The sequence below is a fragment of the Oncorhynchus gorbuscha genome, linkage group LG11 (assembly GCF_021184085.1).
Source record: "Oncorhynchus gorbuscha isolate QuinsamMale2020 ecotype Even-year linkage group LG11, OgorEven_v1.0, whole genome shotgun sequence".
Lineage (NCBI taxonomy): Eukaryota > Metazoa > Chordata > Actinopteri > Salmoniformes > Salmonidae > Oncorhynchus > Oncorhynchus gorbuscha.
Genome location: NC_060183.1, coordinates 15,839,111 through 15,982,361, shown reverse-complemented (window position 1 = coordinate 15,982,361; position 143,251 = coordinate 15,839,111). Strand labels below are relative to the sequence as shown.

Here is a 143,251-nt window from a genome sequence, read left to right as displayed (position 1 = left end):
GATGTCAAGCAAAGAGGCACTGAGTTTGAAGGTAGGCCTTGAAATACATCCACAGGTACACCTCCAATTGACTCAAATGATGTCAATTAGCCTATCAGAAGCTTCTAAAGCCATGACATCATTTTCTGGAATTTTCCAAGCTGTTTAAAGGCACAGTCAACTTTGTGTATGTAAACTTCTGACCCACTGGAATTGTGATCCAGTGAATTATAAGTGTAATAATCTGTCTGTAAACAATTGTTGGAAAAATGACTTGTGTCATGCACAAAGTAGATGTCCTACCCGACTTGCCAAAACTACAGTTTGTTAGCAAGAAATTTGTGTGGTGGTTGAAAACAAATTTTATTGACTCCAACCTAAGTGTATGTAAACTTCCAACTTCAACTGTAGGTACTTTGCTACTATTCTATTGAGAAGAACACCATCAGGGGAAGTTTACAGACTTGTAAATTCAGCTTGTTGTCTTGAGTTTGTTATTATGCACTTTTGGCAGCTCTGGTTGCTCAAGTTGGCATCAGCACATCAATTTACAATCTGGCCTTTGTGGTGGAAAAGTGACAACGATGGGTCAAGGACTCTGAATCTAATCTTTGCAAATAATTAGAGTTGTTGATACTGAACGTGTACGGGAACATTTTGTTCACTAGTTCATCTCAACACAGACAATGCAAGCTATACTTCCTCTAAAGCTGACAGGAAATTCTCAACCTTCCATTTTATCACATGGTTTGTGACTCCAATGAAAAATTGGGATATGTGATCGTTCAAATGTGGTTTGAGTGCCAGACTGTCTCAAACTGATTTTACAGCAACTCTAACAAGCATGTTTGTGAGTCCATGAGAATAAGCATGTTTCACAGCTATGAAGAATGATTTAGTCCACTGACTTCACAGTTTTCCCCTCTCCTTCTCTCTTGCACACACCCACATTAAGACGTGCATGCACACATGCACATACACACACACTCACTGCCATCTTCCCACAAAGACAGGAAACTCTTTCTGTGTCATCTGGCATGTGTTCATGTTCGGCCACAATCTCTATTCTGAGGTGAGAAAGTGAAAGGTCAAACCTGTGACGAGGTTAACCCTTAAAGGAAGCATGTGAAACAGCTTGGGATATCGTAAAGATCACTGAAGAATTCTCATCTATGAATATATATATACACATTTCATATATACACATGAATTGCTATATTTTTGGTCCATATCTGGGACATAAAGTATACATGCACTTAGGGTGTAAAACTACTTTATAGGTAGAATGTTTGCGTAGACAAGCTAGCGAGTCACAAACGGAAAAGAACATTTCAAGAGCTTTGCTGATGCAAATAGTTTGAGACAGTGCTGTTGATACAATAAACTCTCTCTCTCTTCTCTCTTATTCTCTCCCTTAGTTCCTGCCTCCCTTCTGCCTCTTGTCTGATTCTTTCCATTTCTCTTCGCTACAAACGTCAGAACTAGATCTTCTCTTTTTGCTCTCTGTAGTAGGCCTATCCCTTGCTGATCACGAGTATTTTGTGGTAAGCTGCAGTACGGCGCGGGCTGGTCTAGCTCGATATGATGTCTGAAACTGTCTGAAACCATCTGAAACGCTCAGTCTAGCATGCAAACTATATGAATTACCCCCCCCCCCCCCCCCCCGGTGCTCCCAGCACCTGGTGAGTGACACATCTCATCTCTACACCCACCCACCTGCACCCTCAAGTCAAGCGATAGCCTGCTCCTCCACGCACCCAGGACTAAACTTTCAGCTTTCAGCTCGACTGCCAACAGCCTCTAGAATACCCTCCCGGACCCTCTGAAGGCATCACAGCCTCTGGGCTCTTTTAAAATAGGCCTAAATTTATTTCTCTTTAGGAAGACTTTCTGTTGATAGCTGGGATTCTTGGTGTCCTTGTCCTTTGTTTTTTATCTTATGCACTTTGAGATTATTCTGTATAATGATAATGCTTTACAAATGTAATACATTATTATTATTAATCATTATTACTCACTAGACCAATCAGGCACTTTGGTACATTACCATCGAAGCCTGAATGAGATTGATTGGTCACCATGCGTAAAGGCATCAGTTATGCTTCAGGGTTTGTTGGGTCATATTCCTAGCCGTGAAGTGTCGGTTTTGGTTTTGCAGTTGTGGAACTAGCTAAAGGAAGAAAGAGTGATAGAAGGAGAAAGAGAGAACAAAACAGAACAATCAGTTGATGGAGAGAGCAAGACAGAGATACAGAGGGAAAGAGAATGAGGAAGTGACACAGAGATAGAGAGAGAGAGAGAGAGAGAGAGAGGAGCGAGAGACAAAGATATAGACAGAGACAGAGAGTGAAAGTATAAGCTTGTGATGGAGAGAGAGCGCGAGAGCATTCTGTCTGCCCACCACAGTGGCCTTCTCCGGCCTTTAGACTCTGGGGGTTTTACGGCTGTGGGAAAGGCACAGAGGTCACCGAATTGCGTCAGACCGACCAGTTTTTCTCTAACAGATTTCAGCATATTATTTTTTCAGCCTCGCCTTGTTTACTGTTATCGTCCTCCCACTGTGTAGGTCCTCGGCGGTCCGGGGAGAATATGCAATCTCCATTATCTCCCAAACATTTCTGTCAGAACTGGAGGAGAGCTGGATGTGTGTAGACTTACAGTTTAAGTCAGAAGTTTACATACACCTTAGCCAAGTACACTTAAACTCAGTTTTTCATAATTCCTGACATTTAATCCTGGGTAAAAATCCCCTGTCATAGATCAGTTAGGATCAACACTTTATTTTAAGAATGTGAAATGTTAGAATAATAGTAGAGAGAAGTATTTATTTCAGCTTATATTTCTTTCATCATATTCCCAGTGGGTCAAAAGTTTCGGGTAGCCTTCCACAAGCTTCCCACAATAAGTTGGGTGAATTTTGGCCCATTCCTCCTGACAGAACTGGTGTAACTGAGTCAGGTTTGTAGGCCACCTTGCTCTCACACGCTTTTTCAGTTCTCTCCACAAATGTTCTATAGGATTGAGGTCAGGCCTTTTTGATGGCAAATCCAGTACCTTGACTTTGTTGTCCTTAAGTCATTTTGTCACAACTTTGGAAGTATGCTTGGGGTCATTGTCCATTTGGAAGACCCATTTGCGACCAAGCTTTAACTTCCTGACTTGATGTCTTGAGATGTTGCTTCAATATATCCACATAATTTTCCTTCACGATGCTATCTATTTTGGGAAGTGCACCAGTCTCTTCTGCAGCACATCACCCCCACAACATGATGCTGCCATGCTGCCGTGCGTCACGGTTGGGATGGTGTTCTTCGGCTTGCAAGCCTCCCCCTTTTTCCTCCAAACATAACAATGGTCATTATGGCCAAAGAGTTCTATTTTTGTTTAATCAGACCAGAGGACACCCATTGGGGAGCCAGGCCCAGCCAATCAGAATGAGTCTGCCCCCACAAAAGGGCTTTATTACAGAAAGAAATTCTCCTCAGTTTCATCAGCATTCCGGGTGGCTTGTTTCAGACAATCCTGCAGGTAAAGTAGCCTGATCTGGAGGTCCTGGACTGGTGTGGTTACACGTGGCCTGCGGTTGTGAGACCGGTTGGATTTACTGCTAAATTCTCTAAAATGACTTTGTAGGTGACTTATGGTAAACAAATGAACATAAAATGATCTGGTAACATCTCTGGTGGACATTCCTGCAGTCAGTCAGTCAGCCAATTGCACGCTCCCTCAAAACTTGAGACATCTGTGGCATTGTGTTGTGTGACAAAACTGTACATTTTAGAGTGGCACACCTGTGCAATGGTCATGCTGTTTAATCAGCTTCTTGATATGCCAAACCTGTCAGGTGGATGGATTATTTTAGCAAAGGAGAAATTCAACTAACAGGGATGTAAACACATTTGTGCACAATATTTGACAGAAATAAGCTTTTTGTGGGTATGGAACATTTCTGGTATATTTTATTTCAGCTCATGAAACATGGGATCAACACTTTACATTTTGCGCTTCTATTTTTGTTCAGTATATTTAAATGAGAAAAGCCTGTACAGTTTCCTTCTCATAGTGTGGGCATGTCGTCATAATGGGATTTTGATTTATTTGATTTAACCTGTATTTAACTAGTCAAGTCAGTTAAGAACAAATGTGTATTTACAATGACGGCCTACCCCGGCAATGCTGGGCCAATTGTGCGACGCCCTATGGACTGCCAATCTTGGCCAGAGGTGATGCAGCCTGGATTCGAACCAGGGACCGTAGTGACGCCTCTTGCACTGAGATGCAGTGCCTTTGGCTGCTGCGCCACTCGGGATAAAGAGGGACTCTTGGCCACTTGATCTCACAGCCTTCTTATGGAAAAGGTGTTGGGTTTCATAAGACACGACAAGAAGAACATGGCTTTTAGTAGACCGGAAATCTCATTTACAAAGAGACAAGTCCAGAATAACAATGTTGTTACTGGACTGTAACATGGAAAGAGGGAGAATCAAAGAGCGAAGCTCCCTCACTCCCTCCATGTGGCTGACTTTCTTGTCATCATGAATGAAGTATTTGAGGTTTTGATGTAAGGCCCCCTGCGAGCATTAATATTATAACACACACTCCTTTGAAATCAGCATTAATACCCAGCAAATTAATTATCCTGTGGAGAAATCTAGATTCTCAACTTTCCCTTTTCCTCTATTGATGTAAACGGGGAAAGTGTGAGGGGGGATGGACGGGTTGGAAGTACTGGGGGAACACTGAGACATTATTTACCTAGATGGAATGAAAGCCATTTGAAAATAGCTGGGGTTTGGTACAAATATGAGGCTTATCAGGGCTAGCTTTGATCACACATGAAACCTCCGGGCTGACTTCCTGCTCTTGTCCTGTGTGTCAGGGCTGGTGTGGGCTGGTCCAAAGACCCTTAAGAATTTAGACAAACACCAGCCATTGAGGAGAGAGAGCTGAGATGGGGAGAGGAACTGTGCTTAGCCTTGTTCTGCCCAGGGCTCATGAGAAAACGAGCAAAGCATCTCCTTTAGCTGTTCCACAGATGTTCCACAGATATTCATCCTCACTGCAACCAAATGCTATCCCTCCCCTCCACCCCCAGCAGTTCGTCCAAGTTTCCTCTCCGATATTGTTAGAGTTGATAATATTCAATCACATATATGGTAACGGGCTATAGTGCATAACACAGAATCCTCATAATATCCACAACGTCTGATGGAGGAGTGAGAGCTACCTGAAAGCGAGAGTTGTTTTTTGGGGACGGGTGGAGGAGGGGGTTGGCGGCTGCAGTTGGAGTGATGCAGACAGGGATTAGGGATGCTAAACTGCCAGTGCGGGGGGTGGAGTGTGATGGGGGAGGGGGGGGGGGGGGGTAGAGAGAGAAGAGGTAGCCATGGGGTTCCTGGAAAAGTGGGTTAACCCCCAGCTGCACGAGGAGCACGAGGAGACTCCATCCCCCTACGCATAAGTACACACACACACAAACACACACACACACACACATGGGCGCGCATACACACAGATACATACACACATACACACATGTGCATGCCACACAGACACACACACACACACCAACATTTCTTTGCTTACTCTGAAACCCTTATACAGTGATTTTTTTTGTTGTCATTTAGACAATTACAATGATTTTAAAAAATTATAATAATCAGCTCCACTTACTTGGTGTTTGTACGAGATGACAGTAGAAAGAGGCGATTGTGACTCTTTATTAAGACTCTCTGTCCCTGAACAGTAGGGAGGAGTCCTTCCCTCAGGACTCCTGGATTTGGAGCACAGGTCACGTGACTCCACGCACCCCAGCCCCCATGCTCCCTCCTTCCCTTACCCTTTCTCCTGTAGAGGGAGGGTTAGTGTCTGTGTTGTCCCCACAACATCACTGATACTACTAGCAGTGTGTAGCCTCCTCTATCCACTCAACAGCAGAGAGGAGAGAGAGGACACATGAGGGGGCAGAGGGCTAAATGCATACATTGTTCCCCTCTGGTCCCCGGCCTGAGAGAGCCGTCTGTTCTCAGACCTGTAGTAATGGACTAGTGACTGGGACTCGCTCTTTGTGACCATATAAAGACATCCTTTTCCCCCAGTGACTCCATTATCAGTGGTATACTTTATCATATCCTCTGAACACATGCCCAGAGCGCTGTGCGTCGTTGTTTTATGTAACAGCTGACCAGTGTGGAACTGGAACACATAGGAAAAACAGGCCAGTCTGAAACGACATGGTCCCATCAGCCAGGGCAGGCGACCGTGGTCAACTCACGCAGGAAGACCAGATGGCATTTAATAATAGGCTGGTTGTAAAGATACTTATTACTCTGTTGTTGGACTAAAACTCTCTATCTCCGCCGCTGTTAATGTGGGTTATCTGATGTCAATCCGGTTTATTGTACTAAAGGCAGCTAAGCCGGGTTTGGCTTGTCTGATGAAAGCCTTTTAACTCTTTTTTTGTTCTCACTGAGGCCCGATCAGCTCTCTCATTTACCATCCAGTCTTTCTAATGTGATTTAAAGGAATAATCCACCCACAAACTATCTTGTGGTATATTTTTTATGATGATGTGGCAAGTGACACTTTGCTTCTTGGAAGTCCAATATCTTGAAAACTTGACTACTGACATGCAAGACATTTTGGGACTGTATCAACAGTGGACTTCTGGAAAAAATACCAAAATATAGGTTGAGTGGATTTTTCCCATAAGGGTTGGAATTCCAGCATCCGTGTGATTTTTTAAATTTATTAGTGTGTGTGTGCGTGTGTGTGTGAATGTTTACAGTATTTATGTTATCTTCTTTACATATTACTGGAATTAATATAATCCAGGACATACTGTACATATTTATATAATAATAATAATAATAATAATTTTGTGGGTGCTTATATTTGTCCTATTTCACACATGTACAAGTGTGTATTAAATGAATGTGTGAAATGGAAATGTGTTTTTTGCACTAACCCCGAGACACCCCCGGAGAGTGTGGTCATGGCCAGGGTCGAGAGGGATCAGGCCAGATATGTAATACCATGCATTCAGTTGTGGTATGTCAGACAGCCAATCAGGACAGAGTGAAAGGGGATTCGGTGGCAGAATGAAAGCGCTGGCCCCGCTGTAACATATATGGGTCTGTCAAAAGAGAATAGGGGCCGAAATATAGCAGACCCTGTAGCATGGCCGTGACCTTGTGACGAGATAATGGCTCCAGAATAATGAGGGGAGGTCAGCCAGCCAGACAGCCAGTATTGATGGAATGGGGGACTTAAGGAATAGGGGGGAGAGGAGGGGTGAATCGGTGAGAAGAGAGTCTTTACTTTGTCCTAGACACTAGGCAGATAGCGATGATTCTGGCCTCACACACAGACATATGTTCATTGTATAAAGGGCCCATCTTCTTCTGAGACAACATATGATATTGTGGGCTCCCGAGTGGCAAAGCAGTCTAACACCATCCCCAATTGATTTTGTGTTATGCAGGTGAATGAGGACCCAAAAGCGACTTGGCGAAAACAGAGTTTTTAATCCAGTAAGATACTTAACAAAACAAAAGGCATAATACTACTCGTAAAGACGAGAACAGACTGGAGACTTGATCAAGAACTGCAGGTTGCCTCGGGAAGGCACTTGAACCTAGCAGACTCAGACACCTGCTCACCACGCAGCATCTGAGGGAAACACGACACGACAGGGCAAAACATAGACACAGCACGGTGAATATAGACAAGGATCCGACAGGGCAGGTACGGAAAACAAGGAGAGAAATAGGGACTCTAATCAGGGAAAAGGATCGGGAACAGGTGTGGGAAGACTAAATGATTGATTAGGGGAATAGGAACAGCTGGGAGCAGGAACGGAACGATAGAGAGAAGAGAGAGCGAGAGAGTGAGAGAGGGAGGGGGGAGAGAGAGGGATAGAAAGAGGGAAAGAACCTAATAAGACCAGCAGAGGGAAACGAATAGAAGGGGAAGCACAGGGACAAGACATGATAATTAATGACAAAACATGACAGTACCCCCCACTCACCGAGCGCCTCCTGGCGCACTCGAGGAGGAACCCTGGCGGCAACGGAGGAAATCATCAATAAGCGAACGGTCCAGCACGTCCCGAGACGGAACCCAACTCCTCTCCTCAGGACCGTAACCCTCCCAATCCACTAAGTATTGGTGACCCCGTCCCCGAGAACGCATGTCCATGATCTTACGTACCTTGTAAATAGGTGCGCTCTCGACAAGGACGGGAGGGGGGAGGGAAGACGAACGGGGGTGCGAAGAAAGGGCTTGACACAGGAGACATGGAAGACAGGATGGACGCGACGAAGATGTCGCGGAAGAAGCAGTCGCACAGCGACAGGATTGACGACCTGGGAGACACGGAACGGACCAATGAACCGCGGAGTCAACTTACGAGAAGCTGTCGTAAGAGGAAGGTTGCGAGTGGAAAGCCACACTCTCTGGCCGCAACAATACCTTGGACTCTTAATCCTGCGTTTATTGGCGGCTCTCACAGTCTGTGCCCTGTAACGGCAAAGTGCAGACCTCACCCTCCTCCAGGTGCGCTCACAACGTTGGACAAACGCTTGAGCGGAGGGAACGCTGGACTCGGCAAGCTGGGATGAGAACAGAGGAGGCTGGTAACCCAGACTACTCTGAAACGGAGATAACCCGGTAGCAGACGAAGGAAGCGAGTTGTGAGCGTATTCTGCCCAGGGGAGCTGTTCTGCCCAAGACGCAGGGTTTCTGAAAGAAAGGCTGCGTAGTATGCGACCAATCGTCTGATTGGCCCTCTCTGCTTGACCGTTAGACTGGGGATGAAACCCGGAAGAGAGACTGACGGACGCACCAATCAAACGACAGAACTCCCTCCAAAACTGTGACGTGAATTGCGGACCTCTGTCTGAAACGGCGTCTAACGGGAGGCCATGAATTCTGAACACATTCTCGATGATGATTTGTGCCGTCTCCTTAGCGGAAGGAAGTTTAGCGAGGGGAATGAAATGTGCCGCCTTAGAGAACCTATCGACAACCGTAAGAATCACAGTCTTCCCCGCAGACAAAGGCAGACCGGTAATGAAGTCTAGGGCGATGTGAGACCATGGTCGAGAAGGAATGGGGAGCGGTCTGAGACGACCGGCAGGAGGAGAGTTACCCGACTTAGTCTGCGCGCAGTCCGAACAAGCAGCCACGAAACGGCGCGTGTCACGCTCCTGAGTCGGCCACCAAAAGCGCTGGCGAATAGACGCAAGAGTGCCTCGAACACCGGGATGACCAGCTAACTTGGCAGAGTGAGCCCACTGAAGAACAGCCAGACGAGTGGAAACAGGAACGAAAAGGAGGTTACTAGGACAAGCGCGCGGCGACGCAGTGTGCGTGAGTGCTTGCTTAACCTGTCTTTCAATTCCCCAGACTGTTAACCCGACAACACGCCCATAAGGAAGAATCCCCTCGGGATCAGTAGAAGCCACAGAAGAACTAAACAGACGGGATAAGGCATCAGGCTTGGTGTTTTTGCTACCCGGACGGTAAGAAATCACAAATTCGAAACGAGCAAAAAACAACGCCCAACGAGCTTGACGGGCATTAAGTCGTTTGGCAGAACGGATGTACTCAAGGTTCTTATGGTCTGTCCAAATGACAAAAGGAACGGTCGCCCCCTCCAACCACTGTCGCCATTCGCCTAGGGCTAAGCGGATGGCGAGCAGTTCACGGTTACCCACATCATAGTTGCGCTCAGATGGCGACAGGCGATGAGAAAAATAAGCGCAAGGATGAACCTTATCGTCAGACTGGAAGCGCTGGGAAAGAATGGCTCCCACGCCTACCTCTGAAGCGTCAACCTCGACAATGAATTGTCTAGTGACGTCAGGAGTAACGAGGATAGGAGCGGACGTAAAACGTTCGTTTTAGAAGATCAAAAGCTCCCTGGGCGGAACCGGACCACTTAAAACACGTCTTGACAGAAGTAAGAGCTGTGAGAGGGGCAGCAACTTGACCGAAATTACGAATGAAACGCCGATAGAAATTAGCGAAACCTAAAAAGCGCTGCAACTCGACACGTGACCTTGGAACGGGCCAATCACTGACAGCTTGGACCTTAGCGGAATCCATCTGAATGCCTTCAGCGGAAATAACGGAACCGAGAAAAGTAACGGAGGAGACATGAAAAGAGCACTTCTCAGCCTTTACGTAGAGACAATTCTCTAAAAGGCGCTGTAGAACACGTCGAACGTGCTGAACATGAATCTCGAGTGACGGTGAAAAAATCAGGATATCGTCAAGATAGACAAAAACAAAGATGTTCAGCATGTCTCTCAGAACATCATTAACTAATGCCTGAAAAACAGCTGGCGCATTGGCGAGACCAAACGGCAGAACCCGGTACTCAAAATGCCCTAACGGAGTGTTAAACGCCGTTTTCCACTCGTCCCCCTCTCTGATGCGCACGAGATGGTAAGCGTTACGAAGGTCCAACTTAGTAAAGCACCTGGCTCCCTGCAGAATCTCGAAGGCTGATGACATAAGGGGAAGCGGATAACGATTCTTAACCGTTATGTCATTCAGCCCTCGATAATCCACGCAGGGGCGCAGAGTACCGTCCTTCTTCTTAACAAAAAGAACCCCGCCCCGGCCGGAGAGGAAGAAGGCACTATGGTACCGGCGTCAAGAGACACAGATAAATAATCCTCGAGAGCCTTACGTTCGGGAGCCGACAGAGAGTATAGTCTACCCCGAGGAGGAGTGGTCCCCGGAAGGAGATCAATACTACAATCATACGACCGGTGAGGAGGAAGGGAGTTGGCTCGGGACCGACTGAAGACCGTGCGCAGATCATGATATTCCTCCGGCACTCCTGTCAAATCGCCAGGTTCCTCCTGAGAAGTGGGGACAGAAGAAATGGGAGGGATGGCAGACATTAAACACTTCACATGACAAGATACGTTCCAGGATAGGATAGAATTACAAGACCAATTAATAGAAGGATTATGACATACTAGCCAGGGATGACCCAAAACAACAGGTGTAAAAGGTGAACGAAAAATCAAAAAAGAAATAGTCTCACTGTGGTTACCAGATACTGTGAGAGTTAAAGGTAGTGTCTCAAATCTGATACTGGGAAGATGACTACCATCTAAGGCAAACATGGGCGTAGGCTTGTCTAACTGTCTGAAAGGAATGTTATGTTTCCGAACCCATGCTTCGTCCATGAAACAACCCTCAGCCCCAGAGTCAATCAAGGCACTGCATGTAGCACCCGAACCGGTCCAGCGTAGATGGACCGACATAGTAGTACAGGATCTAGATGAAGAGACCTGAGTAGTAGCGCTCACCAGTAGCCCTCCGCTTACTGATGAGCTCTGGCCTTTTACTGGACATGAATTGACAAAATGTCCATCAAATCCGCAATAGAGGCACAGGCGGTTGGTGATCCTCCGTTCCCTCTCCTTGGTCGAGATGCGAATACCTCCCAGCTGCATGAGCTCAGTCTCTGAGCCAGAGGAGGGAGATGGTTGTGATGCGGAGCAGGGAAACACCGTTGACGCGAGCTCTCTTCCACGAGCTTGGTGACGAAGATCTACCCGTCGTTCTATGCGGATGGCGAGAGCAATCAAAGAGTCCACACTGGAAGGAACCTCCCGAGAGAGAATCTCATCTTTGACCACTGTGTGGAGTCCCTCCAGAAAACGAGCGAGCAGCGCCGGCTCGTTCCAGTCACTAGAGGCAGCAAGAGTACGAAACTCTATAGAGTAATCCGTTATGGATCGATCACCTTGGCATAGGGAAGCCAGGGCCCTAGAAGCCTCCCCACCAAAAACTGAACGGTCAAAAACCCGAATCATCTCCTCTTTAAAGTTCTGGTAATTGTTAGAACAATCAGCCCTTGCCTCCCAGATAGCTGTGCCCCACTCTCGGGCCCGGCCAGTAAGGAGTGAAATGACGTAAGCAACCCGAGCTCTCTCGCTAGAGTATGTGTTGGGTTGGAGAGAGAACACAATATCACACTGGGTGAGAAAGGAGCGGCACTCCGTGGGCTGCCCGGAGTAGCAAGGTGGGTTATTAACCCTAGGTTCCGGAGGCTCGGCAGGCCAGGAAGTAACAGGTGGCACGAGACGAAGACTCTGGAACTGTCCAGAGAGGTCGGAAACCTGAGCGGCCAGGTTCTCCACGGCATGGCGAGCAGCAGACAATTCCTGCTCGTGTCTGCCGAGCATGGCTCCTTGGATCTTGACGGCAGTGTTACGAGCCTCTGTAGTCGCTGGGTCCATTCCTTGGTCGGATCCTTCTGTTATGCAGGTGAATGAGGACCCAAAAGCGACTTGACGAAAACAGAGTTTTTAATCCAGTAAGATACTTAACAAAACAAAAGGCATAATACTACTCGTAAAGACGAGAACAGACTGGAGACTTGATCAAGAACTGCAGGTTGCCTCGGGAAGGCACTTGAACCTAGCAGACTCAGACACCTGCTCACCACGCAGCATCTGAGGGAAACACGACACGACAGGGCAAAACATAGACACAGCACGGTGAATATAGACAAGGATCCGACAGGGCAGGTACGGAAAACAAGGAGAGAAATAGGGACTCTAATCAGGGAAAAGGATCGGGAACAGGTGTGGGAAGACTAAATGATTGATTAGGGGAATAGGAACAGCTGGGAGCAGGAACGGAACGATAGAGAGAAGAGAGAGCGAGAGAGTGAGAGAGGGAGGGGGAGAGAGAGGGATAGAAAGAGGGAAAGAACCTAATAAGACCAGCAGAGGGAAACGAATAGAAGGGGAAGCACAGGGACAAGACATGATAATTAATGACAAAACATGACATTTTGTCCCCCTACACCAAATGCAATCACGACATGCAGGTTGAAATATTAAAACAAACTCTGAACTAATTATATTAATTTGGGGACAGGTCAAAAAGCATTAAACATTTATGGCAATTTAGCTAGCTTGTAGTTGCGAGCTAATATGTCCTATTTAGCTAGGTAGCTTGCTATTGGTAGCTAATTTGTCCTGGGACATAGACATTGACCTGAAATGCAGAAGGTCCTCTACTCTGACAATTAATCCACACAAAAAATGGTCAACCGAATCGTTTCTACTCATCTCTCCTCCTTCCAGGCTCCTTTTTCTTCTTTGGACTTTATAAGGTGATTGGCAACTAACTTTCATAGTTACCACGATGACCGACCGACCTCAGTTCACCTTTCAATCACCCACATGGGTATAACCAATGAGGAGATGGCACGTGGGTATCTGCTTCTATAAACCAAAGAGGAGATGGGAGAGGCAGGACTTGCACATCGTTCAGCGTCACAAATAGAACTGACTTCTATTTTAGCGCCTGGCAACGCAGATACTCGTTGGCGCGCACGAGCAGTGTGCGTGCAATAATTGAATAACATGTATGTTTACATTTATTTTGTGGTCATCATGTAATGGTGACAAACGGTGCCCACAAACTGATAGGGCCTACATAAAGCTGTCCAAACAGCAGTTCCAACATCTTACCACTACTACACCTGGCTATCAACGGAGCCTTGTCTGGCAGTGTAACAGCTCATTCAGCCTCATTTAATGCCTTTAAAAAAAACATAAAGCTGATATGGCTGACTTACTTAAATAAATGTGGTTTGTAATAACAATTTAGATGTACAAACTATGGCATAAGGGGACGACAAGCGGATAAGAGGCAATCTGTAATTTTGATTAAGACAATGAGCGAGCTAGGACGTACTTAGTCAATATAACTATTTGTTAAGCCCTTTTGAAATGTAAAGCAACAGAATTCAGAACATGGGCCGTTCTTAGTGTTCTCCCTGTACACCAAGTCAGAACCATAGGATAAATAAAGGGGGCATATAAGCAGACAATGAAAGCTCTTACAATATTAGATGATTACATTTCTCGAAAACAGGTCATAGGCTACATGTGCACCACCAAGTCAGAACAGTAGGCGAAATTAAGAGGGCTAAATAGACCAAATTATTAGGGTGAGGCGCATGGGCTACTAACATCTTATTACACAACATACACTTAAAATTATTTTCTTAGCTACAGCATACATACTGTATCTCCCTGGCATATTACATAATTTATGCAGCAGCATACAAGACATTTTTGGACTCACCTTGTTGTGCTGTGCTCACTTGAGCAGGAAGGTGGCGCGGCGTTTCTTCATGGGAAAATGTTGTAATCAAAGTCTGGCATTCTCTGGATTCATGGTGATTTCAAAATAACTGGGAACTCAAAAAAACAAAAAGATTGAATCATTGATCTTCAGGTCGTAGCAGGTAGTTACTTGCTGAGCTGTTTCGTTTTTCATTTGTTCAGTCTCAACTAGAGGTCGACCGATTATGATTATTCAGCGCCGATACCGATTTTATTTATTTATTTGTAATAATGACAATTACAACAATTCTGAATTAACACTTATTTTAACTTAATATATTACATCAATAAAATCTATTTAGCCTCAAGTAAATAATGAAACATGTTCAATTTGGTTTAAATAATGCAAAAACACAGTGTTGGAGAAGAAAGTAAAAGTGCCATGTAAGAAAGATAACGTTTCAGTTCCTTGTTTAGAACATGAGAACATATGAAAGCTGGTGGTTCCTTTTAACATGAGTCTTCAATATTCCCAGGTAAGAAGTTTTAGGTTGTAGTTATTATAGAAATTACAGGACTATTTCTCTCTATACCATTTGTATTTCACTAACCTTTGACTATTGGATGTTCTTATAGGCACTTTAGTACTGCCAATGTAACAGTATAGCTTCCATCCCTCTCCTCGCTCCTCCCTGGGCTCCCAGGAACACAACAACAACAGCCACCCTCGAAGCCAAGTTACCCATGCAGAGCATGTTATGCAGGTGAATGAGGACCCAAAAGCGACTTAGCGAAAACAGAGTCTTTATTCCAGTAAATGGCAAAAGTAATAATCCTGGAAAACTCAAGAAGAAAACAAAACAGGAAAAAACTTAAATCCACTCGTAGTAACGAGGACAGACTGGAGACTCGACCATTGACTGCAGGTTGCTTCGGGAAGGCACCGACCGTAGCAGACTAAGACACCTGCTACACGCAGCATCTGAAGGAGACAAGACACGACAGGGCGAGACAAGGACACAGCACAGCGAACATCATACAAGGATCCGACAAGGACAGAAGCGGAAAACAAGGGGAGAAATAGGGACTCTAATCAGAGGGCAAAATAGGGGACAGGTGTGAAAAGACTAAATGAGTGAGTTAGGAGAAGGAGGAACAGCTGGGAGCAGGAACGGAACGATAGAGAGAAGAGAGAGAGGGAGGGGGAGAGAGGGATAGAAAAAGGGAACGAACCTAATAAGACCAGCAGGGGGAAACGAACAGAAGGGAAAGCACAAGGACAAGACAATATATGACAAAACATGACAGAGCAAGGGGAACAACCACAGGCTCAGAGCGAGTGATGTTTGAAACGCTATTAGCGCGCGCTAACTAGCTAGCCACTTCGGTTACACCAGCCTCATCCTGGGAGTTGATAGGCTTGAAGTCATAAACAGTGCAATGCTTAACGCACAACGAAGAGCTGCTGGCAAAACGCATGAAAGTGCTGTTTTAATGAATGTTTATGCACCTGCTTCTGCCTACCACCGCTCAGTCAAATACTTAGATACTTGTATGCTTGTATGCTCAGTCAGATTATATGCAACCCAGGACACGCTAGATAATATCTCGTAATATCATCAACCATGTGTAGTTAACTAGTGATTATGAATGATTGATTGTTTTTATAAGATAAATTTAATGCTAGCTAGCAACTTACCTTGGCTTACTGCATTCGCGGCATACTGCATTCGCGTAACAGGCAGTCTCATTGTGGAGTGCACAAGGACAAGTTAACTGTAAGGTTGCAAGATTGGATCACCCGAGCTGACAAGGTGAAAATCTGTCATTCTGCCCCTGAACAAGGCAGTTAACCCACAGTTCCTAGGCCGTCATTGAAAATAAGAATGTGTCCTTAACTGACTTGCCTAGTTAAATAAAGATTAAATAAAAGTGTAAAAAATATATATTTTTACAAATTTGGCAAAATCGGTGTCCAAAAATACCGATTTCAGATTGTTATGAAAACTTGAAATCAACCATAATTAATCGGCCATTCCGATTAATCGGTCGACCTCTAGTCTCGACCACTACCTTGTATCCTTTTCCCTCTCGCTCTCATCCAACACTTCCCACACTGCCCCTACTCGGATGGTATCGCGCCGTCCCAACCTCCGCTCTCTCTCCCCCGCTACTCTCTCCTCTTCCATCCTATCATCTCTTCCCTCTGCTCAAACCTTCTCCAACCTATCTCCTGATTCTGCCTCCTCAACCCTCCTCCCCTCCCTTTCTGCATCCTTTGACTCTCTATGTCCCCTATCCTCCAGGCCGGCTCGGTCCTCCCCTCCCACTCCGTGGCTCGACGACTCATTGCGAGCTCACAGAACAGGGCTCCGGGCAGCCAAGCGGAAATGGAGGAAAACTCGCCTCCCTGCGGACCTGGCATCCTTTCACTCCCTCCTCTCTACATTTTCCTCCTCTGTCTCTGCTGCTAAAGCCACTTTCTACCACTCTAAATTCCAAGCATCTGCCTCTAACCCTAGGAAGCTCTTTGCCACCTTCTCCTCCCTCCTGAATCCTCCTCCCCCTCCCCCCTCCTCCCTCTCTGCAGATGACCTCGTCAACCATTTTGAAAAGAAGGTCGACGACATCCGATCCTCGTTTGCTAAGTCAAACGACACCGCTGGTTCTGCTCACACTGCCCTACCATGTGCTCTGACCTCTTTCTCCCCTCTCTCTCCAGATGAAATCTCGCGTCTTGTGACGGCCGGCCGCCCAACAACCTGCCCGCTTGACCCTATCCCCTCCTCTCTTCTCCAGACCATTTCCGGAGACCTTCTCCCTTACCTCACCTCGCTCATCAACTCATCCCTGACCGCTGGCTACGTCCCTTCCGTCTTCAAGAGAGCGAGAGTTGCACCCCTTCTGAAAAAACCTACACTCGATCCCTCCGATGTCAACAACTACAGACTAGTATCCCTTCTTTCTTTTCTCTCCAAAACTCTTGAACGTGCCGTCCTTGGCCAGCTCTCCCGCTATCTCTCTCAGAATGACCTTCTTGATCCAAATCAGTCAGGTTTCAAGACTAGTCATTCAACTGAGACTGCTCTTCTCTGTATAACGGAGGCGCTCCGCACTGCTAAAGCTAACTCTCTCTCCTCTGCTCTCATCCTTCTAGACCTATCGGCTGCCTTCGATACTGTGAACCATCAGATCCTCCTCTCCACCCTCTCCGAGTTGGGCATCTCCGGCGCGGCCCACGCTTGGATTGCATCCTACCTGACAGGTCGCTCCTACCAGGTGGCGTGGCGAGAATCTGTCTCCTCACCACGCGCTCTCACCACTGGTGTCCCCCAGGGCTCTGTTCTAGGCCCTCTCCTATTCTCGCTATACACCAAGTCACTTGGCTCTGTCATAACCTCACATGGTCTCTCCTATCATTGCTATGCAGACGACACACAATTAATCTTCTCCTTTCCCCCTTCTGATGACCAGGTGGCGAATCGCATCTCTGCATGTCTGGCAGAAATATCAGTGTGGATGACGGATCACCACCTCAAGCTGAACCTCGGCAAGACGGAGCTGCTCTTCCTCCCGGGGAAGGACTGCCCGTTCCATGATCTCGCCATCACGGTTGACAACTCCATTGTGTCCTCCTCCCAGAGCGCTAAGAACCTTGGCGTGATCCTGGACAACACCCTGTCGTTCTCAACTAACATCAAGGCGGTGGCCCGTTCCTGTAGGTTCATGCTCTACAACATCCGCAGAGTACGACCCTGCCTCACACAGGAAGCGGCGCAGGTCCTAATCCAGGCACTTGTCATCTCCCTTCTGGATTACTGCAACTCGCTGTTGGCTGGGCTCCCTGCCTGTGCCATTAAACCCCTACAACTCATCCAGAACGCCGCAGCCCGTCTGGTGTTCAACCTTCCCATGTTCTCTCACGTCACCCCGCTCCTCCGCTCTCTCCACTGGCTTCCAGTTGAAGCTCGCATCCGCTACAAGACCATGGTGCTTGCCTACGGAGCTGTGAGGGGAACGGCACCTCAGTACCTCCAGGCTCTGATCAGGCCCTACACCCAAACAAGGGCACTGCGTTCATCCACCTCTGGCCTGCTCGCCTCCCTACCACTGAGGAAGTACAGTTCCCGCTCAGCCCAGTCAAAACTGTTCGCTGCTCTGGCCCCCCAATGGTGGAACAAACTCCCTCACGACGCCAGGACAGCGGAGGCAATCACCACCTTCCGGAGACACCTGAAACCCCACCTCTTTAAGGAATACCTAGGATAGGATAAAGTAATCCTTCTCACCCCCCTTAAAAGATTTAGATGCACTACTGTAAAGTGGCTGTTCCACTGGATGTCATAAGGTGAATGCACCAATTTGTAAGTCGCTCTGGATAAGAGCGTCTGCTAAATGACCTAAATGTAATGTAAATGTTGTCCAGCTGTGTCTGTAACATTTCACGTAAACAGTTTCTTGTCTGCATCAAAGTAGTGGTCCTTGTACCTCACATCAAGCACGGTGGTGACATAGTAGAGGCTCAGAGAGAATGCCACCAAATCACTCGTTCACAGCCTCTAGTAGAGTACTTTTCCAAGTTAACCCAACCGTCTGTGTTGGCATTTTTGTTGAGGAGGCATTTCAATGCCATGACAGAGGATATCATGTCTGCTGCAGATGCAGTTGAGCTTATTTCTCGAGTCAGTTGTTCGAATGGAGCTAGGAGTGTTCATGTTTCCAAGTTTCAAGCAGTTTCTCAAATGCCATTGAAATGGCCGCAGCAGTATGAGAACCAGCACATTCTTGAGCATGCAACACAACTTTCTTCAATACGAAATCTTTGTCGACCCACTGTGCTGTCAGACTCATAATGCTCATAGGGCTGACATCGCTGGTCCAAATGTTAGTCGTGAAGCTAATAGCAGTGACGCCCATAGCAAGTAGCTCATGGATGCTGTGTAACTCTGGTCAGGCAACATCTGAAAAATAGCGCCTACTTGGTAGTGTGTACTGGTGCTCGAACAGTCGGCGAAGCCAACATCATCCATGACAGAGAACAGATGATTTTCAAGGGCAATGAATTCCATTATCTTGGCTTTAATGGATTTCACCTTTGAGTTGTCTCGCTGAAATGTTCTTACTCTGTCTAATGACTGCTTGACTTGTTGACTGCTCGATCCACACAGCAGACATTGCGGGCTAGGTTAGGAATGCTATATTTTTCATCCTCTACCTACGTTATATAGGTTTGCACGTCAGCTTTGACATCAATTTTGCACATTTCCGTTAAACTAGACATCGGGCCGATGCCGATGTTGGCATTTTTAGCTAATATTTCCCGATTCTGATATGTTTACCAATATATCGTGCATCCCTAGTTTATGTCCAATGGCCGATGAGCACTGATACATTTTATCTATAATTTCTCTTCATTATTTCTCTTCATATGACAAGGATTCAAAAAGATTTGCCAGTAGATTGTCGACTTGATTCATGATGATGACTGCTAGCCAAGATTTTGAAAGTATGACGTTGACATGATCAGTCCAATCAAGTTGCTGTACATATAACGTGTACAGCAACATATAACGTGATTTGACGTCATTTTATCTGTGGCCAATGACCTTGAGCCTTCTTGGATGGGCCCTTCTAATGTAACTCTATGGCAGCACCCAAAGGGCTAGAATTTTTGAGGTCTACCCTTAGACTTGGCGGTGATGTGACAGAACACTGAGCCAATCACAGCGCAACGCTCAGTATTTTCTGCTGGTTTGCCCCACCACCACAGAAAGCACTGAGCTAGGCTGAAACACCTGCATTTTGGAGCTGCCTTACTCAAGAAAACAAAAAAGAGACCATGTTTGTACACGGCTTTATTAACTCAATGATATATATATTTTTTTACATTGTTTGCAAACTGATATGTGACACTTATTAATGCCAAAATAACATGCTAAACAGACAAGCCCCCCCAAAATGTCCTTTTATAAAAATGGTATCATTGTTTTGCGAAAAATGTGGGGCTCACCATCTGCCCTGAATGACGTGTCGCCACTGATCATGTGTAACAACATTCAGGTAACCTTAGGGAAATTGGCTAATTATCAAGGTCAATGGTTTTAATTTAAAAGTAACTCAATTACTTTTACTCTGAGTACTTTTTAAAATGAGCTACTTTTTTCTTTTACTTAAGTTTTTTCACACCAGTAATTTGACTTCTTATTGAGTAAAAAGTCATTGAAGTAACAGCACTTCTACTTGAGTAGAATAGTTCAGTACACTTCCAGTGAAACTTGAGTCCTTGACATTCTTAGAACTTGAACTATTAAAGTTGCAGTCCGGGATTTTAAGCACTTACAAATTCCTAACATATTGTACGATTGGAATTCGTAACATATAATACAAATTGGATGACGTAGTACACAATTGTGAACAATTTTCATTGACCCGTTTTGATGAGAGAGCACGACTTTCAAAACCACTGGCTGAAATGATACAAAAGCTTTGGAGCATCACTTTAACAGGAAGATATGTCAAATGCTTGACCTCTTGACAGTCTTGCCCTTGATACGATAGTCCTTTTTAACTTCATCATTTTGGGTGGTTTACTCATAAATGTCTAAAGAAGATGAAATATGGACAGCTACAGATCTTAGATCTTCAGAGGGACATTTTTTATTTTCTTCGTGTTTGGAAAGACAATGAGGTTGTCTTAAGAAAACCTCAATGAGGTTTCGGTAGGAATCTTGTTGGTGAATGGTCTCTGTTGCACACTTATCCACAGAATTGCAACACACACACACACACACACACACACACACACACACACACACACACACACACACACACACACACACACACGCACGCACACACGCACACACTCACGCACGCACACACACACAGACACAAACACTTTTTCTAAACTGTGGAGGCGGGAGATGGGCGGCATTCCCTGAGGAGTGCTGGGTTGGAAGTTCACTGGGTTTGGAGTTCACTCAGTTCAGCCATGGCAGAGAGGGCATCTTGTGTTAGTGGGGTCAGCTGGCCAAAGACACCCAGCCCTAGGTTTATGCTTTATCAATGTCTCGCTAAATGACACCCTGCCTTACACACCCTAACACCAATGGTGACCCACAAACCTCAAATGTCATAGCTAGTATTTCAGTAAATACAAGATATATTACATGCTGAGAGGTGGCTATTCTGAGACTAAAATGCCCAGATTGACATCCTTGTGGCCTGGACTGACATGATCTTGATGAAGAAGAGTAAAACTCCCATGATTCTTGAGTGACCTCAGCCCCTGTCTGAAGAACCGGGAACAACTACGCAGGGTCTCTTGTGTCTGGAATGGAATAAATGGAACGGTATCAAACACAGCAAACATATGGAAACTCTGCTCCATTTATTCCATTCCAGCCATTATTATGAGCCCGCCTCCTATAGCTCCTCCCACCAGCCTCCACTGGTCCACATGCTATTAAAACGGCATGCTTTCGATTAGCCGCCACGTTCAAAACACAGAAACACACATGCGCCCTTCCTGACCACAGTTGTACTTGCATCATCCCCCGTGAAGAGGGTCAGACGTTGCCAAACGGCCTTCATGTGTCTGTCTCCTCTGAAGCCTGAGTAACACAGTCATACACAAAGAACAAGCCGAGCAATGTTGCTAACCCACAACCGACCTGCCTAACAGAAGAATATATTTGCTTGTCTTACAGCAACTAAGGAAACGAACAGGGAGCAATTCCTTCCAACTCTAACTGATACTCTGAATAGGATCAGAACAATAGACCACAAAGAGCTATTTACGAGAGAGCAGAGGAAGCCAGAAAAGAGGCCAGCAGACAAGTCTACAAATACATTTTAGCAGACACTCTTATCCAGGGCAATTAGGATTAAGTGCCTTGCTCAAGGGCACATGGACAGATTGTTCACCTAGTTGGCTCAGGGGATTCGAAACCAGTAACCTTTCGGTTACTGGCCCAACGCTCTTAACCACCAGGCTACCTGCCGCCTACAATGAAGGCGATACAGCAGAAATCACAGTCATTTGTCTCATAATGCTCACTGGAGTAATTTAATGTTAGGAAAGCTTCACTTTTACGTCAAATGTTAGATATTTCTCTTGTGAGGAGAGAGTTATCACTGGTCTTTTACAGTAACGATGACAACACGTTGGCACTTAGGGGTGTAATCCCTACGTCGAGCTTGCACTGATAAAAGGCACATTATGTCCAATGAGATATTGGGAGTTAAAGTCTGTTGTATGGCTGCCATCACATCTTCCATTGGATCATCATGTCCTCCCCACTCCCACATATGTCAGAGGCACAGAGCACTGGCCTCTAATCCCAAATAACTCATTTGGCAGCTCGACATCATTTCAATCTCCCCCTGGACCTATGGGATTAATGTCAAAGTGCTTAACCATGTAGTGTAGTAACTACATAAGCAGGACACAATGCAGGAGTGGGAAGTAGGTTAAGGGCTATTAACATTTAACGTCATACAGGGTGCTGCAATGTGCACATTTGGAGAGGGCGTAGTAACGCAGTGTCAATACACGTGTTGTTGTATTTGGCTGTGGGATACATATAGTACCACCCCCCCCTCTCATCTTTCTTACAATCCCTCTGGTTTGGATCAGGAGCTCCAGTAGAGGGGCTTCCATGCTGGGGCAAATGCCTAGTCAAGTCCCAGTGTGCCAGTGACAAAGCAAAACCGGCTTTCGGCAGTGAGGATTGATGAGACACAAAACGGGACATGTGTCCATTTTGTGTCAACGTGGGACCCAGGGTTGAACAATGAGCCGGACTTGGCCCAAAGACCTATGCTGTTGATGCATTTTCAGAGTGCTGAGATGAAGGTAATGCCTAGAGCAACAGGGACCAGTAATATCTGACAGCTGCTGCAAACCTGTAATTGTTCTTTAATCTGCCGGTTTATGATGTATAGCTCTCTCCGGGCTTTAAACAAATGACGGGGCTGCTTTTCCAGGCTAGACAATCATCCTGGAACACTCCCCCAGATAAATAAATAATGGAAATGAATGTACCGCGGCTGAGGCTACGGTAGGACTGCTTGATTGCACCTCTCTCTCTTCTCTGTATTTAAAAAAAAGAATGCACAGTGTTTTGACCTTGTGGAAATAGACTTTTCCGCGAGCTGTCAGAAGACAGGTTCCTACACCTTTGATAACTTACAGGACCAGTTTTTTTCAGACCCTTGTTTAATTTCCACTTCCTGCTTTGTTCTTGTCTTAATCCAAATGCAAAACAGCTGTGCATTGAGTCGGCGGGGAGGGGTAGGAAGAGGAGGGCGGAGGCAGGCCGTCACGGGGGACGCTGGGCCGAGAAGCACTTTTCAACTGCTTTAACAGATTGTGGGAACCAGCCAGGGAGTCGTAGTGAGAGGAGCAGCACTCACAGTACCAGTGGTAGAGAATCGTGCACAGCAGTGTATTGATACAGGCCGTGCCGCAAACACTCACCAGGTTAGAGCTAAGGGCCTAAGGGTTTTGTACTGCTCACTCACCAAATGTAGGCTGACTGAATGGCCCACAAGACTGATTCACTGGACTCTCAGGACAGTCTAGGCTACAGGGGTCTTCAATATTTAGGGGGCACTGATGTGAAATCATTTTGTGATCTAAAAGCAATACAGTATTTATATTTTAGGGGTTATCATCTGTCTCATTTCACATAACCTTAGCTATATTCTGAAAGAAATGTTTAATTGAGTGGATAGAGGATCTTGAAGCGAACCAATCCAATTTGTTGGGAATAATAATAAAAAAACATTCTCCATGCTGTGAATGTTTCCTCGCTAACATCAATGTTCTCGCAGCCAATTCCACAGAAACCAGTGGAGCGAAAATATATGACCAGGGACATACAGAAAATAACTTCTGAAATGTGATCATGAACAATTGACTCCTTAAAAAGTTAAGTGACAAACACATTTATACTTGAAATACAAGCCCCCTGTCTGTTGCTCTCTGTTCCGTCTCTCACAGAGCTTTTGATCCACTGCGCTAACAAGGCCATACACATGTACAACAACAAATAACGATAAAGAGTAGTGGAAAACAAAAAAACATTAACTCACTATCCCACCCCCCTTTCCCTATTCATGTTTTCTATTCATAGCATGCCTTTACAGAAAAAAATCCAAGAGAAAATCGTCTCTTGCTGAGAAGTTAAAAGGACTGCTGTAGGACTCCCTAGAGGGATCCTCCTGCCCTCCATTGGCTGCAGCAAAGGGGGCCGGCTGGTGACAGACCCACTCCTCACCTCAGCTTCTTCCTTGGGTGAGGTCAGGGGGTTCAAGGTTACTTGGGCTTTGGCCAGACAGGACATCTATCTCTCAGGGGCCTCCCCGGACCTCGGGTCCCATCACACTGATAGATGCCTACAGAGGAATCCAACCTACTGGGCCATGGCCTGGCCAACAGCAGATGTTCATGTTCTGGATGGGGACTCCTGAGCTCACAGCTCCACAGCTCCTGGGCAACTAGAGGCAAGCAGGTCCGTATGGTCCTCATGGTCAGTTACAAGGATTTGCCAAGTAGCTTTACTGGGAGCCTAGAGCAGGATTCCCTAAAAGGATTCCCCAACAGGATTCTCCAACCAGATTCCCCAAATTCCTAATTTGGTCTACTGGTCATTTTATATGGCCCCCAGAGTTATACTTTTTTTTAATGTACATAAAATACTGTAAAAACACCAGGAAATTAGCTCTAAGTGATTTTAATTTTGTAAATCTGTTCCAAAGTAGTCCCATGCATAATTGAGAGATATACACTACAAATCAAAAGTTTGGGGTCACTTAGAAATGTCCTTGTTTTTGAAAGAAAAGCACATTTTTTGTCCCTTAAAATAATATCAAATTGATCAGAAATACAGTGTAGACATTTGTTAATGTTGTAAATGACTGTTGTAGCTGGAAACAGCAGATTTTTTAATGGAATATCTACATAGGCGTACAGAGGCCTATTATCAGCAACCATCACTCCTGTGTTCAAGTGGCACGTTGTGTTAGCTAATCCAAGTTTATAATTTTAAAAGGCTAATTGATCATTAGAAAACCCTTTTGCAATTATGTTAGCAGGGCTGAAAACTGTTGTCCTGATTAAAGAAGCAATAAAACTGTCTTTCTTTAGACTAGTTGAGTATCTGGAGCATCAGCATTTGTGGGTTAGATTACAGACTCAAAATGGCCAGAACAAAGACCTTTCTTCTGAAACTTGTCAGTCTTTTCTTGTTCTGAGAAATGAAGACTATTCCATGCGAGAAATTGCCAAGAAACTGAAGATCTCGTACAACGCTGTGCACTACTCCCTTCGCAGAACAGAGCAAACTGGCTCTAACCAGAATAGAAAGAGGAGTGGGAGGACCGGGTGCACATCTGAGCAAGAGGACAAGTACTTTAGAGTGTCTCCTATGAGAAACAGACGTCTCAAAGTCCTCAACTGTTATCTTCATTAAATAGTACCTGCAAAACACCAGTCTCAACATCAACAGTAAAGAGACGACTCCAGGATGCTAGCCTTCTAGGCAGAGTTGCAAAGAAAAAGCCATATCTCAGACTGGCCAATAGAAAGAAAAACTTAAGACGGGCAAAAGAACACAGACACTGGACAGTGGAACTCTGCCTAGAAGGCCAGCATCCCGGAGTCGTCTCTTCACTGTTGACGTTGCGACCGGTGTTTTGCGGGTACTATTTAATGAAGATAACAGTTGAGGACTTGTGAGGCATAGCCTGGTTCCTCTCAAGGTTTCTTCCTAGGTTCTGGCCTTTCTATGGAGTTTGTTTTTTATAGCCACCGTGCTTCTACACCTGCATTGCTTGCTGTTTGGGGTTTAAGGCTGGGTTTATGTACAGCACTTTGTGACATCAGCTGATGTAAGAATGACTTTATAAATCAATTTGATTTGATTTGCATTATGCAATGATATGGGCAGCGACAATGTAACGCTTTTACAACATACAGAAGTGCGCTGGTTATCAAGTGCACTTCTGTATGTTTTTTTAAATTGAGAGACGAGCTTAAAGTTTTCTTTACTGACCATCATTTTCACTTGTCTGACCGCTTGATGATGACGAGTTTCTCACACAACTGGCCTATCGGGGTGATGCTTTTTCTTGACTGAATGATGATCTGAATCTAGGATTACAGGGAGTCTCCCCAACTATATCCAATGTGCTGGACAAAATTGAGGCTAAGATTAAGAAGTTGGAGCTCTTCTCTGTCTGCATTAACAAGGACAACACACAGGTCTTTCCATCATTGTGTGATTTTTTCCTATGCAAATTAACTCTGTCAAATGTGATATCTGAACAAGAGAGCCTCATCGAAATTGCAATAAGCGGTTCTGTGAAAATTGTATTTAATCAGAAACCACAGCCAGATTTCTGGATTGGGCTGCACTCAGAGTATCTTGCCTTGGCAAATCGCGCTGTTAAGACACTGATGCCCTTTGCAACCACGTACCTATGTGAGAGTGGATTCTTGGCCCTCACTAGCATGAACACTAAATACAGGCACAGACTCTGTGTGTTCCTTTATGTATATTTACAACATCTGACTGTACAATCACCCGTGAAAAGCGGATCAGGAGAGTTACAGAATGTAACAATCAATGTGCAATAATCAAATGGCCATTGTGCCTGATGAAGAATTGTGGATAAACAGACATGGTGAACTTCAGCAGTGAGTCACATCGGTGCTTGCCTGTCTGCGCTCTTATTGTGAAGTAAATTAGATTCATTGAGGCAGAGTCATGATCAGGAATTGACTTTGACGTTCCTCGTCTGCCAATTTAGTGCATCGAGCTCCCCTCTGCTCATGAGGCGCAACGATTGGGCCAGTCAGGACAGTCAATAGCGCCCAGGGGCATACGCCTCCCACAATCCATACCCGATCATGGCAGGCTTCTCCTCAACAAAGCTGCCAGACAGAATTGATCTCACTAGGATGTGTATGTGGCGTATAAAGTGATCTTAAAGGCCCAGTGCAGTAAAAATGTATACAAAACATTAAGAACACCTGCTCTTTCCATGACATAGACTGACTAGGTGAATCCAGGTGAAAGCTATGATCCCTTATTAATGTCACTTGTTAAATCCATTTCAATCAGTCTAGATTAGGTACTCCCAAACTGGGGTAAATGCCGTTGGGGTATGGTAGTAGGTGCCAGGCACACCGGTTTGTGTGAAGAACTGCAACACTGCTGGGTTTTTCACGCTCAACAGTTTCCTGTGTGTATCAAGAGTGGTCCACCACCCAAAGGACATCCAGCCAACTTGACACAACAGTGGGAAGCATTTAAGTCAACATGAGTCTGTGTGTGTGTGTGTGGGGGGGGGGGGGGGGCAGTCCAACCAAACATTAGTTTATAGACCAATAAGTAAAAGAGTTCTGAACATCTCTGCCAATAACTGCTAGTTTTCAGTCTTCCCCTCCCCACTCAGACCCCTCCCAGACAGTCTTAGCAAAATTCTTTCTTGAGAAATTGCTCTTTGCTAAGAGGCTATTTTTGTTTCTTTTTGACCATTTTAATCAAAAACACTTACGGTAAGGTACTTAATTGCTACCCGGAAAGGATTTGATATTGAGACAGAAACAGCTGCGTTGAACCTTTAAGCTGAAACCTAAACCCATGCTCTCCAGTCAGGGTCAGCATATACAGTTCATCTAAAGCCTTTCAACTCTGTATAGAAATGTTGTTTTGTAAATACTACAGAGTGAGACGACTTAAGAAAACATACGAGAGCCAGTACATAAAGACCACAGGAGGTTGGTGGCACCTTAATTGGGGAGGACGGGCTTGTGGTAATGGCCGGAGCAGAATTGATGGAATGTATCAAATCATCCATTCCATTCGCTCTGTTCCAGCCATTATTATGAGCCATCCTCCCCTCACTAGCCTCCACTGATAATGAGACAGTCTCTTAAGTGTAGTACCAGAACGCCTGAGTTGTGTGTAGAACAGCTGTGTGTGTGTTTGTGTCTGTTTCTGTGTGTGTGTTGCCAAGGCCCCTGCAAGCAGTTAGCAGTGTGTATAGAGTGGCACAGACGCCGGGCTCCCTCCCAGACTTCCGCCATGCTGGCAGTCGGGCACGCTGACTCGGCAATGTTCCTCCGACAGCGGTATAGGGGAACAGTGACCTACCTGTGTGTGGGCACCTGACCCGCCCCTCTGCCAGGTTCATCCATAACACACTAAACCTGGCCAGCCAGGCTAGGGGATGCAGGAGTGTTGACAATACTACCAAGGTGCAGGTAAAATGGTTTACTGTAAATACATAGGTGAGAGATTAAAAAACACTCCCAGTCACAGACGTGCGCAAACAAACACACACAGTCAGAGACGTGTAGTCGTGCATGCACACACAAAGACGTTTAATCCATTTTTCCCCCCAGTCAAAATCCCTGCATTTGTTTGCCTCTTCATTAGTATCCTATATAATCCTAATAACATGGGGGGAGCATCAAACTCAATAAGAATAAGAAGGACAACCCTGCCCATCACTGAATCTTCATTCTCAAATGGAGCCCATACCTTACATACTGTACTGTAGGCTACACGTTTCGTTGACAGTTGCTACAATGGATCTCAGCAGATGCAGGGAGAATCAGGTCCACACGCAGCAGATGGCTTTAGCAGGCTCTCTGGATCTAGGCTTCTACATGTTCTCCCTCTATCCCCCCTCTATTCTCACCTTTAACTATCCCCTCTTTTCTCTCTGTATACAGTGCATTCAGAAAGTATTCAGACCCCTTCCCTTTCTCCACATTTTGTTACATTACAGCCTTATTCTAAAATTGATAAAATACAGTACATTTTTCCCTCATCAATCTACACACAATACCCCATAATGACAAAGAAAGAAAGTAAAAAAAAAAACATTTTAGCAAATGAATAAAAAAATACATAAAATTGAGCTCAGACTGCATCCTGTTTCCATTGATCATCCTTGAGCTGCTTCTACAACTTGATTGGAATCCACATGTGGTAATTTCAATTGGTTGGACCTGATTTGGAAAGGCACACACCTGTCTATATCAGGTCCCACAGTTGACAGTGCATGTCAGAGCAAAAACCAAGCCATGAGGTCGAAGGAATTGTCCGTAGAGCTCCGAGACAGGATTGTGTCGAGGCACAGATCTAGGGGAGGGTACAAAACACTTCTGCAGCATTGAAGGTCCTCCATCATTCTTAAATGGAACCACCAAGACTCTTCCTAGAGCTGGCTTCCCGGCCAAACTGAGCAATCAGGGGAGAAGGGCCTTGGTCTGAGAGGTGACCAAGAACCCAATGGTCACTCTGACAGAGCTCCAGAGTTCCTCTGTGGAGATGGGAGAACCTTCCAGAAGGATAACCATCTCTGCAGCACTCCTCCAATCAGGCCTTTATGGTAGAGTGGCCAGACGGAATACACTCCTCAGTAAAAGGCACATGACAGGCTGCTTGGAGTTTGCCAAAAGGCACCTAAAGAACTCGCAGACTATGAGAAACAAGATTCTCTGGTCTGATAAAGCAAAGATTAAATTCTTTGGCCTGAATGCCACGTCTGGAGGAAACCTGGAAAAATCCCTACCGTGAAGCATGGTGGTGGCAGCATCATGTTGTAGGGATATTTTTCATCTGCTGGGACTGGAGACTAGTCAGGATCAAGGGAAAGATGAATGGAGCCAAGTACAGAGAGATCCTTGATGAAAACAAGCCCCAGAGCACTCAGGACCTCAGACTGTGGCGCGAAGGTTCACCTTCCAACAGGACAACAAACCAAGCACACAGCCAAGACAATGCAGGAGTAGCTTCTGGACAAGTCTCAATGTCCTTGAGTGGCTCAGCCAGAGCCTGGACTTGAACCCAGTCAAACGTCTCTGGAGAGACCTGAAAATAGCTGTGTTGCGACACTCCCCATCCAACTTGACAGAGCTTGAGGGGATCTGTCGAGAAGAATGGGAGAAACTCCCCAAATACAGCTGTGCCATGTTTGTAGCATCATACCCAAGAAGACTCAAGTAATCGCTGCCAAAGGTGCTTCAACAAAGTACTGAGTAAAGGGTCTGAATATTTATGTAAATATGATATTTCAGTTTATTTTTTATAAATTTGCACAAATATCAAAAAATACTTTTTACTTTGTCATTGTGAGGTATTGTATATAGATGAGGGGAAAAAACAATTGAATCCATTTTAGAACAAGGCTGTAACGTAATAAAATGTGTAAAAAGTAAAGCGGTCTGAATACTTTACCTGAATGCACTGTATATATTTTACTGTATCTCTCCCGCTCTCTCTCTGAGCCTGTGGAGGGGAAGGCTGGATGCTGGATCGAGCTAGGCGTGTGGGAGTGAGTTATGTCACAGGCCTCTCAGGGAGTTTCCCTAGTGGTGGTGCTGCCGCTGCTCTGTTTGGTTAGGTAACTCAGCCTTACTCAGTCACAGCCTCACAAAACAAACATGCCTGACTGCACCGGCAGCAGGTTGGCATTTATTGGGATGAATCATGTACTGGAGGCAGCTCTGCAGAGTGGTCACTAGCTTGCAACAGCACCAAAATGATCAAATCAGATTTGAAACATAATTTTGACCACACTGCTAATCCTAACCTGCCAGTAAGCACATAACATTCTGAGAAACATATGTTTTTTAGCACTAGTTGAATGCGTGATTTTCCTATGGTTATTTTGCGTACAACCTTTCCACAACTTTCTGTGAATGTTGCAGGATAGTTGCTTGGCTTTGGAAAATTCTCAGTACTTTTAAGGAAGTTGACTAAATATTTTTTCTTGGTATTTCATTACTTTGACACAACATTTCCCAAACGTTCAAACATGGTTACATTTAATTTACATTTTGGTAATGTTCTAGGAACATTCTCCATCTGGTTTGACAATGCAATTGCAATCACACTGCCCTAACCCATCTGGACAAGAGGAATACCTATGTAAGAATGCTGTTCATCGACTACAGCTCAGCATTTAACACCATAGTACCCTCCAAAATCGTCATTAAGCTCGAGACCCTGGGTCTCGACCCCGCCCTGTGCAACTGGGTCCTGGACTTCCTGACGGGCCGCCCCCAGGTGGTGAGGGTAAGAAACAACATCTCCACCCCACTGATCCTCAACACTGGGGCCCCACAAGGGTGCGTTCTCAGCCCTCTCCTGTACTCCCTGTTCACCCACAACTGCGTGGCCATGCACGCCTCCAACTTAATCATCAAGTTTGCAGACGACACTACAGTGGTAGGCTTGATTACCAACAACGACGAGATGGCCTACAGGGATGAGGTGAGGGCCCTCGGAGTGTGCTCACACTCAATGTCAACAAAACAAAGGAGATGATCGTGGACTTCAGGAAACAGCAGAGCAGCCCCTTATCCACCACGACAGGACAGTAGTGGAGAAGGTGGAAAGTTTTAAGTTCCTCGGTGTACACATCACGGACACACTGAAATGGTCCACCCACACAGACAGCGTGGAGAAGAAGGCGCAAGCAGCGCCTCTTCAACCTCAGGAGGCTGAAGAAATTTGTCTTGTCACCGAAAACACTCACAAACTTTTACAGATGCACAATCGAGAGCATCCTGTCGGGCTGTATCACCGCATGGTACGGCAACTGCTCCGCCTACAACCGTAAGGCTCTCCAGAGGGTAGAGAGGTCTGCACAATGCATCACCAGAGGCAAACTACCTGCCCTCCAGGACACCTACACAACCCTTATGTCACAGGAAGGCCAAAAAGATCATCAAGGACAACAACCACCCGAGCCACTGCCTGTTCACCCCACTATCATCCAGAAGGCGAGGTCAGTACAGGTACATCAAAGCTGGGACCGAGAGACTGAAAAACAGACTGTTAAACAGCCATCACTAACACTGAGTGGCTGCTGCCAACATACTGACTCAAATCTCTAGCCACTTTAATAATACAAAATTGGATGTCATAAATGTATCACTAACCACTTTAAACAATGCCACTTTATATAATGTTTACATAACCTACATTACTCATCTCATATGTATATACTGTACTCCATACCATCTACTGCATCTTGCCTATGCCGTTCGGCCATCAGTCACCCATATTGTTTATGTACATATTCTTATTAATTTCTTTACACTTGTGTGTATAAGGTAGTTGTTGTGAAATTGTTAGATTACTTGTTAGATATTACTGCATGGTCAGAACTAGAAGCACAAGCATTTCGCTACACTCACATTAACATCTGCTAACCATGTGTATGTGACAAATAACATTTGATTTGATTTTGACATTGGGACCGTTCACAAAGTTCAGAGACCATTAAAAAACAACATTCTTCTGTGCGTATTGGATTACTTAAGCATAACGTTTCCTACAGGTTTCCTCATGGTTCTATTTAAATTTGTTCTTATTGTTCAGAGAATGTTAAAACTTTCCACAAATTGAAACCAAAAACACATGTTCCCACAACTTCCAAGGAACCAAGTGTGTTAGCTGGGCTTAAATGACAATTTATTTATATTTTCATATAGAGGAAATCGCTCACTCCTGCCTCCAGGACAAGATTCATGACAATAAATGTAAGTTATGTCACAGGCCTCTCAGGGTGTTTCCCTAGTGGTGCTGCTGCTGTGCTTAGTTGGGTGACTTAGCCTCAGTCAGTCACAGCCTCACAAAACAAACATGCCTGACTGAACCGGTAGGCAAGCAGGCCACTCTTTATTCATCAGATGTATCTGACTGAGGCTGCAGAGCAGAACCCCCCCCCCACAAAACCCATATAGACACCCTTCTCTGTTTTGAACTTTGTAGGAGACCATAGATAGGGGAGACAACATTACCAGCCAGATTCCATGGAGGGTTAGGTTAATTGAAAGCTAATGTGCCGTGTCATGGGGACGTGTGTACTGCAGTAGACGTGCGGTTGTCCCTGTGTACCAGTCAGTGGAGAACGGCTCATAATAATGGCTGGAACGGAGTGAATGGAATGGCATCAAACACATGGAAACCTTGTGATGTATTTGATACCATTCCACTCCAGCCAATACCACAAACCCGTCCCCCCTAATTAGGGGTCCACCAACCTCCTGTGGTACTCGTGGCTTCCATTTGTCTTTCCCTCAGCCAATGAGAATCCTTTTATCCTCCTCAGACAAATGATGGTTAAAAGGGCAACATGAGGGTGACGGAGGGTGTCTCAGGCAGTCGCCTGAAACCCAGACACAAGACAGAAAGACACTGGTCTGTGACTTCTGCTGTGACGTTAGAAGCGTTGTGGGGACAAAACATCAGGCCCGGATCGTTTTTACGAGCTCCAGTCGTATATTGTATGGTTGTATGCACCATTCACTGGAACCAATTCAAGTTGAGGAAGTCCATTTGTCTCGTTATTCTTTCACAGTCGAAACCTGTATGAAAGGACTGACTGAAGGATGTTTGACCATTTGTCAAAGAGATAGTGAGGGACCCAATTTTCAGTCTCTCGGGTCATCCATGTAAGACATGTTGAGCTCACCAGACCTCTTACACAACTTTATGGGTTCTGTCTGCATTTAACACCAGGGATGAAATATGATCAGATCCTGTGTGTACTCAAACCAACAGACATTAATACACAATCTACTGTCAATACTTAATTTACATGTTCATACGGATTGTAAATACATATCTGATGCTAGCAGTTGTCAAATCACAGAAGAGTCCCTTTGAATATAACCACAGAAGCAAAAACCCATAACTCACACGAAGATTAATCATTGGTTGCTACCACCCTTGATACCATTGCTAAAATGCTTTGGAGAGAAGGCAACAAGGAAACGGGAACCAACGAGCTGAAAATGGTGCAGTTGAGTTGAGGGGCGCCGCATGGGGAATTTGATTATCAACAGGCTAGAGCGATATTAACGAGCACGAGACTGAAGAGGCACGCCTCAATGTTCAATTCTCGCTTCTCCTTTTTCATCCGCTGAAAATATCAGATTCCACCGGGGCTGTGGTGGGGTTTTGTAACGACAAACAATGTAGAGCAGTCGGTTATACAGAATGTTCATCTAGGACTAACTGTCCTCTGTATCAATGTCATTTTATCATAATTTGGGGGTTTATGTACGCGATAGCAGGCAGCACACACACTTCTTCATATACTTGGTATTCACAATTCCTGTTTCTATGGAAATGTCAAAGAACAATTCCATTAAATAGGTCTTTTCTATCATTTCAAAAGACCAGGCCACGTGAATTGCTGTTTTTTTGTGGGCACAACACATTCCAGTTGTTGCCTGCCACCTCCTAGAACAACGAAGGCAGTAGAGATAGAAAATGGTGATCCCTTCAACACTGGCAACAGGAACACTGGATAGTATTAGCAGACAATGAAGAGAACGCCTCAGTTTCCTGTGTTAAAGAATCAGTGAAGGACATTTGATGCACAGATCCAAGTAATGAATACGCTCAATAGCACAGCACTGCCCTTGAAAGTATCTGATCGTACTCACACTGAACAGCAATGGCACCATTATTTTTGGAAAACACAGCTTAATGTTTCCAAAACAGAGGTCAGTCAAATGTACAGGGCTTGTAGTTAGTGTATACAACCACTTCATTATCCCACTCGTAGGTCCCCTAAGCGAGACCGTTGACATGGTTTTCTCAAACTTCTGGCATCTTAAAAGCAAGCTTATTTACACACAGCAGTAAACATTTCCCGACGTGGAGAAAACCATAATGACCTAGAGGCTTTACAAACCAGCTCCCACTCACAGGGTCATCCCGACTCAACCCTCTTTTCCATAGCTAGCACTGCTCATGATCTATTTCAACTTGAAATCAGAAAGCATTAATATACATCAAAAACATTAAGAATTCTTGTTATACTGGTCATCGTAATCGTAAAATATGAAGGTCGATCACAAATCAGGTATCTCACACAGAGACAAGAATGAGACTTGATTGGATTTATGTGAAGTTTATAACACTAAGATAAAGGGCAGTTTACACATACAATAACAAACAGACATCTAATTTGTATGAGCATAATTATAACCTGTACATGTATTTCTATTTTACATCGTGGGTTGTGTATTCTCAGTGCATAGCATTACACACAGAGCAACTGTTGAACAGCACAATAGTATCCGAACAGGCTGAAATGGAATAAGGCTGTTTTTTTGTTTTTTTAAAGATTGAAAATAGAATGAGTTATAGCCAACATACCTCTGCACAAAATTAATCCCAGGGAGAAAAAACTCAAACAAAACAATGGAGTGGCGGGCGGGAGGGAGGTAGCCCCGCCCACTTCTGCAGGTAACACCTCTTGATTTATTGCACCCCTTCCATCTGAATGCATGACATGTTCTAGAACAGTATTTAACAAGATTTCACCCCCCCCCACCCAACTGTAAATGAGAGGCAATGTGTGGCAACCACAGGCATCATAACATATTGCACAAATCAGCTAAAAACTAGTGACAAAACTTAACCTACACACTGGCACCGTTAAAATTATTTTACTTTGTCTTTAAGCTGAACCTTGTGTATGCTGCCTGTGAACTCCACAAGTTTTAGCCCATGCCAAAAGGTTCCCCTAGGAATTTGTACTTTAAGGTACTGTGGTAACATGTTTTGAGAATTGGGGCTAGAGATGTCTAGGGGATGGCCTGTGGCCTTAAATCCAGCACCAACCCAACATCATGTGAAAATTGCATGTTTGTTTTGCAGCAACAACAAAAAAAAACGAGGACAATAAGTGTTTCCAATAACATCAGTGTGCATCGTGTGACTTTAACCAATTATGAGTAGGCATTGCCTGCTAATTGGTTGATGTCATTGGAAACTCACCTTCCTCTAAGCTTTCCAACGACATCAACCAATTAGACAACCCTACTCATTATTGGTGAAAAAAAATACAAAAATACAATGCACACCGGTGTTGTCATTAGAAAAACTTTTTTTTATACTACTAAACATGGAAGCGATTCAAATGTGTTGATGTTGGGGTGGTGCTGGAGATGAATATGAAACATTCAGAAATGTCTCTTAAACATACGCTCCTTAATATTGAGGCCATTGAATAGATTGACATTTCAGCTGCTGAACATCCAGAAACAAATGGATCCAGATAGTATATATTTTTTGCCCGATAGTTTACCTGCAGTCTTTACCAGAAAACACGAATGTCAAATAGTTAATTCCATTTTTTTCTCCAAATGTTTATTTATTTTCTTTAAAAAAAAAATAATAAAAAAGGGTCAGGACATTTTCAGTCAAAGTAACAAATTGTTGTTTCTATGGGGGATGCATGAATACAAGATTAAGGTACACCTAGCCATTTTAATCCACCGTCCTTCACTGATCGCAAGGCTTTGTTTTACTAAGGGGAACAACAGGTGAGGAGACTGATTCACTGACTGAGACCCTGCAAAACCCTGTAACAGTGCAAAAGTCGATTGCTCTATTAATAGTAGCTTTAAATAAGTACTTTAACTATCAAGTCAGTGCTTGGGCAGAATGGTAGATTTCAAAGCAATAGCAGAGAAAGCTGTGTCAACTTCAAGTAAGGCAAAGAACATCTCCCATAGGCCCCACCTTAAAGAACAAAGAAAAAAAACAAACAAAAAGAAATAATTATCAAGCTTACTTTTGGCAGGTTTTCAGTGATGTCATAAAATGTAAACAAAAAGAAGTATTCTAGATGAAGTGTTCCTGGGTTGGCTAGGGTACACTACGATGAAGAGAAACAGACAAAAGAAACAGAGACACCTAAGGAAAGTAGTCTAAAAACAAGGCGAGATGAAACGGCATGTGCGATGGATTGTTGAAAAGAGGGAAGCCTTCATGTCAAAGAGTACAGGAAAAGGCAGCTTACATCACTACCCTCAGTGCAGATTCCTGGGTCTGGCCCGTGGCATGCCACAGAGGCCAGGTGTTACAAAAAAATTTGGCATGCTGAAAATAAATGATACATATTTAAATATTCGCATATATAGGGCTCTTTATATTTCATAAGCAAGCACAAGACTTTGTAAAAATCTGTAGCTGCGCTAATTTCATTCCCCAACGGAATGAAACCTGTTTTTGAAAAGGAGAAGGAAAAACGCAACGAAAAGGGAAATAACCCCAACCAGTTAGGGACAGCAACTGCAGAAAAATGCATGTGGGGGTGCACATTAAAAAGTTCTCACACAGAAGTAGTGTATGCCACTGAAGCTACTTGCACCATAGGATAGGTACAGATTCTTGGCTCCGTTGTTGTTGGATCGTAAGCATGCAGCTTGGCTTAAGCACCTTTTGTTGGATGTACAAGTGATCCAGATCTCATTGGGCCAAATACGATAAGGCTGCAAAACAAGTCATTCAAGGAGTAAAAGATCTGATGTCTCAAGAGGGAAAAAAAACAACCTAAAGAGCACCTAAGTTCACATATTATCCACTCCTGGGTTGATCAAAACCTGCATTAAACACCCCTGGATCGGTTCACAGACAACGCTGTACATTCAATCCCACTCTGTCGCCTCGGTCTCTTACCAAACGTCACCTCTATTGGCCTTCCTGAACATATGTCAAGACTAGGTCAGCATCACCACTTCTGGTGCGTCCATGCACAGACTAAGATGACAAAAAGTGCAGTGTGTCGAAAAACTTTCTAGAGACTGAGGGGACACCGACCCAGATGCACTAATGCAGGTTTGGAGACATGCTGTAGTACGGCATGTCATAACGTACACATTTGGAACAGATTACCCCTCTATAAGCACATTACACACTGAAAATGAATGCAAAACATGATAACATTGTCCTCTGTGATGATGGCCAAACTTGTATCCGGTTACTGTTAAAAAGGGAGGGGGGGGGGGGCACACCATGTACTGTATCATAAAACACAAGGCCATTCTAAATGGCTTGCCAAAAGACTGAAGTTATACCTGCAGATACCATGAAAATAAAGGATGCCATTTTTGACCTCCTGGCTATAAATAAAATCAGCTTTAGAAATCTATTTTGTTGTTGTTGAAAAACATGGTATACAATTTATTAAACAACGATTCCAATAACATGCACACCGTTTGTCGTTTAACTATAGTGTTCACGTTATTGCAACACTGGCTTCCCTGCCGTTTTGTGTTCCATTTACCTTAACATAAAAACATCAACAATACATGGGACACTGGGTTTCTGCATACCTTGAACAGACATGATAGAAGGTATGGACATTGGTTAGATGTCATGTAGCTTAATAATTATAATAATAATCACAATAATAATCATAAGCCAACTGGAGAAATTCTAACATGCAGTTTACACTGCACAAACTCATGTGAGACCACCTGCAAAAAGCACAAGAAGCATTCACAGTAGACAGGATGGAAGGGGTGGTAAGTGGGGTGGTAAGGGCAACGAATGAAGTGGGAGAAAGTGACAGAAGCACTGGCCTTGGTTTCCACAGGAGATGGAGCAGTGAAATTTATGATTTCCAATAAGCCTTTCCAATACCGGATCTCACATCTCCTGATAGAGGAAATCTTCTTCTATAGGTCTTTGACACAAAAAGGTATAACACTACAGCTACTGAACCTTTTCCCACTCAACAACGGTGTCAATACTTTCCGGATGAACGAGCGGGGGAGGGGCAAAACATTTCAAAAGAACAAAGAAAACTTGGTCAGCATTGTTCCTAAAATTGGTGGCATATTCCGTGACGCAAATGTCCTGCTGCTGTAGGTTGGTGGGGAAAAAGGTACTTGCTTTTCAGTTTATATTCAAGTTCCTCTTTTCCCCTCTGAAAGGTATTTTTTTATATATTTTTTTACTTCCCATAAAAATCTCACACTTTCGTTATTTGCGTGTGTTGATCTTCATCAAACGGTTCGTTCTCCGGGTCAGAGTCTGTGGTGTCAGAGTATCGGTAATGGTCCGCCTCGTTGTCACTAACGTCTGGCGTTAGCGAGGTGGAAGTGCTGGCCTCAGAGTTGAAGATGTCCTCCACGGTCTTGGTAAAGTACAGCTTCACCTGGAGTTCCAGAGAAAACGTTATTATCCACAAACTGAAAGACGCCAATGGATCTATAGAACGGGGAAACATTTAATCTGAACGAAGCGGCGAGAGCATTTAGTCAGACTATTTGGATAATCCATCTGTAGATGCTCTACAGATAGTATGACCATCTGTTGATAAGCAACTGCTTGCTGATGTTACAGTTAGGTTTAGAATAAAGGTTAGGTTTAGTAGATAGACTATAGAGCATCTATAGATGGACTATTCAAATAAAGTGGTACCACGCATTCATCTTGGCACAAAACAGTCAAATATTTCACCAAACATTCAGAAAAAAGGTATTTTCCCCCAACCCCCAATCAAAGAAAGTCTCATTCACCTGACTGACCTTGAAGTTGGGGGAGAAGTATCGGTTTGCTTTATCCTTGTTGGCCTTGTCCAGGTCGTTCTTTGTCAGTGAGAGGATCAGGTAATCCTTGTCGTTGTCCCCCGTTCCTCCCGTTTGGTTTCCTGCCTGCTCCTTTGGTAACGTCGCCGTTGGTAACGTCTCCGTTGGTAACGTCCCGTTCTCAACCTTCTCAAAGTTCTCCTCTGGTCCAGGGACAAAGAAGGTATTCACCCAAAAGTGAAACATCTTGTCCTGATGGAAAAATAGATGCAGGGGGGGTGAATAAAAGGCTAACTTAATAATAACTCAGTTACAAAGTTACAGCATCTCAGTTACATCATCTCAACCGCGACACAGGCTATACTCCAATCAGAACTCGTGTTTAAGTTAAATCTCACATATAAAAATCAAGAACCACAAGGCCCATTACCTTCTTCATCATTTTATTCTGTTTGTGGAAGAACTCCACCTTGATGTCTCCGCACACGGGCAGCGGCTGAGGGAACTCGAAGAACACATACTTCTCCTCCTTCCGCGTGTTCACCGGGTTGGACGTGTGGATCTTTACCTTGAGCTGGTACACCACAAACTGAGGATCTGTGGGAGAGCACAAGTGAACACCAGTCACTCTCCTGGTGGGTGGAGAGACACAGTGACAACAACCGAGTACATATTATTTACATCTCGGTAAAGTAGGAATGGAGGACACAAAAGAAAAGGGGCCAGAATTACATAGTACCACTGCCAGGAATATTAATGATAGAAAAGATGGTTACAGTAACATGCTATAAAGGGCCCTAAGAAGAGAAGAGTTGACCAAAACCAAGCTCATTTGAGGGAGTACTTCTGGTCTAGGATCAGTCCACTGAGATAGAGGGGGAATTGATAGTTACCGTATGAAGTTTAACACCACCAACAATCTACAACCTAGTTCAACAACACCATCTTCATCTACAACAACCTCCTAGTCAACAGGGAAACATTGGATGAAAAGCTGATCATTATTATTACCCCAGTGCCAATTCCCTTTCCTGAAACCATGTGGAATCTGCTCGCTCTTGTTTTTAACGGAAGTGTCCCCTTAGAAAGAGAAAAGGAGATTAACACAGAGTCCTGCAGCAGCCCTGCCTGGGATTGTGTAGAGCTGGGTTATCAAGGCTATGTACAAATACTGTAGCATATACATGTTTACAACCATTCATAAACAGATTCTAACTTACCATTTCAACAGGCGGACAGCAACTTCCCATTGCCAAGTTATTAGGACCTTAACCAGTAGAACAATTATGGAACGTCCCTTTATGCAATCATAATATTTATAGTAATGCATTTCCTAACATACAGGCCTTTATAAGCATCAACTAACATTTTCCTTCAAAAAAAGAAAACGGACAGAAAACCAAATTTGTCATCTACTAATAATAATTTGAGGGGCTTTGGCGTTGAAATGAAAACCACTTCAATACTTTGTGTTGTGCAATGGGAACACACCACATAGTGGTTTGTGTGTTCAGAATAGGGATAAAATAACAGGGATTTGACATTAAAGCCAAAAAGACACTTGCCAATCGGCAAGTCAAGAGTATTTTTTGGTTGCCCCAAAATGTAAATTAGCCATTTACAAGCAGAAGTACCATATTTTGCCTGCCTAACACCTACACATAAGGGTAGAATCAGAAAAGACCAGTACTGGAATTCTTTGAATTTAGCTTGTTATCAGTTTTTTTTTTTTTTTTTTTTTTATCTCAGTGCAGACTCTACTTGCTCTACAGACTGCCATAAATTGTCCATCTTTCACTTAAACAATGGGGTGGAAACCGAAAGAGGAGCCATACTACTGGCATTCATTTCAGGTTGGATGTTTTCACCTGTTTTTTTTAAAATCACCTGCCCAATAGGCCAACCTCAGAAGGCTGCTCAGTTCACTTGCCCCAGGCAATAGGTCAACCGACAGAAATATGGATTAATGAAGTGAAGAGGTTCAATTCCAGACACAGCTGACAAGACACCCACGTGCACATGGCTGTTGTATTGTAAATATGGTGGTGGTGGAGTGGTGGCCTGAGGGGAACACGCTGAATGTGTTTGGTAAGGTTTTATGAAATGTAATGTATTATTTTAAACTGCATGTAACGTTCTTATGTTTCTGGACCCCAGGAAAAGTAGCTTCTGCCTTGGCAGCAGCTAATGGAGATCCATAATAAATACAAATACAAAAGAGCAGCCACTGATGACAATCACACAGAGTGGGGGTTGTTATAGCAAAGTAGGGCTTGAATCTGCCAGGGACCTCGAAATACGATAATACCACAGTTCTATATGTATTGCGATTCGATACTGCGATTTGATGTTCCAAATATATTGCTCACTATATCTCTGCTGCAGAGAGATGAGACCATGAGAACATTTGTTTTGATCAGTGGTAATAAAAGTGCCGAAAACATGTTGGCTCACTATTTAAAAAGGAGAACAAGCTATAGGATAAAATTAAAAATAGACTTTTGCCCAGTGTTTCCCCAGATTTATTTAGCAGCGGAGGGCTGCTGCTGATAAGTCGTTGCCTTCACTCCAAAACAATATGGTAAAACGTTCAATATAAATTTAAAAGACGACTAAAAGCCAGATATTAAGTATCTAGAAAAGATAATGTAGTATAATATTTTAAAATCAGATAATCTTTTTTTAAGAACCACCAAAATAAAAATCTAGTCAGGGAAAATCACAAATTCAAAAAATGTCATGGCGTGGGGCCCCCATTGATAAAAAAAATAAATATATATATTTATTTTATCAATGGGGGCCCCAACGCCATGACATTTTTTGAATTTGAGATTTTCCCCTGACTAGATTTTTATTTTGGTGGTTCTTAAAGATGTTCTGATTTTAAAATATTATACTACATTATCTTTTCTAGATAACACACGACTCAGTTAGCATAACATAGCAAAATGTGTAGAATCTGTGGCCAAGTGGAGGACCTCTAAAATATTGGGTCGGAGACAGCGCCATTTGCCATGCCCACTACCACGCCAACTTTTCCACCGCTGCTGGAAGCAATTCTATGGGAAACACTTGTTGCCGCAGGTACAGCGAACTAGCGATAGCTAACAAAAAAAATTGTATCATTATTGGAGTCAAAGTATCAATATAATATACACTGAACAAAAAAACAAGTTACAGTTCATATGAGGAAACCAGTCAATTGAAATAAATGAATTAGCCCATAATCTATGGATTTAACATGACTGGGCAGGGGCTCAGCCGTGGTAGACATTCCAGCAGTCAGCATGCCAATTGCACGCTCCCTCAACACTTGAGACATCTGCAGCATTGTGTTGTGAAACAAAACTGCACATTGTAGAGTGGCCTTTTGTCCACAGCACAAGGTGCACCTGTGTAATGAGCATGCTGTTTAATCAGCTTCTTGACATGCCACACCTGTCAGGTGGACAGATTATCTTGGCAAATGTGACATGCTCACTAACAGGAATGTAAACTAATTTGTGCACAACATGAGAGAAATAAGCTTTTTGTGTGTATCGAACATTTCTGGAATATTTTAAGATCCCATGAAACATGGGACCAGCACATTACATGTTGGATTTATATTTTGAGTATAATTACTAAGTAATTTTGTGATATGTAATGCATTGTTTTGTTTTTTACCCTCGTCACTATTTGAAGTCTTCTGGCAATCCAGCGAGGTACAGTTAAAGTCAGAAGTTTACATACACCTTAGCCAAATACATTTAAACTCAGTTTTTCAAAATTCCTGACATTTAATCGTCGTAAAAATTCCCTGTCTTAGGTCCAATAGGATCACCACTTTATTTTAAGAATGTGAAATGTTAGAATAATAGTAGAGAATTATTTATTTTAGCTTATATTTCTTTCATCATATTCCCAGTGGGTCAGAAGTTTACATACACTCAATTAGTATTTGGTAGCATTTGCCTTTAAATTGTTTAAGTTGGGTCAAACGTTTCGTGTAGCCTTCCACAAGCTTCCCACAATAAATTGAGTGAATTTTGGCCCATTCCTCCTGACAGAGCTGGTGTAACTGAGTCAGGTTTGTAGGCCTCCTTGCTCACACACGCTTTTTCAGTTCTGCCCACACGTTTGTCACCCCGTGCTTCTTGATTGGGATGGTGTTCTTTGGCTTGCAAGCCTCCCCCTTTTTCCTCCAAACATAACCATGGTCATTATGGCCAAACAGTTATTTTTGTTTCATCAGACCAGAGACAATTTCTCCAAAAAGTACAATCTTTGTCCCCATGTTCAGTTGCAAACCGTAGTCTGGCTTTTTTATGGCGGTTTTGGAGCAGTGGCTTCTTCCTTGCTGAGCGGCCTTCCAGGTTATGTAGATACTTTTGTGCCAGTTTCCTTCAGCATCTTCCTAAGGTCCTTTGCGGTTATTCTGGGATTGATTTGCACTTTTCGCACCAAAGTACATTCATCTCTAAGAGACAGAACGCGTCTCCTTCCTGAGCGGTATGACGGCTGCATGGTCCCATGGTGTTTATACTTGTGTATTTTTGTTTGTACAGATGAAAGTGATACCTTCAGGCATTTGGAAATTGCTCCCAAGGATGAACCAGACTTGGAGGTCATTTTTTTCTCTTCTGAGTTCTTGGCTGATTTCTTTTGATTTTCCCATGATGTCAAGCAAAGAGGCACTGAGTTTGAAGGTAGGCCTTGAAATACATCCACAGGAACACCTCCAATTGACTCAAATGATGTCAATTAGCCTATCAGAAGCTTCTAAAGCCATGACAATTTTCTGGCAAAGCTGTTTAAAGGCACAGTCAACTTTGTGTATGTAAACTTATGACCCACTGGAATTGTGATATAGTGAATTATAAGTGAAATAATCTGTCTGGAAAACAATTTTTTCAAAAAATTCCACGTCATGCACAAAGTAGATGTCCTAACTGACTTGCCAAAACTACAATTTGTTAACAAGAAATCTGTGGAGTGGTTGAAAAAAATAAAAATAATAATAATAATACATTTTTTAAAAAAGAGCTCAGACTGGGAAAAACCTTTTTTAGCAGTCTTCGGAAACTTTCTAGAGCTCCGACTTTCTGACCTGAAGATCACGGACGTCATGATTTGACCTTGTCCGCCCCCCCAACTTCCCAGCTGTCTTGAACGCACGAATAAAACCCCTTATTCTCTGATTATACAGCCAAGTCAAATGACCAGTGAGCCAAGCAAAATAATAGCAGGGAAACCACACAATTCTGACGAGCATAACCGTCATTACAAAACGGTCCGTTCCACTGTGGTTAATGTCAGCTTTGCATGGAGAAAAGGGCAAAAGATCATGCAACATCAAGAAGCAAAGCTGTGCAAAGCAGAGGACAGAGGCAGGACAATGAACTGAAGCCCACATTGGGAAAGTGTGAAAGCCAGTAGCATACAAGCCCAAGGTCAGGAGGATACAGGAAAGAAACAGGATTGAGACCATTGACGAGGAAATCACTTACGACACGTTCCGCCACTGAACATGGGCACCGTCTCGAACACCATCTTGTGGAAGAGCAGAGCCACTGGTTTGTAATCCAGCTGGTTCTTGAGAAGGTGGCTATAGTAATAGACATAGCGCCTCTGGCTGGGGATTGTCACTCCCTGAATGGGAAAAGAGAAACACTTAGAGAAACTGAAGTTTTTTTTCTCCGTCTGTAAAGAGGACATTTACAATTTGAAATATCAAATCATGACGACAAGCCTTTATAGGAGCCTCACAAATGTTCAAGTCAGGAAGATCAGCGTTAACTCAAGCAACTATTCATAATGTATCCTTCAATTAAGATAATGATTAGAGATGTACTAGAATCAACCACGACGACCAGGCCTATGGTGTGGAGTTGACGACTATCATCATAATCCTCCATTTAACCCTTATGTTACCAGCGAGGTACATTGAAAATGGCCTGGGGAAGAGGGTTGAATGATTCAAATGGATAATGGGGATGATCCGTTTCCAAGACAGTATGGCTGCGTTTACACATGCAGCCCAATTCTGATATTTTTTGCCACTGAACAATTGGTCTGTTGACCAATCACGTCAGATCTTTTCACATCAGATCTTTTTCAGAGTTGATCTGATTGGTCAAAAGACCATTTAGAGGACAAATATCATAATTGGGCTGCCTGTGTAAACGCAGCCTTAGAGGGCCAGACTGGAACAATAAAATGTACCTTCTTATCTCTGGTCCTGACTTCTCCATAGAAGTCCAGAGCTTCTTGTGCTTTGAGGAACTTGCCCCGGTGTAACAGGTATGCACAGATCATGACACCCGTACGTCCCTTTCCAGCTTTACAGTGAATCGCCGCCACGTGATTGTCATCCTCACTTAACCACTGGTCAAGATCTTCGCAGAACGGTTTAATCAGCTCCAGCTGGGGGGGATTATGATCCTCAAACGGATATTGTGCAACTGGAGACAGACGGAGAGAGACTGAGCTCAGTTAGATAATGTCACACGAGGGTTTTTAGTTAAAGATTGATTCATTCAATGACAGCCTGAATGAAAGTGATGTTTTCACTGTAATGTCTCACCTCTGCAATTGAATTTGGATGCGTCATAATGTCGCTCAGCGCACCTATAAAGGGACAAACAAAAATGTTGCTGTAGTAGTGGACTACAAATGGGAGCATTCTTTAATTTGTACAATCGATCTGTCAGCATTCAGATTATTTAAACGACTGCAACCTCATGAATTCCACACAGATTCAGCCAACTGTTGAATAATATATCCATTGTGTTTACTGAGCTCTCTCTACTTCTCTCAATAGTTAAGACGATTGTTATCAATGAGAAACCTGTGATCCTTAGTATCTTTGTAGCTCACAGTTAAGTCAGTCAGTGCCAGTCTACTAGGTAACGACTTCAAACTGAGTGAGGAAAACATGGTTGTAAATTCCTTTTTCAGGGCAAAACTATCCCAAACGGTAACCATGATATGATTGTTCTGAAATGTCATCACAATGCCTGGGCCTATCTACCAAGAACCACTGGGCCCTGTATTAAAAAAATGTATCTGTATTTCGCCTATCTGATAGGATTAGACGCATAGAAATAGAATAGACAAATCATTGCTTGAATGGGGACTCCCGTTCTATTCACTCAATTTCTATGCATTTAATCCTATACGATAGGCGAAATCCGGATAGACAACTGGGCCCTGATGACTTAAGGCAAATAAGAGCTACTGTGGTTTACATTCTAAAACAGAAAGGCTTTTCCTCCTCCAGGGCTATATTCCACTGACATTTTCTGCATTACATCAGACATCTTTGCAGCACAGCAACCGCTGCTGACCATACTGCATATGCACAGGCAAAATAGACAGATACCAGGGTACTCACAGATTATAGATCTTGTAATGATTTTTGTGCTTAGAGTCCAGAAACCTGAGAGAGAGAAGAGGAGAATTACTTTTCCATCCAGAACACATTTTTAGCTAATTCTGATCCAACTTACCTTCCAACACTAAACAGCCCTCTAAATCACCTTCTTAAAACAGAGCATAATGCCAGAATGGCACAGACAGGGGGGCAGACTAACGGCCTCTCAGACAAGCTAAATAATATGGTGTTGGTCGTTCAGGTTGGCTCACATATCTAAAAACAACAGTTTCTGGAAAATGAAAAATACTTTTTTTTCTCCCTTTAACTTTTCCAAAAGCCTCACCTATGAGTCTACATCCTCCATTTTTTTTGTCACATGCGCCGAATACAACAGGTATAGATAGACCTTACCCAACAACGCAGTTAAGAAAATAAGAGTAAAGAAAATATTTACTAAATAAACTGAAAGTGAAAAAAGTTACAATACCGAGTCAATGTGCGGGGATACAGGTTAGTCTGAGGTAATATGTACATGTAGGTAGGGGTAAAGTGACTATGCATAGATAATAAACAGCAAGACGCTGTCAAGGAGCCTTTTGGACCTAAACTTGATGCTCCGGTACCGCTTGCCATACGATAGCTGAAAGAACAGTCTATGACATGGGTGGCTGGAGTCTGACAATTTTTAGGGCCTGCGTAAATTGAAGGAAATTGGTGCGTAATAAAATAATTAGGGTCAGGTTAAGTTCACAGGTGGCTTGCAGGTCACTCCTTTGGTTTCAGTTGACACATCAGGCAAGCCTCTGAAGCTGGCACAACAGCATGCATTTCAAACATTATATTCAGTCCGACCTCTGTCGCCCATATGATACAGTGAGAAAGGATCAGGGATTCCAAACTGTAAAACATTTATAATAATATTAACGAGGGGGGGGGATATTTTCAGTGTAAACAAACAACTAAAACCAGATAAAGTATTTAGAAAAAATGAATTGAACTATAACTTTAAATAAAGTATTTGAGAACTAACATGCCATGGCAGAATATTTAGAATCCCTGGAAATTTGCTTTTAAAATGCTAAAATATAACTCAGCTCCCTGGAGAAATTCTGAGATTTGTTGGAAATTGGCTTACATTACAGGGCCCTCTAAAAATGTTCAGCCTCGCCAACTGCTCCCACAGGGTTTGGTTAAGGTAGTTAGGACAGGTTAACTACCTGCTGTTTTCATTGTTTACTCCCCCCATTCCTTTACATTCTAAGAAACCCCTTGTTTATTTTTGACAGGGACGTCGAAATGCACATTTAGGAGAAGTACTTACCGTACTACATCATCAATGTTGTTTCTGTAGACACCCTCAAGTCTTTCAGCAGGAAAGCCCATAGCAATTATGTTCGGATAAATATCTGAGCGCAGGAGTCAAGGAAACCAGGAGGTTGGCTGCTTAAAGGTCAGAGACTAAAGAAAGGAATTACACACACCTAGGCCAATACAACAACCCACATACAATTGGTGTACAATGCAAACAAACAGCTCTTTGATATGCCCAAACACAGATGGCTTATATCATAGCTTACATCAGACATGCATTGCTTATCGTGACAGATCAATCACGGCAGAGAAGTATGGACAACAGGACAGAGCCTGGGTAATATAGACCAGACCCACCCCCCCATCATAATCACCTCTTCGAAAGAAAAAGCATTACATCACTCACATCATCAATACAGGTATAAACAAAGCTCAAGTTGCTCTAATTTGCGCATGCCTTTTCACTTGGGAGATATATCCAAGCACACTTTTTTTATTTAAGCATACAAAGAATCCCTATTTGGTCAAATAATTCATCAGAATTGGCTACTACTATATGAAATGCATACAAAACACAATCTCTAAATGATTCTTCCATGTTTACTGTTCATTTACTCAAACCCAGGCCGTCTTGTCACATACTTACGTATCCTGATAGTGTATTTTACATTTGAACTGGCATAAAATCACAATGACGTCATGCTCCAAAAGTACCCGAGACTACTGCAATGACAAATGCACTGGTCAGCATGAGCAGAGCCTCACTGTTCCAATCAAATAAAGAAATGGACTGAATGGGATCCATTCAATTTTCACAGAACATAGTTCTCTCTTGGTTGGACCAGGTCTCTCTTGAAAATGAGATGTTATCTCAATGAGACGAACCTAGGTAAAAGGTTAAATAAAATAAGCCTGCCATTTCCAGCAACACCATTTAGCAGAATAATTGTCATATTCGTAATAGCACAGTTAAGAGCTGGTGGAGAGGCATTGTTGCAGATGTGAAATCTCATCACTATTTTAAAACCAAACCCTAGAACTGGAGAGGAATCATTACATAACAGGAACAACCATGGCTACACTGCCTTCCCGAACACTGCCACAATGACCGACACAATGACTGGCACAATAGTTCTCTCACATCTAAATAGGTTTGATGGAACAAGGTCATTTAGCTATAATCCCATGTTTCGCTCATACATGATCTAACTAAAAAAATACTTACGTTAGGCAAACCCAGTATTGTTTTTTATTTGTATAAAATGCACAGCGCTTCCTGAGATCACTGAACCTCAATCAAAGGGTCATAGCCACAGCAAAGAGTAGTTTACCAATTGAAGTGCAATACATTACAACTAAACATGCTAATATTGTACAACAGTACTAAACCACACTTCCTCCCTCCAATTATGCTCATAACCTTTAACTGGCTTTTAATCTATGCATTATACATACATGCACCTACACTTTCACCATTTGATTGCATACCTTGCAAGGTTAGGTGACGCATTTCAGACTAACTTCTGAACAGTAATTTTGATTGTGTTTAGTGACAAATGACAGGAAAAGACTATCTCCAAAAATACCTCAAATCAATACAAACATGCTGAGCTCATTAAGCTAGACGAAAAAAAGTTAAAATATCTCAAGAAGACCAAACCAATAATTATGTTCATTCAAGCACATTGAAATTGGCACATTCCACTAACTAGATAGCGCTATTATAAATCGTATTAATAAGCTACCATTTCCTCTCACTCTGATAATGACACAATGCTTTTAGGTCTTTGTCTGGCTAGAAGAGGACTGATTGAGAATATAATGTGAATCTAATCCATTATAGCTTGTTACATTATTATGTAGGCCAGAGGACCTTAATAATGCGTCGCAAAAAGGTTGATCTCTTTGTTCCCCATCCAGGGGAAGCTAAGTATATATTAGCCAACTAACCGGTGACATATTCAGTTGACATCAACCAAATAATTAAGACAACTTATCAAGATCAATTTGCTAGATATAACGTTTACTACCACTACATTAGCCAGCTACGTTATCCATGATGTTGAATCTCTGGTTCAGTTATCATGATGATGATGGACGTGCAAACTACTAGCTAGCGAAGCTAACGTTATGCAAGCTATGAGATTTATCTAGTTATCAAGACTCTGCGTGTAGTTTCACAGGTCACACACACCGTTGTCAAATACTGTAGCAATTTAGCAGAGTAGGTTAGCATATAACCTGGTTGCTAATTGACCTAGCTAGGTAGTCAGCTAGTTGACCAACCAGTGACGAGGGAGCGAACCAACCAACCAGACGTTCTGTCATTAGCTTTTCACAGCTTGCTAACTAATATATATATATTTTTTTAAATTAATGCTCACTGACTTCTGACTAACATTAGTTCACGTTAACTAGCTAATCATCTTTTGTCGAAAGGTTAAGTTATAAATCTAGTTATTATAGCTAGTTAGCAAGGTAACGTTAATAGAGACAGATGAACATAGTCAGACAAACTAGCCAGCTAATATTACGGCCATTCAACAAAAAGGATACAAGTCAAGTCCAAGTCAAACCCATCCTCCTGGTATCTCCTTTTGTTTCGGCTGACAATTTCCTTTATGATTGCAGCCATATCTGTCACAGGAGTCTTTTAACGTTTTTATATTAAGAGAAAGTATTGTTGTTGCCTTTGTATGAAATGCTGCCAATATTTCTCCCTCGCAATCCCGTTGGTGTCAAACGTTGACAGCTAACGTGAGTTAGCTAAGCTAGCCGTGCTAGCTAGATTAGCTTCTGCTGCTGGGTCATAAAGGAGGGCCTCTCTCCGTTCCACCACAGGCCCGGCTTCCCAGATCCCACAATTTGACACAAAATCCTCCAGATGAATAGGTGATTAATTATCCAGCCCTCGAACCGTTGTATTTTAAGAGCGTACCAAGTATCTGATTTGGCCAAAGGCGCCGTGATTATGCCAGAAAAGCGGAGAGAAATCTCCCCGACGTTCCTTGCCCAGAATAGTGACTGTGACACACACACTCGATCTCTGCACACACGTAGCTAGATATGGCTAGCGTATCTAGTTAGCATGTCAATTCTTCAACAACAACAAAAAAAAGAACTCATCCGACAAAACGATCCACGTCGTCGGAACTAAAAAAATATGACAGGAAAATTGACAGCCTCCACCTTAAACATAGCTAACAAATCTGTGTAATTATATTACTCGCCCGCACTTCTTCCCTGACACGTCCCTTTCCCTACTGACTCGTTCCTCTCGCTGCTCTCGCAAACTTCCATGATGGCTTCCGCTCCAAATGAGAAAGGCTACGATTGGATGTAATGTTATGCCGCAGTGTAAAATAGTTCTTCAAAAACATCTATCCGGGGAAACGCGATTAAGGACAACACGTAAAAAAATTGTGCAGAATAAATTGACAAAGCAATACATTATATCATGAAATATGTATCTTTCATTGTATAATTGCATTTATAATAAATTATTTTCGTCGGTGGCGGAAGGACATGGGCACTGAACAGGGAACTAGCTTCTCTATTATAGTCACGTGTTTCTATAATTAGGGAAGTTTCCAATATTTAATTTAGGAATCATGACATTGACATGTATATAATCAAATCAGAGAATTTGCGTTGTGTAATACACTCGGTGCGGTGTGCCTGATTCATTTGATGTATCCATTTTAAACAAATCATTTCCATTGTCTCATGGCATTGCATAAACTGGATGCAGTGGATCAAATTGCAGGTGTATTTTTTTTAACCTTAATTAAGAGCTTAAGAACAAATTCTTATTTTCAATTACAGCCTAGGAGCAGTGGGTTAACTGCCTTGTTCAGGAACAGAACGACAGATTTTTACCTTGTCAGCTCGGGAATTCAATCTTGCAACCTTTCGGTTACTGGTTCAACGCTCTGACCACTAGGCGACCTGCCGCAACGGCCTTGATGAGGAATCAATACATTGTTGCCTTTTCACTTTGCGTATAGACTATAAAACAACAATTATAAATAAATAAACAGTACCTGACACTATGCATTGCGCTTATCATCATTTCAATGTTTCGATACTTGACAACTTCAAAGTTGTTGCACATTATGCAGTGTGTCGCAGCGTTTTCACTATGCATATAGACTAGGAAACACAAATATACACAGTTGTTGCACATTATGCAGTGTCTGTCTTGGTACCTTGACTTTTTCTAACTTTTTAACCGGACAGGAGCTTGTGAGCCAGTAGTTGTGGTCACTGGACTAACGTTAGTTGTGTTAGGGCTCCACCTGTCAGATTTGCTTGGAACATGAAGCACAGAATCCTGACCTACACATTGAGTAACAAAAAAAGTTACGTTTTATGATAGGGGATTAGTTTATTTTGTACCATATTGGTTGTAGCCACATCATTAAATCCCTATTTTTACATGTGTTGTTCTTTACCTTGAAGAATCTTCGTTCAATGCTGTCCCATGCCACAGAAATATTGAGGAAATTATTTGACTGTTTCTATTCCAAAGCGGTAGGGGGCATCTGTCAAGCAAATTGCGCCGAGCTTCACGCTGAAAGGGACAAGAGCAAGAGTGGAAGCGCTAGGTGAGTGTCACAACCAGTCCAGCAAAGTGTGACGGTTAATTTGTTTTCGTAAATAATTTAAAAGTTCTAATTACACATACATGTGTCAATACAACACATTTCACAAGGTGTCCTGCTAGTGGGATTTTTTTTCTACAAAGTAACGACTGTAGTTCAGGCACGAGGCTGCATGCTAACTGGAGGTCAAAGCTATCAAAATTACGGTTTCGGTTTTGTAACATGCAAAGTGAAACTACTATCTAGCTAGTCTTTTCACAGTTTCGATTATTGTCAAACATTTTTAGATATAGACTTAAAATAACACCAATTCCATCATCAGGTATGTAGGTCATATCATATTACTAGCTAGCTAACAACTGTCAAATGCTGTCGTGTCGAGCAGAGGACGCAACAGTACAGAGATTTTTAACCGGCATTGTTAGCTTGCCAGTGTTGTGACAGCCATATGTCATCATGTTAGCTAACTGCTAGCAATATTTGTAGGATGGACATGAACATGTGATCTTAGCTAGCTAAACAGGATTGAGGGTACATTTTTAAGAATTGATGTAATTTCTCAGCTAATGTCTAAGCCTATTTTCAATTAGGGTTTTCTGAATTTAAGTGGAATTCACACATTGTTCTTGTTGGATAAAGAGTACAGCACTTGTATAGCAGCTAAGCTATGTTGTTCACTTTCAACTGATGAAGTTTGGAGACTGTCATTTTGTTTTCCATCCCCCAGTCATCTAAGATGGTGTTGAAGGAGATTCCAACTGAAAGTATTTCCCAGCCCTTGGGCCGGAATGAAGTCTTTGGTTTACTCTTCCGACTGACCATATTTGGTGCAGTCACTTACTTCACCATAAAGTGGATGGTTGATGCCATTGATCCCACAAGGAAACAGAAAATGGAAGCACAGAAACAGGTGAAGTTTTCAATATACAGTAGCCAAGTTTGAAATGTTTGCTTCTGAGTGTTTTCTGTGGATATCTATCATGTTTGTTGGGACTGTATTGGAATGTACAAAGCTAGGTAGATGGCTATTGACAGGTGGGTTTTTTCAGGCAGAGAAACTCATGAAGCAGATCGGTGTGCAGAATGTCAAGCTCTCAGAGTATGAGATGAGCATTGCAGCACATCTGGTGGACCCGTTGACCATGCAGGTAAGAGAGCTGCTTCAATACACCATTGCTTGAACCCAACTGTTACAAGCATTGGTTTTTCCATTTATATTTTGAGGTTGGACATTAGCACATTCGGTGCATCGATTGGTGTCACCTCGTTAGTCTGTATGTGTTGAACCTGTGCTGGCATGGCTTCTCGTTAGTCAGAAGGCGTTTCATCTGCTGGTACAGGGGATATTTGAGAGCGGGTGCTCCAGTTACCTTGAGAGATGTGGAGGGTTAACACCTTTAGTTGGTGCTCCCGCTATGATTTCTAATAAACTATCCTTTATCTGTTCTTCCCTGGTAGTTTTGCTCCACCTTCAGGTTTGATTCCTGTCGAAGTTTGGGGTGGGTTTAATTTTGTTTGCCTCTTGGGCAAATTTAGTGGCCGCTCATGGTGGGTGTCTTTTAGGTCCCAGTTGTTGTTGTTAGTCAACTTTCAGTGGACAACATGACGAGTGTCTTTGAGAACCATTCCTAGAACCCCACCTGTTTTGTTTTGGTTGTCAGTAACTCTTTGTTAGTTCCCCCTTCTGTTTGAGTTACAATTTTAGGGCTCTTGCTGGGTAACAACATTCCAACAGAAACAAATAATGAAGGAAGCACTACCTTAAGTGTCTTAAGGTTGTTGGAACAGCGTCAATGTGCCTTGGAATAGATTCTACAAGTGTCTGGAATGCTATTGGAGGGATACGACACAATTCTTCCACAATAAATGACTTTTTTGTTAATGGTGGTGGAAAACACTGTCTGAGGCGCTGCTCCATAATCTCCCTTAAGTGTTTTAATTGGTTTGAGGTCTGTGACTGACGCACACACACCCTTTAAACCCCTGTGTGCCTTTGAGACTCCTCTTTCAAAGTCACTGAGATCTCTTCTAGCCATGGATGCCAGAATAATGGGCAACTGGGCATTTTTATACTTGACCCTATTAACTCAGGATCCACATCTACAGTGCATTTGGAAAGTATTCAGACCCCTTTCCCACATTGTTATATTACAGCTGTATTAAAAAATGGTACACCCCCCCCCCCTCCCCATAATGACAAAGCAAAACTGGGTTTTTAGAAGTTTCAGCAAATGTATTGAAGCAGCGATTACGTCCTCGAGTCTTCTTGGGTATGACGCTACAAGCTTGGCACACCTTTATTTGGGGAGTTTCTCCAATTCTTCTCTGCAGATGCTCTCAAGCTCTGTCATGTTGGATGGGAAGCGTCGCTGCACAGCTATTTTCAGGTATCTCCAGAGATGTTCAAGTCTGGGCTCTGGCTGGGCCACTCAAGGACATTGAGACTTGTCCCGAAGCCACTCCTGCATTGTCTTGGCTATGTGCTTAGGTTTGTTGTCCTGTTGGAAGGGGAACCTTCGCCCCAGTCTGAGGTCCTGAGTGCTCTGGAGCAGGTTTTCATCAAGGATCTCTCTGTACTTTGCTCCACTCATCTTTCCCTCGATCCTGACTAGTCTCCCAGTCCCTAACGCTGGAAAAGCATCCCCACAGCATGATGCTGCCACCACCGTGGGGATGGTGCCAGGTTTCCTCCAGACATGACGCTTGGCATTCAGGCCAAAGAGTTTAATCTTGGTTTCATCAGACCAGAGAATGTTTTTTATCATGGTCTGAGAGACTTCAGGTTCCTTTTGGCAAACTCCAAACGGGCAGTCATGTGCCTTTTACAGAGGAGTGGTTTCTGTCTGGTCACTCTACCATAAAGGCCTGATTGGTGTAGTGCTGCACAGATTGTTGTCCTTCTGGAAGGTTATCGCATCAGCACAGAGGAACTCTGGAGCTCTGTCAGAGTGCCCATTGGGTTCTTGGTCACCAAGGCCCTTCCCCGATTGCTCAGTTCGGCCGGGCATCCAGCTCTAGGAAGAGTCTTAGTGGTTCCAAACTTCCATTTAAGAATGATTGAGGCCTTGGGGACTTTCAATGCTGCAGAAATGTTTTGGTACCCTTCCCCAGAATCTGTGCCTCAACGCAATCCTGTCTCGGAGCTCTACAGACAACTCTTTGACCTCATGGCTTGGTTTTTGCTCTGACATGAATTGTGGGACCTGATATCGGCAGGTGTGTGCCTTTCCAAATCATGTTCAATCAGTTAAATGTACCACAGATGGACTCCAATCAAGTTGTAGGAACATCTCAAGGATGATCAATGGAAACAGGATGCCGCCTGAGCTCAATTTCAAGTCTCGTAGCAAAGGGTTTGAATACAATTTTTTTTATAAATTTGCTTTCATTTGTGTGTAGATTGATTAAAAAAAATGTAATCCATTTTAGAATAAGGCTGTAACGTAACAAAATGTGTAAAAAGTAAAAGGGTCTGAATACTTTCCAAATGCACTGTATGTGGAATCACCTGCTTTCAATATACTTCATCCCTCATTTACTCAAGTGCTTCCTTTTATTTTGGCAGTCACCTGTATGTCTGTTCCCCATAACTAACTGATGTGATGCTCCCTCTACAGATCACATGGAGTGATATTGCTGGCCTAGATGAAGTCATCACTGAGCTGAAAGACACTGTCATACTTCCCATCCAGATGAGACACCTGTTCAAGGGATCCAGACTGCTTCAGCCACCAAAAGGTGAGTCTCTTGTTTTCATACAAGATTTGCTTATTGAGACCGGTGCACAAGCCTAGATAGACACAATGCATATAAAGGTTCAACAGGACCGCCTTCAATCTTTAGCCACTCCTCTTACCCTTTCATTATGATAACAGGTGTGCTGCTGTATGGACCACCTGGCTGTGGGAAGACGCTGATCGCCAAAGCAACTGCCAAAGATGCTGGTTTCCGCTTCATCAACCTGCAGCCTTCCACCCTCACAGACAAGTGGTATGGAGAGTCCCAGAAACTGGCTTCTGCCGTCTTCTCTCTAGCCATTAAGCTCCAGCCTTCAATCATCTTCATAGATGAGATTGGTAAATGCTTATTTTACCATTATCTTTCACAGATGCCCTACAGTCCTTTAAATCTGGTTTGGGCACTTCAGCTAGGCCAGTTATGTTGTCATCATCCCCGGCTCCTGTCGATCCTGTAATGTTCTGTTACAGACTCTTTCCTGAGAAGCCGTTCCAGCTCTGACCACGAGGCCACAGCCATGATGAAGGCTCAGTTCATGAGCTTGTGGGATGGGCTTGAGACGGACTACAACTGCCAGGTGGGTCCATTATGATGGATAAGCAAAAAGGTGCGACAGGTCCACACTCCAAAAGATGTCGCGTAAAGCTTACTTCATTTTGTATTTGTTTTTATTATTTTCACTGCATCAGGGAGAGCGTACACAGACGTTTCAGTTTTGCAGCCTTTGTTGTTTTGGTAATTAAATACATTGATCATCATGTGACTCCTGTCTGGTTGAGATTCTCTCTCAACTGCCTCTCACCTTTTCCTCATGTAGGTCATCATTATGGGGGCCACTAACCGTCCACAGGATCTCGACTCCGCCATTCTGAGGAGAATGCCCACAAGATTTCACATAAATCAGCCTGTGAGTCTATTCACGAACTGTAAACGTTTATCGGTATATTCACAGTACTATGAACAGGGCTGTGACGGTCCTGGAATTTTGGATGATTGTAATTGGCCAGACAACGACCACTGGCTCCGTAATAACCGTTCAAATAGCAAAATCTGGTCTTGGCTGCATGTGCTACCATAGAAATAGAATGAATAGAACAGATGTCTCCATTCAAGTCAATAATGGCGTAGTAGGTGGACTGGCGGCCATTGCGAGTGTACTCATAGGAGCAAAGCAGGAAGTGTACCCATCAATATGTGCTGTAATTTGTTGATTCAATTCAATTGGCATGACAAAAAATACACTACATTGCATGAGCCACATCAGTTAACATCATTGAAATGAACATTCTATATTACCATGGGAATTATTGCGTCACAATACTAGGCAGCCATTGCGAGTGTACCCATGAGTAGGGCTGTGGCGGTCACACAATTTCGTCAGTTGGTGATGGTCAAGAAATTAACTGTCTGTCTCACGGTGATTGACCGTTAATTAACAAACACATTTAGCATCACCTGGCTTCCACACACAGCCTACAAGCCACTGATGCAGACCTTTTGGAACAGTTCCCTTTTTAAAAAGTCTAATAAATCCATGTAATATAGCCTACACCTTAAAAATAAATCCATTATTTATTTTAGACAAGTCTAAAGATATGATGTGAAGAAAATGAGGTCTTATTTCAGAAGAACAAAATAGCATACTCTTGTCTTGTTAGGTCCAGATCGGCTATGGCTCTGGGCTACACTAGTTCATTTAGCAGACAAGATTTGCTTCGAATTCTGTGGCATTATTTTATAGTATGTAGAATACAATTGAACAAGCTAAATAAAATGTTAAGGATATTTTCTCCAAACGTTTTGAGGGAGTGCGCACATGCGGCTATTCTGTGTTGAGCGGTTATCAAAGAAATGGGTATTCCTATATGTTTAATTTAGTTATTCATGTAACTTTAGTAGATCTACAAACATTGGGCAATATGTTTTGATTTTTAATACATTGTAAGGCTCTAATGACTAATGATTTGTAAAAAGTTGCTTAAAAGGCATGAGCTCTGCTTTGTTTTTTGTGCAGGCTGTGAACACTACATCAGTCACTCATTCACAATTTGACAAGCACATGATAATGCCTCGAATTTCACGGGCGGCATCCCGTTTGTGTGGCCGTAAAAATTAATGCCTTTTGAGGCCAGTGGCCGTTGTGCCCTTCTCCCTGAGTGCTGCGCGCTCCATCACGTGATTGGGTCTTTCTCACAGGCTACAAGTGAAGACCGACACATCGGGGACGCAACCAACAACATGTAGGCCTAACGAACAGCAAAAGCACTAGCCTATGTTAATCTACTATCCCCCATAGTACAGAAGTCGACCTATTCTGTACGAGAAATAAATATTCCAAACATAGTCTGGGACAGTTGTGGGATGCTATAGATCCCAAATTAATATAACCACTAGAAGAAGAAAAAAAGAAGAAAAAAAATGTTTTTACGCAATGTGGCTGATTCAACAGATCAGAAAGTTTAGCTTAATGTTGATAATCAATTTCTTCACATAAGCGCTGTAATGTGCACACTGCAGTAGGCTAGAAGCGCGAATGTTCCATTAGTGGAAAACACCATTATCAAAAGTGACCGCAAATGCGATTATGCATGTAATGGTTCTATAATAAAGGTGCATTTTTAAGGTGATTTTTATGGTATTTTTACGTCCGGTGAACAGGTCAGGATTCCATAGCCGCAGGCTGAATAGTTGAAACTGGAGCAGCAGCACGACCAGGTGGACTGGGGACAGCAAGGAGGCCAGTTAGTCCTGAGGCATGGGCTCCGGTCCTCCAGGAGGGGGGAGAGAGAATTAGAGGGAGCATACTTAAATTCACACAGGATACTGGATAAGACAGGATAATTACACCAGATTTAACAGACTGACCCTAGCCCCCCGAAACACAAACTATTGCAGCATAGATACTGGAGGCTGTGACGAGGGGTCGGAAGACACTATGGCCCCATCCGACGATACAGGGCAAACAGCCCCACACCACTAGAGGGATATCTATAAACCACCAACTTACTACCCTGAGACGAGGCTGAGTATAGCTCACAAAGATCTCTCCCATGGCACAAACCTATGGGTGTGCCACGCCGGACTGGAAGATCACGTCAGTGACTCAACCACTCAAGTGATGCACCGCTCTTAGGGACGGCATGGAAGAGCACCAGTAAGACAGTGACTCAGCCCCTGTAAAAGGGTCAGAGGCAGAGAATCCCAGTGGAGAGAAGGGGAGGCAAACCGCCCTGGCCGTTCACATTCGCACCCCTGGTCCAGACTACACTCAATCATAGAACCTACTGAAGAGATGAGTCTTCAATAAAGACAAAGGTTGAGACAGTGTCTGTGTCTCTCACATGGATAGGCAGACCATTTCATAAAAATGGAGCTCTATAGAAGAAAGCCCTGCCACCAGCTGTTTGCTTAGACATTTTAGGGACATGACCAAATCGGAGAGATGGGTAGGAGTAAAACCTTGAAATCAGCCCTAGCCTTAACAGGAAACTAGAGGCAAGCACTGGAGTAATATGATCACATCTTTTGGTTCTAGATTCTAGCAGCCGTGTTTAGCACTAACTGAAGTTTATTTAGTGCTTTTTCCGGGTAGCTAGAAAGTAGAGCATTGCAGTAGTGACAAAAGCATGGATTAGTTTTTCTGCATCATTTTTGGACAAAATGTTTCAGATTTTTGCAGTGTTACAAAGATGTATGCCAGTTTGGCTCTACACCCCTTGTTAAGCGGAGTAATGTGCTTAATTTTAAAAGTTATTTGGCTTTAGTTGTGATAGAAATCTGTTAAAATGTATAGGCCTATGGGCTAGGCTACATGAGGTGTGTGACTATGATTTGAAATGGTCACAAAAAAGGCATTGTTTCTATTGCTGGGAATAGTGATAATATATCATTCACAAGTGATAGGCTAATATTGTCACCCGTCAGAGTATTCTTGATTTAATCTTGTTTTTACATAAACTAAATAATATATGTGGTGGTAATACAGTCACCACAACAGCCCTACCCGTGAGTTTACCAGTTCGATTGCCATGGTTAGAGGTGCCAAGCCCATTCTATTCATCGTTTGCTACAACACCTTGCTTGTTTCAGCAAGGGACAACACAGTTTCATCATGTTGTTATCGCAGAAACGGACTCAACCGTACGAATGCCAGCTGTCCTGTCTTCAGTCAGCTGTTCGCCCTGGCCTCCCCAAAAATATATAGATATTTTGACGGTTATTGACTTTTCATGACTGTCTTCATCCATAACTGTCAGTAGCACGGTTATTTGGTAATTGAGCCAGCCCTAACTATGGTTATTTATGCAGTACTATATGAGATTACCTGAAATGTATTACATTCCTGCTAAAAGCTATTATTGTCTTGCAGAATCGCATGCAGAGGGAAGAAATCTTGAAACTCATATTGAAAAATGAAAATGTAAGTTTTACATGGTAATTAAATTACACAATTACACATTTGTCTTGTGTTTCCACTAAACTTCCCCATGCATTTCCCAGGTGGATCCCGCTGTTGACTTTGTTGACATGGCGAAGGAGACTGACGGATTCTCAGGAAGTGATCTCCGAGAGATGTGTCGGGATGCTGCTCTGTTATGCGTGCGGGATTTTGTCCATAACCCCCATGCCGATGAAAGGTACCACACCCCTCTGATTGGACATATAAATACGCACTTCTTGAGACCTATCTTGATCTCCCAATACCAATGTCTTTACATTGGCTTTTCATATGAGCATTAGTAGTGATGAGTGATTTTACTACACTATTAAGAGTGCCTTCTGTAGTTACCAGCAAGATTTGTCTTTGTCTCCAGGATCCAGGATCAAATCCGGTCCATCAATCAGGACGACATGCAGACTGCCAGGCAGAAGATGAGGAAGTCGAAGTCGGCAGACGGACAGACGGTTCTGATTCATTCTACTCTGGATTGAGTCTTGACATGCAAAGGAGAACTATTAAGCGCCTGGATATGCTTTCCTTATTATTTTTTATGTATGTAGAGTACTTACTGGTGGAGAGAACATGAAGAGATATACATAAGTGTAATGTCTATCATAACATCACTTTGTAATGTCTTAGCTCATTTGCTATTTTAAGAACATTTAGTTCAATGCATTGACATGAAATATTTCTGTCAAAATTCTATTTGTTATGTGGAAGTTAGGTGTTACGTGATACTTATGTTGGCATTAGTGTCTTATGTATCTGGCCAACCAAGGTCTCACTGAAACTGGCTCTTGAGACTGCAAAATATGGGCACAGCCATGGATCCTTTCAGGTGTGATAGTACATAATTGCCTCCCTATTACTTATGACACACAGCAATATTGACTTAGCCTTGGGCTTTTATCTGAACATCACATGTTGCTTCTTTTGGTACTGTATGTTTTTTTTTTTTTATCTAGGAAAGCAGTTTATCGAACGAGTGTAACATCGGTAATAAAATTTGCCACTTATAGTTGGCACTGTCATTGTTCAACTATTAGCTAGTTGTACAATTGAGTGGTTCTCAGAATTATGAATTAGATCAGAAGTTATCATGCATGATAAAATATTTATCAGAACAATTCAACGCCTATTTGAAAGTGAATTATCACTGGATGTTGTGAAGAGAGCATGGTACCAGATGCAGACATGGCCTTTTTCAAACTTCAATATATCAGGAAACCTGCATTGTGCTTTTATGCCCTGGTCTTCAGCCCAGGGTTAATTTACAGTAGAATCTAATAACTGCTTGTGGTGATCGTCTTGTTATAGTTTCTGTTTATCCCTTGCGATGACCGGGATGCTTAAATGGTTGGTTGATTATTTCTACATGACAAACTTCCCGTATCTACCACGTGTGATTGCCAATTCAGTTGACTTGAATGACAAGTTTTCTATGGACATTTTTTTTTTTTTTTTTTGGGGGGGGGAATTGGTGGAAACTTTGGTTTAGGTAAAATGCTTGCTTTGCTTTTTATATTGACTAATTTTTAGAATTTGTTTTACCCTGAATTCTGGTGTCTGCTAAAATAAATTACACCAATATTGTTCATTGTCATAATCATTTATTTGCTTGAAACTTCCTGAAAAGTAATGATATAAAAAAGGCTAGATGCAGTATAAGAACATTTAGAAATTAGGTACCATGGCATCACTTGATAAATATAGTTTTCATTACACAGGGATAGTTAAAACCCCTTCCACTCATATCACACTCTTGGTCACTCAACTACAGAATTAGTCTTCTCACAGCTTCTAAAACATACATTTTAAGTTACTAGCTTGGAAGTACAGATGCAGTAAAGACAGGTAACAAAAGTGATCTGTTAAAACATTCATATTGATTTCTTCACAACTCTGACTTCCATCTCTTTTTTACACCGCTTACAGATTTATTTTGACCCTCACATCAAACTAGATAATTTCCAGTTTATATGATATTCAATTTTGTAAAAAAAAAAAGGCTCAGGCATGTATTTCATTAATGCCTAGATGTCTACAGTACTTGATTTAAAATGAAAATATAAAATAGAGAAGCTTAAAAGTAAGGTGTGCGTGTGTTCATTCGTCCTTCTGCAGGGAGCTGTAGTACTCTGCGAGGACCTTCCAGGCCTTATTGGCCATGAAACCATCTGGAGGGTTCTCTCCGCTACGTGCCATCCTCCTCATCTTGGTCCCAGATATGAACTCAAATTCCTGGTGTCTGGAAAGGAAGGTAAGACAAAGTGAGTGAAGCAGCTTGATTCAATCTCTCAGTTACTTTTTGACATTGTAGGAAAGGTTTTCCGGAGCCCTAGTTATTGCTTACAACTAGAGCCCAGAGATTTTCCTGGTCAGGCCACATAGCCCGGAAAAACGTATGAGCCAAAATATTAGCTGTCAATGTACCTCTCCTTATCGTAGAAGTCCATAGATCTTTTAGTCTTGTTGTAGGCAGCCACTCTGAAGGGGATGATCTCTACAGAGGGGAGACCAGGGGCCATGGTGAGGACCTTGGCCCCGTGGGTGGGCTCATACAGGCTCTGCTTGGTCTCGGGGTGAGGCATGCCCGCAGGGTCACGACCAACGATGTAGAAGTTGGCACCAGCTATCATTCGTGCCCGGCAGTGCCACTGTACCTAACGGGTGGAAAAACAAACACCTGTCTAGTGACTACAGATATGATCTGATTCTACTGAATAAAACAATGCTTAGAAATACTAAATATTTTATACAGAGATTAGTGTCCAGCAGTGGCAACCTGTCATTCAGGGCAGTTGGGGCAATATATAATAATAATATACAGTACCAGTCAAAAGTTTGGACACACCTACTCATTCAAGATTTGTTCTTTATTTTTTACTATTTTCTACATTGTAGAATAATAGTGAAGACATCAAAACTATGAAATAATACATAAGGAATCGTGTAGTAACTAAAAAAAGTTATTCAAAGTAGCCACCCTTTGTCTTGTCAGCTTTGCACACTCTTGGGATTCTCTCAACCAGCTTCATGAGTCACGTGCGTTTTGAGGCAAGAAACACTGAAGCATGTATGAGAGCATCAGCTGTTCCGGACGACTGTGTGATCACGCTCTCCGTAGCCGACGTGAGTATGATCTTTAAACAGGTCAAAATTCACAAGGCTGCAGGGCAAGACGGATTACCAGGACGTGTACTCCGAGAATGCGCTGACTAACTGGCAAGTGTCGTCACTGGCATTTTCAACCTGACCTTGGCCCGAGTCTGTAATACCTACATGTTTCAAGCAGACCACCATAGTCCCTGTGCCCAAGAACACCAAGGTAACCTACCTAAATGACTACCAACCCATATCACTCAGGTCTGTAGCCATGAAGTGCTTTGAATGGCTGGTCATAGCTCACATCAACACCATCATCCCATAAACCCTAGACCCACTCCAATTTCCATACCGCCCCAACGGATCCACAGATGACGCAATCTCTACTGCACTTCACACTTCCCTTTCCCACCTGGACAAAGGGAACACCAACATCAGACTGCTGTTCATTGACTACGGCTCAGTGTTCAACATCATATTGCCCTCAAAGCTCATCACTAAGCTAAGGACTGGGACTAAACACCTCCCTCTGCAACTGGATCCTGGACTTCCTGATGGGCCGCCCCCAGGTGGTGAGGGTAGGTAGCAACACATCTGCCACGCTGATCCTCAACACGGAGCCCCTCAGGGGTGCGTGCTTAGTCCCTTCCTGTACTCATTGTTGACCATGACTGCTTGGTCAAGGACGACTCCAACACCATAATTACGTTTGCCAACGACACAAAGGTAGTAAGCCTGATCACTGACAACAATGAGACAGCCTGTAGGGAGGAAGTCAGAGACCTTGCAGAGGGGTTGGTAATCTTCTCTAGGTGCGTAGTGACTGGCTCAGTGTTCTGTTATTCATTGGGACACTATGTTGTCGCAAAATCTTCGGGGAGAGATAGAAAGTTCAAGCCCCCTTGGGTGCTGCCATAGATTTACATTAGAAGTGCCCATCCAAGAAGGCTCAAGGTCATTGATCACAGATAAAATTACGTCAAATCCCTTGACATCTACCATAGCTTAGCTAGCAAACTAGACAACAAGTCATCATCAGGAATCATGTTGACAAATCCTTTTCAATCCTTGTCATATGAAGAGAAATAAAACATAGGTGCTCATTGGACATAAACATTACACAACAAGTTGGAAATTGCAAATTTATCCATGAGTTGTTTGGAAAGAATCCATGGATAGCTGCAAGCGTTGCAAAGCAATCACTATGTTGCTTCCCCTGCCTGCTATTCGGCGGAGAGGGTGTGTGGTCCAAGTCTGCGTTTAAGAGACTCTTTTCCAAGCTTTAAAGGATAAACATAAAAGTTTGAATACATTGGCCATGCTGTCAAGCCAGCATGAATTCTGCCACATTCAAAACAACTGGAACTCGGAACTGGGAAATCTCAGACTTCAGTGAGTTCAAGACAACTGGGAACTCTGGGGGGGAAACGATGAGCTCTGACTGGGAAAATAAGTTTTGAACGATCATCCAGCTTGGAATTTCAAGTTTGGAACTCAGGCCTTTTTCTAGAGCTACGACCTGAAGATCACTGACGTTATTATTCAACCTTGTTTTTTCTGAGTTCCCAGTTGTCTTGAAAGCACCATAAATCCAGAGAATGCCAGACATTGATGATAAAGTTCCAGGACAAAACTTGAAGGACCGCCGCACCACCTTCCTGTTCAAGTGAGCAAAGCACAACGTTGAGTCCAAAATAAATAAATAAATAAAGATTCACATTATAAAACCGCCACTTGTATCCAGTTAGATTTCACTTACACTGTTTGAACTATCTAAGATGTAGAGACCAAGGGGAAACCATAGCCCTACCTCAGTGGGTCCAGCATACATCATGGGAGAGGGGAATATGGCCACGATGGTGCTGGCTGGGTCCAGTACCCCCTCCTCCAGTACGGCAGCATGCTGTTTTATTCGCCAGTCCAGAGGCACGTCATCATCTTTGGTCCAGCCTCCCAGCGGGTGGAGCAGCAGGACAGGGTTCTTGTAGCCTCGCTCCAGCAGCCGCCGCTTCGTGTCTTGCATCAGGAGGGCGTGGCCGTTGTGGACGGGGTTGCGAAGCTGGAAGGCGAAGACGGCATCTGGGGGAACGCAAAAAAGGAGGTTCCTTAAGTTTTCTTCATCATCACTGTGTTTTTTCAGCGTTTGCTTTAAGTAGACATTAGCATACACAATGCAGCACTAAGAGACACAGCAGACAGGAAGTGTGAATTAAACAGAATATAATAAGCTATTCACCTGCTTTCATTTCCTTGAACTTTTGCTTCAGTTCTCTTGGAGTGAAGCGGTATTGGTCCAGACCATCATTCCATTTGATTTGCTCTAGCACCTCCAAATCTCCACCAACCAGCCAATCACCACCCTCCATAACCATCTGTGAGATTATATATATATTTTTTACATTTCTGATTTCTCATTGAAGTATGTTCTGTTGACAAGCAAGTTCATGATATTAACAGGGACAGTTCTAAAAGGCAATTCCAACCTTGATGTAAGGATGCTGAGGACATGTGGTTCCCCACTGCCTGGCACAACGCTCTTCCTTCCGATGTTCATAAAACTCAGGGTTGCGGAGAATTGCCACTCTGCAACCTTTGAACTCAAGGGCGAATGCTGCGCAGCCGTCCAGCTTCTCTTTGCTCTCTTTGGAAACGGGCAGGACGATCGGCACAGAGAGGTTGATGTTTCCACCTGCCAACCACATGTCATTCTATGTCACTGACAGAAAAGTCAACAGACCTCTGTTGGCTCATTGTGAGCACTATTGACTTTATGTGAGGTAGGTGTTGTTACATGTGCATAACATGTCAATAGCACATGATATTACAGACAAACATGGGCCCTATTAAGAACAATCCATTCAATTGATATGAGCATACGCTACATTAAAGTGTGTCGTCTATGAAGTTATAAAATACCAGTATTACCATCCAGAAGAGTGTTGAAGTGCAGAACCTGCAGGAACTCCCTCTCCCTCATGAAGCCCTTGAGGGGGCTGGCCCAGCCCTCCGCCAGCACCTGCACCCACTGGAGGTCCAGCTACAGGAAATACAGAACAAAACGTCAGTAGGGTGTGGTCCCATCAGGTGATACCACTCAACATAAAGGGTCAGATTGTGTGTGTCAAACTCCAAAATGTGCATATAAGAATGATTTGTTACCTTGGTGATGCTGACGGTAGGCAGTGTCTTGGCGTCGCTCAGTGCCAAGTCCAGCTTGTTCTCTGGCACAAAGAGCTCAGTCACTTCCTCTGTCACACCAGTGGGTACAATATTCTACAAAACAAAAGGATCACTGTGATAGCACATTAACAAGTTAATTTCAAATGACTAGAACATAGTCCTCACAGTAGAGATACAATGATGAATACACCACAGACAGGCGAGGCCCAGCGAGGTCTCAGGGACCATAGATAGACTCACCTGTTCCTTAAGCAGCTCGACCACCTGCTGGATGCACTCAGTAGCTGAGATCTCTCCAGTCTTCAGCACAAGATCAGGTGACTCAGGCTTCTCAAAAGGCGAATCAATGCCTGTAAAGCCTAAGGGTAGGGGGTCAGGAAACCTGTTAAGGACTTTGTCAATAATTTACACTATTTTAGTGCGGAGTCAATATAGTGCCACTCTGCAATACACATCCCTCTAGTGGTGTGGGGGCTGTGCTTTGGCAAAGTGGGTGGGGTTATATCCTTCCTGTTTTGCCCTGTCCGGGGGTGTCCTCGGATGGGGCCACAGTGTCTCCTGACCCCTCCTGTCTCAGCCTCCAGTATTTATACTGCAGTAGTTTATGTGTCGGGGGGCTAGGGTCAGTTTGTTATATCTGGAGTACTTCTCCTGTCCTATTCGGTGACCTGTGTGAATTTAAGTGTGCTCTCTCTAATTCTCTCTTTCTTTCTCTTTCTCGGAGGACCTGAGCCCTAGGACCATGCCTCAGGACTACCTGACATGATAGCTCCTTGCTGTCCCCAGTCCACCTGGCCGTGCTGCTGCTCCAGTTTCAACTGTTCTGCCTTATTATTATTGGACCATGCTTGTCATTTATGAACATTTGAACATCTTGGCCATGTTCTGTTATAAATCTCCAACCGGCACAGCCAGAAGAGGACTGGCCACCCCACATAGCCTGGTTCCTCTCTAGGTTTCTTTCTAGGTTTTGGCCTTTCTAGAGAGTTTTTCCTAGCCACAGTGCTTCTACACCTGCATTGCTTGCTGTTTGGGGTTTTAGGCTGGTTTTCTGTACAGCACTTTGAGATATCAGCTGATGTACGAAGGGCTATATAAATAAATTAGATTTGATTTGAGTGCTTTGGCTGTACATTATATAACCCCACTCTTTTTGCTTGTTCAACAGCATGTTAAGTAGTAGACTTTGAAGCCATGTGATATAAACTTGTAAATGTAGCTGTGTGTAATGTACTGGAACAGAGAACTGGAACGCTGGAGGGCAGAGTCAGTCTGATCAGTACCTTTAATCTCTCCAGCACGGGCCTTCTTGTAGAGGCCTTTGACATCCCTGCTCTCACACACCTCCAGGGGAGCGTCGACGAACACCTCAAAGAACGGCAGCCCAGATTGTACATGGATCTTTTTGGCTTCTTGCCGGTCCTATGCACAGGAGAAAGAGACTGGGGTAGCAAAAATCAACATGTTTGCCATCTTGATTTTACTTCCATAACAAAAAGAGGTTCTCAAAACCAAATACCAATGGAAGTGAATGCAATCAGACACAGTATAGCAGCTATACAGGCAAGAGCTCGGATCAATCACAATGAATGACAGTGATGCTCCTTTGACAATTTTCCAATTGATTATTTTATATCAAGTAGAATTTGAACAGTGTATTTTTAACTGTCACTCACTCACCTTAGTGAATGGAGAAATGAAGCTGGTGATGCAGACCAATCCTGCGTCTGCAAACAGCTTGGCCACCTCAGCGATGCGCCTGATATTCTCCTCCCTGTCCACTGAGGTGAAGCCAAGGTTCCTGTTCAGCCCTTGTCTGATGTTATCCCCATCCAGGGAGTAGCAGGGAATACCATGGAACACCAAGTACTCCTCCAGGGCAAAGCCGACGGTCGTCTTTCCGGCACCTGACAAACCTTTAGTACACAGTGACAGTATACAATACATCCATTATCCAACATGGCTTACGTGAAACTCTGGTCTAGTATTGGAGAGATAAAGAGAGAGGGCATTTGCTTACCAGTGAGCCAGACCGTGCAACCTCTGAAGCCCTCTCTGGTGCCCACCACTTGGCCTCGTTTGGACCGGCTCACATGGTGAGCCTGGTACACGACATTAGTGGCCCTCTGAAGGTCCTGAAACCACAGAGAGACTGCACCATTGCACATCTGCACATTCCTGATCGAGCTATTAGCACAGGACAAAGAAATACTGCCTTAGGTGTTTGCAACTGAACACAGTATTTTAGTCAGCTGAGAAACACTGAACTGTGCTGTAATTTGTAGTGATAGCTTGATAATGAGTGCCTTAAGTCCTCTGCAAGACATGTATTCTTTCCCATTTATTTGAATGCCAAGCAGAACAATCTGTCTGAAAGCCATTCCTCTCAGTTTACAGCTCATCGGGTCATCGTTAGAAGTAAAACCGCAGGGCTGTTCAATTCCGTTCCTGGAGAGTCTAAACACTTCTGGTTTTGGTTTCTACCTGGTAGTTAATTGCACTCACCTGGTGTCCTGGGTCTGAACCAATCCCTGATTAGAAGGAGAGGATGAAAACCAGAAGTGTTTTAGCTCTCCAGGACTGACATTGAAGAGCCCTGTGTAAAAGGGATTTGACTACTGATCAGGCACATACAGACATTAGAAAGATATAGACCCTAACCCAGGGAAGCTTTAATTGTACAGATTATCTAGATACAACAAGGTATACTCATGTCACTCTAGCCTCTTCTAATAAGTCCTTGTCCAGCCTGCCTAATTGCATCTTTGTGGCTTCCCATACTGTGTGGTGTGTAGGCGGACCAGGTTGGTGGGGGCTGCAGAGGGACAGGGGGAAACAAACAGGCCTATTCATTCATACAGTCCTGCAGTGTGGCAGTCAGGCCCAATGCTCGCTAGCTGGAACCCCTCAAAGGCCAGGCTGTGCCTCTCCCAGGCCTGCCCAGACACGTGATATCTGAGCTTCATTCATTAGTGACTCTCATAGTGGCTCACTGTTACTGTAGCCTCGCTCCAGCAGACATAACTCCTCAATGAGCCCTTGTTGTTAGGGACATGGATAAACTTAATTAAAACCATTCCATCTGGAACAACTTGGTTCACTGTTTAGAGAGGCCATAAGACAGATCCAAATGTATAGCCTAGATACCATCACTAAATATGTCACAAGCCTTAATAACATCTCAGCTATTTGAAATAGGGAAGCACATCATACACTATCATATAGTATGACTTACAATACATTCTATACAATAAACGACCTGTTATTATACAATATCTGTAGGCTATAAAATGCAAATACTGTATATAACATCGGTGGAATATTATATAATGTGGTCGTATAATCTACCTATTGTTATAACTCGAAAAGGAATTTATTAGCCAAGAATCAGTTTTGCATTGCAGTGCTTTCCCGAGAAGTGGTCGGTCAATCCACAGGTCTACTGAACCCCCAACGCTGATTTGTGGCTGAAACTGACTGAGTCACTTTCTTGTGTAGACCACTAACTAAAAACAGGTAAGAATGATTCTATGCTATATTTTTCTATACACAGCTGGTGAAAAGGGGGAAGGAAGGTAATTGTGTTTAACATAGAACATTCCTACAGAACTTTCAGTTTAGAAATAATGCTAGCTATAGAATAACTTTCGACTCTGCTCCAATGTATCTCTTTCGGTGCTCAACATACGAAGCCTACATGTTTAGATAGAAAAAAGTTATCCAATTTGATACACTGTCTGCCCCCCACCCAACAAGCACAGATCCGAATGAAATAAGTAACGTAACATTTCAAAAGTCAAACAAAATGACATAGCCTACCTTTCTTTGTTTTTTAATCCCAGACATCGCCGCTTCTTCTGCAACGTTTTAGTTTGGTGACCTAATAATTTATGTTGGTAATGATTAAAATATATTCCCTTCTAAAAAAACGAGTTTGTGTGATTTATCGGAAATAAATCTGACGGGAGACGTTCAATGAAGATTTCTAATCCGACACGTAGCATATTCATAGCCCTGCCTTTTTCGTACCCACTCAATTTCACAGAACGTCAGAGCCACGACATTACACTGGGTTGAGCTAAAGAAACTGCAAAACCATGAAATCGGAGAAAGCATTAATGGCATTTGAAGATTTATAATTGTATTTTCATTTACAAATAATCACTGTTTGTCATGGAACATTTGAACGTTAGTAGACAATTTACTGATTTTGAAATTGGTTGCTAAATTTGTATTTGATGCAGAATAAAACATGTCAAAAGAAAACAAAAGAAAAACTCAAGGCATTTACTTTCATCTTAAATATTTCAACGCAAATCATATGACAATGTAGAAAATAAGTAAAATAACTCCGGTAAAGTAACCCCTAATTTAAAAACGTATTGTTCACAAAGCAGTCCCAATAATGTTTGAAACAAAAAAAGGGCAATTTTGGAATAAATGTTTCAAAAAATGAGTATAAATATAAATCAGCCCACACAAATACTCATATTATTGAGCAAAAAAAACAACATTGCAAAGGGTCATTTTCAGCAAGGAAACCCAACCCAATGCATATACAGTGAGCTTCAACAGTATTGGGACAGTAATCAAGGTTTCCATCCAATTGACGACAGATGAGAATATTCTAAAATCCACATAAAAACAAAAAAGCGCCTTTTCCCTCCAGTTGTGTTTATCAAATTGACTTGTTACATATAAATGGCTGTGCGTGATGACGTAGTGCACATAAAATACATTTTGCGTTAAATTGCCACGTAACAAATAAAAAAAAATACGTTAAATGGGTTACCGTCGCATTTTCAACTCTACTGGTGGTTCTTACCAAAACAATGCGAGTGTACCCAGTATTGGAACGTGCTTCACGGTGTTGGCTAGAACGCACTATAGCACACATGTTGAGAGTACTATTATTAACAAAATAGATCATTTTGTATTTGTCAAACAACAGTAAAGAATAGATTATGTCACCAGAATAAGACCCTCGACATTTATTGGAAAGGTGCATCAAGCTCATCGCCTTGCATTTTCGTCACCCAGTGAAGTCCATAATGTATTCATCTGTAGCCTAATAAACTGCATGCTTTACCGTAGTCTTAGTGGGAGGACCACACAACGTCGTCGCGTGACTCCCAAATTATCTTCGATATGGTTATTATATCAATATTTGCGCATAAAAGGGTTTCCACCGACTTTTCTCGTATAAAGAATTTTACCGGCACAAAAATATCCCACCTTGTCTAGGGTATTTTGTTTGGTCGACATTTGTTAAGTTTACCTAAACATGCTGTCTCCATCAGGCCTGTCATTACATGTTTTATCCGACATGTACTTTACTTGCATAAAAAGGTTGGATGGAAACCTGGTTAGTGACACGTTTTGATACAATAAGTGAGGTTAAAGTGGAGACTGTCATTTTTAATTTTCAGGGTATTTTTTCATCCATATCTGGTGAACCATTTAGAAATTACAGCACTTACATTTTTATTAAATTTTTAAAACTTAGTCCCCCCCCATTTTAGGAGACCAAAAGTATTAGCACAAATTCACTTATGCATATTAAAGTAGTCAAAAGGTTTAGTATTTGGTCTCATATTCCAAGCATGCAATGATCAAATCAAATTTTATTGGTCACATACACATGGTTAGCAGATGTTATTGCAAGTGTAGCAAATTGCTTGTGCAATAATTACATCAAGCTTGTGACTCTACAAACCTGTTGAATGCATTTTCTGTTTGGTTGTGTTTCAGATTATTTTGTGCCCAATAGAAATGAATGTTACATTTGGAATTGTTTGAATTTGGAGACACTTATTGTAAATAATAGAATATGTTTGTAAACACTTCCACATGAATGTGGATGCTACCATGACAATGGATAGTCCTGAATGAATCTTGAAAAACAATGAGTGAGACAGAAGCACAAATATCATACCCAAGACATGCTAACCCCCCCATTACAATAAAACAGGGGAGGTTATCATTTGTAGAAGTGTTTATGAACAATTTCTAAAATGGTTCACCTGATATGGATGAAAATACCCTAATTAAAATCTGACAGTCCACACAAACCTCAGTCATTGAATCACTTCAAGTCCAAACCCCCCCCCAAAAGTGCTGTAATTTCTAAACACTTCACCTGATATGGATGAAAATACTGTCAAATTAAAGCTAACAGTCTACACTTTTAACCTCAATCATTGTATGAGTTAAAATCCAAAGTGCTGGAGAACAGAGACAAAACAACAAAAATGTCAATGTCCTAATACTTAAATAGCTCACTGTATCCAGTGGCAGACATACCATTTTACAAGGTGTTTCTTTCTGCTTTTGGAAAATGCATACTGCAAACAAAGGCAGTATGCATAAAAAAATATGTTATAATATAAATCAATACAAAATCGTGAAATTACATAAATATAAAGCTCCCACGCCTCTAAAAAGAGTGCTCAATGAAGACCCTGGATTCTGACCCTGGAAAAGAAAGCAATCATAACTCATATGCTAAAGTCAGGTAGCCTAGTGGTCAGAGCGTTGGACTAGTAACTGAAAGGTTGGAAGATCGAATCCCCGAGCTGACAAGGTAAAAATCTGTTGTTCTGCCCCTGAACAAGGCAGTTCCTAGACAGTCATTGAAAGTAAGAATTTGTTCTTAACTGACTTGCCTTGTTAAATAAAAGGTAAAGGGAAAAAAAGTAACACCTAAAACAAAGTGTGTACCTGTAAACTCTATCTGTGAAACCTGTATATCTGTAAAACCTCTGACTTGAATTACTTCAAAAAAGCTAGACCATTAATAAAGAAACTGCTTTGGCCAAAACCCCTCTCTTGCATGACACAGACATTTGAAATCCTCCGAGCCCTTTACGTTCATATGCCCCAAGCTCACAACTCAGGAGCTGGGTCGGGGCAGCTCGCACTCTTTTTCAAAATTGCAGCCGTGCAGCAGCTCTCTGTAGGTCTCTCTGACCGTATCGTAGAGTGGAGCCTGGTGCATTATGTTGGGGAAGTTCTGAGGTGTCTCGTTGAGGAGGAACTGTAGCCGGAGTCCTTCGCTGCAGTCATATAGCACAAAGAGCAGGTTGGCTGCATAAGGCACAATGCGGCTGGTACGGAAGGTGCGGCCATTTTGCACGTCAAAGTTGTCAGCAGTCAGGGCCGTCTCGTCTCTGAAGAAGCCCATGAGGGCCAACAGGGGCAGGAGGGTCTCGGCATGACCCACCTGGATGGTCACAGCCTCAGATACATGCCCAAACCTGAACGAAAAAAATGGACAATCCACAGTTCAAAAATCATGGTGATAACCAGCCACACGGGCTCCCAAGTAGCGCAGGGGTCTAAGGCACTACGTCTCAGTGCAAGAGGTGACACTACAGTCCCTGGTTTGAATCCAGGCTGAATCACATCCGGCCTCGATTGGCGCACAATTGGCCCAGCGTTGTCCGGATTTGGCCATCATTGTAAATGAGAATTTGTTCATAACTGACTTGCCTAGTTAAATAAAAAAGTACTAAGGGAAGTGATGTGAAATGCATCAGAGGGAGAAACAATCTATTCAATGACATTCCCCATTGAAAACAGGAGTAACACAATCCATGGGAGAGGAAGTGTTGTATATACTCTCAGGGTCCCAATAGTTTTTCAACAACAAGCAAGGGGACTGTCTTCAGAAAGTATTCACACCTCTAGTTTTTCCACGTTGTGTTAAGACTGAATTTAAAATGGATTACATTGAGATTGTGTCACTGACCTACACACAATACCCCATAATGTAAAAGTGGAATTCCAACACAATGTCACGGAGTACCACTTCCTATTTTAAAGCATGGTGGTGGCTGCATCATGTAATGGGTATTCTTGTCATCGGTGAGGACTAAGGAGTTTTTTTTGGAATAAAAATAAATGGAATAGAGCTAAGCACAGGCAAAATCCTAGAGAAATCCTGGTTCAGTCAGCTTTCCAACAGAAACGGGAAAACAAATTCAACTTTCAGCTTAACAATAACCTAAAACAAGGCCAAATATACAGTCATGGCCAAAAGTTGAGAGAATGACACAAATGTGAATTTTCAAAGTCTGCTGCCTCAGTTTGTATGATGGAAATTTGCATATACTCCAGAATGTTATGAAGAGTGATCAGATGAATTGCAATGAATTGCAAAGTCTCTATTTGCCATGCAAATGAACTGAATCCCCCAAAAACATTTACACTGCATTTCAGCCCTGCCACAAAAGGACCAGCTGACATGTCAGGGATTCTCTCGTTAACACAGGTGTGAGTGTTGACGAGGACAAGGCTGGAGATCACTCTGTCATGCTGATGGAGTTCCAATAACAGGCTGGAAGCTTCAAAAGGAGGGTGGTGCTTGGAATCATTGTTCTTTCTCTGTCAACCATGGTTAACTGCAAGGAAACACGTGCCGTCATCATTGCTTTGCACAAAAAGGGCTTCACAGGCAAGGATATTGCTGCCAGTAAGATTGCACCTAAAACAACCATTTATCAGATCATCAATAACTTCAAGGAGAGTGGATCAATAGTTGTGAAGAAGGCTTCACGGCGCCCAAGAAAGTCCAGCAAGTTCCAGGATAGTCTCCTAAAGTTGATTCAGCTGCGGGATCGGTGCACCACTAATACAGAGCTTGCTCAGGAATGGCAGCAGTGAGGCGAAGACTTTTGGAGGATGCTTGGTGTCAAGAAGGGCAGCAAAGAAGCCACTTCTCTTCAGGAAAAACATCAGGGACAGACTGATATTCTGCAAAATGTACAGGGATTGGACTGCTGAGGACTGGGGTAAAGTCATGTTCTCTGATTAATCCCCTTTCTGATTGTTTGGGGCATCCGGAAAAAAGCTTGTCCGGAGAAGACCAGGTGAGCGCTACCACCAGTCCTGTGTCATGCCAACAGTAAAGCATCCGGAGACCATTCATAGGTAGGGTTGCTTCTCAGCCAAGGGAGTGGGCTCACTTATAATTTTGCCTCAGAACACATCCATGAATAAAGAATGGTACGAACACCTCCTCTGAGAGCAACTTCTCCCAACCATCCAGAAACAGTTTGGTGACAAACAATGCCTTTTCCAGCATGATGGAGCACCTTGCCATAAGGCAAAAGTGATAACTAAGTGGCTCAGGGAACAAAACATCAACATTTTGGGTCCATGGCAAGGAAACTCCCCAGACCTTAATCCCATTGTGAACTTGTGGTCAATCCCCAAGAGGCGGGTGGACAAACAAAAACCCACAAATTCTGACACACTCAAAGCATTGATTATGCAAGAATGGGCTTCCATCAGTCAGGATGTGGCCCAGAAGTTAATTGAAAGCATGCCAGGGCGGATTGCAGAGGTCTTGAAAAAGAAGGGTCAACACTGCAAATATAGACTCTGCATCAACTTCATGTAATTGTCAATAAAAGCCTTTGACACTTGTGAAATGCTTGTAATTATACTTCAGTATTCCATAGTAACATCTGACAAATATATCTAGACACTGAAGCAGCAAACTTTGTGAAAATTAATGTTTGTGTCATTCTCAACACTTTTGGCCACGACTGTACACTGGAATTGCTTACCAAGACAACATTGAATGTTCCTGTGTGGCCAAGTTACAGTTTTGACTTAAAATTGGCTTTAAAAATGTATGGCAAGACTGTCTTGCAATGATCAACAACCAACTTGAGAGCTTGAAGAATTTTATAATGTGCACATTTTGTACAATCCAGGTGAGCAAAGCTCTTAGACTTATCCAGAAATACACACCACTGTAATCACTGGCAAAGGTGATTCTAACATGTATTGACTCAGGGGGTTGAATAGTTATGTAACCATGATATAGATATATACATTTATTATTATATTTTTTTACAAACGTTTGAATTTTTCTTCCTCTTTGACAGAGTACTTTGTGTAGACCATTGACAATGAAATCCATTTGAATCCCACTTTGTAACAACAAAATGTGGAAAAGGTCAAGGGGTGTCAATACATTCTGAAGGCACTATAAGAACTTGTTTCCAAGTTATATGATTATGGTGGACAATAAAATTAATGTGGACTGTGGTTTAACTTTTACAACCAACTCACCTGATCTCACGAGCAGCCTGATCAAGACGATTGAACAAGTCATGAAAGAGATTGCAACTGGACTTGCGGTTGATATCATGACCATAGCCCCTCTTCCAGTACTGTTTCAGGTCATTTTTGTACTCCAGCACCTGAAAAGTTACAGGTGATTTCATTAATGAACATTTGATCTTTACGACGGAACTGGGTTCTTCATTGTTTGTGGCAGAGGCAATAGCTCTCCCATGATGTTGTGTACATACTTGGGCATCAGTCTCATCAAACAGGTTGCACCAGGCGGAGTTCAAAGATTTGATGGCAAACTCATATGAGCACAGGAAGAATGCAGCCTCCACCAGATCTGGTGACAAGAAAAGGGAGGATTAGTGAACAAATGTAACTGGCACAATAAGATAGTAAGTTTCAGCCGTAACATGATTAACTCCCTTCACTACACAAAGTGGCAAAGATTTGGAACCAAACAACCTGGTGTGATGCGATTGTATGGCACTTGCAGCTGGTCAGCCATCTTCATCTGCACTCTTTTCATTTCTGCTGAGGCCTTGAAGAGGTGGACCTCTTCCAGGGCAGTTTGGTTGTTCTCTACGTCTTCAACAAATTTCTGACACTGGTCAAAGAATCTCATCAACCCATCGTTGATTTTGTGGCTGGGTCCAACTTCTGCAACAAGACAGAAAGAGAATACATTAAGTCCAAACATTGTACATTGTCTCAGATCTCACCCCCAACAAATCCCTCTCAGTTGTAACAATAGCAATCAGTGTGAGAGTGAGTGACCGGTTCAGACATATCATTCAAGGAATACCAAAACGACAAAACTAGCTAGCTTTGCTGTACAAACAAACTCCCCTGTCACGTTCCAAAGGTTGAGCAGGCCCTCTTGAAATGCTACAATGCTGTCCACGCATCTGTGTTTAGAGCTAGTGATGAAACGGATACGGTGGGCTCTGAGGTTTTCCTCGGATATCAGAGATGGAAACAATGTTGCCAACCTGACAGCCAGATGCCTATGGTCATCTCGCCCCTTCTCCACAAGCTTTCCATCCATGTCGTCGGTGTACCACATTTCCCACTTGGTTTTGATATCCTTCAGCCATTTATCAGTATTCATTGCCTCGTTTAGAACAAGGTCGTAAAGCCGTTGCATCATTTTTATATTTTTGGTCGACGGATATCGTGTACCATGCCGAATAATGGCGGTCACATGAAAAGCCGTGCTATTGGTACATCCTGGTTTTAAAATGGATTTGTTTTTGTTTACCGAGAGAATGTCATTAATGAGATAACGGTTAACCTCCTCATATCTGCCTTTCGTTCCAAAATGATTTGCAATCGCAGGTATGTTTGAATTGACGTTAGCATTTGCAACGGAGCAGTATGAAAACCTGGTCAAAGCAAGACTAAATGTAATGAACAACAAACTTTGTTTAGATAACGCAGTTGTCATTTCGTCAAATTAGTTGAGGTAGGAACAATTGATTATTTAACGACTAAACTAAGTTAGCTAAGCTATTGCATAGCTTCCTGCTTTGTTGTTGTTGTTGTTTGTTTCGCTGCAAACTTTGAACACAAAAAACGGAGCTCCACCAGCAGGCCAACCGTAATATATCGCTGCGTTTTCGTGTGCTTACGAGGCCCACACTAAATCCACAATGTTGAACCAGATGTATCCATCTGAGGCATCCGCTTGGCGTTTGTACCCACCACCAAATATGGCGATGAGAGGAAGCCCAGTGGCCGGCATTGGGAGAAGACTCGTGCTTGGCTCTGCCTACCTCCTTGCTTGTCCTGCCCACGATGATTCATCTTGTCCCATTGGAAACAACAGGTCTCTGTTGAGTTATAAAAAAAATATTTGCTAAAACCCTGGATCAATGACCTTTTTAGAAATTGGACAGAAATCAATATTATTAAACAAAAGTTGTTTAGGGATGTAGGAAATAAAAACAATATTGAAAAAACAGCCCTGTGGTTTCAGCATCATTCTTTAAGAGTTTATGGCGTACAACTCAACCATATAGACCCTTTTCCAGTACATGACACACTGCCGTTATACACACGACTCTTGGCTGCAGTAAGAAAGCCATCGCCATCTGCGTCCATTCAACATAAATATAGTCTGTTTTTAGTACTTCTAAACAAAATACTGTTTTTTTTGTGGTTCTCATATACTTACAAGTATGTTTGGATTCTTGTTTGGACAGTCGCCAAGATTATATTTGGTTGTGATCTTTGCAAAATAACTATTTTGGATGCAGCGGTTGTTAGCTAGAATGCTTACGCTCGTTGAAATAGGCTGTAGCAAAAGCTAGCCAAAGAGCCATTTTACTGGTTGAGGTATGCAGTCGATTTGCGATGACGAACATTATATTGAGTAAGACATTCATACGAGCCTTAAAATACAATTATAATCCAAAAGTATTGTGAAATGCAATCACAAACAACATGTAATTATAGGCTTTTTTTGCTGGCGTTCTATAAGAACTCACTTATTCTGCCACCAACTTGCGTGCATCGCCCTGGTTTGGAAATGTTTGTAAACACAAAAAGGGGTCTATACCTTAGTGGATTGAATGTCATTGAGGTGATTACCCCCAGTCTTCAAATGATGTAGACAATGTAAAATACATTTACATAGAAAAACCCTAAATGTCCCTGGTCTGTCAGGAACGTAGAATAAAAATATATTTAATCTTACTCAGCAAGTTGGTCCCCCAGCTGGTTGAAATTTGAGAGAAAATATACACAGGAAATTATTATTAAACCAACTTCAAAACACAGGTCTACACACAGGCTGCTTTTAGACAGCCAGCCCAATTCTGATCTCTTTGTTTTTCATTAATTGGCCTTTTGACCAATCAGATCAGCCCCCAGAAAAGATGTTAATTGGTCAAAATACCAATTTTAAGAAAAAAGATCAGAATTGTGCAGCCTGTCTAAACACAGCCTATGTGTGTGGCAATCAATATGTGTTTTGCTCTTGCACATGAGCCATTCATAGTATACGATGTCTTGAAGGTTTTTACATGATTTTGCGCATGTGCCAGGTGATAGAAATTTCAACTTCAGTACTGGCGCTCTTAAAGGTCGGGTAAACAATACTTTCCTGTGGATATTTTTCTCTCAACTTTCGACCAGCTGAAGGACCAAAACTACAGAGAATCGGCAGAGTAAGTTAAAATATAATTGTATTCAACATTCCGGCTTGTAAATGACAATTTCCAGAATCAAACACTGTCATGTTCCAAACGGTGTATTTAGAAATTCACCATCTGTTCCACAGGCAAGATTACCCGCTATGGCCCCCAATTTAAATTCAGCAGTGGGCAGATTTTTCCTTGGGTGAATGTTCGGGGTTCGGAACATAGTTATACATCATTCGTACACTGCAAATTGACCGCAAGAATATCAAACGGATATAGTTTGGCAAAAACAGAATAATTTCAAACCTTGATTACAGTGGGATACGCTCACATATGCCTCTCTATTTATGCGTGGGAATACTTGAGAAAATATTTCCTAACTTAATATCACTTTGAACTGATTACCTGGTGATTTTTACAGTCGTTTATGTCCAACAACGAACATTATTTAAAATGTATTTTTTTTGTTGCTCCCCGCCATATGGTTTCTATCAGGACAATACCGCTTCTCTCCACCAGAGGGCCATACAATATAAAAAGAGCACTGAGCATGGGGCACATTTTCTCTCATGCACCGAGATTTGCACATTTCCAGGATTTTACAGTTACGTCGCTGTTCGTGATTAGTAGCTCAGTAAAAACGAGAACTGGGCTGTGCATTAGTGAAACTGCTGTAGGAATATAGGGTGCCTTTACATTTTCTCCATTTATCGGAGGCAAGGACTCTTCTATCGTACGCCACACAATCTTTTTCTGGGTCTATTTGACAGGTTTCGTGTCTCGGAGCTTCTGACTGCACACCTGATGCATTTCAGGTCAAGGTGAGGATGAAATGAGATGCCAAACAGCTTCCATGCATAAACTTTTGCTGGATCGCTAGTTTAACGAGAGTAGGCGCTGCGAGTGCATTAAGGTAGGGGATTTGACCCGATTAATCTGTCTTCACTTGGCGCGCCCGTGGCAGTGGTTTTTCGATCTTTTTGCCAACTACATAGCTAATTCTGCCAATGACATTAATATTCAGTCAGTGCAATCAACGTGACTGTATATACAGTTGTTTGGTCTAGTGGCTGATGGCGAAGAGGCATTTTCCGTTAGCATTATGCCTGGAGTCTGTGGCTATCCATGGCTCATTAGAAATCACCAAGGTGTATTTAGTGGAGGACGCCTTTCATCAACCACTCCTTACCTTCGTTTCCCAGGCAACAGAAATGGGTGCAGCCGGAGCCATCTCCAGAGAGAAGTGACACTAGTGCAGTGAAATATAGGATTATGGAAGGAATCGTTTATTGTTTATAAAGAATGAATCCTGCAATGTTAAACATATCACATGATATAGATTTTCTTTACACGATAAAGGTGTATAGCACGGTACCCCAACTGGGGGGGCGGTATTATTTGGCCCCCACGTTTTCATCCACAAAAAATACTTGTTTTGAATTTTTGTTGGACATAAGACTAAAAACACCAGGAAGTCAGCTCCAAGTTATTTTAATTTTGGCAATCTGTTCCCAAGTATTCCCACTGCATAAGAGACACGTGATTGTATACAAATGTAAGCAAGGCATGAAATTGTATTTTTGTCCAATATTATGTCAGTTTGGCTTCTTGTGGTCAATTTGCAGTCTACAAGTTATTCTGCTCATGAATAAATCGTCCTGTTGCTGAATCTAGTTGATCATCATAAGTGTATAGATATAAAATACTTTCATTGTCTTTTTAAAATGTTTTTGTTCAAAAACATGAAAGACATATCACAGATAAATGTTCCTCAGGCAGGTAATAAACTATTCCAAATTGTAGCCTAAGTGGATGTTTAGCAGCATACTTGGGCTTTAAAACAGGGGGAGGTATTAATTTCCAAGGCAACTTTTGCCTCCTCTAGCCATCCAGAATGAGATACCATAGCCCCTTGTGTGGTCTCCTTGCGGTTTGTTTAAACATGGTCATTGAGAGCTTTGGCTTTTGTGTGTGGAAAAAGTGAGACACTTAAGGCCTGTGAGGAATAAACTGTCCTTGGAGGAATAGATCCATTGTACGATTTGTATGGGTCTGCAGCTGTGCCAAGATTTAAATAAATGTTTTTCAAATTTTATAACTCAACCAGGGCACAGAGGATAGGTGACTTGGAGCATGTTTTGTCTACACGTGGTAAGCATTTACAATTGAGTCATTCAGCAGACGCTCTTATCCAGAGCAACTTACAGGAGCAATTAAGGTTAAGTACCTTGCTCAAGGGTACATCTACAGATTTTTCACCTAGTCTGTTGGGGATTTGAACCAGCTACTTTTCGGTTACTGGCTCAACGCTCTTAACCACTTGGCTACCTGCCGCCCATGACAAGCAACTGAACACTCCGAACATTAGCCATGCCAGGAAACACTGCTTTCAATGATTCTACACATTGCTTACCTGCTTGCAGAGCACATACACGGGAAGCATGAGGTTTACAATGATAATGACCCTCTTGAAGAAGGTTAACATTTAATTACTATCCAAAATCAAAGTAGCCTACTATACCATCACAGTTCAAGGACCGATCAGCAGAAAACCATTTCATATATGATGGGCCATTGCTATTTGGGACCCTTGAGACATCACTATACTAACTTTAATTTACAACCCTTACATTAAAAAAAAAATAATTCAGCAGGGTAGGGACGCCCCAGGGATCCATATAGCACGTACCTTACAGTGGCAAGAAAAAGTATGAACCCTTTTGGAATTACCTGGATTTCTGCATGAATTGGTCATAAGATTTGATCTAATCTTCATCTAAGTCACAACAATAGGCAAACGCAGCGTGCTTAAGCTAATAACACACACATTATTGTATCTTTTTGTCTATTGAGTGCAAACTTCTCCAAAAGCTAATTGGCGTCAGGAGTCAGCTAACCTGGATTCCAATCAATGACACGAGATAGATGTTGGTTAGAGCTGCCTTGCCCCATAAAAAACACTCACAATTTGAGTTTGCCATTCACAAGAAGCATTGCCTGATGTGAACCATGCCTCGAACAAAATAGATCTCAGAAGACCTAAGATGAAGAATTGTTGACATGCATAAAGCTAGAAAGGGTTACACATATCTCTAAAAGTCAGCACATGGTAAGATAAATTGTGTATAAATGGAGTAGTTTCAGCACTGTTTGCTACTCTCCCTAGCAGTGGCCATACTGCAAAGATGACTGCAAGAGCACCCCGCAGAGTGCTCAGGGAGGTTAAAAGAATCCTAGAGTGTCAGCTAAAGACTTACGGAAATCTCTGGAAGATGTTAACATCTCTGTTGATGAGTCTACAATACGTAAAAAACTAAACAAGAATGGTGCTCATGGGAGAACACCATGGAAGAAGCCACTGCTGTCCAAAAAAAAAAAACATTGCATGTCTGAAGTTCGTAAAAGAGCACCTGGATGTATTCTGTGGACAGATTAAAGTTGAGTTGTTTGGAAGGAACACGCAACACTGGAGGGGGAAAAAGGCCCAGTACACCAACCTCATCCCAACTGTAAAGTATTGTGGAGGGAGCATCATGGTTTGGGGCTGCCCTAGGGCCTGGACAGCTTGCTATCATAGACTGGGGAATTCATTTTTCTATCAATCAAGACATTTTTGCAGGAGAATGTAAGGCTCTCTACGAGTTTGAAGGTCAACAGAAGTTGGGTGATGCAACAGGACAACTACCCAAAACACAGAAGTAAATCAACAACTGAATGGCTTCAACAGAAGAAAATGCGCCTTCTGGAGTGGCCAAATCAGAGTCCTGACCTCAACCTGACTTGAGATGCTGTGGCATGACCTCGAGTGGTTCACACCAGACATCCCAAGAATATTGCTGAACTGGAACAGTTTTGTAAAGCGGAATGGTCCAAAATTCCTCCTAACCGTTGAGCTGGTCTGATCCTCCAACTACAGAAAATGTTTGCTTGATGTTATTGCTGCCAAAAGATGTTCAACTAGTTATTAAAGCCAAGGGTTCACATACTTTTTGCACCGTGAATGTTTACACAGTGTGTTCAATAAAGACATGCGCACGTATAGTTGTTTGTTATTAGTTTAAGCAGATTGTTTTTGTCTTGTTGTGACTTGGAAGAATATTGTTATGACCAATTCATGCAGAAATCCAGGTAATTCAAAGGGTTCACATACTTTTTCTTGCTACTGTATATGATGTGTCAATTCTATATCCTGTCATGTGAATCTTGTAAAAACACACGGTGACATTCAGGGGGTGGAATGTTTATGCATGCCCAGGATTTAGGCCTACTTGTTATGTAAACAGTGAGTGTCTGCCTATAGCCTAGAATCTAGATCATGTTAACATTGTATTTCAAAAGGCTGTAGGGTAAAACGATGAAGACAGATGGTGTTGGTTTTGCCAGTAAGACCAACCACTGTTGACAAACAGATAATGTGAGCATTTAATTTCTTCTCAATCAAAACTTTGATCATGTAGCTTGTTAGGCCTAGATTTCCAGCGTGCATGAGTTTCCACCATCACATGTTTGCTGAGGATATGAATGAGCACTCAGGACAGAAGCTGGACAAAAACTTGCCTCTTAAGCTTGAATTAAATTAGAGATTCAGCCCTGCCGTCTTCTGTCTTCACATCCCTGATTATTTTCTCTCTCTCCCGTTAGGATTAATTAAACCTGGACAGGCCCCGGTGCCCCTGGGCTCTTGGATGCAGATTGACTTGCACCTTCAAAGTTTGAAATAGTATAGGCTTCACTAGTATAGCAGTTCATTCTGCGGCTTCATGTTGTCGGCCTTGAGCAGACTCTTTCTGAAGTTCCTGCCGGTCTTCTTGGGCTGCTGCTTCTGCACCATCTTAATTAACTTAAGGATCCAGCAGGGGAAAGGTTGTGATTGGATCTACAATGATGTCTAATTAGCTATTACCATATAAACATGCAGAACAGAGAACATGTATTCTATTCTACAGTGTCGGGTGCTATTTTGGACAATAGGGTTGTTGGCCTGCTCTTGTCTTTCATCTGGATGGAATAATACCATGCCATGTATTACGAAATTTGGTGTCAATTTCCGGGCTGGTCTCATAGACTAGACGTAACACAGTAAATAAAAAAATCTGGGACACTCAAATTAACGTGTTACATTTGGTATGGTTAATAAAGGCAAAAACGTGAACATCAAGCAACCCAAAGGTTGCTTGTTAGAATCTCATTACAGACAACTTTAGCATTTTGGCTAGTTAAATTTTATAATACTTTTTAGGTACTTTGCAACTACTTAGCATGTTAGCTAACCCCAACATTAACCCCTAATGCCTAGCTAATGTTAGCCGCCTAGCTAATGTTAGCCACCTAGCTAATGTTAGCCACCTAGCTAATGTTAGCCACCTAGCTAATGTTAGCCACCTAGCTAATGTTAGCCACCTAGCTAATGTTAGCCACCTAGCAAATGTTAGCCACCTAGCAAATGTTAGCCACCTAGCAAATGTTAGCCGCAACAAATTGGAATTTGTAACCTATATGTATTGCAAATTTAACATACTGTATGATATGCAATTTGTACGATATCATACAAATAGTAATCTGTAACCTATCATAAGAAATGGATGATGGACATCCACAAATTTAATACATACCAAACATAACACATCATACTAATTTGAGTGTCCCATATTTTCATTTACTATGTTACGTCTACCCCTGAGTCTAGATTGCAGCATTTCATAGTGTTCTTAGAAAATGGTAATAGAATAGGCAAATTGAGAAAATGTCAGTGTCCTCTGATTTTTTTCCCTCTGGCCAGTTTCAAATTGAGTTGACATCCATGTGGCAGAACAATGACACAATGCCAATATGATTGGTCTCACATAGGGCTGTCCCGATCTAAAGAAAATCGAGGTCGACCGGAAATCATATATATATATATATATGACACACCCTATGTGTTTTAATGAAATCAACTACAGTGGGGCAAAAACGTATTTAGTCAGCCACAAATTGTGCAAGTTCTCCCACTTAAAAAGATGAGGCCTGTAATTTATCATAGGTACACTTCAACTATGACAGACAAAATGAAAAAAAAATCCAGAAAATCACATTGTAGGATTTTTAATGAATTTTAATGAATTTATTTGCAAATTATGGTGGAAAATAAGTCAGTCGCTGGACTCTCAAAGATGATGGCATCTCAAACACTTGGTCAACATTTTGGCAAAAATATACCCAGCTGTTATTTGAGTAATGGAGATGATTCAAAACCTTAAACTGAATAAGCCCATGCCTTATGCAAAATGATGTGTGGATTAGAGGTTGACCGATTATGATTTTTCAACGCTGATACTGATACTGATTTATTGGAGGACAAAAATACAGAATACCGAATAATCGGCCGATTTTTAAAATAATAATAATTTAAATGTTTTTCTGTACAGTGGGGAGAACAACTATTTGATAACCTGCAAAATCGGTAGTGTTTCCTACTTACAAAGCATGTTGTGGTCTGTATTTTTTTTAAATCATAGGTACACTTCAACTGTGAGAGATGGAATCTAAAACAAAAATACAGAAAATCACATGATTTTAAGTAATTTGCATTTTATTGCATAACAAGTATTTGATACATCAGAAAAGCAGAACTTAATATTTGGTACAGAAACATTTGTTTGCAATTACAGAGATCATACGTTTCCTGTAGTTCTTGACCAGGTTTGCACACACTGCAGCTGGGATTTTGGCCCACTCCTCCATACAGATCCTTCAGGTTTCGGGGCTGTCGCTGGGCAATACGGACTTTCAGCTCCCTCCAAAGATTTATTGGGTTCAGGTCTGGAGACTGACTAGGCCACTGCAGGACCTTGAGATGCTTCTTACGGAGCCACTCCTTAGTTGCCCTGGCTGTGTGTTTCGGGTCGTTGTCATGCTGGAAGACCCAGCCACGACCCATCTTCAATGCTCTTACTGAGGGAAGGAGGTTGTTGGCCAAGATCTCGCGATACATGGCCCCATCCATCCTCCCCTCAATACGGTGCAATCGTCCTGTCCACTTTGCTGAAAAGCATCCCCAAAGAATGATGTTTCCACCTCCACGCTTCACGGTTGGGATGGTGTTCTTGGGGTTGTACTCATCCTTCTTCCTTCAAACACGGCGAGTGGAGTTTAGACCAAAAAGCTCTATTTTTGTCTCATCAGACCACATGACTTTCTCGCATTCCTCCTCTGGATCATCCAGATGGTCATTGGCAAACGTCAGACGTGCCTGGACATGCGCTGGCTTGAGCAGGGGGACCTTGCGTGCGCTGCAGGATTTTAATCCATGACGGCGTAGTGTGTTACTAATGGTTTTCTTTGAGACTGTGGTCCTTGCAGTGTTGTTCTGGGCTGATCCCTCACCTTCCTCATGATCATTGATGCCCCACGAGGTGAGATCTTGCATGGAGCCCCAGACCCGAGGGTGATTGACCGTCACTTTGAACTTCTTCCATTTTCTAATAGTTGCGCTAACAGTTGCCTTCTCACCAAGCTGCTTGCCTACTGTCCTGTAGCCCATCCCAACCTTGTGCAGGTCTACAATTTTATCCCTGATGTCCTTACACAGCTCTCTGGTCTTGGCCATTTTTGAGAGGTTGGAGTCTGTTTGAGTGTGTGGACAGGTCTTTTATACAGGTAAATAGTTGAAACAGGTGACGTTAATACAGGTAATGAGTGGAGAACAGGAGGGCCATTCCGATTAATCGGTCGACCTTTAGTGTGGATACGCTCAATACATTTCTTGCCATATATCATCGAGTAGCTCTCCACCTATGTCTTTCTTGTATTTGCAAAGGAAGGCGGTTTTACTGTTCTGTATTATGTCGTATAATCTGGAGATTGTGCCCTTCAGATAAGGGTTATGATCTATGCACCTCTCAACTGGACACTTAGTAGGCTCCAGTGGAAAGGAAGGGAAACCATTTTTGGCAAAGCTGTGAGTTTGCAGGTATCTTTAAAAAAAAAGTGGGTATTGGAAATATTATGGTCAACCCTCCATATCAAATTAGTTATCAATGAATAGGTCACAAAAAAACACCAGACCGTTCCTATGCCAGAACTGGAATGCCGTGTCAATCTGTGACGCTGAGAAGAGATGATTGGATGTTAATGGAAAGAAGCCGTTTGCTTGTTAAAAGCTAAAGTGACTTTGGAATAGGGAGTTCTTAACAATGGGGTTCAAAACATGGGTGCCAAGGTTCATGGGCATTGGGGAGCACAGGAGCGAGACTGGAGAAGTTGGAAGGCTTGACTAACTCCGTGATGGGCCATCCTTGTTTTCAAATGTAGAAACCCAATAAACACATTTAGATATATTAAGCCTGCAGGCTTCGGTCTCTCTAGATATACCTTTCTCATTCGTGGATTTATATTCCAAATGAAGTTGGAAATGTACAGTGCCTTGCGAAAGTATTTGGCCCCCTTGAACTTTGCGACCTTTTGCCACATTTCAGGCTTCAAACATAAAGATATAAAACTGTATTTTTTTGTGAAGAATCAACAACAAGTGGGACACAATCATGAAGTGGAACGACATTTATTGGATATTTCAAACATTTTTAACAAATCAAAAACTGAAATTGGGCGTGCAAAATTATTCAGCCCCCTTAAGTTAATACTTTGTAGCGCCACCTTTTGCTGCGATTACAGCTGTAAGTCGCTTGGGGGATGTCTATCAGTTTTGCACATCGAGAGACTGAATTTTTTTCCCATTCCTCCTTGCAAAACAGCTCGAGCTCAGTGAGGTTGGATGGAGAGCATTCGTGAACAGCAGTTTTCAGTTCTTTCCACAGATTCTCGATTGGATTCAGGTCTGGACTTTGACTTGGCCATTCTAACACCTGGATATGTTTATTTTTGAACCATTCCATTGTAGATTTTGCTTTATGTTTTGGATCAATTGTCTTGTTGGAAGACACATCTGTGTCCCAGTCTCAGGTCTTTTGCAGACTCCATCAGGTTTTCTTCCAGAATGGTCCTGTATTTGGCTCCATCCAGCTTCCCATCAATTTTAACCATCTTCACAGTCCCTGCTGAAGAAAATTAGGCCCAAACCATGATGCTGCCACCACCATGTTTGACAGTGGGGATGGTGTGTTCAGGGTGATGTGCTGTGTTGCTTTTACGCCAAACATAACGTTTTGCATTGTTGCCAAAAAGTTCAATTTTGGTTTCATCTGACCAGAGCACCTTCTTCCACATGTTTGGTGTGTCTCCCAGGTGGCTTGTGGCAAACTTTAAACAACACTTTTTTATGGATATCTTTAAGAAATGGCTTTCTTCTTGCCACTCTTCCATAAAGGCCAGATTTGTGCAATATACGACTGATTGTTGTCCTATGGACAGAGTCTCCCACCTCAGCTGTAGATCTCTGCAGTTCGTCCAGAGTGATCATAGGCCTCTTGGCTGCATCTCTGATCAGTCTTCACCTTGTATGAGCTGAAGGTTTAGAAGGATGGCCTGTTTTTGGTAGATTTGCAGTGGTCTGATACTCCTTCCATTTCAATATTATCGCTTGCACAGTGCTCCTTGGGATGTTTAAAGTTTGGGAAATCTTTTTGTATCCAAATCCGGCTTTAAACTTCTTCACAACAGTATCTCGGACCTGCCTGGTGTGTTCCTTGTTCTTCATGATGCTCTCTGCGCTTTTAACTTACCTCTGAGACTATCACAGTGCAGGTGCATTTATACGGAGACTTGATTACACACAGGTGGATTGTATTTATCATCATTAGTCATTTAGGTCAACATTGGATCATTCAGAGATCCTCACTGAACTTCTGGAGAGAGTTTGCTGCACTGAAAGTAAATAGGCTGAATAATTTTGCACGCCCAATTTTTCAGTTTTTGTTTTGTTGAAAAAGTTTGAAATATCCAATAAATGTCGTTCCACTTCATGATTGTGTCCCACTTGTTGTTGTTTCTTCACAAAAAAATAGTTTTATATCTTTGTTTGAAGCCTGAAATGTGGCAAAAGGTCGCAAAGTTCAAGGGGGCCGAATACTTTCGCAAGGCACTGTAGCTGTCCAGATGTTTGAACATTGACTTTGGCAGAAAAGAATATGAGTGGTGGACTGGAGGGGGAAAAAGGATTACTGTTTAGCATTGGGATTGCTCCTCCTCCATGGATCAGAGAAATTGTAGGATTCTAGAAATGAGTTGATTACTGTGCCTGATTTTTAAATTACATTGTTGGGCTTCGGTCTGTATCTGTCTAGACTTGGATGCAATACACAATTGAAATCTCCGCCCAATATCAAATGATCAGAGTTAAGGTCAGGAAGTGTCGTGATGTCAGAAATTGAGCTTCATCCCAATTAGGACCATAGAGGTTAGCCAGAATAACCTGTCTGCTAAACAATTTCCCATCACTAAGAAATCTTCCATTAGTATCTGAAATGACTTTGGAGGAGACAAACAGGGTGCCATCCTCTGCTAAGGCCAGAGGATGGCTGTTCCTCTGGCCTTAGCACCAAAGTAGGAGTGAAATAGTTGGTCTACCCATCCTCTGTTAAGTTTATCATGGTTGCTGGACCGGAGATGGGTCTCTGGACATTGTTTTTCTCCAAGACTTAAGATGAGCATACACTTGGCTACGCTTGACCACCTGGTTAATTCCTTTCACATCCCAGCCGATAAAGCCTGTGGAGCCTAGAGTACGTGATTTAGGCATAGTCATAGTAATCAGAAATGTGTTAGTACGATCACATGGCCAGTGTGCTGAAGGGTCTGAGTAATAAAATATAAAGAAATGAAAAAAACAACAAAATACCCAGAAAACCTTGGACCCCTATGCTGGCCTTCCCCCAGTTGGATGACTGCATCTACCTCTCCTAGACAAGAGCAAAATGCTACCACATTAAACTGAACCTCAGTAGAGCTCTATCCAGGGCCAACATAATCAAGTTTACACCAAGGGAAGGGATTCTGGAGGGAACCACTTCAGTTATGTAAGGTATCATGCAATATGCATATTTGAAGGATAGTAAAACAATGAGTTATAGGTATATGTTGAATAATTGTCTTTTTTTAGGAGCAGGGTGGAGGCACATTTCTAATCAAGATATGAATTCACTAGTTGGTCCTTGGTCGCATTAGCACGGCTAGTGCAGGGTCATAGGATGAGCCCCACAACGGCTAGCTGGTATTATGTCGCCAATGATAGACATAGATTTTCTTGTAGCAGTTTAGCTATGGACAGGGTAAGCCGCATTCCGCCTATGGTCTCAAGTCCCTCTCGCACGAAAATTGCGACCGTTCCCCCGGCGCTGTCTGTTCTCAAAGTCCTCAACCTTGGAAGTGAATTTGACGACATCGGATGATAGCTGGGTGACTTGCTCTTCCAGTGTCACCACTTTGTCGGAGTAAATATTTGCACCAACTTCCAGGCTATTCAGACGAGTGTCATGTCTCGCCAAGTCTTTAACGGAGTTGATCTTTATGTTGACCTCGGTGGCGAGAATAGCTATTCGTGCCGATTAGGTCAGTGGATAGTGACTCCACCTTAGCCAGCACAATCTGTTCAGATTTAATGATAGCCGCCATCACCATGGCTAGGTCAGGGGTGGGGGGGTCAGAGTCCGTGTCAGGTGAGCCGAGGCTTCAGCAGAGACCTGCTCCTTTGTGGCCCGCAGCTGTTGTCTCAACATTTTATGAATAAAAGGCCAAACATTTCTGCAAAAAAGACAGATTAGTAAATTGGTTTTCGATTCCAAATTAAATGTTACAAAATTAACAGTGGGGGGGAGATGTTGTTTAAGTATTAATAGTAAATTGTTCGCCCTGCATCGGAGCGTCTCAAACGCATGTTCACATGTTGCTGCTCACCAGCGCCCCCCCCATAAGCCTATTTCTATGTGTGTGTGTCCTTAACATTGGGAGGAGCACTCCAAAAAGACAATGACTGAATTGACAACTCGTAAATTGAATTAAATAAACCAATACTTGTTTCTCAGAAGTGTTGCGTAGGTTGTGCACTCTACAAACAATGAGAATAGGAAGACTGGAATAATAATATTGAATGCATGAAAATAAATTACCATAATCAAATTAAAACATTGTACATTAGAAATGATAGGAATTAACAGTAAATACACTACTGGTGATATAAAGTTGAAGTCAGAAGTTTACATACATCTTAGCCAAGTACATTTCAACTCAAGAGTTTCGCACTTCCTGACATTTAATCAGAGTAAAAATTCCGTCTTAGATCAGTTAGGATAACCACTTTTTATTTTAAGAATTTGAAATGTCAGAATAATAGAGGATGATTTATTTCAGCTTTTATTTCTTTCATCACACTCCAATACCTTGACTTTGTTGTCCTTAAGACATTTTTCCACAACTTTAGAAGTATGCTTGGGGTCATTGTCCATCCAGAAGACCCATTTGCGACCAAGCTTTAACCTGACTGATGTCTTGATGTTGCTTCAATATATCCACATAATGTTAATTCCGAATGATGCCATCTATTTTGTGAAGCGCACCAGTCCAACCTGCAGCAAAGCACCCTCAAAACATGATGGTGCCACCCCCATGCTTCACGGTTGGGATGGTGTTCTTCGGGTTGCAAGCCTCCCCCTTTTCTTCTAAACATAACAATTATGGCAAAACAGTTATATTTTTGTTTCATCAGACTAGAGGACATTTCTCCAAAAAGTATGATCTTTGTCCCCATGTGCAGTTGCAAATGGTAGTCTGACTTTTTTATGGGGGTTTGGAGCAGTGGCTTCTTCCTTGCAGAGTGGCTTTTCAGGTTATGTGGACATAGGACTTGTTTTACTGTGGATATAGATACTTTTGTACCCGTTTCCTCCAGCATCTTCACAAGGTCCTTTGCCCGAACGCGTCTCCTTCCTGAGCGGTATGACAGCTGCGTGGTCCCATGGTGTTTATACTTGCGTACTATTGTTCGTACAGATGAACGTGGTACCTTCAGGCGTTTGGAAATTGCTTCCAAGGATGAAAGACTTGTTGAGGTCTACAATTTAATTACTTTTGATTTTCCCATGATGTCAAGCAAAGGGGCACTGAGTTTGAAGGTAGGCCTTGAAATACATCCACAGGTACACCTCCAATTGATTCAAATGATGTCAATTAGCCTATCAGAAGCTTCTAAAGCATGACACCATTTTCTGGAATGGCATACCCTTCCCCAGATCTGTGCCTCGACGCAATCCTATCTCGGAGCTCTATGGACAATTCCTTCAACCTCGTGGCTTGGTTTTTGCTCTGACATACACTGTCAACTATGGGACCTTTTTATATAGACAGGTGTGCCTTTCCAAATCATGTCCAATTAATTTACCACAGGTGGACTCTAATCAAGTTGTAGAAAAATCTCAAGGATGATCAACGGAAACAGGATGCACCTGATCTGAATTTCCAGTCTCATAGCAAAGTGCCAGAATACTTACATAAATAAGGTATTTCTATTTTTATTCTTTATAAATTTGCAACAATTTTCTAAAATCTGTTTTCACTTTATGGGGTATTTGTGTGTGTAAATTCAGGGTTTTTGTTTATTTTATCCATTCTAGAATAAGGCTGTAATGTATCAAAGTGGAAAAAGTCAAGGGGTTTGAATACTTTCAGATGGCACTGTATGTAATGGGGAATTGATATACACTAACAAACAACTCACACAATGAAGCTATGAAACATTGACTGTGCAAAAATTGGTGGGAGAGGCCACATTCTGGAGAGAGAAGTGAGTTGTGCATGGTTAATCTGACCTTTATGGTGATTTGGTCTCAGCGGAAGTCAAGGCATTCATACTTCTTGTGGAGCAGTGCAGAGTTGTCAAGGAAGTGAGTTTGTGTTTATACAGGATGTACCGCTCCCACCTACCGTCAACCAATCATGTCAATGCAGACCTATACATAGCTCTCTGCACCGTTACGAAATTTGGGAGGCACAAGGCGATACGGTACAGAGCTCAATTTTGCCTCAGCATGCCACTCTAGAGGCTCCACAATTGCGTCAAACCCTCCAAATGGAGCCTCCGACCTCATTTTCAGATCAAGCATAGATTGGCTTTTAGTTCTAGGCCTCCACAATGGATTCGTTTGTGTGTGTGTGTGTGTGCATACATACAATACCAGTTAAAAGTTAAGGGTTATTTTATTTTTACTATATTTTCTACATTTTAGAATAATAGTGAAGACATCAAAACTATGAAATAACACATGGAATAATGTTGTAACCAAAAAAGTGTTAAACAAATCAAAATATATTTGAGATTCTTCAAATAGCCACCCTTTGCCTTGACAGCTTTGCACACTCTTGGCATTCTCTCAACCAGCTTCATGAGGTAGTCACCTGGAATGCATTTCAATTAACAGGTGTGCCTTAAAGTTCATTTGTGAAATTTCCTTCCTTGATGCATTTGAGCCAATCAGTTGTGTGATAACTTACCTGGTAAAATACCTGATAAATAACTTGACTGAGAACACGTTCTCATTTACAGCAACGACCTAGGGAATACTTAAAAGGGAATGGAGGGGGATGAATGAGCCAATTGTAAACTGGGGATTATTAGGTGACTGTGATGGTTTGAGGGACAGATTGGGAATTTAGCCAGGACACCGGGGTTAACACTTCTACTCTTACGATAAGTGCCATGGGATCTTTAATGACCTCTGAGTCAGGACACCCGTTTAATGTCCCATCCGAAAGACTGCACCCTACACAGGGCATTGGGATCTTTTTTTAGACCAGAGGAAAGAGTGCCTCTTACTGGCCCTCCAACACCACTTCCAGCAACATCTGGTCTCCCATCCAGGGACCGACTAGGACCAACCCTGCTTAACTTCAGAAGCAAGCCAGCAGTGGTATGCTGCTGGCATAAAGGTAGGTAGGGTTGGTATACAGAAGATAGCCCTATTTGGTAAAAGACCAAGTCCATATTGTGGCAAGAACAGCTCAAATAAGCAAAGAGAAAAGACAGTCCGTTACTTTAAGACATGAAGGTCAGTCAATATGCAACATTTCAAGAACAAGAAGTTTCCTCAAGTACAGTCCCAAAAACCAAACGCTAGGATGAAACTGGCTCTCATGAGGACCGCCACAGGAAAGGAAGACTCAGGATAAGTTCATTAGAGTTAACTGCACCTCAGATTGCAGCTCAAATAAATGCTTCAGATTTCAAGTAACAGACATCTCTGCATCAACTGTTCAGAGGAGACTGCGTGAATCAGATCTTCATGGTCGAATTGCTGCAAAGAAACCACTACTAAAGGACACCAATAAGAAGAGACTTGCTTGGGCTAAGAAACACAAGCAATGGACATTAGACTGGTGGAAATCTCCTATTCGTCTGAAATTTGAGCTATTGTCTTTGAGACGCAGAGTCGGCGAACAGATGATCTCTGCATGTGTGATTCACCCTGTGGAGGAGGGTGAATCAGGAGATATTGGTGTGGGGGTGCTTTGCTGGTGACACCGTCTATGATTTATTTAGAATTCAAGCCCCCCCCCCCCAACTTTATTTAACCAGGTAGGCTAGTTGAGAACAAGTTCTCATTTTTAACTGTGACCTGGCAAAGATAAAGCAAAGCAGTGTGACAGACAACAGAGTTACACATGGAGTAAACCATAAACAAGCCGATAACACAAACAAGTCAATGACACAGTAGAAAAAATAAAGTCTATATACAATGTGTGCAAAAGGCATGAGGAGGTAGGCAATAAATAGGCCATAGGAGCGAATGATTACAATTTAGCAGATTAACACTGGAGTGATAAATGAGCAGATGATGATGTGCAAGTAGAGATACTGGTGTGCAAAAGAGCAGAAATAAATTAAATAAAAACAGTATGGGGATGAGTTAGGTAGATTTACTGATGGACTATGTACAGCTGCAGCGATCGGTTAGCTGCTCATTTGGTTGATGTTTAAAGTTTGTGAGGGGAAACAAGTCTCCAACTTCAGTGATTTTTGTCATTTGTTCCAGTCACTTGCAGCAGAGAAGTGGAAGGTAAGGCGGCCAAATGAGGTGTTGGCTTTGGGGATGATCAGTGAGATATATACCTGCTGGAACCTAGCATAGCATAGACTTATAGATGACCTGGAGCTAGTGGGTCTGGCGATGAATATGTAGCGAGGGCCAGCCGACTAGAGCATACAGGTCGCAGTGGTGGGTGGTATAAGGTGATTTGGTAACAAAACTGATGGCACTGTGATGGACTGCATCCAGTTTGCTGAGTAGAGTATTGGAAGCTATTTTGTAGATGACATGTAGGATAGTCAGTTTTACTTGGGTAAGTTTGGCGGCGTGAGTGTAGGAGGCTTTGTTGTGAAATAGAAAGCCGAATCTAGATTTGATTTTGGATTGGAGCTGTTTAATATGAGTCTGGAAGGAGAGTTTAAAGTCTAGCCAGACACCTAGGTATTTATAGTTGTCCACATATTCTAGGTCGGCACCATCCAGGGTGGTGATGCTAGTCGGGCGGGTGTGGGCAGCAAACGGTTGAAAAGCATGCATTTGGTTTTACTAGCGTTTAAGAGCAGTTGGAGGCCACAGAAGGAGTGTTGTATGGCATTGAAGCTCATTTGGAGGTTAGTTAGCACAGTGTCCAAGGAAGGGCCATAAGTATACAGAATGGTGTCGTCTGCGTAGAGGTGGATCAGGGAATCGCCTGCAGCAAGAGCAACATCATTGATATATACAGAGAAAAGAGTCGCCCGAGAATTGAACCCTGTGGTACCCCCATAGACTGCCAGAGGTCCGGACAACATGCCCTCCGATTTGACACACTGAACTCTGTCTGCAAAGTAGTTGGTTAACCAGGCGAGGCAGTCATTAGAAAAACCAAGGCTATTGAGTCTGCCGATAAGAATACGGTGATTGACAGAGTCGAAAGCCTTGGCCAGGTCGATGAAGACTGCTGCTCAGTACTGTCTTTTATCGATGGTGGTTATGACATCGTTTAGTACCTTGAGCGTGGCTGAGGTGCACCCGTGACCGGCTCGGAAACCGGATTGCACAGCGGAGAAGGTACGGTGGGTTTCAAAATGGTCAGGCATTGAGGCTGATTGAAAACAGTGGAGGTGTATTTGGAGGGCAAGTTGGTCAGGATAATATCTATGAGGGTGCCCATTTTACGGATTTAGGGTTGTGCCTGGTGGGTTCCTTGATGATTTGTGTGAGATTGAGGGCATCTAGCTTAGATTGTAGGACTGCCGGGGTGTTAAGCATATCCCAGTTTAGGTCACCTAACAGAACGAACTCTGAAGCTAGATTGTGTGTGATCAATTCACAAATGGTGTCCAGGGCACAGCTGGGAGTGGAGGGGGGTCGATAGCAGGCGGCAACAGTGAGAGACTTATTTCTGGAGCGGTTAATTTTTGTAATTAGAAGTTCAAACTGTTTGGGTATAGACCTGGAAAGCCTGCAAAGTTCTATCTCTGCAGTAGATTGCAACTCCTCGACCTTTGGCAGTTCTATCTTGACGGAAAATGTTGTAGTTGGGTATGGAAACCTCAATTGTTGGTGGCCTTCCTAAGCCAGGATTCAGACACACCAAGGACATCAGGGTTGGCGGAGTGTGCTAAAGCAGTGAGTAAAACAAACTTAGGGAGGAGGCTTCTTATGTTGACATGCATGAAACCAAGGCTTTTTCGATCACAGAAGTCAACAAATGAGGGTGCCTGGGGACACTCGGGGCCTGGGTTTACCCCCACATCACCCGAGGAACAGAGGAGGAGTAGAATGAGGGTACGGCTAAAGGCTATCAAAACTCGTCGCCTAGAGCGTTTGGCACAAAGAATAAAAGGAGCAGATTTCTGGGCGTGGTAGAATAGATTCAGGGCATAATGTGCAGACAGGGGTATGGTGGGGTGTGGGTACAGCGGAGGTAAGCCCAGGCACTGAGTGATGTTAAGAGTTGTATCTCTGGATAAGCTGGTTATAATGGGTGAGGTCACCGCATGTGTGGGAGGTGGGACAAAGGAGGTATCAGAGGTATGAGTGGAACTAGGGGCTCCATTGTAAACTAAAACAATGATAACTAAACTAAACAACAGTATACAAGGCATATTGACATGAGAGAGACGTACAGCGAGGCATAAAGTAATCACAGGTGTTGTCTTAGCTAGCTCCCCAAATCAACAACGGGTGAGACAACAACAGCTAGTCAGCTAAAACAACAACAGGTAAAATGGTGATGAATGGACAGAGGGGCTCGGTTAACTACACACAGGGCCTGAGTTCGCGGCTGGGGCTGACAGATAAAAAAATAAACAGAATAATGGACAATCTAGCAGGCATCAGCTATGTAGCCAAGTGATCATAGGGTCCAGGGGGCAGCAATAAATGGAACAGGGAAGCTGCGGAGTAGTCGCTAGCAAGCAGGCGACACAGCATTTAAAGTTAGTAGCCCGTGGCTAGTAGAAGTGCCCGCTCCGACGGAGGCCGGTTGAAGGCACAGCGGATGGAGTATTCGTTGGCAGACCAGTCGTGGTGGTGCGGCGGGGTGCCGTGTCGACTAAGAATCCAAGCCAGATGCCGAAAGAGGTATTGTAGTTGTAGTAATTTAGTTTTCTAGCCGGGAGATGCACCTGGCTCACGGCTAACTGGTGCTAGCTTCGGGGCAGAGGCGTTAGCAACTCGGTAGCAGCGGTGATCTGGTGCCAAGGTCCAGACCTTACGGCAAGGATCTGGTGGAGTAGTGTGTTCTAGCCGTGTTTGGGTGGAGTCCGGGTGAACAACTCAGTAGGCCGGGAGGTGGGCCTCAGGGATAGCTTCGATACTGGGTAACTTGGTGGGTGCTAGCTAGGTTGTGAAGATCAGGAGTCATGGTCCAGGGATTACGGCAGGGATCCGGCGTTGTAGTGGAGAGACAGTCCGCTACTGGTAGGCTGGCGAGTATTATCCAGGCCAAAAAAAGTTAAAGAAAATATATATATATAAAGGGCTGGTATCTGTGCAGAAGGTAAAGGCCGCTAGCAGTGGCTAACAATGACTAAACAGCTTGTAGCTAATTAGCTGGTTAGCTTCTAATGGCTAGGTGGTTCTTGCTATAAGGTCTAAAAAAAATAGTGGTTCCGTATCATATTGGGTGAGGCAGGTTACCCTAAGGTATAATTGAACTAAAATGGAGAAGAGATTGAAAATAAAAATTGAAATGTATACAAAAAAGACGAAAAATACAAAAGTACACAAGAGGACGAACAAAATGCGTCTGCACTGAGTATGCATGTTTACCACAGCATTCCGCAGCGATACGCCACCCAATCTGGTTTGCGCGTAGTAGGACTATAATTTGTTTTTCAAAAGGACAATGACCCAACACACCTCCAGGCTGTGTAAGGGCTATTTGAGCAAGGAGAGTGATAGAGTGCTGCATAAGATGACCTGGCCTCCACAATCACCCGACTTCAACCCAATTGAGATGGTTTGGGACGAGTTGTGTTTTAGCCGAGCAGTAACACAATGTCGTTCAACCAACAGCCTAACGACCAAACAATCGACCAGTCGACTGATTGGGGTCAGCCCTAAACTCTCACAATGATCCAGAGAATCATTATAACCGGAAACTAAAAATGTCTAGGACCCAGGTCAATGAGAAGGGATCATTATTCTCAAATTGTTGCCTGACCAAAGTCTGCTGTTGATAATCACTAGAAGGTTATGGTGAGACAGAACTTCTCAGCATTACTAGAATGCCAGAGATTGTCATAGAACCCATCTCTGGATTAATAATTAACCTTTGTTGTGCTTACAATGGATCAGATTATTCACAGAAAAATGCTTTGCAACAACGAAAACAGAATTAGGCCAGGTAGGCTGTTGTCCTGTGCTTGTTAGGCTCAGGCCTAACCATAATTTATATATATTTTTTGATGGTTAATCCTACTTTGAATGGGTGAATTATATCTACTGTGTCTGTAAAGTAGAGTAGAACTAGGGCCTAATGTATTTCTGTGTCAACACGTAGAACCACCATTGGTTATTTTGGGCTTGACAGATGGATAAACACAAGACTTGCATGACAGTGAGGGTTGAGCTTGATGTCCCTGGTTTGGTACAGATACTCTGTAAATAGAGGTGGTGTCTGTCTCGGTCTCTGATGTAAGTTCCAATTGTGTTCCGGCATTATTCACTGTCCTCGGACCTTGTTAGGAAGGACCTCGGGGCCACTGAGACAAAGTGAGGTAATGAATGATGGTAATTGATCCCTGTGTTGTGGTGAGTAAAACTACACTCATGGGTCAAGGAGTTTATCATTACTTGTCATTACTTATCATTACTTGTGGCTGTTCTGTGATGAGTTTTTCTCATCGGATAATGCCTACGCTACTAGGAGACTGGCTGAAGGACAATGCCTTTGTTTGGTAGGTAGTCTACTATTCTTTGAATGTAAGGCTGTAGACGGTGAGGTTTTAATTTGTTTGTAGCTGTGCATGGCTTGCAATGGCATCAGTAACAAAAATCTGAATTCCTTCCTTCCATTGTCTGAAACTGGCCTGGCCTTTTCATGTGTTAGCGTACTGTATAATTGAACCAAACAAGCTCGATTTTATGTTTAACTTCAACTTTCCTAACCACCAGATGGAAGTGGTTTGAGATGGAGATTCATGCATTCAGCAAATTTAATTTCATGGTCAAAGGACACACTGCTGTGGTGTCAAGATTGTTGTGACAACATGAGCGCTGATAAACTTGCTTGCCGGTTTTAGATAATCAAAGGTCACGCACTGCACTTTTCAGGCTCTCACAATGTCTCCAATCTTTGAGTTTTGATCTTGGCTAGCTGCTTTTGTTGGTAAAGAAGCACAGGTTAGTTCAAATAGTATGGGGGAATTGACTGAGCAAATTCCCTAAACACAAACCCTGTGTCTGTTGGCAGTTTACCCTATGAATCGCACTACCAGGAGCTGTCCTGTTGGCCCGCAAAACAAATGTATTTGTAAAGTGGATGGAAATCAGTTTACCTTGGAGCAGTTGTTTAATTTCCGTCTGTGCCACAGTAGTGCCTTCAGCACCACGGTTTGTTGAAGGAATGTAGAGAAATTTGAATTCAGCCATTTGGGTTGCAGTAATGTCATGACTCATTTATGGCCTGAAACCCCAGGGGTCATAACTGAGACAAGTGTGGACTGAAGTCAAATGTTCAGTTGCTCGCTCCCACATAAATGCCTGTGTGAAGTGCATGGGCAGTTATCCATACTGTCTGAAAAGTATGTAATAGTCCTCCGCCATTCAACTGGAAAGGTCACTGCAGAGACAGGCGAATAAGCTGGCAAAGTTCCCCACTTTTTTTTATCTCTCAGCATACTTCAATCCCAATGTTAGTGCAGATAACGTTGTAGACCTCGTGAAGTGACCAAATGATTTTTATGGCTGCTGAATTTTTCCTCTTCAATGTCTTATTGAACATTGTCAAGAATTTTCTTCTAGTAATTAGCTTATCTGTCCTGAAGTGTTAATTGGTTTAGAACGTCTACTTCTGTGTCATACACTTAAAGGGATGTTCCTTATATTCAAATTATTTAAAGCTAGTGTTTTGGTGCCCCGGTACCACTGCCGAAAGGGCCAAGTGAGTAAATGTCACCTGTTAGGTGGCTGGAGGCGAATGCTTTGAATGTACATACTGGTAAGCTAGGTCTATTTCCATTGAACGTGAGAGAAGGGTTGAACACCTAAAGCCTACGTGTCATATTGCTGCTTTGTTACTGGGTCTTCTGATTTTAGGCCTATTTCATCCTTACAATGTGCAATAAGCAACTGCTTTGTAAGCATAGGTGAGTACGTAGACATGTGAAATTCAATACAGATGAGAGTAGTATATGTATACTTGTGCTCAATGCAAGATACTTTTTGTTAGCTTCGTCTCATTTCTGTAACAGAGAACCCCTTTTGTAAACAATTCCACAGGGAATAAGACATCTGAAGACTGATTGAAAGTGGGTGTGACTTTCCTGTGGCCAAGCACTTGGCTAGGAATACATTTTGACTGCTGTAGGAATCCTTTATCTAATTGAACTAAAGGTACCACCACTACGAACTCATTTTGGCTTGAGAAAATGTTTGACTTTGTTCAGGGTATCAATGGGTTAAATCACCCTGTTCCCTATTCTTTTAGAATTCCACATCAGCCGTCATTCCTAATTGATTCATTGACACTTTATTGTCTACGAAATATCCACTGTGTTATCATCCAGAATCTCACGGACAGATTTGAAGGTTAACGTTAAATGGGACGTAACAACTTTCGCAATCATTTTAGTTCTGGGTAACAGAGTTTATCATCCAGATTAAATAGTGAGCTCAACAAAGCAGTATAGAGTTACTGCAGAGCAAACAGAATGTGCACTACACTTAACCCTGGGAAAGCACATCCTGACTTTGGGGCATAGTTAATATTAAAAGATCCCTTTCTGTGTGGTTACTGATTATGCAAGGCGTAACCAGGCAACTTGCTAACAGAGCTTAACAGCTTCCCCTACATGCCTACACGATTCTTATGAAAGTAGAAATGCGCTGCCTGGGCTGTGAGCTGGCCAGCCGGGGATGCTTACACCAACTGAGTGTTTCCGAATGACTGTTCAGCCAAGGATGGGTGGGACTCACTGAAGGTCTGAGCTTAGTGTCACTGCCCAACGCAGCCTGGGGGAAATTCTGAGGAGTTGAGTGATTAACATTTTCTGTCTGGTTGGGTCAGTTTTTTCTCGGAGCTTTTTTGTTGTTGTATTGTAGCGCCTCTGACTGGGAAAAGGAAGACCACGACAGGCACTGTTCCTAGGCCGTCATTGAAAATAAGAATTTGTTCTTAAAACCACTTAAGCTTAGGGCTTACTTTTTCGAACATTCTGTTAACCTGTTACTCCTACCCCCTACTTTTTCGAACATTCTGATAAAAATTGTGCAACATTTCAGCGCCCTGCTGCTCATGCCAGGAATATAGTATATGCATATGATTAGTATGTGTGGATAGAAAACACTCAGACGTTTATAAAACTGGTTAAATCACAGCTGTGACTATAACAGAACGTGCGTTTCATCGAAAAGTGCAGGAAAATCTGATCACTGAAAATGGAAAAATATATCCATGCGCGACTTGAACCCATTGATAAAGGTGAACCACATTTAATGGGGCTGAGGTTGCAATACCTACAGCTTCCACACATTGTTTAGAGTCTTGTCATTTGCCTACTATTTGTTTCTTGGTCAAACAGACGCAAGGCAGCGCATTTCTTCCGGTCTCCGACCGGATATTTTGGTTGAGATTTACCTGGACATTATTTCCAGACGGACAGCTAAAGAATATACTTCGCCTCGTGATCAATTTGATCGCTTATTAACGATTACTAATACCTAAAGTTGCATTACAAAAGTATTTCGAAGTGTTTTGTGAAAGTTTATCGTCAACTTTTTTTAATTTAAAAAAATGACGTTACGTTATAAGACGCTATTTTTTCCGTTTATCACACAGTCTTCATAGATCGATATCTAGGCTATATATGGACCGATTTAATCGAAAAAAAGACCCAATAGTGATTATGGGACATCTAGGAGTGCCAACAAAGAAGATGGTCAAAGGTAATGAATGTTTTATACTTTATTTGTGCGGTTTGTGTAGCGACGACTATGCTAATTATTTTGTTTACGTCCCCTGCGGGTCTTTTGGGGTGTTACATGCTATCAGATAATAGCTTCTCATGCTTTCGCCGAAAAACATTTTAAAAATCTGACTTGTTGCCTGGATTCACAACGAGTGTAGCTTTAATTCAATACCCTGCATGTGTATTTTAATGAACGTTTGAGTTTTAACTAGTACTATTAGCATTTAGCGTAGCGCATTTGCATTTCCAGATGTCTAGATGGGACGCCTGCGTGTCAGGTAGGAGCAAGAGGTTAAAAATTGCGCAACATTTCAGCATCCTGCTACTCATGCCAGGAATATAGTATATGCATATGATTAGTATGTGTGGATAGAAAACACTCTGACGTTTCTAAAACTGGTTACATCATGGCTGTGACTATAACAGAACGTGCGTTTCGTCGAAAAGCCCAAGGAAAACTGATCACCAAAAAGTGGAAAAAATATCAATGCGCCACTTGCATGTATTGTCTATGGCACAGCAAATTAGATGGGGCCGAGATTACAAGTCCTACAGCTTCCACACGATGTCACCAGTCTTGGCAATTGCCTCGGAGTTGTTCCTTGGTCAAACGAGGAAGACTGACCCCATTCCTTCCGGTCTCCGACAGGATGTTTTGGAAGAGAGATTTCCGACCATGATTTAAAGTCGTGGAGCTATTGAATACACATCGCCCCGTGATCAATTTGATAGATTATTAATGTTTACTAATACCTCAATTTGGATTACAAAAGTATTTAAGTGTTTTGTGAAAGTTTATCGTCAACTTTTTTAATTAAAAAAAATGACGTTGCGTTTTAAAACAGTGTTTTTTTCTGGATCACACTTTTCATAGATTGATATTTTGGGTATATATGGACCGATTTAATCGGGGAAAAAAAGACCCAATAGTGATGTTTATGGGACATATAGGCGTGCCAACAAAGAAGCTCATCAAAGGTAATGAATGTTTTATATTTTATTTCTGCATTTTGTGTAGCGCCGGCTATGCTAATTATTTTGTTTACGTCCCCTTCAGGTATTTCAGGGTGTTGCATGCTATCAGATAATAGCTTCTCATGCTTTCGCCGAAAAGCATTTTAAAAATCTGACTTGTTGGCTGGATTCACAACGAGTGTAGCTTTAATTCAGTACCCTGCATGTGTGTTTTAATGAACGTTTGAGTTTTAACGAGTGCTATTAGCATTTGGTGTGGTGCATTTGCATTTCCTGATGGCTAGGTGGGACGCCTGCGTGTCGGGTGGGCTTAAGTTAACTGACTTGCCTAGTAAAATAAAAAGGCAGCACAAACTCTAAATATCACAGGTACAGTGGCTTGCGAAAGTATTCACCCCCCTGGCATTTTTCCTATTTTGTTGCCTTATAACCTGAAATGTGTATTTTTTTTTTAGGGGTTTGTATCATTTGATTTACACATGCCTACCACTTCGAAGATGCAAAATATTTTTTATTGTGAAACAAGCAAGAAATAAGACCAAACAAAACTTGAGTGTGCATAACTATTCACCCCCTTAAAGTCAATACATTGTAGAGCTACCTTTTTGCAGCAATTACAGCTGCAAGTCTCTTGGGGTGGTCTCTATAAGCTTGGCACATCTAGCCACTGGGATTTTTGTCCATTTTTCAAGACAAAACTGCTCCAGCTCCTTTTAAGCTGGATGGGTTCCGCTGGTGTACAGCAATCTTTAAGTCATACCACAGATTCTCAATTGGATTGAGGTATAGGCTTTGACTAGGCCATTCCAAGACATTTAAATGTTTCCCCTTAAACCACTCGAGTGTTGCTTTAGCAGTATGCTTAGCGTCATTGGTTAGATAAAGGTGGAAAAAAATCAAAGAAATTCTCCTCCTGGAAGGTGAACCTCGGTCCCAGTCTCAAATCTCTGGAAGATTGAAACAGGTTGCCTTCAAGAATTTCCCTTTATTTAGCGCCATCCATCATTCCTTCAATTCTGACCAGTTTCCCAGTCCCTGCCGATGGAAAAACACCCCCACAGCACGATGCTGCCACCATCATGCTTCACTGTGGGGATTGTGTTCTCGGGATGATGAGAGGTGTTGGGTTTGCGCCAGACATAGCATTTTCCTTGATGGCTAAAAAGCTCAATTTTAGTCTCATCTGACCAGAGTACCTTCTTCCATAGGTTTGGGGAGTCTCCCACATACCTTTCGGCGAACACCAAACGTGTTTGCTTATTTTGTTTAAGAAATTGCTTTTTTTCTGGCCACTCTTCCGTAAAGCCCAGCTGTGTAGTGTACGGCTTAGTGGTCCTATGGACAGATACTCCAATCTCCACTGTGGAGCTTTGCAGCTCCATCTTTGGTCTCTTTGTTTAGGTGGTTAGCCCTCACTTGGCAGGTTTGTTGTGGTGCCATATTCTTTTCATCTTTTAATAATGGATTTAATGGCGCTCCATGGGATGTTCAAAGTTTCTGATTTTCTTTATAACCCAACCCTGATCTGTACTTCTCCACAACTTTGTCCCTGACCTGCTTGGAGTGCTCCTTGGTCTTGGTGGTGCACCTTGCTTAGTAGTGTTGCAGACTGAGCCCTTTCAGAACAGGGTGTGTGTGTGTACTGAGATCATGTGACACTTATATTGCACACAGGTGGGCTTTATTTAACTAATTCTGCAACTTCTGAAGGTAATTGGTTGCACCAGATCTTATTTAGGGGCGTCATAGTAAAGGAGGTGAATACATATGCACACACCACCTTTCCTGTTTTTTTTTCTTCTTTATTGAAACAAGTCATTTTTTCCCACTTCACCAATTTTGACTATTTTGTATGTCCATTATATGAAATCCAAATAAAAATCCATTCAAATTACATGTTGTAATGCAACAAAATAAGAAAAACGCCAAGGGGGATGAATACTTTTGCAAGGCTGGTATGTGTGTTTTATTTTTTTTATTTTTTTACATTTATCACACACACACACACACACACACACACACACACTGTTTTTATTAATAAGGATAGGTTCCCAACTGAGATTCTGTCAACTAGATGTCTCCATGTAAGGTCACTGGGAATAATGTGTGTGCCAGAGGAGGCTGGTGGGAGGAGCTATAGGAGGAAGGATCTTTGTAATGGCTGGAATGGAACGGTATCAAACACAAGCATATGGAGCCCACATGTCTGACTCTGTTCCATTAGTTTCAGTCCAGCCACTACAATGAGCTCGTCCTCCTATAATCCTTCCCACCAGCCTCCTTGTGTGGGCAATGCACATGTTAAGTGGTTTTATTTTCCTTGCATGGTTTGAAGAGACCCGAGTAGGAAATAAACTGAAGTTTGCAGAGGCTACTACTTCAACTTTGTAATACTAAGGTTAGTTTGTACTTTTAGGCGTAGGCTTCCAGTAACAACTGATTCATCCTATGAAGCAATCGGTGCTCATAATATCCCACTGGGCGCTGACGTCAGTTCAATGTCTAGTTTTCATTTACATTTGGTTGATGTCAACTAAATTGAAATCAACAAATGTCATTGGATTTGAGTTAAACTGATTGGATTTACAAAAAGTATTTTTTCACGTTGATTCAAAGTCCTCACATTTGTTTTTGTTTGAAATGACATGGATTCACACAGTGGGATTATCATGAATTATGTTGTGAAACTGCTTGATCATGTTAACTCTTTAAAAAAAAAAGATTTTCAATAGGGACAGTAACTCAGACTGATAACTCTAGCAACTTAGTTATTACATTATCTTAGATATCCTAAATCAATCTTGCTTCACATAACTATTCAACAAGGGGTATAACTTCATTATTTTATATCCTCCTGTGTTGTATGGTCCAGTGTACTGGCCTATGAGGCCTACAGGGTTAAAATCAGTCCATTTGGGCCACCCCTTATGTTTAGAACGATAACTACTCTCCCTGCTGTAGGCCTATATGTTATTACTGATCTCAATGGTGGTGGACACAGCCAAGTCTGACCCTTTTTTTGGCATTCAGGTTTCTTTCCCACGGCTCCTCTCTGTGGCTTGTCATTCACACTGATTTGAGGGCACTTTAATCGTCACGTTTGTGGCACGTACAATTTAACAGACCGCATGTCAAGGTGACAATATGCCCACAATTTATATTCTGCATTTAATGACTATTTAAATTTAGTTTAAATTTTTTTTTTTAAACATTTGAGACCAACAGCTCGCAGTTGTTGATTCATGCTCTTGGCAAGCTTTAACTTGTCTTGCAAACACCAGCCTCTCTAGCTCACTGTGTATTTAGACTAAGCTCTACCCCGAGTTACTCACACTTAAAACAATGTATTTCCTGTTATGGTGGTAACATTGCCTGGCATTGCATTGGGCATAAGAACAGCCCTTAGCTGTGGTATATTGGCCATATATCACACCCACTCGGGCCTTATTGCTTAAATAACGCATGGTATATCAGCACGGTAGAATTAAATGGCTATAGTTCATTCTTACATGTCCTATGTTCGAGCTGCTTTTGAAAGCAAGTTTGGTAGTGAGTGGAAACCCCAACTGGGTGCTTCACATTTATACATCCTGTGAAATATCTGGCTCTAATAAGAATTACTAGAATGGGCTTGGAACCTCTAAACCTGTCAGTCTAACTGGTATTCTCATGGATACGTGCAATGGCGGACCTGGTATTGTGACGCAAGATTGCCACGGTTACCAGGCTTCCGAGTCTTGGACGACATGAATTGGAAATGGCTTGATAAATAAAGTAGAATAAAAGTTTTATTATAATGGGCTGATGACTTTGAAAATAGTTTGCAGACGAGATGGCTAGCTGATCGGGTCATTGATTTAGCAAGCTCAATGCTAAAAACATAGCTAGCTGTGCAGGTAAGATAGCCAGCATGGTTAAATAAATCATGCAATCTGTAGATCTTTACTCACCGTGACAACATTGGATAACTTTCTAAAGGAAATGTTTTTCAGTCTTCTGCACTATAACTGTACTGTAGCCAACGACCTAGCAAACTAGATACTTTTGGACAGTGACGGCCTGTCATTTTACGATTTTAGAGTTCGCCTGTGTCACGTAGTTAAAAAAAAAATCTAAATCAAGTTTGACCTTGTTGTATTAGAGTGCCCTCTAATGGTAAGGAATTGGCATTGATTATAGCATACTTTCTGCACTGTAATGCCAGATGCATGCAATGAATTAATAGTTTTTTTTCATGAGGATAGCAATAAAAAGGGTGAATAAATTCCCTGTGCATGTGCCTTTACTGACTGCCACAAAGTAACCGGAGGAGTGGAGGTAAATTCTAATAATTACCTTCCATAGGTATAAAACTTTGAATTGGCGTTCATTAGTTGTAACATCACAGAACTAGAATGAGATTGTATTCATTTAACACATACATTCCTAATCAAAACTGAAGGCACATTAAAATTAAATTAAATATGTTTATTATGAAACATACACGCTACATCACCAAAAGTATGTGGACACCCCTTCAAATGAGAGGATTTGGCTTTTTCAGCCAAACTTGTTGCCGACTGGTGTATTAAAATCAAGCACCCAGCCATGCAATTGCCTAATTGCCCAACATCCATGCCCAACCTCACTAATGCTCTTGTGGCTGAATGGAATCATAGTGGAAAGCCTTCCCAGAAGGGTGGATGCTGTTGTAGCAACAAATGGGGGAGCAACTCCATATTAATGGCCATGACTTTGGAATGAGATGTTCGATGAGCAGGTATCCACTTACACTACATGACCAAAAGTATGTTTTAGATTCCCAGGAATGAGAAATGGCAGTGTCACTACTTATGCAGCAGGCATTTCAAAATAAAATGTAAAAAATCAGACATTCACATGTGACACTTAGGGAAGACTCATTCCCTACAGAATTTGAGGTATGGAATGACACATTCACTACAAAGGGGTTTTTGTTGAGGAGTTATCCTCAGCATATCTATGTAATTAAACACATTCATTCATTTGTACCATTTTTATATCTGGCAATTCCACTTGCTTCCACGAGCCCAACCCCAAAGACAGTTTGCTGTGTAAACATCCAGTAAAAGAGATCTACATCACTGTAGATTCAGTCCTAATGCAAACAGTTTGCAGACTGTTCTTAAAAAAAAATGCATGTTGCTTTGTAAAAAGGGGAACCATGACTATGCTAGAATGAGTCCTAGTAAGAGTTCAGGGGCACTCATTCGCAGCCTGGATCATGACTCGCAAGACCCTATCCATGACCTGTAAGACCCTATACTTGACCTACAAGAACATATTCCAAGTCCTACACTATCAACTCTCTCAGGAACTCTATACCCTGTAAGCAGTCCATAGATACCCACTACACATACAAAAATTAGAGGCCAAGTCATAGCGAGTCACTAGTTGGCTCCTTGTGGAGCCTTCTCGCCCGGGCCATAATGAATGCATTTGTATTATTCCGTTTGCAAACATCTGTGGTGCCTATAACGTTACATAATCTACCTGTGATTGTTGTTCATTAGAATGTGTACCTATCAACAGGTTAGCTAGGAGCTAATGTCTTATCTCTGAGTCATTAATTTCCATACAATTTTCACAAGAAAAAACTCACTGCACCACGTAACATTAGCCTACTTCAACACTGTCCTCTATCATTCAGGCTAGCTAGCCAGATGGTTTAATGTGACTTTTTTTATACCCAGGTTTAAAAAAATAAAAAAATAATTGTGATTTAAAAAATCTATATAATTATGATTTCTAATAGCTAAGTTAACGTTGGCTAGCTAATGTAAACTCGTACATTGCCTTGGTCTGTACAATTGCCCTTATTTTAGCGCCCCAAAAACGTAATCCTTCCAGATCAACTGTAATGTCAATTCCATTGTAAAGCACAATTTCTCCCCTTTTCAACAGAATCAATTACATGACCTAAACACTGCCCGTTTCTGCATAATTCAAGCAGGCAATGAGCCCCGCCAGACGGGCGGGTGGCAAAGCGAAACTAATGCATTATAGTGAGAGATGTCCATGTGGGAAAATTGCTTTTTTTCACTCAATCTGTCCAATTTATCACCTTATCGCCTCTAAAATGTAAATAAAACACTATAAAGAGTTTATGATGTGTCATTACATACCTATTTGAATCTGGTTTTTAGGGCGGTAATAAAGTGATCTTAGAAGTAAACAGTGTTTTTGAGAATGATGTTCGCATACAATGATGACGCAAAAAATGACTAGGTATCCCCCGTCACTGTCCATTTCTTGTTTTTAAAGGATGAGAGAAGTGCTACACCTGGTGGAGAGAGATTGTAAGACAGAAGTAGTTGCTTTATGCGTGCTGTATACTGTACGTTAAGACATGCCACGTCTAGATGTAACTGAGGGTCCGTTTTTTTTCCAACTCTTCTCCAATACTATAGAGCCATTACCATGTCGATCAACGCTTGAATAGAAACAGTTCACACCCCTGATTTTGAAGTCAACACAATAGCTACAGGTCCATTTAGTTTTCTTTGTAGCCTCATTTGAATGTCTGCGGTTGGGCACATTGGTACGGAACTGGGGATCAGTGAAATGTAGGCTAAACTGACAACGGCGTGAAGAGCAGAAATTTCAACTAGCAAGCAAGTCGCAGCAAAGAAAAACGCGGGGGGGGTTCTGGCAGGGGGATATATATATATATTTTTTTCGGCACAACACCGGCAAATGAACACATTTTTATCTCGGGCAAATGTGTTAAATTATAGCCATAATCAACTCTATGCGTTCTCTCGAAAATAATGCAACTCTGTGGAAGGTGTGTTCCACGACGCGCTACTTTCCATAGAACGCATCGTTATGCCTCGATCACACCACCGACAGTGTTTATGCAGTTTTCTACACCCGAATTGTATTCATTTACAATGGAACGCTGTGTTTGACTTGCTGCATTGAAGCAGTGCGTTATGTGTGGTGCATATGTTGGACTTATCGAACGTGTGCGTCAAACTGTGTGTACACGGCTTGACAGAAATGGTAACAGAAGGTGAATGTTGAACTTTTGTTCCACACATATCCAGATGATGCTGTTACATTTGGCTCAGAACACAATCGGGTCTAAAGTTGTAATTGAGGGGTTAATTGATTATGGGCGGCACCTTAGCGCTCACTTTCTGTTACTGTCAGTTTTTATCGGAGCTATTGTGTGTATGTATGTCGCGGCAGGGTAGCCTAGTGGTTGCAAGTTCAAATCCCCGAGCTGATCTATCGATCAAATCTATCGATTTGCCCCTGAACAGGCAGTTAACTAGGCCGTCATTGAAAATAATACTTTGTTCTTAGTTAAATACAAATCACAGCTAACGTGTGACGATATGGGTGTCATCCCATCCACATAAAATAAGTGAGGCTTCTTTCCTTTTCTGATGTAATTTTCTGGAGAAGTGGCACAATTATGGCCTTTTATTCCTCTTTTGCTAATATAAACAACCATCCCCCTCCCTCAAAGACCGATTTGTAAACAGTGCCCCACCCTGTGAGCAAACTGTTGGAATGTTCGATGTTTCCCCATACCCGCGCTTCACATACGTTGCCTCAACTTGCTGTTGGTGAATTTCTTGTGAGGAGTAGTTTATTGTCAACCCGGATTTGTTCATTCCGCGACACAGCAGCAACAAGGTAACACGTTTTGTTGTCAATTATGTAGTCTACACATTTTAAACGAATACAACTCTCAACACGGAATTTGCTTTCTCCATTATACTGTATTGATACGGCAATAACAAAATGCTTACAAAGTCGTAGACGCGGTGTGTTTTATGAAATAACAGTGTTACTGAGCTGTGGGCTAATTCCTCACCTGAAAGCACTCTTCGCTGGCATTTGAACGGATAGTTTGTTTCCTAAAATTAGCAGTCTCGTATCCTTAACGAGAGCGCGCTTGCTTGTTTCGAAATTCTGCGGTCCTGTGTGTGTATGTATACAGTGTTGGGGGAAAAGTACCCTATTGTCATATTTGAGTAAAAGGAAAGCTACTTTACTTTTACTTGAGCCATGTTCCATTGAGTCACCCAGTAAAATACTACTTGAGTAAAAGTCTAAAATTATTTGGTTTTAAGGGTACTTAAGTATCAAAAGTAAAAGTTTGAAATTCCTTATATTAAGCGAACTAGACGGAACTGTTGTTTTTATTTACGGATAGCCAGGGGCACGCTCCGACACTCGGGCATAATTTACAAATTGCTCGTGTGTTTAGTGTGTCTGCCAGATCAAAGGCAGTGGGAATGACCTGGTATGTTCCCTTGATGTGTAGGAGTTGGACCATTTTCCTCTCCTGCTAAGCATTCCAAATGTAATGAGTACTTTTTGATGTCGGGAATAATGTATGGAGTAAAAAGTACATAATTTTCTTTAGGAATGTAGTGAAGTAAAATATATAAAAATATAAATGGTTAAGTACAGATGCCCCCAAAAACTACTTAAATATGACTCTAAAGAAATTTCACTTGAGTACTTTACGTGTTTGCGCGTGTACACTACCATTAAAACGTTTGGGGTCACTTAGAAATGTCCTTGTTTTTGAAAGAAAATCATTTTTTTTGTTCATTAAAATAACATCAATTGATCAGAAATAAAGTGCAGACATTGTTGCTGATTTTTATTTTTTTAAATGATAAGGATTATCAACATTGGCATACAGAGGCCCATTTATCAGCAATCATCACTCCTGTGTTCCAATGGCGTGTTGTTAGATAATCCAAGATTATAATTTCAAAAGGCTAATTGATCATTGGAAAACTGTTGTTCTGATTTAAAGAAGCAATACAACTGGCCTTAAGACTAGTTGAGTATTAGGAGAATCAGCATTTGTGGGTTCGATTACAGGCTCAAATTGGCCAGAAACAAAACTTTCTTCTGAAACTCGTCAGTCTGTTCTTGTTCGAGAAATGAAGGCTGTTCCATGTGAGAAATTGCCATGAAACTGAAAATCTCATACAACGCTGTCTGCTAGTCCCTTCACAGAACAGCGCAAACTGGATCTAATGAGAATAGAAAGAGTAGGAGGCCCCGGTGCACAACTGAGCAAGATGACAAGTACATTAGAGTAGCTTCATTAAATAGTACCTGCAAAACAGTAGTCCCTATGTCAACAGTGGGACTACTGCTCCAGATACTCAACTAGTCTAAAGAATGCCAGTTTTTTTGCTTCTTTAATCAGAAAAGTTTTCAGCTGTGATTACATAATTGCAAAATGTTTTTCTAATGATCAATTAGCCTTTGTAAAATGATACATTTGGATTAGCTAACTCAGCGTGCCATTGGAACACAGGAGTGAGGTTGCTCATAATGGGCCTCTGTACACCTATGCAGATATTCCATTTTAAAAAATCAGCCATTTCCAGCTAGAATAGTCATTTACAACATTAACATTGTCTGCACTGTATTTCTGACCAATTTGATATTTTAATGGACAAAATGTGCTTTTCTTTCAAAAACAAGGACATTTCTAACCCCAAACTTTTGAACGTGTGTGTGAGAATCTGTTGAATGGGTGATTTTTAATGCACTCTACATTATGAATATTGGACTTTTACCATTTATAGATGGATCATTTTTTTATTCTACAATTAATACATCTGCTTTGTCATCACACGATTCAATAGATTACATACATTATATAATAGACTTTGTAACACACAGTTTGTCAAAGTAATGTGTGAATGCTTGTAAATGTGTTTTGAATTGTTTTAAGAATTTTTTTTCTCTCCCATTTTAGGACAAAATTGTCACAGCAAGTTCAATCCCAAACCTTGGTAGGATGGATTAACCTCTAGATTTTCCTGACTGGACACTCCAGGTGTTGGCAGCACCCAATGTCCTTTCTACATGATGAGTGTGACCTGAGGAGGACTCTGGGTTTGTTAGACCGAACCGCTAACACTTCTGGACTCTTCCACCCAAGTTTCTCCCCCCGTTTGCCACTCGTACGGCACGGGGACTGACATGAAGAAAGTAGCCCAGTGGTCAACGGAGGACGTGCGCCAGTGGCTGACCAATGAGGGAATGCAGGAATACTCTGAGGCCTTCCTCCACCTAGACGGCCAGGGCCTCCTGCAGCTCTCCAAGGCGGACTTCCAGACCGCCCCTCTGGTCCTTGTCACCTCGGACAGAGGCAGACAGCTTTTGGACAAGTTGGAGACTCTCAGAATAGAGCACCACATTGAAGCACATAAAAATGGGCATGCCAACGGACACTCCATCTCGACTGTCATCAATGAGGTAAATGGGAACAAGCCCAAGAGTAACGGTCTGATCAATGGGTTTCACAAGGAACGGGTTCAGATCCACATGCCTGAGATCAACCGCTCTCCGTTCCCTGAAGAGTGGGGGAAGACTGGCGTGGCTTGCATCTACGCCATGGTCTGCTTCGTCTGCACCACCATCATTATCTCTGTGGTCCACGAACGCGTGCCTCCCAAAGAGGCTACTCCGCCCCTGCCAGACAAGTTCTTTGACTTTTTTGACCGAGTAGACTGGGCTTTTTCCATATGCGAAATCAACGGCATGATACTGGTCGGCCTGTGGCTTCTACAGTTGACACTGTTAAAATATAGGTAAATGAACAAGATAAGTTACATTCATTTGATAACGACTTGAATTCTAACATCCGGAACGTATTGAAGGATCCAGTCCATGTTAAAGTATGTTTTGCCATGTGCTGATCAAGCTCTCCAGCAAGTCTTGATTCTGTATGTACTACTTTCTCGTCCTCAGGTCCATCGTTGGTCGACGTTTCTTCTTCATCGTTGGCACACTGTACCTATACAGGTGTATCACCATGTACATAACCACACTCCCTGTGCCAGGAATGCACTTCAAGTGCTCTCCTAAGGTACTTGCCACTTCTCCCTGGGCTGAGAAATATAGACTTTTTGTTGCATTATTTAATTATGCAAAAGCATACAGGTAACTGCCAAAATAAAGAAAATGCCAACATAGTTTCTTAATGGGGCATTGGGCCTCCACGAGCCAGAACAGCTTCAGTGCGCCTTGGCATATATTCTGCTAGTGTCTGGAACTCTATTGGATGGGTGCAACACCATTGGTCCACTAAATTCCATAATTATTTTTTTGTTGTTGATGCTGGTGGAAAATGCTGTCTCAAGCCCCTCTCCAGAATCTCCCATAAGTGTTCAATTGGGTTGAGATGACGGCCATGGCATATGGTTTATCGTTTTCATGCTCATCAAACCATTCAGTGACCACTCGTACCCAGTGGACCACATAGCTATGGTAGCAAGAACAAGGACCTGCCAAGCATGTTTATACATGACCCTAATCATGGGATGTTAATTGCTTTATTAACTCAGGAACCAGACTTGTGTGGACGCACCTGCTTTCAATATACTTTGCATCCCTCAATTACTCAAGTGTTTCCATTATTTTGGCAGTTACCTGTAGCATACTAAGTGAAATGACTGTAGTTAGTAGCTTGTCTTAACATGTCTGTGAACCTCTGAGGTCGATGTTGTAAGTGCTGAGTGAGAAGGCTCTTAGAATAGCATTTTTTTATGCGGATGATGAGAAAACCAAAATTATTTTCCAGCTGTTGACCCCCTATGGTCCCAATTGTCCAATGCAGGCAGGATTTTAAAAGGCAGATAAAAAAATAAAAGAAAGAACTGGAGATGTTCTCACGGTAAATGACAACAGATGATTTTTGCCTCTTTGAAGGTTTCCTTTTTATTTGTGGCATGTTAGTCATGTTTTTAAGGATAGTAGATGGCATTTGTCAATTTGCTTCAGACCCATGTCATCAGCAGTTTCGCAGCCATGCTATATAATAAAAGCTGATATAATTCTCTCACATTTAAGTTGATGGGTTTTTTATCTGTAGCCAACATTTTATATGGTCTTAAGACTCAATGGCTGTGAACATTTATTTGACTGAGTATGACCACTTTGTTCACCTACTGTGACAACCACTTTTCTCAATGCTCCCTCCTTTTAGCAGGTCTGTTCAGTCATGAAGCAGGGGTGTGGCGTTACAGTTCCTCTTGAGTGTTCCTGCCCTCACGTTAGTGGGAGGCATACAGTAGAGAACTAGTGAACAAGGCCAGGATCTGCATCCCCCCTCAGCACACCACAGACCAGGATATCCCCTTAGAGGAAACCATTCGTTATCAGTCCAAATTTGCCAGCTCATCTATTTCTGACAATTCCACATTTCCTATTTAATCTAACTGAATTAACCAAATTAGTGATAGCTTTCCAACTGTTGAAAGCAGTTGGCTGTGGGCCAGCGTTTCTGACTGGAGGCCTTGTTCCAAGTTAGAAGCTGATCATACATGATCAGACTAACTGGCGAACAGGGTTAGTACTGTTCAAGCTCCTAATAGTAGGCTAACACATCCCCTTTCACAGACACACAGGTTGTTACTGTAAATCTGATTTGATGTTTTTATGCCTTTCCGGAGCACACTAACTTGACATACTTTTGTGGTGTTTTTTATATTTTTTATTCTGTTGTAGCTATTTGGTGACTGGGAGTCCCAAATGCGGCGAGTCATGAAGATGATTGCAGGAGGAGGCCTCACCATCACTGGCTCGCACCACATGTGTGGGGACTACCTTTACAGTGGCCACACAGTCATGCTGACACTCAGCTATCTCTTCATTAAAGAATGTAAGTAGGCTACACAACACTACGGCATAGCCTCTCTTAGTGAAGTCTGTGATGTTTATTTTTGGAGTGGAGGAGACAGTCTGTGGTAAACTGTACGAGCTGTTGGAGCTAATGTATGTTCTCTCAACAGGCATACATCTGATTGGTCACATTGACTGAAAGGTATTTTCTGTGTTTCTTGCAGACTCTCCAAAACGGTTCTGGTGGTACCATTTGATCTGCTGGTTGCTATGTGCTGTAGGCCTATTCTGCATTCTCTTGGCTCATGACCACTACTCCATAGATGTGGTGGTGGCTTACTTCATCACCACACGCCTATTCTGGTGGTACCACACCATGGCCAACCAGCAAGTAAGTCTATATTTGGTCACACTTACCAGTGGAATAACCAATGTAATTACCCTGTAATAGACTAGTATTACCTGCATGTTCAACGTGTATCAACAATTAAGGCATGGTGTTGTTCATGAACATTTAACTTGTTTCACAGGTGCTGAAGGAATCATCGCAGAGCAACTTTTTCTCAAGGGTGTGGTGGTACCGAATTTTCCAGTACCTGGAACAGAATGTCACAGGCATCGTCCCTCGGAACTACCAGATGCCGCTGTCATGGCCACCGACCCAATGGAGTCTAGTGAAGTACAGCCGTATTGACACACAGTGCCCGTGACAGCAGGAAGTGACCCCCCCCCAGGAGGACATGATGGTGGGTCTCTTAACAACACTCTTTAAAGTGCCGCATCTAATCACAAGAGGATGCCCTATCTATCGAACTTTGATGCTGCTCCATCTCCCTTTAACGCCCTTCTGTAACATACACTCCAGTCCAACTGGCTAGTACTGTGACAACCATCGTTTCAGCCAAAACATTTCACATTGGAAAACAATCATTCTATCCTCTCGAGGCTACTCTGAAAGTAATGGTTTCCAGTGGGTGGATCGCAAGCATTTCAAAAGTGGGTCCAGATCTATTTCAGCTCGCAACAGGAAATCTATAGTTAAAGGCGAATATCTCCCTCTGTAACCGGTTACTGAAATGTTATTAAATAAACATGTTTGTCACAGCGATTGGGCTGTTCCAAAAGTTTGGTGTTATCATGCTCAGATGTTTTACCAAGTTTTGGTTCAAAATAGCTTTGAGAACTGACCTGTCGTGAAGCAGGAGGTGTTTTTTGTAGTGACTTACATTTTTGTAGTTGTCTAAAATAAGCTTGGCCAAGGTGTAAACTATTTTCTAAGCATATAACAGGTTTATTATTCAAATTAATGCTTTAGATTTTTACAGTTAGGAGACTATAGCAAAAAGGAGTAAATAAATGAGTAACAATATTCCTCAGTGCCTTTCTTGTTGTGATTGTACAGTAAGTGTATCAGTGTCCTCATTAATGTTGACTTGAATGACTGTTTTTAAAGTGCTACATCAGTATTTACACTTGAACAGATAGGAGGGTGTTTAAATGAACCTGATGCTGATCACCGATTACAGCATAGACAGTTGAGCAATTACGACTCCATGACATTTTCTCCCTGTTTCTGAATGTAAAGAATCATGAAATTCTTTTAACCATGTTAGTGTCTTTCCAAGTCAGTCATGTTTGCTTAAAAAAAAAAAACATTTCTTATTTTCCATTTATTTATTACATCGATAATTTCTTGTGTTTTTGCTTGGGATATTGGATTGCCATGTAATTTCTTGCCTATTATGCCAAATAGCTGCATTGTTTGGGCTGTCCTTTGACCCAAAGATTAGGTCAGTGTGATGGAGAGGGAGGTTTAAAAGCAAGGTTTTATTGAGTGGTCCTGACAATTTCTCAGCTTACTGATGATGACTGACCCATAATGCTCCTCTCCTCAATGTATACGTATACCTCAGAAGTGTCGTGTTAACCAACCAATGAGAAGAGCTGGTTATGGTGTAACCATGGAAGAAATTAATCCAAAAGGAAATAAATAATATTTAGCACACCTTAATCTGCGATTCCTTTTTTTTAAATGTATGTACTGGAGAAGTGATCTTTCTCCACACAATTTGGTCATGACGGCTTTGCACAGTCTTGGCGTTCTCTCAACCAGCTTCGTGAGGTAGTCATTTCAAGTAACAGGTGTGCCTTGTTAAAAGTTAAATTGTGGAATTTCTTCCCTTATTAATGCGTTTGAGATAATCAGTTGTGTTGTGACATGGTAGGGTTGGAATACAGAAGATGGGCTAAGTTCATATTATGGCAAGAAAAGCTCAAATAAGCAAAGTGAAACGAAAGTCCATTACTTTAAGACATGAAGGTCAGTCGATGCAGAACACTTCAAGAACTTTTAAAGTTTCAAGTGCAGTCGCAAAATCCATCAAGCGCTATGATAAACTGGCTCTCATGAGGACCACCACTGGAAAGGAAGACCCAGAGTTCCCTCTGGTGCAGAGGATAAGCTCTGCAGCAGAGTTCACTTCACCTCAGATTGCTGCCAAAATAAATGCTTCAGAGTTCAAGTAACCGACATATCTCAACATCAACTGTTCAGAGGAGACTGTGTGAATCAGGTTTTCATGGTTGAATTGCTGCAAAGAAACCACTATTAAAGGACACCAATGAGAAGAAGAGACTTGCTTGGGCCTAGAAACACGAGCAATGCACATTAGACCGACGGAAATCTGTCCTTTTGATCTGATGAGTCGAAATTTGAGATTTTTTTGGGTTCCAACTGCTGTGTCTTTGTGACACAGAGTAGGTGAATGAAGGATCTCTGCATGTGTGGTTCCCACCGTGAAGCATGGAGGAGGTGTGGGGGTGCTTTGCTGGTGACACTGTCAGTGATTTATTTAGAATTCCAGGCACACTCAACCAGCATGCCTACCACAGCATTCTGCAGTGTTACGCCATTCCATCGGGTTGCACTTAATCCTACTATCAGTTGTTTTTCAAAAGGACAATGACCAGCACACTTCCAGGCTGTGTAAAGGGGCTATTTGACTAAGGAGAGTGGAGTGCTGCATCAGATGACCTGCCTCCACAATCACCTGACCTCAAACCAATTGAGATGAGTTGGATCGCAGCGCAAAGGAAAAGCAGCCATCAAGTGCTCAGCATATGTGGGAACTCCTTCAAGACTGTTGAAAAACATTCCAGGTAAAGCTGGTTGAGAAAATGCCAAAAGTGTGCAAAGCTGTCTTTAAGGCAAAGGGTGGCTAATTTTGAAGAATCTAAACTATAAAAATGTTTTTTTTAAAACAATTTTTGGTTACTACATGATTCCATATGTTTAATTTCATAGTTTTGATGTCTTCACTGTTTTATTCTACAATGTAAAACATAGTAAAAATAAAGAAAAACCCTTCAATGAGTAGTAGGTGTGTCCAAACTTTTGACTCGTACTGTATATCTATGACCTTTGGAGTGAAATTGACTTCCAAGGGATATCTGAAAGGTGTGCAACTTAACAGCCTGGACAAGACTGAGGTTTATTTTATGGTACTGCTGGTTTGTTTTTAATACAGGCTGTAAAACAATATCTGATCAAGTCAATAGCCACCCTTTACCTTGATGACAGATTCACACACTCTTGGCGTTTGCTCAACCAGCTTCATGAGGTAGTAATTTCAATTAACAGGTGGGCCTTAATTTGTGGAGTTTCTTTCCTTCTTAATGCATTTGAACCAATCGGTTGTGTTGTGACAAGGTAGGGGGGTATACAGATGATATGACTATTTGGAAAAAGACCAAGTCCATATTATGGCAAGAACAGCTCAAATAAGCAAAGCGAAATGACAGTCCATCATTACTTTAAGACATGAAGGGCAGTCAATACCGAACATTTTAAGAAATTTGAAAGTTTCTTCAAGTGCAGTTGCAAAAAACATCAAGCGCTATGACTAAACCGGCTCTTATGAGGACCACCACAGGAATGGAAGACCCAGAGTTACCTCTGCTGCAGAGGATAAGTTAGTCACCAGCTTCAGAAATTGCAGCCCAAATAAATGCTTCACAGTTCAACTAACTGACAAATCTCAACATCAACTGTCCAGAGGAGACTGTGAATCAGGCCTTCATGGTGGAATTGCTGCAAAGAAACCACTACAAAAGAAAGGACACCAATAAGAAGAGACTTGCTTGGGACAAGAACACGAGCAATGGACATTAGACTGGTGGAAATCTGTCCTTTTGGTCTGGAGTCCAAATTTGATATTTTTGGTTCCAACTGCCATGTTTTTGTGAGATGCAGTGTGGGTGAACGGATGATCTCCACATGTATTTCCCACTGTGAAGCATGGAGGAGGAGGTGTGATGGTGTGGGGGTACTTTGCTGGTGACACTGTCTGTGATGAATTTATAATTCAAGGCACACTTAACCAGCATGGCTACCACAGCATTCTGCAGCTATACTCCATCCCTTCTGGTTTGGCTTAGTGGGACTATCATTAGTTTTTTCAACAGTACCATGACCCAACAAAGCTCCAGGCTGTGTAAGGGCTATTTTACCAAGAAGGAGAGTGATGGAGTGCTGCATCAGATGACCTGGCCTCCACAATCCCCTGACCTCAACCAATTTGAGATGGTTAGGGATGAGTCAAACTGTAGAGTGAAGGAAAAGCAGCCAACAAGTGCTCAGCATATGTGGGAACTCCTTCAAATCAAATCTAAGTTTATTTGTCACGTGCGCCGAATACAACAGCTATTTAACAGTGAAATGCTTACTTACAGGCTCTAACCAATGGTGCGAGAAATTATTTTTGGACAGGTGATTTAGAAAGAATCATACCTGTCTATATAAGGTCCCACAGTTGACACTGCATGTCAGGGCAGAAACTATAGCATGAAGTACAAGGAACTGTCTGTAGATCTCCAAGATATAATTGTGAATAGGCATATATTTGGGGAAGAGTATAAAACAATTTCTTGAGTGTTGAAAGTTTCCAAAAGCATAGTGGACTCCATCATTGGGAAATGTAAAAAATATGGAACTTCTCAGACTCTGACTAGAGCTGACCATCCGACCAAACTGAGCAACCGGGCAAAAATGACCTTGATCAGGGAGATGACCAAGAACCCAATGACTACTCGGACAGAACTACAGAGTTCCTTGGCTGAGATGGGAGAAACTGCCTGAAGGACAACAGTCTTTGAAGCACTTCACCAATCTGGGCTTTATGGGAGAATGGCCAGATGGAAGCCACTCCTGAGAAAAAGGCACATGACAGCACGCCTGGAGTTTGACAAAAGGCATGTGAAAGACTCAGAGCATAAGGCAAAATATTCTATGGTCTGATGAGACAAAAATGAAACTATTTTGCCTGAATGCAAAACGCTATGTCTGGAGAGAACCTGTCACAGCTCATCACCCGTCTAACCATCTCTACCATGAAGCATGATAGTGGCAGCATCATGCTATGGGGATGCTTTTCAGCAGAATGGACTGGGAGACTGGTAAGGATAGAGGAAACAATGAATGGAGCCAAATACAGGCAAATCCTTCATGAGAACCTGCTTCAGAGTGCCAACGACCTTAGACTGAGGTGACGATATCAGTTCTAACAGGACAATGACCCCAAGCATACAGCCAAAGCAACGCTGGAATGGCTTCAGAGCAAGAATGTGAAAGTCCTTGAGTGGCCCAGCCAAAGCCCAGACTTGAATCCCATTGAAAATCTGTGGAAAGACTTGAAGATTGCTGTTCACCACTGCTCCCCATATAACTTAACAGAGCTTTGACAAAATCAATCTGAATGGGAGAAATTCCCAAATTCAGATGTGCAATGCTGATGGACATACCCAAGACAATTCAAAGCTGTAATCGCCGCCAAAGGTGCTTCTACAAAGTATTGACTCACGTGTTTAAATACTTATGTACATTTGATATTCCTGTATTCCATATGCAATAAATTTGCTAAAATGTCTAAACATGTTTTCACTGTCATTATGGGTCATTGTGTGTAGATGGGTGAGAAAAAAAAGATATTCAATACCTCTTGATTTCAGCCTGTAACACAACAATATGTGGAATACGTTAAGTAGTTTAAATACTTTCTGAAAGCACTGTATGTCATTCAGTACCATACTTAAGCAATAAGGCACGGGGGGCTGGTATAGGGCCAATATACCACGGCTAAGGACTGTTCTTAGGCACTACGCAATGCCGTGGTATAATGGTCATATACCACACACCCTCGTACCTTATTGCTATTATAAACTGGTTACCAATGTAATTAGAGCAGTACAAATAACCGTTTTGTCAGACCCGTGGTATATGCTCTGATATACCATGGCTGTCAGCCAATCAGCATTCAGGGCTCGAACCATCCAGGTTATAATAGAAATGATTCTGCGTTTGACTGTTGCTATCTTGAAATGTCATTGAATATTAGACAGAGCGTGAGCTAGGTGAAGTATTCACTCAGCTGATACTGATCCTTTACCATTGGATTGCGTCCATGCAAAAGCATAATGTATCGTTATTTCATTGAATTACCTCAAGCGGGGCTCCCTTGTTAAAGAGACCCTGGTCTCAATGGTGACTCCCTGCTTAAAGAAAGGTTAAATATATATATATATATTTTAAATAAGGGTGTATGTGTTTCAAGAACCAGCTCTTTCTTCTATTTGCTGTAATTGACTAATACAGCTTATCATTTCAAATCAAATGAAATACACATATTTAGCAGATGTTATTGCGGGTGTGCATCAGTCAGGTGTGCATCAGTCAAGGTTTAAGCTGAATGACTTGCATTCATGAAGCACTTCTCACATGCCCAGGAAGTGTTTTTATTAACAGTATTAACACCATGTTGGTTACGCGTAGCGTTGTGCCATGGCTCGGAGTGAATCTCAGTCATGGTTAATCTCAGTCATGGCTATTCACTGGGAAGACAGATCAAGTAAGAGTTTCTCTATGTTTGTCTCATTTTGCTCGTGGGTAACTTTGTAGTTTTTTTTTAGTGCGAGATAGCAGGGGTTTGTCATGGGGTTCATTTATGAATACGAGTAACGTTCATTCACACATGATGGCCAAGAATAAAATCTTCATTCAGTTTATTTATAATAGTCTAATTCATAAAAATGGGTTTATTTTTTGATAGTGTTAACAACTGATGTGTAATATTTTTGGGGACTTCAGAGGAACTAGTGCCTACGGTCAGTCGTACAGCAGGACCACAGTAAACAGCCCATTATCAGTTTGAAAACTTCATGCTGGCACGTTTTGGAAAAAAGGGCACGTGTCACAGTAGCTGATGTTTTTCTCAATACATTGCAATCAATGGGAAAAGATGTGTGTCACAGGGTTGACGTGACGGAGCAAGAAGTGAGAGAGAGAGAGAGAGAGAGAGAGAGAGAGAGGAGAGGGAGGGAGGGGATGAGAAGGGAGAGAGAAGGGAAGAGAGAAGGGACAAGAGTGAGGGAGAGGGTGAAGGAGGGAGAGATAGAGGAGAGAGATGAGAGGAGGTCAAGGGAGGGAAAGAAGGAGCAAGAGAGAATGGAGGGAGGAGGGAGAGAAGGTGTAGAGTGATGGAGAGGGTGAAGGAACGGGGAGAGAAGAGAAAGAGGAGGTTAGTGTGAGAAGAGACGGACATGAGATAAACGACAAAAACGTCAGCCCTGTGACACTCATCGTTTCCCATTGACTGCAATGTATCAAGAAAAACCTCAGATAATGTGATATTTGACCTTTTTTGCGAGAAACTTGCCAGGATGACGTTTTCCGATGATATTATGTTGGGTGAGCAGAGCAGACTGTACCAGACCCCCTGGAGATGTCCCCCTGGTGAGTGGCAATCGTCCGTCAGCAGTCCAAAAGACCATTTCCCCTGCAGTCCTCCCTGGACTCTCCCAACTCACACTAGTGTTCGTGCATCGCTGACCTACAAACCACAACCACTAGTTCCACTTCCACTAGTTCCCTCCTCTATTCCTGTTTGCTGTGTGTGTGTGACTGTTTGGTGTGTGTGTGTGTCCGGTGTGTGGTAATAAAGTGTGGATTGTATTTGTAATTGATTTAATCTAACCTTTATTTAACTAGGCAAGTCAATTAAGAACAAATTCTTATTTACAATGACGGCCTACCCCGGCCAAACCCGGACGACGCTGGTCATTTACGTTCTCTAACCGGGACGCCGGGACAGTTGCATCCATATGTAAAGCACCACCTCAATCAAAGTCCACCACCACATGGTGGCGCTCTTTTTCAGACACTGTGTCTTGTTCCAGGGGTCGTATGTGTGATACTGTGTCTTATTCCAGGGGTCGTATGTGTGATACTGTGTCTTGTTCCAGGGGTCGTACATGTGATACTGTGTCTTGTTCCAGGGGTCGTATGTGTGATACTGTGTCTTGTTCCAGGGGTCGTATGTGTGATACTGTGTCTTGTTCCAGGGGCCGTATGTGTGATACTGTGTCTTATTCCAGGGGTCGTATGTGTGATACTGTGTCTTGTTCCAGGGGTCGTATGTGTGATACTGTGTCTTGTTCCAGGGGCCGTATGTGTGACACTGTGTCTTGTTCCAGGGGTCGTATGTGTGACAATGTGTCTCGTTCCAGGGGTCGTATGTGTGACAATGTGTCTTGTTCCAGGGGTCGTATGTGTGACACTGTGTCTTGTTCCAGGGGCCGTATGTGTGATACTCTGTCTTGTTCCAGTGGCAGCCTTTGCCCAGACACCTGAGGGTCTGGGCAAACACTGGACTCCCCTGTGAATACCGCAACAGCTCTTGTCCTATTGGAGGGACAAAACTGTAGGAATACATGGAATACTGGAGCAGACTCCTATGCAAATTCAAAAGTGTACGTTATAGCAGAGAAAGTGTTGCGCTGTCCAGCAGGATCTGACATGTTTGACACCACTTCCATCATAGGAGAGAACGTTTACAAAATTGCAAAGGTAAGAAATCTTACCAGTCACTAGGAGTGAGATGCCGATTATAATTCCATGATCTATGGAACCAGTTACGTGGACAGATGTTTGTTCTTTTCTCCATCAAGACATCATCCACATCTACCATTGTCTTATGACTGCTGTATTGCTGTGTCTGCCCCCTACAGGAACTGCATGGTAAGGCCAGTCAGGAGGTGTGGGATTCTGTGATTTTGCGATTCTGACCCAGCAGTTAACCAGCTCTGGGCCACAGCTTCACCGCAGAAACTATAAGCGGAGGAGATCTCAATTTCAAGGTTAGCAACTCTTCTCCGCTTTTCATTGTACTATATTTAGATCATTGTCATGCAGATAACCCCTCTTCAATGTATTGAATTGTTCTGAAACGGGGGCTTTTTGAGGGTGACCCATTTTGGCAAGGAATTAGAGATACACTGTTTGGAGCTCCCTCCAATGAGACACAGGACTGCCACCCCCCCAAACCTGTTCTCTTCAGCACTGGAGAGGTGTGAGCAGGGTTCTTTTTCAGCCTTTTTCCATTGTAGCCCCAGCGCAGCCTAACACTTTCCAATGGCTTAAACTGTGGTGTTACCCTAGGGGAATTGTGTTTCCAAAGCTAGGACTGTGTGTCAGTGTACTGTAACATGATGTCACCATGGAGATGTGGCCGTGCTGTTCTCTCTGGCCTAGCTGACCTGGCCCCTCCCGTGTCACCCAAACATTGTGGGCGTCCAGATGATCACCACAGGACCTGTGGCCATTGTGGCTGTCCCTGGAGAAATGACGTGAGTTTCCACTACAGTGTGAACATGTGTGAGTGGTTGAACTTAACAAACCCTCGTTTGATTTTTCTTTCCAATGCTGTCATGGAAAATGTGATTAGGGAACAGATGTGTTGGACTTGGACTTGAGATGGAATAGGTTGTGACTCGCAGGTCATGTTGTTTTGAAGGGAACAGGCAGGCCGTAGCGTTTGTTTAGCTGACGCGCTGAAGGACACGTTGGTTGAACTCTGTTTACTTTACTCGTGTTTTGCAGCACCATGTCAGGGGAGGCCGTCAAGCACGTGAGAATCAAATATCACACACACACACATACATACACACCCACTCATTAAGGCAAAATATTCTGTTTGCATTTGTTGGTATTACATTTGAATGTGTTATACGGATGGCCTTTGTTTGTTGATAAGGAACTTGGAGGCTCAGCGAACGTTCAGTAATGCAGAGGTGGTCGTCGCTGGCCTGTGTAGCATCTACTCATTACTTTACCACCAATGAGGAGTACCAGGTGCGAGAGAAGAAGTGAGATTTTGAGTGGTATCAGATCGCTGCTCCATCACTTACTACAGTTATTTCTCGAAGATCCAGCATTGCAAAGGAGCATCCACTATCTCTGCATATATCCAGAAGTTTTGAGGCCATTGCAGAGGTGAGGACCACATACTGCACAGGAAACTGGGACAATGTTTGCACAGATGCATCTTGGGAGACGAGGTAGGGTACTTCCTGTTTATTCAACGTCGTCATGTCATGTGCGCTGTATATCAGACACCATCCATTTTAGTAGGAAGTGATATCCTTTTAATGGCTTCTGTAAATGAATAAATAAATAGCTAGCAGTGCCTGGAACTATCTGCTTGGTTTGATTCCTTGGCTTATTTAGCGTCATTCACACCAGGCCTTATTTCTCAAGGACATCTTATTGATAAAATTGTCAGTTTTATAGCTGATTATCACCACACAGCTTAAAGGTCCAATGCAGCTGTTTCTATCTCAATATCGAATCATTTCTGGGTAACAATTAATGACAGACTTTACGATTGTGATTGTTTTCAATTAAAATGGTAAAAAAGGAAACAAAAATAGCTTCTTAGCAAAGAGCAATTTCTCAAGCAAGAATTTTGCTAGGGCTGTCTGGGGGAGGTCTGAGTGGGGGGGGGGGTGTCTTAATTAATTGCAAGCATAAGAAGTATTTTTGAGAAAAGCAGAGGCAGGTTGGGCCAGATGGTTGCTAATGGGTGGTCTTTAGAGCTTGTTTTGCCCAATTAGGGTTAGATTTAACCCTGTCCAATTAGGGTTAGATTTAGCCCTGTCCAATTAGGGTTAGATTTAGCCCTGTCCAATTAGGGTTAGATTTAGCCCTGTCCAATGAGGTCACTTTTGGTCTACTGGTAACCTCCATGGTGTGGTCATGGTGAGTGTGTTCTAAATATCAGAACTCTCCTGTGCCAACAGCCTGATGTCTCTCTGTGTGACATTAACGAGGTCACAGACTCTTTGATCAGCTCAGTCAACATCAGCCTGACAACATCAGAGGTGGGGGGGGGGGGGGTGAATGGAAGGTGACACTGAGCCCTCATGTGTTTAGTGTTCTTGTCTCTATTTCTTGTCTTTTCTTTCCTCCTCTCTCTCTTCTCTCGTCTCCTCTCACAATAGGTTTAACTGGGTAAAGAATGGAGCAGAGAGTAATGTTACCATTGAGTGGCACATCCTCCTGTCAGCCCAGACTTTCTCCTACCGGATCAGACACTTTGGACACTACAAACAGAGGAAGGGGATCACAGATCCCGTGATTCCAGTGAATGGGGGTGTGTCAGAGCTCTTCGGAGTCTCCAAAAGAACGTATTACTAATAACCGCTGGTCACTGAGTAAGACCAAATAGGGCACATAGTAGTGTACACTTCTAGTGACCCACATTTGATGATGTATTTATATTCTCTATTTCAATGCAGTTCAATGTATGTACAGCATTGAAGCACTAAATGTATTTATATTACCTTTACTTAACTAGGCAAGCCAGTTAAGAACAAATTCTTATTTTCAATGATGGCCTAGGAACAGTGGATTAACTGCCTGTTCAGGGGCAGAACGACAGATTTGTACCTTGTCGGCTCGGGGATATGAACTTGCAACCTTTCAGTTACTAGTCCAACGCTCTAACCACTAGGCTACTCTGCTGCCCGAGGCGGACCAGTGCTTCAATACGCAACCGGCCTTTGGGTTGACGGGCAACAAGCCATTACGCTGAATGTGCCCAACAGGATGACGGCGGAAATATGTTTTGAATGTAGGGCAGCTTCAGTGCCATTCCATAGCTCATCTCCCATGGAAATTAAAATCATTTGTTTATGATCAGTTGAGTCACGTTTTGTGTGTGTGTGTGTAATTATGTACAGTGCTTATTTTGAATAGAATTAAATGATTTAAATATTGTGGCACACTTCTTAGTTTTATGTAGAAGGAATAAAGTGAAGAAAGCTAGTCTCAAAATGCAATTGGTTCATTCATCACAGGCAATTACAGATTATGAAACGTTAGAATTACCAAGCTGCACGACACGTTGTTTCACAAAAGGGTTCCCATTTCTCCTTACATTTCAGAGGTGTATTTATTTCTCTCCTTTGTGATTTTTCTTAGATCAATTATTGAGGCACAAAGAATTTGAAATATCCAAAAACAATATAACTATACAAATATTGTCGGATTTCTGGTATAAAAAAACAAGTTGGAAGTTCTATACACACTTTAATACTGTCGCTGCTTTGGGATTTATGCTTATCAGAGTGTGGTTTTGTACGCTGAGAAGGGTGTTAACACTTCCTATGTCCATGTTCGCAGGCCTAGGTTGGGTGTAAGGCAATAAGAGAAATAAGCTAAATAGAATGAAACAGATCTTTGTCAAGATGATTGTCCATAGCTAACACTCCAGACATATTACCCCAACGTAAAACAATACATTTTGAACAATAAATATACCGTGACTCAAACACTTTTCCGTAGACGACAAACCCTTAACATCTTAAAATAGGCAGTTCAGTTTCACAGCAGCTTTGGATGGATTTCCTTTTCGCACACTATAACATCGGAAAAGAGAGGGAAACAAATTCTGTGTTTGCATTTGTAAATACTGAGACACAAATAGCACAAAATAAACCCCTCACTATCAAAAGTGACCGAACCACGCCAGTGTTTTTAGTCTAACAATGTACAACCGTGCAACAACATCAAAAGGTACTTGCAGCACATTTAGGTAGAAAGTAAAAGCCATCCTTGAAACTAGAAATCCCTGACATTTAAAAACTATATTTCTATAGATGATTTATGAAGGAATCTAAATGAGACTTTTAGGGCTAATTTAATAAACTTAAATGGGGAAACTTCAACTTCTACACTATTGGGTCAAAGGAGACCACTAGTCCATCACTATGAACCAGCAGCTGTGTCATAAAATAGACAATGAGTATAAAAAAAGTAATGGCTGTCAAAATAATGATAAAGTACATAAGAACCAATCAAAACGATCTCTGACAATTTGCTGACTCTACAACATCCAATTAGGGCCCTCCTCTACAACTAAATAGATCCACACAATCAAATGAAAACACATAATGGATACTACGTACACTGAACAAAAATATAAACGCAACATGCGATCATTTTACTGAGTTACAGTTCAAATAAGGAAATCAGTGGGTTAATTATGCCCTAATCTATGGATTTCACATGACTGGGAATACAGATATGCATCGGTTTGTCACAGATACTTAAAAAAAAAGTAGGGACGTGGATCAGAAAACCAGTCAGTATCTGGTGTGACCGCCATTTGCCTCATGCAGTACGACACATCTCCTTCACATAGAGTTGATCAGGCTGTTGATTGTGGCCGGTGGAATGTTGTCCCACTCCTCTCCAATGGCTGTGCGAAGTTGCTGGATATTGGCGGGAACTCGAACACGCTGTCGTACATGTCGATCCAGAGCATCCCAAACATGCTCAATATGTGACATGTCAGGTGAGTATGCAGGCTATGGAAGAACTGGGACATTTTCAGCCTCAGGAATTGTGTACAGATCATTGTGTCATGGGGCTGTGCATTATCATGCTGAAACATGAGGCGATGGCGGTGGATGAATGGCACGTCAATAGGTCTCAGGATCTCGTCACGTTAATCTCTGTGCATTCAAATCGATATCGATAAAATGCAATTATGTTCGTGGTCTGTAGCTTATCCCTGCCCATACCATAACCCCACCTCCACCATGGGGCACTCTGTTCACAACGTTGACATCAGCAAACCGCTCGCTCACATCACTCCATACACGCTGTCCTCCGTCTGCCCGGTACAGTTGAAACCGGGATTCATCCCTGAAGAGCACACTTCACCAGAGTGCCAGTGGCCATCGAAGGTGAGCATTTCCCCACTGAAGTCGGTTACAACGCCAAACTGCAGCCAGGTCAAGTCCCTGGTGAGGACGACGAGCACCCAGATGAGCTTCCCTGAGACGGTTTCTGAGAATTTGTGCAGAAATTCTTTGGTTGTGCAAACCCACAGTTTCATTAGCTGTCTGGTTGGCTGGTCTGTAGAATCCTGTAGGTTAAGAAGCCAGATGTGGAGGTCCTGGGCTGGCGTCGTTACACATGGTCTTCGGCTGTGTGGCCGGTCATACTCTAAAATGACGTTGGATGTGGCTTATAATAGAGAAGTGAACATTCAGTTCTCTGGTAACATCTCTGGTGGACATTCCTGCAGTCAGCATGCCAATTGCACGCTCCCTCAAAACTTGAGACATCTGTGGCATTGTTTCGCATGACAAAACTGCACATTTTAGAGTGACCTTTTATTGCACCCAGCACAAGATGCATCTGTGTAATGATCATGCTGTTTAATCAGCTTCTTGATATGCCACACCTGTCAGGTGGATGGATTATTTTGGCAAAGGAGAAATGCTAAACTAACAGGGATGTGAACACATGTTGTGCGTATGAAACATTTCTGGGATCTTTTACATGTTGAATTTATATTTTTTGTTCAGTGTAGCTTTATATAGTCTGAACTACGAATGAATGCTGGTAAATGGGATGACGTTCCAGGATGGCCCTAGAACACTCCATAACCGTCTCCACGGGTTGCCACGGTGAAGGCGGGATAGCCTTCGTAGGTAGTGTATGCTGCCATGTCCTGGTGCAGGGAGACGGCCTGTTTGAGCTGGGAGGCAGCTACTGAGGCTGAGGTGTTCGCTATTGTGTAACCTGCAGATCAGGAGACAGGCCACGGGTTTGATAGCTATTCAAATTGTATTTCAGCTGTTCAAGCTCATATCTTGTCGTTATTGTGGAGTCTGTATGATGTCCAGTTTGAACAAGTTCTTTTTTTTATCACAAACTTTCACTTGCCAGTATATGTAATTCATGAATGGCCTTTGGTTTGGTTTGTATTTGTAGTGTATACCGTCATGTGGTTCTAAGCAATCTACTCTAGAGAGAGGGTGGTATGATGGTTAGTCTTACGGACATTCACAACATACCTGGGAATGCAGCAACGGCTGCAGCGGAGGCCTCAGCTCCTTCTGTCTGCAGACCCAGGGTATGCAGGGCGTGCTCCGCAGCATGAACCTTGGCCTCATCCACAGATGTACACAGCTTGGCTGGGGTGAACGGATGCCTGGAGGGAGGGAGGGAGGGACGAAGGAAGGAAGGGAGAGAGAGAGAGAGAGAAGGTTAAAGGGTTATATTATCCAAGGGATCCTTGGATAGAGAAAGCCGGCAGGTTGACTAGTGGATAAGAGCGTTGGGCCAGTAACCCGAAAGTTGCTGGTTTGAATCCCCAAGCCAAGCAGGTGAAAATCTGCCGGCGTGCCCTAGAGCAAGGCACTTCAACCTAATTGCTTCTGTAAATCACTGTGGATTAAAGTGTCTGCTAAATGATTGCAATGCTAGAGGAGAATGTTACTGTAACGATCGTTGTTGGAGGTATGGTCGGACCAAGTAGGTTCATCATTTTTTATTTACGATAACCGGCAAAAAAAACAGGAAAGAGTAACAACCGAACGTGCAGCTTTGTAGGGCTGAAAAGCAACAATACAAACTCAAGATCCCACAATCAACAGGTGGGAAAAGGCTGCCTAAATATGATCCCAAATCAGAGACAATAGACAGCTGCCTCTGATTGGGAACCATACCAGGCCAACATAGAAAAGGAAAAACTAGACTACCCACCCTAGTCACACCCTGACCTAACCAAAATAGAGAAATAAAAGTTTCTCTATGGTCAGGGCGTGACAGTTACAGGGTTATATTATCCTTTGATATAGGAAGCCACTACTGAAACACATTAGATGTGGCTATTAGGTGGCTGTGTTTCTTACACATTAGGGTATTGGGTGGACAGAGCCGGAATGGTGACTTTGTAGAGGAACAGTTGGCTTTGATCAGGTCCGATGGCAGAGTGAAGCTGATAAACTGGCTGCCCCCAGTTGTTCTTCTGACACACTTCCTCCAAGATCTGGAAGAAGACATGAAACATCAATAGATGTGTTTTTCTGAAACATTTCAATTATTGTGTCAGCAGAATGCTGAATACCTTATTTATGGCTTATAAGTAATTAATTGCGTGTGAGCAGAATGGTGAATACCTTATTTACGGCTAATAAGTATTCAAGTGCGTATGTGTTTGTTGTCCCGTCAGTTCTCATCAGGTCTGGACGTGTGTGTGTGTGTGTGTGAGTACCTGTGGTGTGTGTTTGATACCGGGAGGCTTCACAGGGTTCATGGGCGTGAGTTCCATGCCTGGCAGCAGGTCAAAGAGCTTGTCCTCGGGGTGCTTGTCTGTCTTTAGCTGGTAGGTGGCACAGCCTCGGCCTAAACCTGCGTAGGCGAGGTATCCGCGACCACCCATCCCGCGTATGCCCGCTGCCCCTACAGGTACATTCATGTAAATTTCTAGGAATGCAAGAAGGCATTATATCGAATCAAATCACCAGAAATCACCTGGGAGGCAATCAATACCTTGTAAAGACTGATCATAGGTCATCCAGGCCAGCACATTACAGCGATTCCATTTTTGACGTGTTAAATTTCCCCCCAAATCCAACTTGATTGAACTGTACTTGTCATACTAATGCAGAGCAAATTTTGAATGACAGTCAGGCATACTAAATCTCTTACTGCTAAAAATAAAGCAGTACAGTTATTCAATGCATGTACGTACGTTATCTCTATTAGGAGATCAAACTTTTTTTTTGTGTGTTTTTTTGTGAATTTTACCCCTTTTTTTCTTCCCAATTTTCGTGATATCCAATTGTTGTAGTAGCTACTATCTTGTCTCATCGCTACAACTCCCGTATAGGCTCGGGAGAGACGAAGGTTGAAAGTCTTCTTAACACAGCGCGCATCCAACCCGGAAGCCAGCCGCACCAATGTGTCGGAGGGTACACTGTGCACCTGGCAACCTTGGTTAGCGTTCACTGCGCCCTGCCCGTCACAGGAGTCGCTGGTGCGCGATGAGACAAGGACATCCCTACCGACCAAGCCCTTCCTAACCCGGACGACGCTAGGCCAATTGTGCGACAGAGCCTGGGCGTGAACCCAGGGACTCTGATGGCACAGCTGGCGCTGCAGTACAGCGCCCTTAACCACTGCGCCACCCGGGAGGCCCAGGAGATCAAACATTAATGAAAGAACATACAGTATATCATTGCAAAATGTTAATTTGGCTCCAGACTGAATGAAGCACTTTATAGCTTTCTCTGATTCAAACAAACAAAACAATTTCAGTTGAATCCTGAAACTATGAGGCTGGTTTCCATTTGATTTGGATATCTCAAGTGATTATAGCAGATTCCATTGGCCTTATCAGCTACTCAAAGACACAGGTAGATAAATGCCATATATATATGTGTGTGTGTGTGTGTGTGTGTGTGTGTGTGTGTGTGTGTGTGTGTGTGTGTGTGTGTGTGTGTGTGTGTGTGTGTGTGTGTGTGTGTGTGTGTGTGTGTGTGTGTGTGTGTGTGTGTGTGTGTGTGTGTCTCACTGATTAGCTGTGGAGAGGAATCAGAGAGAGGGTACCCACCTCTGACTGAGGGCGTGCGCACCAGGCCACGGCCCCCCACAAGCCCCTTGGCAATGGGGAAGCGGAACTGATCAGGAATAGCAGCATATATCTGGGGGGCGTAGAACACGGGGGGACCCAGGTAGGCTGCTGAGGGGTCATACACCTGGCCCAGTGTGTAGGTGTACTCCCCCTGGAGCACGGCCCCACCGCGGCCACCTGTACCCCGGGTGTAGCGCACGTAGTTGTCCTTATCCACCGGCTTAGCCAGGGTCACCTCCACGGGAGAGCCATCCACCAGCTAGGGGAGAAGTTGACATTTGGATCTATTCCGTGTAGAGGCAGGTTGTGGCTGGATAATGCATTGTTGTATGACATTGCTTGGTTCTGATGGCTTATCGTTCAGCTGGAGCCTGGTAGGGATGAGACTTTGATTCCCACGTGAACTGAATATGTTGAATATGTGCTAACTGTGAGTCACTTAGATAAAAGCATGTGTCACCATGACATTACATGTCCTGGGATAGGCCGGTGAGAGAGAGACCAGTGAGGGAGAGAGGCCAGTGAGAGAGAGAGAGAGAGAGAGACCAGTGAGAGAGAGAGGCCAGTGAGAGAGAGAGAGAGACCAGTGAGAGAGAGAGAGACCAGTGAGAGAGAGAGACCAGTGAGAGAGAGAGGCCAGTGAGAGAGAGAGAGAGACCAGTGAGAGAGAGAGAGACCAGTGAGAGAGAGAGACCAGTGAGAGAGAGAGACCAGTGAGAGAGAGAGACCAGTGAGAGAGAGAGACCAGTGAGGGAGAGAGACCAGTGAGGGAGAGAGGCCAGTGAGAGAGAGAGAGAGAGACCAGTGAGAGAGAGACCAGTGAGAGAGAGAGACCAGTGAGAGAGAGAGACCAGTGAGAGAGAGAGAGACCAGTGAGAGAGAGAGACCAGTGAGAGAGAGAGACCAGTGAGAGAGAGAGACCAGTGAGAGAGAGAGACCAGTGAGAGAGAGAGACCAGTGAGAGAGAGAGACCAGTGAGAGAGAGAGACCAGTGAGAGAGGGAGAGACCAGTGAGAGAGAGAGAGACCAGTGAGAGAGAGAGAGACCAGTGAGAGAGAGAGAGAGAGACCAGTGAGAGACCAGTGAGAGAGAGAGACCAGTGAGAGAGAGAGACCAGTGAGAGAGAGAGACCAGTGAGAGAGAGAGAGACCAGTGAGAGAGAGAGAGACCAGTGAGAGAGAGAGAGACCAGTGAGAGAGAGAGACCAGTGAGAGAGAGAGACCAGTGAGAGAGAGAGACCAGTGAGGGAGAGAGGCCAGTGAGAGAGAGAGAGAGAGAGAGAGAGAGACCAGTGAGAGAGAGAGAGAGAGACCAGTGAGAGAGAGAGGCCGGTGAGAGAGATTATACCTTTCCATTCAGTCCGTCCATGGCGCTTATCGCGTCTTCTCTCTGGGTGAAATGGACAAAGGCATAGTCTCTGATCTTCTTCACTCTCTCTACAGCACCTGTAGATCATCAGCATACATCTGCTTACTAACCCCATCATAACACAGTCACATACGGAAATTCGTTGTTGACCCCGAACGGGACCCACTATCCGACTGAGCTGTAATTGAACCTGCCTGGTTTGATACTGTTGAACTCCTTCTCGATGGTCTCTTCTGTAGTGGCCAGCATTAAGTTCCTCACGTAGAGAATCTTCACCGTTGCCATGGTGTCCTCGTCCACTTCCACTTCAGGCTCCGCCCAGTCCACGGCGATGGCGTGCCCCCACAGCAGGATCCTCCCTGGGGAAGGAAATCAGGAAGTTCAACACTTCAGCCAATTAGCCCACCCAAAGTAATAAGGTACACGCTTCTTTTCAAAGCCTCAAAGTCATCATGGTTCAGTATGATTTACTGTGTGCTTCCATAGGGTTATGCTACAAAGGTGTTGTTTCTTGACTGACTGGGATTCTCAGTACTATGACTGTTAATAGTATATAATATGGGTTTAGCACCTGGCAGTAGTTTCCTCCTGGCCATGGCTGCAGCGCGGTGACTGTCATACTCCACAAAGGCGAAGCCCCTGTTCTTGGTCTTGTCCGCAGCACTGGGGTAAACAATCACCTCCAACACCCCATCTGTTACTTTCTTCATCTCCATCAGGATCTCCTCTCTCTTCTTGGATTTGGGGATGCCCCCCACAAACAGACGACAGTTGTCCACACTGGCACACACTCCCAGGAGCCTTCCGTTCCTGGAGAATAAACAGATTGGATTGAATGGAAAGATTGATTGATTTTTTTGTCAACAATGCACACAATGAAACCCAATATTGTTACTGTCGGGTGAGTGTTGGTAGTCCTGCATTCAGTTTTCCATGATTCATGCGTATGTTTGTGCTGGCTAACCATTAGGCTACACAGGGCTTTTCCCCCATTTCATTCCATTGTGTCATGTGATTGCTTACCTGATTTCATAGTTATTGAGCTGTTTCATGGCGGTCTTGGCTTCATTTTTGTTGTAAAAGGTAACGAAGGCATATCCTCTATTATTGCCGTTGAAGTCCATCATCATCCGAACCTCAAAGATTTTCCCAAACTGTGAATTGAAAGGGGATGCGTTTGAAAACCAAGGACACACAATAGGTTAGACTTTGGGAACTGATTTAACTGGCAAACCTATCTTACTTTCTCACAGTGGGGGACCAGCTCATCCTCAAAGAGGTCTCTTGGCAGCTTCCCCACAAAGATCTCACTGCCCCTCTCTGGGGGAGGGCCTTTCCAGCCTGGAGGGGGCCCGCCGTACCTCCTCTGACCATTCTCCTGTAGACACAACGGACTGATGGTGAGTAACCAGGGGTTTGTTAGGAGTACAGGGTTTGAAAGGAGTACAGGGTTTGTAAGGAGTACAGGGTTTGTAAGGAGTACAGGGTTTGTTAGGAGTACAGGGTTTGTTAGGAGTACAGGGTTTGAAAGGAGTACAGGGTTTGTAAGGAGATCCACCTGAAATGTCCTTTGTAACGCAGGTTTCATTCCGAATGAGAGATTTGAGCATTCATATAGAAATCTCCCAGAAATCCTTGTTATCTTTGATGACCTTGTAGTTATGCACAATTTGCCCAGACAATCCCCATAACAACGAGCTGTAGAATCTCCAACCAAATGAATTTGACATGGACTAGACTTCGGCAGTAAGACAGAGGGATCCAGTCATTTGTGTCTTTCACCAGAGGGTGGCGCCCCATTATCAATAATTGTAATGAAGGCCAAGGGAAAGAGCTCACTGGCACGTGAATAGGTTTGAAACTGATGGAGAGACCTGTGATTTTATCAGAGCTCCACTTCTCCACAGTACACATAAACTCCATTAGGAAGGATGACTTGTGTGGAGGCCTTATGATAACACTATGATAACACATAGATTTGGTCATAGATTAGGTGAAAGCCCTACATGCTTTGGATATGGCTCCTACCTGCAGTAATTGGTATCCTGTACGCTGAATGAGCGCACGCAGCGCGGCCTCTTTCTGCATGCCCGTCAGTCCATCCCCAGATTTTTGATTAGATTCCATTGTGAGCGATTGTCAGCAGTAAATCAGAGAAATTAGGGGTGCTCACTGAAATCAAATCACAGTTCAGAACACATCAGAGAGAACATCCTAAACAACCCATAACTAGAGCTCAATGTGTCATCAAATCACACTGTAGCCTTCTTTTGCTACTATTTGAACTTTTTAGGCATAAACTCTTAAACTGTTTCAGAAATTTGTAAGTCGCTCTGGATAAGAGCGTCTGCTAAATGTCTTAAATGTAATGTAATGTAATGTAACTTCAGTACTCTATCACGCATGAATCTACATATAGTAAATCAAATGCGCTATGTATTGTAAATTCCTTTTGAGACTCATTTGGTCTCAAAAACCTTTACAGAATGATCAGGTATGATTTTGGCTAAATGGCGCCCCCAGCAGGTACTCAGCTGTTATGCACCATCTTATGATGACGTAGAGAGAAGCGTATTTCATTCAGTTCCAGGTCAAAGACTGCTCTGTAATTATTAACGCAACTCAGCCCAAACAGCAGACAACCACTGAGGCCCCTTTCTCTCAATCTATTCCACCCACCACCACCATACACATCTTCCCCACACTCTCCCACTTATGTACTGTGACATACAGGAAGTCCTTAAGCAACAGCTTTGAATAAGGGCCCCTTAATCAATCCTTTGATTCTCAATGGCCAATCACAAGACACAGCAAGACGCCCAACGCTCGCGAACTATAGTCCACTTCAAGATAATCTCTTTAGTTGGTGAGAGGTTGATTAAATCAGTAGGAAGATACAGTAAACAGGTCGCTCTGAGTGTTGCAAGAATTTCCATCCTGATTGAGAGGCCTCTCTTTGTTTCTTCCCACACATATGGATCAAAGAGAAAGAGAGAGGTCCTGCAGGTGATGACAAGGCTCCACTCCTCCAGATCAGAGGGATGGGGAACGAGGGAGAGAGAGGGGGTCACAGGGTACGTGACGGCCACACAAACCATCTTCAAATGGTCTCAAGTGCCAATCATGACAGAAATGATGTCATACACACACCTTCTTCCCCCAAATATAGTCAAACCAATTTCTCCTTCAAGACAATGAATTCTCCCAACACACACAAGATGGCTTTGTTTTCACTGTTCACTCCTCACCACTCTCATCGACGGCTCCCCGGAAGACTTTGTTGAAAATGTCAAGACGCCAGGCAATGTAAATAAATACTGGAGTTGACCTGCTCTCAGGTCGAGCCCCATCAAGCCAGAGGGGGCATGGTTTCTCACTCTCATTTAAGATTTCAGATTGATTTCACAATATCATCAGTAACAATACTGGGACCCAGGTCGCATATTTTAATCTGTGAATTCAATATTAGCTGCCATTATGATACTCTCCAGGCCTGTGTCTAGAGAGATGAGTTATTTCGGCATCATTCACTTGCAGAACATTGGCGTAGGCAGCCAACCATGGCAACAGCATTATTCCCTGACCAAGAAAAACACTAAATTCACCTCTACAGTCAAAGACGAGGTATTCCAGGTTCCGTTGCCACTTTGAGCCTAGGCTAACACCTGCGGAGGGAAACGGTCTTTAGGTTCTATTTCTGTTCTGGGTGGCTTGGAGAGAAGATGTCATTATGAGGCTCTAGGCCTTGAGTGGATATACTACAACTACAGGACTCCATTACTCAATTCAACTCAACTCAATTAATTTCATTTCAAGGGGCTTTATTGGCATGGGTAACATATGTTAACATTGCCAAGCAAGTGAAGTAGATAACATACAAAAGTGAAATAAATAATACCCTCTCAATTCAATTTAAGGTCTTTATTGGCTTTGGAAACATGTTAACATTGTCAAAGCAATGTCCACTCTCTCTCTCTCTCTCTCTCTCTCTCTCTCTCTCTCTCTCTCTCTCTCTCTCTCTCTCTCTCTCTCTCTCTCTCTCTCTCTCTCTCTGTGTGTCTGGGGCTCTCTTCACGATAGCCTGGTTACCGTTTGCGTAAACAAGGTAACTAGATGGAGCCTTGTCTGGCAGTGATCAGTAGCTGCTTTTTGGAGTTTTGTTGACTGAAGCTAAATACACACATGGCTGAAATGCCACTGTGTTGGCCGTGTTTGCTGCTGGTAAAACAGGTCCAAAAAGATTTAGAATGGAAATCATATCATTTTCATTTCATATTTTGAGTAGTCTCTTCAGTTTACTTGCTTTTATTACTACACTCTTAGAAAAAGGGTTCCCGGAAGGGTTCTTCGGCCATCCCCATAGGAGAACCCTATTTGGTTCCAAGTAGAACTCTTTTGGGCTCCATGTAGAACCATCTACATGGAACCCAAAAGGTTTCCACCTAAAACCAAAAAGGGTTCTTCAAAAGATTGTCCTATGGGGATGGCCAAAGATCCCTTTTAGGTTCTAGATACCCCCTTTTCCCCCCTAAGAGTGTACTTTTACCACAGGACTTCAAAGTTCAAAAGGAGCTATGTTTATTGGCATCTGACATACATACCAAAAATAACTACTGTTAATCAGTTTGACTTATATGAAACTGTAAGCACACTACTGTGAATACTACATGCTGACTATAATAGAATCGACAATTAGCACATACAAATGCTATAAAATGATAAACTAGTGAACAATATGACTATGTCAAACAAGGCTCTTCCCCATCAGACATGTGACGCCTGCAACATCAACACAATTAACAGAAAATGACAACCAACCATCTATATGAAACCTTCTAATCATGTCCCCATCCCTCTAGGTTCTTACCTTGACTGTGTCCTCAGTACCTTTACAAGTCACCCAACACAACACTTGACCACAGTTGATCAGTTAGATCAGTCACACAAAAAACATCCCCAGTGAGTTCAATGAGACTCAGCATGCTGGAAGAGAGCAGATCTCCAAAGGGGAGATTTCTTACAAGACTCCAAAGCAGCAGAGACATAACAAGGAAGAGTTAGTGAGCTAAGCTTACCTGAGCAATTTCAGAGATCACCACCCGGAAGACTCAGTCCTTCATTCTAGTGATTTTGAAACGTGTCACTGGGGTGATTCGGTAATTACATCATATCAAACTCCAAAGGTTCACTGTCCTGGAGCTGCTTTATGAGCCTGCTGGGTTAAACTTTAACCAGCCCTATCTCTCTCTGCCTCTCTGCCTGCAGAGAGAGGAACCTTTTGACCAGGCATAACAAGATCACGGTGCTCTCAGCCAGACACTGCTCTGTTAACTAAACATAGCAATTTACTGTACACTCTCACGACTTCTACTTTTGAACAATAGTGCATCACCATAAACTTTTCACTCAAGAATGTGTTTTTCAATGTAAGAAATAGGGCCACAATAACATGGGTGTACAGTAAATGAAATGACCGTGTAGTACTCTGATGACAACAGCTATTTATTCAGTTATTACAAACTGGGTGGTTTGAGCCCTGAATGCTGATTGGCTGACAGCCGTGGTATATTGGCCATATACCACACACCCTCGAGTTTTATTGCTTGTGTCATCCAAAATAATAAGACCAAAGGCATAGTGACCCAGTATCCTCCATTTCTCAGTGATATACCTGAAGGTAAACAAGCCAACGTGTTTGCTGTCTCGTTTGAGCAGGATAGATTTTTTAAAAATGATTTATTGTCACATACATGGGACAGATGCAGTGAAATGTGCTGTTTTTACAGTAGTAAGAGAGAAAATGAGCTCAAGAGCACATTGACAGATTTGTTACGTTGTTGGTTCAGGTATTCTAACCAGCAACCTTTCAGTTATTGGCCTAGCGTGCTAACCACTAGGCTACTTGCCACCCTATAATACACTTAGAATACACAGGCAGCCACAGTCTCCCTGCTTGGTACACTTTCACCCTCTCAGGGCTTTCACCAGCTGTTCACATCAACACCACCTAGTTGGGGTGAATACTTTTAATTAAAAAAAATTAACATGGCAAGTCAGTTAAGAACACATTCTTATTTACAATGATGGCCTACCTCAGTCAAACCCAGACAACTGGGCCAATTGTGCACCACCCTATGGGACTCCCAATCACAGCTGGATGTGATGCAGCCTGGATTTGAACCAGGAACTGCAATGATGCCTCTTACGCTGAGGTGCAATGCCTTAGACTGCTGCGCCACTCGGGAGCCCCAATAAGAGGTGTCATGTCACGTAGACCTGGTTTTGGTAAACAATATGTCATTATAACAGACATATCATTAGTGAGAAATCATATTTAGCTTAAACAAAAGAACGTTTTATGAAACATTGGCAGTGCCTTTAATCTAGGTTTTGTGCATAATTGCTTTTGCCAATTTCTTTCCATTTTGGCAGATGTTTAATTTCCACACAAGTAATTGTTTTGAGTTTCGCAAAGCTGTGGCTCATGCCATTACTGATGCGGGAAAGGCAGTGTTATCCTGTC

The 143,251-nt window shown here is 42.7% G+C and overlaps 6 protein-coding genes and 1 long non-coding RNA gene across 25 annotated transcripts; 3 read left to right on the top strand and 4 right to left on the bottom strand.

Annotated features, from left to right (window-relative positions):
* Positions 1-35,436: 35,436 nt before the first annotated feature.
* On the bottom strand, positions 35,437-51,450 carry ptenb (phosphatase and tensin homolog B). Of its 7 annotated transcripts, none has more exons than XM_046368650.1 (10): positions 50,681-51,449; positions 48,135-48,219; positions 46,832-46,876; positions 46,022-46,065; positions 45,661-45,920; positions 44,946-45,087; positions 40,468-40,536; positions 39,887-40,053; positions 39,448-39,708; positions 35,437-39,083 (listed from the first exon to the last, which is right to left on the bottom strand). In XM_046368650.1, exons 1-10 carry the CDS (start codon positions 50,757-50,759, stop codon positions 38,898-38,900), a joined length of 1,338 nt encoding a protein of 445 aa, XP_046224606.1. In that variant the 5' UTR covers positions 50,760-51,449; the 3' UTR covers positions 35,437-38,897. The 7 variants fall into 7 exon arrangements, with proteins under 7 accessions (XP_046224606.1, XP_046224607.1, XP_046224608.1 ...); XM_046368651.1 differs by having other exon boundaries at positions 39,457-39,708; positions 50,681-51,448; XM_046368652.1 differs by having other exon boundaries at positions 45,661-45,899; positions 50,681-51,448.
* Positions 51,451-52,609: 1,159 nt separating this feature from the next.
* atad1b (ATPase family AAA domain containing 1b) lies at positions 52,610-62,295 on the top strand. Of its 2 annotated transcripts, none has more exons than XM_046368657.1 (10): positions 52,610-52,731; positions 53,456-53,638; positions 53,778-53,876; positions 56,346-56,466; positions 56,604-56,804; positions 56,937-57,043; positions 57,284-57,373; positions 60,836-60,886; positions 60,967-61,103; positions 61,281-62,295. In XM_046368657.1, exons 2-10 carry the CDS (start codon positions 53,465-53,467, stop codon positions 61,396-61,398), a joined length of 1,098 nt encoding a protein of 365 aa, XP_046224613.1. In that variant the 5' UTR covers positions 52,610-52,731; positions 53,456-53,464; the 3' UTR covers positions 61,399-62,295. The 2 variants fall into 2 exon arrangements, with proteins under 2 accessions (XP_046224613.1, XP_046224615.1); XM_046368659.1 differs by lacking the exon at positions 52,610-52,731 and adding an exon at positions 52,747-53,050.
* A 205-nt stretch (positions 62,296-62,500) lies between these two features.
* papss2b (3'-phosphoadenosine 5'-phosphosulfate synthase 2b) lies at positions 62,501-71,181 on the bottom strand. 2 transcript variants are annotated; one of them, XM_046368643.1, is made up of 12 exons: positions 71,012-71,181; positions 69,213-69,327; positions 68,873-69,108; positions 68,476-68,614; positions 67,433-67,551; positions 67,172-67,285; positions 66,938-67,049; positions 66,496-66,701; positions 66,249-66,384; positions 65,823-66,091; positions 63,341-63,570; positions 62,501-63,155 (listed from the first exon to the last, which is right to left on the bottom strand). In XM_046368643.1, the coding sequence occupies exons 1-12, from the start codon at positions 71,036-71,038 to the stop codon at positions 63,014-63,016; spliced, it is 1,845 nt and encodes a 614-aa protein (XP_046224599.1). In that variant the 5' UTR covers positions 71,039-71,181; the 3' UTR covers positions 62,501-63,013. The 2 variants fall into 2 exon arrangements, with proteins under 2 accessions (XP_046224599.1, XP_046224598.1); XM_046368642.1 differs by lacking the exon at positions 71,012-71,181 and having other exon boundaries at positions 69,213-69,375.
* A 130-nt stretch (positions 71,182-71,311) lies between these two features.
* minpp1b (multiple inositol-polyphosphate phosphatase 1b) lies at positions 71,312-80,038 on the bottom strand. Of its 5 annotated transcripts, none has more exons than XM_046368647.1 (5): positions 79,974-80,038; positions 77,741-77,935; positions 77,518-77,615; positions 77,276-77,406; positions 71,312-74,448 (listed from the first exon to the last, which is right to left on the bottom strand). In XM_046368647.1, exons 2-5 carry the CDS (start codon positions 77,898-77,900, stop codon positions 74,085-74,087), a joined length of 753 nt encoding a protein of 250 aa, XP_046224603.1. In that variant the 5' UTR covers positions 77,901-77,935; positions 79,974-80,038; the 3' UTR covers positions 71,312-74,084. The 5 variants fall into 5 exon arrangements, with proteins under 5 accessions (XP_046224603.1, XP_046224605.1, XP_046224602.1 ...); XM_046368649.1 differs by lacking the exon at positions 79,974-80,038 and adding an exon at positions 79,836-79,854; XM_046368646.1 differs by lacking the exon at positions 79,974-80,038 and adding an exon at positions 79,051-79,107.
* Positions 80,039-80,294: 256 nt separating this feature from the next.
* On the top strand, positions 80,295-119,600 carry LOC124048154 (phosphatidylcholine:ceramide cholinephosphotransferase 1-like). Of its 5 annotated transcripts, none has more exons than XM_046368639.1 (6): positions 80,295-80,445; positions 114,726-115,563; positions 115,724-115,841; positions 117,482-117,635; positions 117,820-117,986; positions 118,126-119,600. In XM_046368639.1, exons 2-6 carry the CDS (start codon positions 114,953-114,955, stop codon positions 118,303-118,305), a joined length of 1,230 nt encoding a protein of 409 aa, XP_046224595.1. In that variant the 5' UTR covers positions 80,295-80,445; positions 114,726-114,952; the 3' UTR covers positions 118,306-119,600. The 5 variants fall into 5 exon arrangements, with proteins under 5 accessions (XP_046224595.1, XP_046224594.1, XP_046224596.1 ...); XM_046368638.1 differs by lacking the exon at positions 80,295-80,445 and adding an exon at positions 80,997-81,239; XM_046368640.1 differs by lacking the exon at positions 80,295-80,445 and adding an exon at positions 93,800-93,845.
* A 6,583-nt stretch (positions 119,601-126,183) lies between these two features.
* LOC124048153 lies at positions 126,184-129,853 on the top strand. The gene is made up of 3 exons (XR_006841184.1): positions 126,184-127,273; positions 127,527-127,984; positions 128,927-129,853. It is a non-coding gene; the product is annotated as an uncharacterized LOC124048153 (long non-coding RNA).
* Positions 129,854-132,185: 2,332 nt separating this feature from the next.
* LOC124048152 (APOBEC1 complementation factor-like) lies at positions 132,186-141,900 on the bottom strand. 3 transcript variants are annotated; one of them, XM_046368634.1, is made up of 12 exons: positions 141,804-141,900; positions 138,757-138,900; positions 137,972-138,106; positions 137,752-137,882; positions 137,300-137,538; positions 136,923-137,087; positions 136,708-136,805; positions 135,340-135,619; positions 133,999-134,210; positions 133,637-133,773; positions 132,797-132,933; positions 132,186-132,521 (listed from the first exon to the last, which is right to left on the bottom strand). In XM_046368634.1, exons 2-12 carry the CDS (start codon positions 138,853-138,855, stop codon positions 132,370-132,372), a joined length of 1,785 nt encoding a protein of 594 aa, XP_046224590.1. In that variant the 5' UTR covers positions 138,856-138,900; positions 141,804-141,900; the 3' UTR covers positions 132,186-132,369. The 3 variants fall into 3 exon arrangements, with proteins under 3 accessions (XP_046224590.1, XP_046224589.1, XP_046224592.1); XM_046368633.1 differs by lacking the exon at positions 141,804-141,900 and adding an exon at positions 141,596-141,752; XM_046368636.1 differs by lacking the exon at positions 141,804-141,900 and adding an exon at positions 141,596-141,752 and having other exon boundaries at positions 133,999-134,186.
* Between the last annotated feature and the right edge of the window lie 1,351 nt (positions 141,901-143,251).

Excerpts from the sequence above, each read along its gene's own strand:
- ptenb (XM_046368650.1), bottom strand. The coding sequence starts at position 50,759 with ATGGCTGCAATCATAAAGGAAATTGTCAGCCGAAACAAAAGGAGATAC. Across the intron at positions 48,220-50,680 it reads GTTTGACTTGGACTTGACTT|ATATTTATCCGAACATAATT; the intron begins GTATCCTTTTTG and ends TCCTGCGCTCAG. Across the intron at positions 45,921-46,021 it reads ATCCAAATTCAATTGCAGAG|TCTCTCTCCGTCTGTCTCCA; the intron begins GTGAGACATTAC and ends AACTGAGCTCAG.
- atad1b (XM_046368657.1), top strand. The coding sequence starts at position 53,465 with ATGGTGTTGAAGGAGATTCCAACTGAAAGTATTTCCCAGCCCTTGGGC. Across the intron at positions 53,639-53,777 it reads AAATGGAAGCACAGAAACAG|GCAGAGAAACTCATGAAGCA; the intron begins GTGAAGTTTTCA and ends GGGTTTTTTCAG. Across the intron at positions 56,467-56,603 it reads ACTGCTTCAGCCACCAAAAG|GTGTGCTGCTGTATGGACCA; the intron begins GTGAGTCTCTTG and ends TTATGATAACAG.
- papss2b (XM_046368642.1), bottom strand. The coding sequence starts at position 69,360 with ATGTGCAATGGTGCAGTCTCTCTGTGGTTTCAGGACCTTCAGAGGGCC. Across the intron at positions 69,109-69,212 it reads TTGCACGGTCTGGCTCACTG|GTTTGTCAGGTGCCGGAAAG; the intron begins GTAAGCAAATGC and ends TGTGTACTAAAG. Across the intron at positions 66,385-66,495 it reads CTCAGCATCCTTACATCAAG|ATGGTTATGGAGGGTGGTGA; the intron begins GTTGGAATTGCC and ends ATAATCTCACAG.
- minpp1b (XM_046368644.1), bottom strand. The coding sequence starts at position 78,722 with ATGACAACTGCGTTATCTAAACAAAGTTTGTTGTTCATTACATTTAGT. Across the intron at positions 77,936-78,124 it reads CAACCTTTGGAACGTGACAG|AAGTTGGACCCAGCCACAAA; the intron begins GGGAGTTTGTTT and ends GTCTTGTTGCAG. Across the intron at positions 74,449-77,275 it reads CAGGCTGCTCGTGAGATCAG|GTTTGGGCATGTATCTGAGG; the intron begins GTGAGTTGGTTG and ends TTTTTCGTTCAG.
- LOC124048154 (XM_046368639.1), top strand. The coding sequence starts at position 114,953 with ATGAAGAAAGTAGCCCAGTGGTCAACGGAGGACGTGCGCCAGTGGCTG. Across the intron at positions 115,564-115,723 it reads TTGACACTGTTAAAATATAG|GTCCATCGTTGGTCGACGTT; the intron begins GTAAATGAACAA and ends TCTCGTCCTCAG. Across the intron at positions 115,842-117,481 it reads ACTTCAAGTGCTCTCCTAAG|CTATTTGGTGACTGGGAGTC; the intron begins GTACTTGCCACT and ends ATTCTGTTGTAG.
- LOC124048152 (XM_046368634.1), bottom strand. The coding sequence starts at position 138,855 with ATGGAATCTAATCAAAAATCTGGGGATGGACTGACGGGCATGCAGAAA. Across the intron at positions 138,107-138,756 it reads CAGGATACCAATTACTGCAG|GAGAATGGTCAGAGGAGGTA; the intron begins GTAGGAGCCATA and ends TTGTGTCTACAG. Across the intron at positions 137,883-137,971 it reads TGGTCCCCCACTGTGAGAAA|TTTGGGAAAATCTTTGAGGT; the intron begins GTAAGATAGGTT and ends TTCAATTCACAG.